The sequence below is a fragment of the Phyllopteryx taeniolatus genome, chromosome 17, assembly GCF_024500385.1.
Source record: "Phyllopteryx taeniolatus isolate TA_2022b chromosome 17, UOR_Ptae_1.2, whole genome shotgun sequence".
NCBI lineage: Eukaryota > Metazoa > Chordata > Actinopteri > Syngnathiformes > Syngnathidae > Phyllopteryx > Phyllopteryx taeniolatus.
In genome coordinates this window covers 9,281,532-9,399,031 of record NC_084518.1, presented here as the reverse complement: position 1 = coordinate 9,399,031, position 117,500 = coordinate 9,281,532, and the positions used below count along the sequence as shown (strand labels likewise).

The following is a 117,500-nucleotide window of genomic DNA, read 5'->3' as shown; positions in this document are numbered from 1 at the left end:
GGAGTTTGACAGTCTGGTTCGCTGAGGTGCAGTCGTTCGTGTAGAGAGAGAAGAGCAGCGGAGAGAGGACACAACCTTGGGGCGCCCCAGTGCTGATGCTGCGTGTGGATGAGGTGGCCTCCCCCAGCCTGACCTGCTGTGTCCTGCCCGTCAGAAAGCTGTAAATCCACTGGCAGATGGCAGGTGAGACGCTGAGCTGGAGAAGCTTGGAGGAAAGGAGTTCAGGGATGATGGTGTTGAACGCTGAGCTGAATTCCACGAACAGGATCCTCGCGTAGGTCCCTGCACTCTCGAGGTGTTCTAGGATGAAGTGCAGTCCCATGTTGACTGCATCATCCGCAGACCTGTTCGCTTGGTAGGCAAACTGCAGGGGGTCCAGCAGGGGACCTGTGACACTCTTGAGGTGGTCCAGCACAAGACGTTCAAAGGACTTCATGACCACAGATGTCAAAGCGACAGGCCTGTAGTCATTCAGACCCGAGATTGCAGGTTTCTTGGGGACTGGAATGATGGTGGAGCGTTTGAAACAGGATGGAACTTCGCGCAGTTCCAGAGATCTATTGAGTGAAGACTGGAGCGAGCTGGTCCGCACAGACTTTGAGGCAGGATGGGGACACATGGGCCGGGCCTGCCGCTTTGTTAATCTTTTGTTGTTTGAAGATGCGTCTCACATCCTGTTCATGGATGTTTAACGGAGAAGTCAGAGGTGTGATTGTGGTTGGGGGTGCGGCCGAATGGGTGTGTGGTGTGAAACTGTCCTTTTCAAATCTGCAGTAGAAGGTATTCAAGTCGTTGGCTAGTGTGCTATTGTTGTCAGCTTGGGGGGATCGTCGCTTGTAATTAGTCAGCGATTGGAATGCATGCCAGACTGATTTAGAGTCGTTTACGCTAAACTGTTTTTCCAACTTTGCTGCATAGTTCCTCTTTGCAATGTTAATTTCTTTAGTCAGCTGGTTTCTTGCTCGATTATACAGGACCCTGTCCCCGCTCTGATATGCGTCCTCCTTAGCTTGGCGAAGCTGCTTAAGTTTAGCAGTGAACCACGGCTTGTTGTTGTTGAATGTGCGAGATGATTTTGTTGGTACACACACATCTTCACAGAAACTGATATAGGATGTAACAGTGTTCGTATATTCATCCAGGCTGCCAGCTGAATTTTCAGCTGAGTACCTCGGGGGGAGAAACTGAGCGGATTTGCGAAAGTTGGTGACAAAAAGTCCGGAGTAGCCTCCTTGATGGTTAGCAGGTCTCCCCTTGTGTAAGTGACCTTTGGAGACCTTACACGACTGTGTAAGGTCTCCAAAGACGGACGAAAGACACAAAAACAATACAAGAGCGCGCGTTACGGAGGCGACCACACTGGTAGGCGCCATCTTGGATATCCTGCGCTATGGAGAATCCCGAGCAAATTTTTACAACGGAAGTGTGGGGTGAGGGGAAGTGTGGGGTGATAACTGGATGAAGCCTGTGTTGGAGGTGTCACATGGAAGATCCTTTGTGTTTATCTGTCCTGGTTGTGGGTACTATATTCTTATCAGAATCATCTTTATTTGCCAAGTATGTCCAAAAAACACACAAGGAATTTGTCTCCGGTAGTTGGAGCCGCTCTAGTACGACAACAGTCAGTCAATTGACAGAGAACACTTTTGAGACATAAAGACATTGAGAAACACAGTCACTGAGCAATAAAGGGTTGTTAGTTATCTGGTAATGCCGGTAAAATGTAAAAAAAAATTTTGACAATTGTGTGAAAAGATGCAGAGTCCTCTAGCACTTTGAATGATTAATACAGCAATAGTCCGGTGCAATGACCATTGTGCAAAGGGCGCCGAGACTTCAAGGAGTGTATGCAAGTCACGCAATCATCTGGGACAGTGTTGATTGTGAAAATATTGCAGATACTACTCAGTCAGTGTGAAAGTGGGGCAGATGCTACTCTGGTATGAGTGGCCAGTATTGGTCAACAACAGATATGCACGTAGTGCAGCATGGCGAGACTACTACAGTGAGTGCACGAGTATGTATAATTGGCTCGACAGAAATGTGACAACAAACTCAAGACAAAAAAATTGGCAGCATGTTTCAATGAAATTGTAGGTTCGCTGTTTCAGAAGTTGATTGCAAGAGGGAAGAAGCTGTTGGAATGTCTGGTAGTTCTAGTTTGCATTGATCAGTAGCGCCTCACTGAGGGAAGGAGCTGGAAGAGCTGGTGACCGGGATGTGCAGAGTCCGAGAGGATTTTGCACGCTCTTGTCTTAGTTCTGGCAGCGTGCAAGTCCTCAAGTGTGGGTAGAGGGGTACGACAATCTTTTCAGCAGTTTTGATTGTCTGTTGCAGTCGGAGTTTGTCCTTTTTTCTCGCAGCACCAAACCAGACTGTGATGGAAGAACACAGGACTGATTCGATAACCGCTGTCGAACTGCCTCTACAGCTCCTGTGGCTGTGCTTCCTCAGAAACCGCAGGAAGTACATCCTCTGCTGGGCCTTTTTGAGGACGGAGTTGATGTTGATTGCCCACTTCAGGTCCTGAGAAACTGTAATTCCCAGGAACTTGAAGGTCTCGACGGTTGACACAAGGCAGCTGGACAACGTGAGGGGCAGCTGTGGCGAAGGATGCCTCCTGAAGTCCATTATCATCTCTACAATCTTGAGCGTGTTCAGCTCCAGGTTGTGTCGGCCGCACCACAGCTCCAGCCGCTCCACATCCTGTCGATATACAGACTCGTCACAGTCTTTGATGAGGCTGATAACAGTGGTGTCATCTGCAAACTTCAGGAGTTTGACAGCTGGGTGCGTTGAGGTGCAGTCGTTCGTGTAGAGAGAAGAGCAGCGGAGAAAGGACACAACCTTGGGGTGCCCCAGTGCTGATGCTGCTTGTGGATGAGGTGGTCTCCCCCAGCCTCACCTGCTGTCTCCTGCCCGTCATAAATCTGTAAATCCACTGGCAGATGGCAGGCGAGACGCTGAGTTGGAGAAGCTTGGGGGAAAGGAGTTCAGGGATGATGGTGTTGAATGCTGAGCTGAAGTCCACGAACAGGATCCTTGCACTGTCGAGGTGTTCAAGGATGAAGTGCAGTCCCATGTTGACTGCATCATCCGCGGACCTGTTTGCTCGGTAGGCAAACTGCAGGGGGTCGCTCTTGGGGTGGTCCAGCACAAGACGTTAAAAAATGAAAATGTCCTTTTCAAATCTGCAGTAGAAGGTATTCAAGTCGTTAGATAGTGTGCTATTGTTCTCAGCTTGGGGGGATCGACGCTTGTAATTTGTCAGCGATTGGAATGCATGCCAGACTGATTTAGAGTCGTTAGCGCTAAGCTGTTTTTCCAACTTTGCTGCATAGTTTCTCTTTGCAATGTTAATTTCTTTAGTCAGCTGGTTTCTAGCTATTATACAGGGCCCTGTCCCCGCTCTGATATCCGCCTTCCTTAGTTCGGCGAAGTTGCTTAAGTTTGGCAGTGAACCACGGCTTGTTGTTATTGAATGTGCGAAATGACTTTGTTGGTACACACACATCTTCACAGAAACTAATGTAGGCTGTGACAGAATGTGTCCGTATATTCATCCAGGCTGCTAGCTGAATTTTCAAAGACACTCCAGTATGTGCAGTCTAAACAGCTTTGAAGTTCTATCTTTGCATCATTGGTCCACTTTTTCACTGTTTTCACTGAAGGCATTTAAGTTCTTACCTGTATGTCGGTATTAAGTATGTATGTATGTATGTTCTGCATTTAAGTTCTTGCCTGTATGTCGGTATTGAGTGAATTAAGCAGTGATCAGACGAACCCAGTGCTGCACGAGGTTTGGCATGGTATGTGCTATTTAGCGTAGTATAGCAGTGGTCTAAAATGTTATTTTCCCTGGTGGGACTGTCGATGTGCTGCTTGTATTTAGGGAGTTCGTGGTTGAGCAGCATACATGATGAGCCTGACATTTTTTAGCAGTGCTTATTTTTCGGACTACATTTTTGGAATCACTGATTCAGTGAGGATGGTTTGAGATAGAATATCTAAGCTTTGACTGCCAAAGGAATACACATTAGTAGAGATAGAATATCTAAGTTTGACTGCCAAAGGAATACACATTAGTAGTTTGACTCAGCATTAACATGCTCAAATAGCACCTGCACATGGGAGCCTTCCTAGTGTATATAAGAGGTGACTTACTGTATTAAACTTAAAGACTTAGGTCATCCACTTCATTCATACACTATTATCTGGCATAATTCAAACCTTTCACTGTTATTTTGATTATCAAAACTGTGTGACCATTTTAAGTGCTATGTAAGCACACACTCAACCTATTTGGAAGCCTAATAATGTTGTTAAATCTTCCAGTTGATCAATTAAGCAATGAATATCGTAGTGGTCACAGGACCACTAATCTGCTGTTAGCCAGCAACCTCTCAATGGCTGGAGCCTGTTGGGTTGCATCGCTTGCATGTTTTCTTATGCTACATTGGAGCACCTTGCCTTCCACCCAACATGCCTGTCTGTTTGGTGTAGCTGGATAAAAATAATCTCTGCATGTTGCAGATTGTATTTTGTTGGAAAAGGAATAAAGAAGAAGAAGAAGAAGAAGAATCATCTTTTATTGTCATGAACATGCATGCATGCACACGAAATTTGTTCTCTGCATTTAACCCATCACAGTGAACACATACACATGTTAGTGGAACACACTGGAGCAGGGGGCAGCTGAAGCGCCCGGGGAGCATTTCGGGGTATCAGTGTCTTGCTCAAGGACACCACAGCCGTGAGTCCGGGGGATGTTGGCAGATGGTCCAGTCGGGGTTTTGAACCTAGGTCCCCCACGGTGGCAGGCGATGATCTTAACCATTGGGCCACGGCTGCCCAAACTGGATTGTGGGCATCACAGTGGACAAGTGGTTAGCACATCAGCCTCATGGTACTAACATACATGCAAATCAGTCGCCTTTTGGCGAAATTCGCCGTTTTGAACTCAAAACAGGCAATTTGCGTGAATCTTATAGATCCGATGCGTTTTTCCTGGGTCTGGGAGGTCTCTGTCGCTGTCGTCATCGGCTGTTTCGTACTTCTTGAACGCTGGCAGCTAGCGGTAGCGATACTTTTACTATGTTACAATGATCTAAATGTCTCTTGCTATTTTTATTACTTGCTTATTTATCAACGATTTTGTGTGCGAGACTCCGACATCCGCATTGGGTGCTATTTGCGGCAATCTAATTTAAGCGCTAGTGACGTTTAAGTCTAGTTCACCAACCTCGTACGACGTCTTCTATTGGGCTTCCCGGGCATAGGTATTAATTAACACTAGATAAGCCAGCCCGGCTGATCGTCGTGCCTAGGTGTCCACCATTTCATGCCTTTGGTGTTTGCATATCTGTACTAAGTTTGGGGGTTTGAATCCAAGCTCTGTCCTTCCAGTGTGGAGTTTGCATGTTTTCGCTGTACCTGTGTGGGTTTACTCTGGGTACTCTGGTTTCCTACCACATTCCAAAAACATGCAATTGCAGAGGCTAATTGAAGACTCTAAATTAGATCTTTAGTTGTGAATGTAAGTGTTAAGAATGGTTTTCTAAATGTGGCCTGTGATTGACTGGTGACCAGTTCAAGGTCAAATGTGATCCAATATTTAATTCTATCTTTGCAAAGATCATAATGCTCAGTTTTGATTGACACCATCAGATACAAGTACACAACTCACTGTTTTCATTGGTTTCAAACTGCGCATACCAAGCAGTGTACCTGATGTTTTGGCTACCTAATAATAATATCGCTAAAATATTTAATAAATTAAAAGGGAAGAATGTCAATTTTTTTCTCTGTGGGGGCCTTGCTTGAAAACGTTAGGACACCCCTGTTGTAAAGGGAGACAATTTGTTACCGTTCTTGTCTTGAACTCATTAAACTGTGCAGGGGCATATGCTGAGAGGCTTTGGAGTATTTCCAAGAGTCTCATTTGAAAGCCACTTATCTTAGATTTCAAGTACTGCTTCTGGCAAAGTCTTAAATATAGTGCAGGGCTTTAAATGTTTAAGGTCAGGTAAATGTCCAATTAGAGGAATTTTGTTGCACTGAAGCCCTGCAGCACCCTGGGGTCTCGGCGAGGGTTAGAGCTGCTGTGCAAGGTGATCCACGCTGAAATGCACTTCTGTGTTGGTCTGTCACAGCAGATCAGCTCCCGTTGTATGGCCACGCTGCTCCGCTGTCTGAAGGTATTCTGTCAGCTGGATGAATCTGACACATGCACTCAGCTCAAGGACCGTCACAGCTCAAGTGGTGTGGCGCCGTTAAAGACGCGATTAGTGGAGTAGCTAGAGCCACGGCACCTCTGTACCGCAGTGTGAGCATCCTGAGGTACTGCGGTTCATACCATTTTTTTTGTTTCACTTCACTCAGTCAGCCACATCAGTATTTGTACTCCGATGGATAAACTTATCTCAGATGACCATTTTTAGTAATATTTAACATTTCTAATCGTCTGAAAAGTTATCAATGAAGCTGTAGCGATTATGTATGAAATACGAATTGTAATTAATTTAGGATAAAGTAATAAGTCGGGAGCGACGTTTGCGTTACTTCCGGTTTATCGTAAGTTTAATTTAATTGTTAAAAATCAAAGTAATGTGTCAAAGGGCACCACGTCAAATTTTTCAAGTTTAACTTTAGGCGAAATGACGACAAACCTTTTTAAAGCAGTCTCATGATCTCATGTAGGTTGCTACACTCTACGACATTTTGAGTCCTAGGTTACAGAGGTTTACTTAAATTCAGAACACACACAAAATATGACCACGAGTGGAATTTTATCGTATATTTAATGAAACACAAAATTACAACTACAAACTGCAACAAGAAAATAGCACTAAGGGTAAACGAAAGAGAAAATAAGGCGTCCGAAAATGGAAATTAGGACATCGTGTGTGGTCACTGGGTTAAATTAAATGAGCGTGTTGAGCTTTTCATGCGTTGAGTCAGAGCGAGAGAAGGCAAAGTTGGTATTTTGTATGAAGCTAGTAATTTCCCCACAATTATTACGCACTGATGTTGTACATCATAGTAAGGATTGCAGTGTCGACTCACGAACGCTGATCAGCTGGTCTTTGGGGTGGTCTTCCTCCAGATCTCAGGCGGAAACAAGGGAGGTTTGGTTGAAGAAAAAACAGATGCACAAAACTAAAAAGAAGTAGGAAAGGAAAGTTGTTGTCCCATTTGGGATGCCCTCATAACTTCCCTGCTAAAGGAATACACATTAGTAGTTTGACTAATAGCACCTGCACATAGGAGCCTTCGTAGTGTATATAAGAGTTGATGTACTGTATTAAACTTAAAGACTTAGGTCATCCACTTCATTCATAGTTGTTGTCCCATTTGGGATGCGCTCATAACTTCCCTGCCGGTTGACCTGGTGGCGAGCCGAGCTCCGGCCCTCAGAGACTTGTAGGATCCGTCCGGGATGCCGGCAGTTGCTCGTTGAGGCCCCGCCGACCGATCGTGGCTAGGGAAAGCGATCGCAGCCGCATGGTCCTAGGTGAGGGACCAGACAAAGCACGGCTCAAAGACCCCTTAAGATGAGGACAAAAAATGGACTTAGGTTTCCCTTGCCCAGACGCGGGTCACGGGGGCCACCCTCTGGAGCCAGGCCTGGAGGTGGGGCTCGAAGGCGAGCGCCTGGTGGCCTGCAGCCATGTGGCCCAGCCGGGCACAGCCGAAAGGGTAACGTGGGTCCCCCTTCCCATGGGCTCACCACCTGTGGGAGGGGCCATAGGGGTCGGGAGCAGTGCAAGCTGGGCGGTGACTGAAGGCGGGGACCTTGGCGATCCGATCTCCAGCTTCAGAAGCTGGCTCTCGGGACATGGAATGTCACCTCTCTGGCAGGGAAGGAGCCCGAGTTGGTGTGTGAGGTCGAAAGGTTCCGACTAGATATAGTCGGACTCACTTCCACACACAGCTTTGGCTCTGGTACCAGTCTTCTCGAGAGGGGTTGGACTCTCATCTACTCTGGAGTTGCCCACGGTGAAAGGCGCCGAGCAGGTGTGGGTATACTTTTTGCTCCCCGGCTTGGCGCCTGTACATTGGGGTTCACCCTCGTGGACGAGAGGTTAGCCTCCCTCCGCCTTTTGGAGTCCTTGGAGGGGGTGCTGGAGACCGCTCCCGCTGGGGACTCCATCATTCTGCTGGGAGACTTCAATGCTCACGTGGGCAATGACAGTGAGACCTGGAAGGGCGTGATTGGGAGGAACGGCCCCCCTGATCATAACCCGAGTGGTGTTCTGTTATTGGACTTCTGTGCTCATCATGGATTGTCCATAACGAACACCATGTTCAAGCATAAGGGTGTCCACACGTGCACTTGCCACCAGGACACCCTAGGTCGCAGTTCGATGATCGACTTTGTGGTCATGTCATCGGCCGCATGTCTTGGACACTCTGGTGAAGAGAAGGGCGGAGCTGTCAACTGATCACAAGCTGGTGGTGAGTTGGCTCCGATGGTGGTGGAAGATGCCGGTCCGACGTGGCAGGCCCAAACGTATTGTGAGGGTCTGCTGGGAACGTCTGGCGGAATCCCCTGTCAGAAGGAGTTTCAACTTAAACCTCTGACAGAACTTTGCTCATGTTCCGGGGGAGCCGGGGGACATCGAGTCCGAGTGGACCATGTTCCGCGCTTCCATTGCTGAGGCGGCCGACCGGAGCTTTGGCCGGAAGGTGGACCAGTTGGTGGACACCAATGGTGAGGGATGGCGTCAAGCTGAAGAAGGAGTCCTATCGGGCCTTTTTGGCCTGTGGGACTCCTGAGGCAGCTGATGGATACCAGCTGGCCAAGCGGAATGCAGCCTTGGTGGTCGCTGAATCAAAAACTCGGGCATGGGAGGAGTTCGTTAAAGCCATGGAGAAAGACTTCCGGACGACTTAGAGGAATTTCTGGTCCACCATCCGGCGTCTCAGGAGGGGGAAGCAGTGCACCATCAACACTGTGTATAGTGGGGATGGGGCTCTGCTGACCTCGACTCGGGATGTTGTGAGCCGGTGGGGAGAATACTTCAAAGACGTCCTCAATTCCACCGACACGCCTTCCCATGAGGGAGCAGAGTCTGGGTTCTCTGAGGCAGGCTCTCCTATCTCTGGGGTTGAGGTCACCGAGGTGGTTAAAAAGCTCCTCGGGGGCAAAGCCCCGGGGGCGGATGAGATTCGCCCGGAGTTCCTCAAGGCTGTCCTGGTTGACACACCTCTGCGAGATCGCGTAGACATCGGGGACAGTGCCTCTGGATTGGCAGACTGGGGTGGTGGTAGAAAGGGGACCGGAGGGTGTGTTCCAACTACAGGGGGATCACACTCCTCAGCCACCATGCTAAGGTCTATTCAGGGGTGCTGGAGAGGAGGGTCGGTCGGGAAGTTGAATCTCAAACTCAGGAGGAGCAGTGTGGTTTTTGTCCTGGCCGTCGAACAGTGGACCAGCTCTACACCCTTGGCAGGGTCCTCAAGGGTGCATGGGAGTTCGCCCAACCAGTCTACATGTGTTTTGTGGACTTGGAGAAGGCGTTCGACCGTGTCTCTCGGGGGGTCCTGTGAGGGGTGCTTCGGGAGTATGGGGTACCGAACCCCCTGATACGGGCTGTTCGGTCCCTGTACGACCGGAGTCAGAGTTTGGTCCGCATATCCGGCAGTAAGTCAGACTCGTTTCCGGTGAGGGTTGAATTCCGCCAAGGCTGCCCTTTGTCACCAATTCTGTTCATAACTTTTATGGACAGAATTTCTAGGCGCAGCCGAGGCGTAGAGGGGGTCCGGTTTGGTGGCCTCAGTATTGAATCTCTGATTTTTGCAGATGATGTGGTTCTGTTGGCTTCATCAAGCCGTGACCTCAAACTCTCACTGGAGCAGTTCGCAGTTGAGTGTGAAGCGGCTGGGATGAGAATCAGCACCTCAAATTCTGAGACCATGGTCCTCAGTCGGAAAAGGGTGACGTGCCCTCTCCAGGTCGGGGATGAGATCCTGCCCCAAGTGGAGGAGTTCAAGTATCTTGGGGTCTTGTTCACGAGTGAGGGAGGTATGGAATGGGAGATCGACAGGCGAATCGGTGCAGCGTCTGCAGTGATGCAGACTTTGTATCGATCCGTTGTGGTAAAGAAGGAGCTAAGCCGAAAGGCGAAGCTCTCGATTTACGGATCGATCTACGTGGGTCGTGACCGAAAGAACGAGATCCCGGATACAAGCGGCCAAAATGAGTTTCCTCCGCTCTCCCTTAGAGAGAGGGTGAGAAGCTCGATCATCCGGGAGGATTTCAGAGTAGAGCCGCTGCTCCTCCACTATCGAGAGGAGCCAGATGAGGTGGCTGGGGCATCTGATTTGGATGCCTCCCGGACGCCCCCCTGGTGAGGTGTTCCGGGCATGTCCCACCGGGAGGAGACCCCAGGGACGACCCAGGACACACTGGAGAGACTACATCCTTTGGCTGGCCCCCGGAAGAGATGGATGAAGTGGCTGGGGAGAGGGAAGTCTGGGCGTCCCTGCTCAAGCTACTGCCCCCGCGACCCGACCTCAGATAAGCGGTAGAAAATGGATGGATGGATGGATGGGCATTATGCTTGTTCTATGTAACATGAGGTTAACTGTTGGCTTTCACACAGCACGCCTCCAGGAAGCAGTGGGTTGACTGAGGAGGTGTGAAGGATAGTTGTACAGGGCTTTTATATAAAATCAGCCATTCTGGTCTGATTCTATGAAAGGATGTATTTTATTTATTGCAAGATCTCAGAAGCTCTAGGCACAAGGCTTAAAATTGAACCTGACAATGTGAAGTTTACATTTGTGTGAAAACACAGGTAAATGATTACTCAATCTAAAAGAAAACCCTGACTCAAAATGTTTTGTATTTTATTATCCAAACAGAGCTGTATTTGTTGTTCCATAGCTTCCCACTCATTTATAATTAGAATGTCACAGAAGAGTTCAGACCTGCACCAAGACTGAACATTTGTCATTTTTCTTTCCTATTCTCTCCCAGATATAATTGTTTTTGGCCCTTGCCATGTTGCCACCGCAATGTTTTATGGAAACTGGATTGGTAGTTTTCTAATTATGCCAGAAACAAAACTGCACTTGGCAAAGCTAATAATACTTATCTTGTGGTACAGTATTTCTTACAAGAAGTAATTTTATGTAGGTTTAATGTTCTAAATTGTTTGTTGTAAAGTTTTCACAGCAGTATCTCCACCATGTTGGTGGAGTGTGTTTGCGGCAGAACTCGACTATTTATTTATTTATTTATTTATGGGTGTGTCGCCATCCCACGACACAAACAACAACATCCCACGCCCCAATTAATTGCAGGGTGCGCAGTCCGCTCAAAGCAACTATGCATGACACGTTGCCTCACCTAATGTGTTGGTTCAGTCCTCTCTTTGCCAACTTTGTTTCAATTAAACAAATAAATGGTCTTACCAGGTTCAGTTTTGTTATTGTCAATGTCTTATTCAAGACATTACGTGGGTTGCTAAACTATTATTGACACATCCATGGGTGAAAACAAATGAGTTATTCATTAAAAAGCCATTCAAACTTTTAAAAATGCTTGCTTTGCCTTCCATCCCCTACAGGAGGCTTTCTGGAGAGGCACAGCTCTTTCTCCCATACCGTATATTATTATTTCCATTTTCAAATGGCAAACAAAAAGAAGTGTAAGTCAAGTGAAAAGTGTCTGATTATTTTATTTGTTGTTTAATCGAATACAAAAAAAATAAGAAATGGGAAAAACTGGCCATGGGACAATTGGATTTTGAATATTTAATTGGTCACATTTATGTGACCTGAAGTTTTAGTAACGAGCATTAATAAAGATATGTTAGCCACAATTAGTCCGGACCACAACCATGATCCATCAAATGATCCAGCGCCCATATTATATTAAGGATGACACGTGTTTGAAGTGGTATTGAAATCTGCTTCTTGCATTATGTCTGAAATGGAAGCTAACTTATTTCTCCCCAGTGACTTTACTGCGTGGGCTAATTTTGACTTGATCACTTGTGTAGGCACCGCTCTGGTCCAAAAAGGTTGCTCAAGCTTCAATGAAGCAAGCATGTGATCTCTGAGATTCATCCGAAGCGGTTTCTGCTTTAGATTCACTGCAAATCTTTGCTACTTTCGCTTCTAGTATTTCTGGCTAGGAGGTGCGAGTGGGGCGGGGATTGGCTGGCTTCTACCCAAATGCATGCTGGGATTGTGTTCCTCTTTATTTTAAGCCTTCCCTGTAGACGTCCTGTTTTTTCTTCTTCCTTTCCTCCCCACTTTGCCTCAGCTTTGTGCGTCTCGACATCTCGTCTGTTTGTGCATGTTCGCGTGAGCACATTGTGGCTCTCTGCTTTTGTAGTCCTCAGTTGACTGAGTGTATGTCAAATGACTAGGTTTTTTTCACATCCTTTATGACACCTCTAAATGAGACCATAGTTTTCATCTACCTGGCCTGCTTACACAACGTGTAAGACAGCCAATGAGTCAGTGATTGGCTGATCCCATCACACTTACCTCCTCTGATGGTTGGCGTCAAGGCTAATTAGCCCTCTTTTTTCGCTTCAGGGGGCATCACTCACGACACCTTTCAGAAGGAGCTGATGTGCTTTGACCCAGATACAGACAAATGGACACAGAAGGCGCCCATGACCACAGTGCGCGGCCTCCACTGCATGTGCACGGTCGGCGACCGCCTCTACGTGATTGGCGGGAACCACTTCCGGGGCACGAGCGACTACGACGATGTGCTCAGCTGCGAGTACTACTCCCCGGCCCTTGACTTATGGACTCCTATCGCCGCCATGTTGCGAGGCCAGAGCGACGTGGGCGTGGCCGTGTTTGAGAACAAGATCTACGTGGTGGGCGGATACTCATGGAACAATCGCTGCATGGTGGAAATAGTTCAGAAGTATGACCCCGAGAAAGACGAGTGGCACAAAGTGTTTGATTTGCCCGAGTCGCTTGGTGGGATTCGAGCCTGCACACTTACAGTGTTCCCCCCTGAAGATATCTCAGGCTCGCCGTCCAGAGAGTCGCCTCTTTCAGCACCTTGATGAGTGATGGGGGGAGCCCTATTTTGGTCACACCCCCGTAACCCCATAACTCCCCAACAAACACATATAGACATTGTTTGCACTTCCTCTTCAGACTAAGTCTGTACTGCGTCCCTCTGTCCTACATTTGTGGAGAAGCCCCTCAAGGTCCTCGAGTGGTGAAAACGACATACCGTTACAGTAATGGCAACCGATTTCCACCTTGATGTTGCACACTAAGTTTATATTGTGTTAGGAAGTACCTTGACTTGAAAGGGACTTTGCAAATCAACTTTTCTACCTGATTTTGCTGCAGAGGGTTACCAGGACAAGCTCAGGCCTCAGATCAGGCCCGTCTAAAACAGCTCTCCTTCGGTTTTACTTCTTTCCTGCGATTGCTACGAAACTGTTAACAAAGTTGTGTTTTCTAAATTTAATAAACATGGTTTTCAAAGTAAGTATTAAACGTTCATGGTATCATTACTTTGAGGGTTTGCTCAGACATTGAGATTCTGTACTGTGATTGATTGGAAAGATTCCCAGTGACATCTTTCAGCTGCAGATTGTTTATTGCCGGTGTTACCTGGAAACTGACCGGTGTTACCTGGAAACTCTCGCTTCCTGCTGGCACAGTGACAGACGGCATCGTCCCCCACAGTTTACCCACCTGCTCCCAGCCAATTAAATCCTTAATCGCAACATATGGTGTTCGAGACAAGCACTTCACGCTGTTACCAGGAACAAAAGGTTTGTGTAATTATCAGGTGAGTTCGGTCCGCAGCATTATATCCTCATTATACTCTCATTACAGCACATTACTGTCCTGCCTCTGATTCCCCTTGATTTGGGGCCTGTTGTGCTCAGTATTATTTTCCATATTATTAGCTACACCCGGACCACAGGTGTCGAACTCAGGGATTCGGTCTGCTGCTGATATCACTTTGTGGCTCACTAAAATAAATAGTGTCTGTTTCAAGTTTTTTTGCTAAATTCTTTTGCTCTTTTCATTTTGGCAGAAAATCTGTACAAAATTTGCAGTTTTAATTCACTTTTAACAGATAAATTGTCTTTTTCCACGTAATCATTACCATAAACAGAATAGATATATAATTTGCGTGCCACAATTTTTCAAGACTAACACTAACACTTTAATTTGTTAACAAATTGCAGACAATTGTATGTGTAATAATATGATGTCACCATAAACCCCAATTCCAGTGAAGTTGGAATATTGTGTAAAACGTAAATCAAAACAGTATACAGTAATTTGCCAATCCTTTTCACGCTATATTCAATTGAATACACTAAAAAGACACGATGTTTAATGTTCAAACTGGTAAACTTTTTTTTTTTTGCAAATATTTACTCATTTTGAGTTTGATGCCTACAACCTTGATCCTCGCCCCATCCTTGCTTGTGAACAACAATGCCGAGGCCCATATAAGAAACTGCCACTGCCCTCACTCCTATCCTGCCTGCATGTGTGTGGTCTGCTTCTCTGTGGGAAAGCATACAGCAGTGTAATTTTTTTTCATTGGGATTATAGTAAATAGAATAAAATTCTAACCATTGGAATAAGGTGATTTAGTCTGTCTTTTGGTCTGTCTCTAGTAATGCACGCACACTAACTACTCAAATAACTACTCTTTTCATTTTAAACTAGCTGAACTGGAACAGTTCTCAGTCACAGTGTGCAGAGTTCCTCTGAATCCCAAAGTTTGTGTAAGCCAGTGTCAATACTGCATGATGGCGCCTGTCTTTTAATGAACAATGCATCCTCGAGAGAAGGATGAGAACTAGAGCAAAAAAAAAAAAAAAAAGACGTCCTCCCTCACCACATCCTACTTTCATCATCTTGGCTACCTTTGTTTCATCACCACTGGTGGGTTGTGTGCGTCTACATCTTAGCACATATGAGTGGCCATGTCTTTATTGCAGCCAGGAACTGACCCAGATTGTCCAGGCTGCAGGGTATGTTTACATCCAAGCACCCTGATGACATTGCCAGTCAGGAGGCATATCTCAGCAGCAGCGGTGAGGAGGGGGAGGGGGAGGATGATGGCGGCAGCCCTTACTGTAACTAAAGCTCCGATCCGCCCCCTCACCGTGATGAAACACTGCGCAGAGATGCAGCTCCTCGTTGTCTTCAGTTCTGACTGCATGCACAATGGTGTTAATAGCTATTGATCCCAGCGGATGGCGGACGACCAAACTATTCTGACGTTACTCCCGTTGTATAATCGTCTTTCTTTTATGCACTGAATCAAAAGCTGCATCCCATTATTAAAGCCCACATGCTTCAGAAAGGTCAACATGTCTTTATTAATCCTCTTTAATGAATATTCATAGGTCAAGTTTTTTGCTCCACTGTGGCTCCCGGTCTCCTGGGAATGTGTTCTGAATAATCCGGCCCTCATTCATCTCTACTTCCAACACCACCCGGATTGCAGCGTGTGCGTGCGTGTGCGTGCGTGCGCGTGCGTATGATGATGCCAGAGGTGGTAACGATAATTGGGATTTGTTTTTCTTCAGCATCTGGCCATGTCACAGGCCGAGATTAAATTTTTTACGCATTGCTGGAGCATCTCCTCACTGATTACGGATAATACTTTTCATGCATCTTTGCAGTACAATAAATAAATTATAGATCTTGTGTTCATGATGTGTTATTACAGCTATGTTTGCTTTCTGACGCCATCCAGATTATTTCCACTTTATTGGCCCTGCGGTCTTCTTCAACTCGATGCATCCCAACATACCTGTCAATCAAGTAAGTAGTCATTTGCAGACTTGAAATAGTGAGATTTCCCTTTTGACGCTCTGAAATTGGGGCCTGTAAGAACAGCTGCTCTGCTCAGGGATCTCACAAGGTTAAATACAGCTCTGACTTTGTGTCCCTGCAGGTTTACCACACTGTTAAAGATCCAAATGGCAGCACCTGCTGTCCTTCAACTAAATGAGGCATAGTGCATTTAAATAGTCTACATCATCATTAAAGTATGTAAACACATTATTTGGCTTTTGTTTTCAGATTTAAGCTAATAAGGAACCCAGGGCTGCAAAGTCTACATTTGAAATACAGGGGGTGCAAAAGTAGGAACAGTAATCCCTCGTTTGTCGCGGTGTTAGGTTCCGGCCCACCCCCGCAATAGGTGAACTCTTCTCAGTATTCACCACATTTTTTATTTATTTATACATATTTTAAACCTGTATGAACCTCCCCAGACTCTTATTAATATTACCCACAGTCCTATTAACCTCTATCATATATTATAAACACTTTCTATATTCCTAAACACATTTTAAACTCAAACATAAATAATGTGCAGTAGTACATTATGTACATTTTATTCCTTGTAATAGTTGTTTTATTATTTATTTATTTTTGTTTTAGGCTACAAAGCATTTATTTTACCACAAAAAAAATACAGCATACACTCAAAATCGCACAATATAGTGAATTATGTGCGAGGAGTATACAAAAAAATCCACAATGCACTGAATCTGCAATAGGTGAATCATGATATAGGGAACATTGTATACAGTTGTATACCAAGTTCTTCATTATTTACATTATTTTGGCTACCACGATCACCGGACCTCGCCCGAAAGGATTTATTATTTTGAGATGTTGTCAGTGATTCCTTAAGATAAGAGTTAGATTTTTTGTGTGACCACGCTTGGAACTCAAAACACTCAAATCAAATTTCCCCATCGAAATGAACGGAAATGCTATTTATCTGTTCCAGCCTCCTGAAAAGCCCAACATTTTTGTAATGTGTTTTTTAAAAAGAAGAATCGTACTCTATAAGATTATTCTTTATTAAAACATACGGTATAGTTAAGTAAAATGTAAAAAGTTAAACAATCTTTACACATTTTTGCTTCAATGGACGTTGTGGTGCAGACACCTTGTCCATGGAGGGCACTATAATAAAGACAATGGGTATACTGTACATGGTGCCAGTTAAAACTCCTCAGTTAAACCACGGTAATATTAGTTGTTGTTTGCAGAGGATAAAGAATATATGCCTAGGAGTATTGTTATATTATCTGGCTACATGTGTTGATCGACTGTTTGTGTGATTCCTCAGACTGTCTCTGGTGTTTTGCATTGTTTGTTCGTATTAAGCAAAACAGAATTATCTTGCTTGGAAGTCAAAGCAAAATATCGGATGAATGCTCACCAGTACTGTACTGAACTATATGCTCATATCTCGGAAAACCTTAAGTCGGGTCACTTTTACCTCAAGGCACCACTGTATCCAAGCATGTCAAGAAATTGATGACAATAAAGACCTCAGTATTTAAAATTTGCTTGAGTGTAGTAACTAGACTAAAGGAATCTGTGAATGCTAAAGGCCAGAAATTTTAGCACAAAAGAGATTTTACCTGAGGTCATCTGTCTTATTGTAACTGTGACTTAATAAAGTTATATTGTTTTTTTGTCATAAGTATATCTAATATATACCTATATATCTATAAGTTTTCACCCCTCTGTGTATCATTGTCAGTCACATTCACAATAATACTATTGCGTGTCAATAAACAGCTAATATATTTCTGCTCATTTTGTATCCAGCCTAATAACAGCACAATAGCTAAAAGCATTGGGCATCAATCTAGAACAAAAGGTGCAATTTATTTGGTAGATTTAAAATATTATACCTCTTAATTTCGTCATACTTATTTTTATCCCTGAGGGGAAATTCAATTTATGTCAATCAAAGGTGAGATCATTGACAGAAAAGCAGTGATTTGGCAATGCCATTACATCATTTTTTACTTTTATCTCATTACTGCTTATAACCACGAGGAAGCGTATTTGAGATTAGACTAGACTATTGTTTTTGTTATACTCATTATTATGCTCATCCAACATCGGAGACATTATTTACATGTTACAGCCGAATAATAGTTAAAGAAAAAGTATAGAGAACAGCATTAGTGACCTCTGCCTGACGTCATGCCACAATTAATTGCAAGTTGGTGCCTTTACATAGCTGCAATTACATTTACTATAACTATCATGCTGCACTAGATGTCGTATGATTTGTATAATATTGACATGTAGATCAAATGCGTGTCATTTGAGCGCCTTTGCTTTGAGTGTGAATGAATGCCGACCCCTTGAGGTCACATCTGATTGCTTGTGTGGGACAGTTTTGATCGATAGCTCAGGCTCTTGCATATATGTGGCCCGTTGTACAATGGCAGGTTGCCGTGGTTACCTGAATTCTTGCGCACATGAAATGAAAAAGCACTTGACGGCATACTCTTACAGAGCACACTGCTGTCCTTTTTTTTTTGTTTTTGTCCTGTGCGGCTGTCAAGCAGAATGGAAAATCTCTATCCCTTTTATGCTGGAACAGTTTTACTGTGTCACATTGGAGTTTTTAAGCTTTCGCTGTGGTATTATAATTGAGGTTTATTGAGAACCAGACTTGATCAGTCGAACAGGACAAAGTTTCTAGAAGGGAGAGAGAGAAAGACAAAAGACAAAGCACTAATTGTAAACAGGATGAGAGAAGTAAATTACATTATCTACAACAATAAAACATTAAATATGAGTGTTGCATGGGGCTGTAGTGCTACACCCTGTGAGGGAAGTACAGGACAAGATAGAACAGGACAAGGACAGGAAGAAGCATGCAGGACAAGGGTCGTGAACCCGGCTGTACAACTGAAGTGTGGTGGCATTAATTATGTAAATTATAAAAGTCTACAGGACGATAGTGTAAGTGAGGGGATACACTAGCGATTTGCATATTCATGAGTTATTTGTTGCAGTAAGTGCGTGACTCCAAACCCAGTGAAAGAATCCTAGTGGTGTGTCCCTGTGGATACATGTGTAGCGATTATGTATGAAATAAGAATTGTAATTAATTTAGGAGAAAGTAATAAGCTGGGAGCGACATTTGCGATACTTTTGGTTTATCATTTTAAATTACAGCGTTATAAATCAAGATATTTGATATATATGAGGGGCACCACGTCACTTTTTACAAGTTTAACTTTAGGCGAAATGACGACAAACCTTTTTAATCAGTCTCATAATCTGGAGGTTGCTACACTCTACGATATTTTGAGTCCAAGGTTACAGAGGTTTACTTAAATTCAGAACACACAAAATATGACCACGAGTGGAATTTTATGCTATATTTAATGAAACACACAACTACAACTACAAACTGCAACAAGGAAAATAACACTAAGGGTAAACGAAAGAGAAAATAAGGCGTACGAAAATGGAAATTAGGACATCGTGTGTGGTCGCTGGGCTAAACTAAATGAGCTTGTGAGTGTTTAATGCGTTGATTCAGAGCGAGAGAAGGCAAAGTTGGGATTTCATATGAAGCTAGTAATTTCCCCACAATTATTACGCACAGATGTTGTACATCATAGTAAGGATTGCAGTGTCGACTCACGAACGGTGATCAGCTGGTCTTTGGTGGTGGTCTTCCTTTGGAAGCGGCTCCGGAAGCAAGGCGACAGATTATCCTATCCTTCCCTCTCCTGTCCTGCCCCATCCTGTATATTTGCCACTTGCCACATTGATTCCACACAGGGTGTAACACTAGCTTCCAAGTCGTCATACAGATAAAATCCAACTTTTTTGTCTCGTTATTTTTTGTCATATAACTTTAATTATATGCTTCTTTTTTATTTGGTTTGATCTTTTGTTCTATTGTTATTTCTCTCTGTCATCCCCTCTCAAACCCTGTGGTGTCCGACTGCATTTCCTAAATATCCATGTCATTACAAACAACAGAGGGAGTACATCATGAATGAAAAGGCATAGCTAGCCATAATACAATTTGACTTGCCGAATGGAGAATGTAAAAAAAACCCAACACAAATGTACCGTATATACTTATTAGTATTTGTATTATTATTATTGAACATATACTGTTGTAATTCCGCTGTTGTTACTTAGTTATTCTCACATCATTAGTATTTATAAGGCAGCACGGTAGTCGATTGGTTAGCACTTCTGCCTCACAGTTTTGAGGACCTGGGTTCAAATCTGGCCTCGCCTGTGTGGAGTTTGCATGTTCTACCCGTGCCTGTGTGGGTTTTCTCCAGGTACTCTGGTTTCCTCCCACATCCCAAAACCATGCGTGGTAGGTTCATTGAGTACACTAAATTGCCCGTAGGTGTGAATGAGAGTGTGAATGGTTGTTTGCTTATCTATCTGTGCCCTGCGATTAGCTGGTGACCAGTTCAGGGTGTGCCTCGCCTCTCACCAAGAGTCAGGTGGGATAGGCTCCAGCACAACCATAAAACTAGTGAGGATGAGCAGTACGGCAGATTGATGGATGGGTGAGAAACAGGGTTTCCTTGGTTTGAGTGACACATTCCTTGATGGCTGAAAACAAAAAAATATGAAAAATAGAAGACTTACCTTAGGTCTGCCCATGGCCAGCGGAATCAGATTAAAGATATAATTTCTGCTGAGTCATGTAGCTCACATTGTTTCCTCTTTCTCTAGATGACTAAAATGATTTCAGTAACAGGATTGTGTGTCTTTTAAATTACAATTTAAAATTTGGCATCTGTAGGTTGTTTGTTTTTCTATGTGCCCTGCGATTGGTTGGCGACCAGTTTCGGGTGTACGCTGCACGAAGACAGCTGGGATGGGCTCCAGCGTGCCCGCAACCCTAGTGAGGATAAGCGGTACGGAAAATGGGTGGGTGGATGGATAGTATTTATAAACCCTTCATTAAATTACCTGAACTGTAAAGTGATGCAGATGGGTTTAAATCGGTGCCAGTACAAAGTACGATGCACTTTGGAACTGCCGTGTTTTATGAAGTACATTGATTCTAATCTTTTACTGATGTATCTCTCTCAGCAACACTGTAATTGATAATTGCATACATTGCGTTTGTTGTACCAAAACAGCTAGATATCTGTTACAAAAACTCAAGATTTACACAAACTTGACACTCTTGAGTCGTGATTTTTAGATGCATGTGTCCATTAAAAGGTAATTATTTTTCAAAACGTGGCTTCAAAATGTTTCAAATGTAATACACTACTCAAATGTATTTAATTTTTTTTGCAAAACTATAATCAAAATTATGTATTATGTAAATGATGTATATGTGCCCTGCGATTGGCTGGCGACCAGTTGTGGACAAGCGGTACGGAAATTGGATGGATGAATATTTCACCATGTGTAGTGAATCTGTATGAGTTTCACTTTTTGAATTGAACTACTGAAATTAATTATCTACCATATTCTTATTGAGATGCAAATATATATCCCAAATTTTAAATTTCATTTGTTAGAATGCACTAGATTATGCTAAAGTTTTCAAGATCATTGGGAATGGTACAAAAAAAGAGAGTTTCCTCAAATTATTCAGGAAGAAATAATATTCAAAATGTATAAAAACACCAACACCTTACAGTTGACTACCACTTTTTGGTATGATTTCCAGCCAGAAAATAAAGACACCCATTCAACGTACGTTACGTACCCAAATTCACTTCAGTTCAAAATACTGCCAGGTTATGAGAAATGTGAGATTAATTGACTAATGGATATATTTAATAATGCAACCAGCAGAGAGCAGCAAAGATCTGACACTAGTAGATAGTGAATAATGGTAGACAAAGCATGCAACCTCCTCGCCGAATGTTTCTAATGGAGAACACTTGGGTTCACAGCTATTATTGCAACAATCAAAAATGAACATGTGCTAAACTTTAGTCCACAGATTACAAACACATGAAGAAAAGCCACTTGCGTCAACATGAGTCACCACATCGCAGATAAACCAGGAACTTGGTGTACACGCAAACGCAAAGTAGCTTCTTGTGAGCCCAAATTTAGCAAATGCGCAGTTTTGTCTGTGACAGGTTCTCGCTGCTGGGTACAAGAGTCACCTTTCTGATGAATGGGTGACTCAACATGACTCCTGGGTGACAAGTTGATACTCGGCAGATGCGGACCATGTTGCAAAATGTATCCAAGTTCATGGAAATAGTCACAAGCCGTAATCTGCTTTTTCACTCGCGTAAAATGCTGGAAATAACAAACAGTTCACAAGAAAATGTGCTGGTTCTCATCTAATCTACACACATTTTGTGCCTGAGTGGTACGCTATTACATGAACAAAAGAACTTGGACACCTGGCCTTTCCATATACAGGAAGTAAAAAAAAATACAAAATTAAAAAGGAAAATAATAATGAGTTGCCCACTCCCTTTGCAGCTATCACAGCTTCCAGTCTGTGACAGTGCCAGAATGTGGGCATTTTTTGTCCATTGAATTTAGACCTGAGAGAAGGCCTGAAGTCTGTTCTCACCACTGTCCAATGGGGTGCAGTATACAAAAAAACTGATTTGTTTTTTATTATTATTTTTTAAACATACTAACCAATTGTTTAAACATTAGCGCTCCCACACAGCCAGAGGACTCATAGGATCAGAGTTAATGGAGACCTTGTCTCACGAGTCAACCGACCTGCTCTAGTTCAACATAATTACTTGAATGCTTTTTGATGGGCAATTTGTTGCAAGGTAGAGTTGATAGGGCTCAATCGTCACCGCCCCATAGGCCAATAAAAACATAGAATATGCCAACCACTTACGCAAACTTTGAGTGGTTTTGACTTGCTTCTACAATGCGGAACACGAGAACTGTGGTGGCTCTCCATGGTTTAAAAGAACATTCTGCACTTGACAGACCAGACCAGGTAATTCAATTTAGTTTGAATATGTTTCATGCAGCACAGTGCATAGTGGTTAGCATGTCTGCCTCACAATGCTGAGGTTTGAGATTCAAATCTCGACTCCAGCCTTCCTGTGAGAAGTTTGGATGCTCTTTCACATTTTCTCCGGGTACTCTGGATTTTTCCCACACCCCAAAAACATGCGTGTTAGGTTAATTAAAATTGACCATAGGTATGAATGTGAGTATGAATGGTAGTTGAATGGTTGACCCTAGTGAGGATAAGCAGCATAAAAATTGGATTTATGGATCAATGTTTTTTGTTTTTTTTAATGGCAGCAGCTGGTGAATCTATTGGGGCTCTGCACGGCACTGCCCCTCACTATGTACATGTAACTTTCAGATTACCATTGTTAAAAAAAAAAAAAAAACATTATTCCATGGGCCACCTTGCAAAATGGAGTTAGAACTCAGCTGTGTGATGGAAGTAATTTGGATAAGATTAAAGAGATAAACTGGAAGATTTGAAATAGTGGACATTCTTTCTTATCATGGCTTCATACCAGCCAAGTAATGGAAAACTGAAGTCTCAGCTGGAATGAAACAAGCCTCACGAAATCTATACCCAGTAAAAAAATAAGTTTTACCACAGCTGCAAAAACAACGGTAAACACTTGAACTTCCGACAACATGACAGATGGAGTAACACACCCATTCAAAAGATGTTAAGTAAGGGCACAGACACATAGTTGGGGAGGAATGCTGTTTAAAGTTTAATAGTCAGAACCATTAAGAAACTTGTACAGTACAGTAGTCTGAATTAAGACTTGCCATGTGTGCGTTTTCTAAAAAAAAAAAAAAAAAAGGAACATTCAGTATCATTCACATCTTAGCAAACATTCACTCAGTGTGCTTTTGAGACCATGTAACTAAAACTAACACCTCTCTCACAGAGAGATAAAATATAAAAACAATGTCATGTACAATATTTTGTGCATTATGACTTAATTCATTACATTAGTATAATACCTCAAACATGCCAGTTATGGTCTTTGTATTAAATATTATTTTTACCATTTGCATAATTTCACCTCACGTAAAAACAACATCATTACCGTCCAGATGAGTTCACTTTGTATAAGTAACAAACCTAGATTTTTTGGAATCATTCCCATCCAGTATTTACATTGCTCGTGGTGTCTGGTGGTCCAGCACTGGCTAATGTCTGAATTGTTAAAAAATTCTCCTGTCTGCTGTTTATCTTAAAAATTTGTCATCGGGGATTTATTTTCCTCTAAAAGTTGGCAGATGAATTAAGCACCTATACCTCACTCCCACACATTTGGAATGGTTTCGCTCTCTCACACAATGGATGCACTGTAATAAACACTCACCAGACACCTAATTAGGAACACATGCCCAAGCTAATGAGAATTGTATTAAATATATGTATATGTGTATATATGTATATATATATGTGTATATGTATATGTGTATATGTATATACGTATATGTATATATGTATAAATACGTATATGTATATACACGTGTATATATATATATGTATATGTATATATACGTATATGTATATATGTATGTGTATATATACGTATGTGTATATATATGTATGTGTATATATACGTATGTGTATATACGTATGTGTGTATGTATATACGTATGTGTGTATGTATATGTGTATATACGTATATGTGTGTATGTATATGTGTATATACGTATATGTATATATACGTATATACGTATATGTATATATGTATATATATGTATATGTATATATACGTATATGTATGTATATATATATGTATATATGTATGTATATGTATGTATATATGTATGTATATATATATATGTATATATGTATGTATATGTATATGTATGTATATGTATATGTATGTGTATATATGTATGTATATATATGTATATGTATATATACGTATATGTATGTGTATATATGTATATATGTATGTGTATGTATATATGTATATATGTATGTATATATGTATATGTACGTATATATGTATGTATGTATATGTATATATGTATATATGTATGTATGTATATATGTATGTATATATATTTGTATATATATGTATGTATATATATGTATGTATATATATTTGTATATATATGTATGTATATATATGTATATATATGTATGTATATATACATACATATATATATGTATGTATATATATATATATATACATGTATATATGTATATATGTGTATATATATACACATATACATATATATATATATGCATGTATATGTATGTATATATGTATGTATATATGTGTATATGTATATGTATATATACATATGTATGTATGTATATATATGAATGTATATATATATGTATATATATGTATGTATATATGTATATATGTATGTGTATATATGTATGTATGTATACATGTATGTATACATACATGTATATATACAAACATATATATATATATATATATGTATATATGTGTATATATATATATATATATACACATACATACATATATATATATATATATATATGTATATATACATATATATATATATGTATATATACATGTGTATATATGTATATATATATATATATGTATATATACATGTGTATATATGTATATATATATATATATGTATATATACATATATATATATGTATATATACATATGTATATATACATATGTATATATGTGTATATATATATATATGTATATATGTGTATATATATATATATGTATATATGTATATATACATATGTATATATGTATATATGTATGTGTATATGTATATATGTGTATGTGTATATGTATATATGTGTGTATATGTATGTATATATATGTGTATATGTGTGTATATGTATGTATATATATGTGTTTATGTATATATGTATATATACATACATATATGTATGTATATATATGTGTATATGTATGTATATATATGTGTTTATGTATATATGTATATATACATACATATACATGTATATATATATACATATATATATACACATATGCATATATATATACATATATATATATATATATATACGTATATATATATACACATATATACATGTATATATATGCGTATGTATATGCGTATATGTATGTATATGTATGCGTATATGTATGCATATGCGTATATGTATGCATATGCGTATATGTATATGTATGCATACGCGTATATGTATATGTATGCATACGCGTATATGTATATATATGCATATACGTATATGTATATATATGCAAAAGTGTGTGTTGTCATTTAGGTGTCAATAGTGTCTGTCAGGGAGATGCCGGTCTGCAGCCTCCTCTGCTGCCGATGCCTCCAGAGCAGGACGGCCAGCAAGAAGAACAGCAGGAGGCCCAGAGCGCCTCCTATCAGCCCTGCTTTAAGAGGCAGACTGTGGTCCCTGGGCTGGTACATCATACACGAGGCCTCGCTGTCTCCGGCGTCATTCAGCGCCACCACGCAAACCTCAGAGACGTTCTCTATGAGGCCCACGCCTCCGCTGCGTCGGTGCATCCCGAACCGCTGCCTCTCTGTCCCGCCAACCGTCACCCTGTAGGCTTTGACCAAGGAGTAAGGAGCACACCAGTGGAGGACCACGTCGGAGCCGTTCCAAGACACTGTTTTCAGGAAAGGAACCTGCGGTGCCTCTAGGTGAGAAGTGAACCCCGGACACAAGCAGTGATTTGTGGCTGCGAGTTCAGCACAGGGGGGCTGGTCTATCTCACAGGGGTTGTAGTCACATCTCTTCAAGGTTCCTCTGTTTGCAGATACAGTCTTAGGTGGAATGGTGGTAATGTCGTCCTCTGTGTCATAATAGGCATCGGGCGGGAGTTCGAGGGCCTTGGACGGGATGGCACGGGGTCTGAGGGCTCCTGTCCGATTGGCCCCGGGCATTTGATATCTTGTAGGCTGGGAAGTGGAACTACTGATGAGAAGTAGGCAAATGACCATCAGGGGAACCTTTCTGCTGACAGCCATCACGCAGCCTGGAGATGGTACAAAGAACATACCGTCAGTATCAATAAGCACTTCAGTCACTTATTGGACCCCATCAGGACCTTATGTCCCATGAGGGATGGACTTTTATTATTAGTTTTTTTAATATGATGGCTCACTGTTGTGTGGATTACACTGGTAGTTGACAAGGGCTCCTGGGAGAGATTGAATAGTGGTGGTGGGAAGTAGCAAATAATTTGTCATACAAACTGTAATGTATAGTACTTTAGTAGATTTTTTTCTGTATGTCTATTGAGAAATATTTTTGACTACTTTTTCTTTTACTCCCTATATTTTCAGACAGATATCTTTACTTTCTCATACTTTGTCAAAATATTCGTATAAATGGGTGTATTTTTCGCTCTGTTTCCATGATGTAATTTAGCATTTTGTGATACTCAATTCACTACATCAGCAAAGCTATAGGAACACATTGTTTTAACAGCAAAAAAGTCAACCCAATGCTAGCTCTTAAACATTTTCTTCTTCTCAGTATGAGCACTATGTAAGTTAATAAGAGGGAAACAATTTTGTGTGCAGATAAGTTTTTCCTCCCATTGTGCCAAGTTATCAAAACGGGTACAGTATTGTACTGTATTTACTGTATACAACCCCAATTCCAATGAGGTTTGGACGTTGTGTTAAACATAATAGAATACAATGATTTACAAATTATGTTCAACCTATATTTAATTGAGTACACCACAGATATGATATTATATATATATTATTATATTATATTGATATAAGATATTTAATGTTCAAACTGATAAACAATTTTTTTTTTCTTTTAGCAAATAATCATTAACTTAGAATTTTATGGCTGCAACACGTTCCAAAAAAGCTGGGACAGGTGGCAAAAAAGACTGAGAAAGTTGAAGAATGTTCATCAAACACCTGTTTGGAACATCCCACAGGTGAACAGACTAATTGGGAACAGGTGTGTGCCATGATTGGGTATAAAAGGAGCTTCCCTGAATTGCTCAGTCATTCACAAGCAAAGATGGGGCGAGGTTCACCTCTTTGTAAACAAGTGCGTGAGAAAATAGTCTAACAGTTTAGACAATGTTCCTCAATGTACAATTGCAATGAATTTAGGGATTTCATCATCTACGGTCCATATCATCATCAAAAGGTTAGGAGAATCTGGAGAAATCACTGCATGTAAGCGGCAAGGCCTAAAACCAACATTGAATGCCCGTGACCTTCGATCCCTCAGGCCGTACTGCATCAAAAACCCACATCAATGTGTCAAGGATATCAACACATGGGCTCGGGAACACTTCAGAAAACCAATGTCAGTAAATACAGTTTGGCGCTACATCCGTAAGTGCAACTTGAAACTCTACTATGCAAAGCAAAAGCCATTTATCAACAACACCCAGAAACGCCGCCGGCTTCTCTGGGCCCGAGCTCATCTAAGATGGACTGATGCAAAGTGGAAAAGTGTTCTGTGGTCCGACGAGTCCACATTTCAAATTGTTTTTGGAAATTGTGGACGTTGTGTCCTCCGGGCCAAAGAGGAAAAGAACCATCCCGACTCTTATGGACGCAAAAACCAGCATCTGTGATGGTATGGGGCTGTGTTAGTACCAATGGCATGGGTAACTTAAACATCTGTGAAGGCACCATTAATGCTGAAAGGTACATACAGATTTTGGAGAAACATATGCTGCCATCCAAGCAGCGTCTTTTTCATGGACGCTCCTGCTTATTTCAGCAAGACAATGCCAAACCACATTCTGCACGTGTTACAACAGCGTGGCTTCGTAGTAAAAGAGTGCCGGTACTAGACTGGCCTGCCTGCAGTCCAGACCGGTCTCCCATTGAAAATGTGTGGTGCGTTATGTAGCGTAAAATACGACAACGGAGACCCCGGACTGTTGAACAGCTGAAGCTGCACATCAAGCAAGAATGGGAAAGCAAAGCTTCATCAATTAGTGTCTTCATTTCCCAAACGTTTATTGAATGTTGTTAAAAGAAAAGGTGATGTAACACATCGGTAAACATGACCCTGTCCCAGCTTTTTTGGAACGTGTTGCAGCCATAAAATTCTAAGTTCATGATTATTTGCTAAAAACAATGTTTATCAGTTTGAACATTAAATGTCTTTGTAGTGTATTCAATTAAATATAGGTTGAACATGATTTGCAAATCATTATATTCTGTTTTTATTTGTTTAACACAACGTGCCAACTTCATTGGAATTGGGGTTGTATAACTGACAGTAAAAATACATTTTTACTTTTTTACTTTTACTTATGTGCTTGACCTGAATCAGTCTACCTTTACCAGTCTTTTCCTTTTACACAAGAATCTGTACTTCTACATAAGTACACAGTGTGAGAACTTTTACCACGTCTTTTGAACAGTAATGCACGAAAACTCCACCTGCCTTGCTTGTCAAATTACTGTACATCTGGGAAAAGTGGGATGTGGAAAAACGTCAAAAACAAGTGGAAACAAAATATAGGACATGTCCAGAGCGGTCGATAATGTTCCGCTCCAGAAGGAGCCTAGCCTCGATGACTTAAGGTTGAGAGGTGGGGTACACTCTGGACTTGTCTTCAGCCTGTTGCTGGGGCAGATATTGACAAACAACCGTTTACACTCACATTCACACCTATAGACAATTTAGAGATGCATGTTTATCCGAAGAAGCACACTTTTGGAAGAACATGGAAGTTAGCCAGAGTACCCAGAGAATATGCAAACTCCACATGGAAAGGCCAGAACAGAGATTCGAACCTGTGACCTGCCATGAGGCAGACGTTCTAACCGCTTCTCCATGCTGCCTTCTAATAGGCATGTTATAGCCATCTATTTTTTATAGCGTTCATCCTCATTAGGGTCACGGGTGAGCAGAATGTGACAAAATTCTTGTTTTGGATCTCATTAATTTGTGCAGGAGTAGCTAATGTGTCCAAATGAAACTTTTTTAAAATGTGTGTGTATGTAGGTGTGCATAAAAATTATTTGCTGGCGTAATTTAAAACTGTACATTTGTACCTGCTAGGCTTAATCCTCAGATGTTAAACCGTCGGAGGTGGCTCACACTTATTCAACATTCCAGAACGAATTGCACAAGAGCGGTTCAGTGAATGCCTACACACACCCATGCGGGACACAGTGCAGCCCAGTCAGCCGGATCCACTTACAGGAAAACTACCCGTGTGGAATTTTCACAATGAATCCACACAAATATCCCCTCAGACAACTTGTTTGTTTGCACAGAAAACATTCACATTTTGTGCCTATGTGTGCTTTTCTACAAAGAGTAAAAATGGGTGAAATGTTGGGGGGGAATAACTTACTTGTTGGTTGCAGAGGTTTCAGTGGTTTAAATGCTTGAGGAAGCTCCTCACGCTGCTGTTCTGTATTCTTGTTTCTCCCTCATTTGCCTGCTTCTCTTTTATATATTTTTCTCCTCTCCCTAACAACTGCAACCTCCCACACTCCCCCCAATTTTTTGACCCTTCCTGCACCAGCTCCACCTCCCTCCCTCTCTCAGACTAAACTGAGTCTGCATGCTATTAGAAGAGTTTATTAATAACTTGTAGTGGATATAAAAAGTCTACACACCCCTGTTCAAATGCCAGGTTTGTGTGATATTACAAATGGGACCAAGATAAATCATTTCTAAACATTTTCCCACCATTAATGTGACCTTTTGGAATTCTGAGTGTAAAGTTCAACCTTGGTTTCAAAACTTTGCAAAACCTCACATGGAATCTCCAAAACGCACGTGCGAAAATGTCCGATGAAACAAATGTCAAACCTTTTAGCCATAAATCCAAAAGGGATGTTTGGCGCAAACACAAAACTGCTCATCACAAAAATAGCAGCATATACCTACAGTGAAGTATGACTGTGGCAGCATCATGTTTTGGGGCTGTTTTTCTTCCGTTGGAACTGGGGTCTTAGTCCAGGTAGAGGAAATTATCAACAATTTGAAATGGTACTTAGTGTTAGCACAAAACCTTCAGGTTTCTGTGTGAGAGAAAAAAGTAAATCAGGAAAAGCCTACAAGAACATCTGAACTTTATTTGGGGTTAATCAGAGGCACTTTAAATGGTGGTCAGGTGTGTGCTGACTCCCATTTAACATGAGGTTGAATGTGATTGGTTTGTACTGAACACAGCCACATCAGTTATTAGAGGGGGTGCATACTTGTGCAACCACATTATCTGAGTTGTTTATTTTTACTTCCCCCCTTGAAAATACCGTGTCCTTTTTTCAATTGAGTTTTAAAGGTTATAGATGACATTAGTGGAAATCATCATTACTGTTGAGGCCAGCATCAGCAATTTAGCTGCATTCCTTTGGATCATACAGGATACATTTTTAAAATCCATTTTAAGGTTATGTCTCGCTTGTTAATGAGGTCTCATTGCCTAAAGGGAGGTAAGAAATAAAAAAAAATGACTGCGATGCTTTAAGCATGAACGATTACTAAGTGACGCTAGACTGCCGCTCATGCCTTGTTAGACCTCTCACCTAAATAAAATGCATGACTTTGCATGGAACATCCCAACAACGTCCAAACAGAAACGGAATGCAACTGAGGGACATCTGCTCACCAAATACAGGAAATAAACCAGATCAGACTTGTATGATGCCATCTGTTACACACATCACATTTGCCTCTGGAGCGCACACCTCTTAGAAGATAGCATTATTTGTCATGGAATGCCCCATTTTGAGCAAAAATATTGGAACATATAGACATAGATAACATTTATATTAAACTTTACATTTACTGGCAAAACCTTTGCAATAACGCCATTAAGACCAAACAGGCATTCCTCTATTGTTATGCTTTTCTAGGCTTTCACTGCAGCCCCTTTCAGGCTGTGCTTTGGTGGGTTTCACCCTTCAGTCTCCTCTTTAGCAGGTAAAACACATGCTCTGTAGGGTTGAGGTCTGGTTATTGATTTGGTCAGTCTTTCCACTTCCCTCCCCTTATGATCTCTGTTCTGAATTACTGGAACTTTACATTACTTTATATAATCTTGTTTGAGTAATTGGTCTATTTTAAGTGGTTACTTGTTCTTGTTTTGCTGTTCTATTGTTGTTTTGTTTTGTTTCCTTGTTTTGTTTGTTTGCATTGTCTATGTTCTTGAAGAATTTAGCTGAAACTCATTTGTTGTTTTGGTAGCATGTTCTGGGTGCATGATGAAGACTCTCTCAACCCCACTTTGGCTGCAATAAATAAAAAAATAAAAAAATATTATTATTATTTGCAGACAAAAGGTTTCTGAAGAGGCGGCGCAGTGAACAACTGGTTAGCACATCTGCCTCACAGCTCTGAGGACCTGGGTTCAAATACGGCCTCTCCTGTGTGGAGTTTGCATGTTCTCCTCGTTCCTGCGTGGGTTTTCTCTGGGTACTCTGGTTTCCTCCAACATCCCAAAAACATGCATGGTAGGTTAATTGAAGACTCTAAATTGCCTGCAGGTGTGAATGGTTGTTTGTTTATACAGTATGAGCCCTGCAATTGGCTTGCGACCAGTTCAGGGTGTACCCCGCCTCTTGCCCAAAGATAGCCGGGATAGGCTCTAGCACGCCTGCGACCCTCGTGAGGATAAGCGGTACGGAAGATTGATGGGTGGATGTGTATCAAGACTTTCAACTTCATTTGGCTGTTGCCATCACGTTTTACATCAATACAGATTATTGATCCTGTCCCAGAAGACATCCATGGTGTTTCACAGATGAGTTTGTATGTTTGATGATCATCATTCCTCCTTTCTCCAAACTTAAGCATTTCCATCAGTTTGGTAAATTTAGCCTAGAATTGTTTAGGGCTTTCTTTCATGTTCATGATCACTCCTGCCCTCTGGAGGTTGCTGGAGGTTTCTTCACAGCTCTCACATTGTTTTAGTCATCTGCTGGTGGTTTCCTTTGGCAGACCCTTTCGACATCTGTTACTTGGTAAACCAAGTTTTTTTTTCTTCTTCTTTTGGGGGCATTTTTAACGGTTATATATTGGCTATGGCAATTGTTTGTGCAATGGCTCAGCTTGTTTTTCAACCCATATACAGCAGTTACATTTTTTAATGTTGGTTACACCTCTAACTAGTATAAATGTAATCCTCACAGACAAAACCCAACTCTAAAACTGAGTGTAGACATTCATTCAACACACCTTTCAGTCCCATGTTCCAATACTTTTTCACAAAAAATGTGGTTTCATTATTTTCAAAGTTGTGTGATCCCCAGATGCAATACCTGGAATTTAAATCTTAACCGTTGATCTCTTGTCTCATATTCATCTTTTGATGTCAAACCCAAATGTTTTCAGTCTAATGCAAAGAGAATCCATCTGTGTATCCATCTTTGTACTTCGTGTGATAGAGAAAATATATGCTGTTTCTAAGCTTTTCCAATTTAATGTAGAAAAACAGTGATAAAGAAGTATTTGTGTTGGGACAAAAATCCAAGCAGATAACTGTTAGCTGGGTCTTGCATCCCAAATCCTGCAATAAACTGTCAGTTTTTCCCCAACCTCTGTAGATGGGTGGGATGGGGCCCGCCTTTGCTGTTAAAACGGAATCAATGTGATGACTGTCATATACTGTTTATATATACATATGTGTGTGTGTTTATGTAAATACTGTATGTGTATATGTGTGCATATGAATGAAGAATATAGTGCAAATTTTCCCGGAAATTCCCTTCAGGGATTAAATGTAATTTAATTAAGTAGCTATAATAGAGTACAGTGAAAGCATTGTGGTACAAGTGCCGAGCATGTCTGTCTCACAGTCGAAAGGTTCTAGGTTCAAATCTTGGTTCCGGCCTTTTCGTGAGCTGTTTTCATGTTCTCTCTGTTTGTGTGGGATTGACGATTTCTTCCCACATTCCACAAACATGCAAATTAGGTTCCTTGAAGACTAAATCTTATTGGTCTGAATGTGAGTGTGAATGCTTGTATGTACGTGTCCTGGGATTGACTGCCAACTACTCCAAGGTGTACTCTGATTCTTGGCCCAAAATCAGCTGGGATGGGCTCCAGCTCCCCTGTGACCCTGAAAAAGATAAGCGGTAGAAAATGGATGGATTGATGGACCAATACCTAAAATAAAAATGAGGTACACCCGCACATGAAAACCTGACTAGCATGCTCGAAGTCACAAAAACAACTTCGTTTATTCATCATCATCAACAACAACAATAATTTTATGTGGTGTGTAACTGCACTGGATGAATAAACAAATTGCAAAAGACTACATACAAACGGCAAACAACGTGAACCACTTGATAGATTTGTTTTTAATGCAGCTCATATATCTTACAAAAAGGTGAAGGACTACCAAAGCGATTCCAAATGAGCTGCGGCACATTAGTGTGGCATAAGAGATCATCAGGTGTCCATCGGTCCATTTTCTTCCGCTTATCCAGAGTCGGGCCGCAGCTTTAGCAGGAAAGCCCAGACTTCCCTCCCCCCCAGCCATTTTGTCCAGCTCTTCCGGGGGGGATCCCGAGGCCTTCCCAGGCCTAACGGGAGTCATAGTCCCTCCATTGTGTCCTGGGTCGTCTCCGGGGCTTCCTCCTGGTGGGACATGCCTGGAATACCTCACCAGGTAGGCCTCCTGGAGGCATCCTAAACGAATGCCCAAGACATCATCATCTGGATCCTGTCAATGCGGAGGAGCAGCAGCTCTACTCTAAAACGCTCCCGTATGACTGAGCTTCTCATCCCATTTCTATCTCGTTTTGACATGTATTGACACGCAGAACAATTAAATGCTCTTCCACTAGATGGCACAAGGTACAATTAATCTGTGTATACACCTGTGGCCATTCATAAACCGAATAAGAGCTTTGTGTTCAGCCAAACAGGCCCAGATTTCACAGTAAGTAAATACATTTGTGAGTAAATTTAGATCAGATCATCATTATTTCACATACATTTTTGTTTTTTGGTACCATGAGATTTTATAATGTAAAATAATGCCTTGGCTAATTTAAGGTTTGGAAACAATATGTCCGAAATTTATACTTTATAGAGATTCGATTTGATTTTGTCTGAGCATGTTCTGAGCGGTCTACAGCGTCCTCTGTAGTATTAAGTAGGAACAACACTCCTCCAGCGATAGAGTGCTTTCATTCGTCTTGTTCATGCTGTATTTTTGTTGTTTCAAATAGAAAATAGGCTGAGGATGATATCGATTAGTTTTCGTGCTGATATGTGGATTGCTTATCAATTTCTCTAACTGAAATTCCGCATGCAACTTCCCTTTGTACATTAGTCGCAAAGTGTCGAAACTGAAGTCAATGATCTCAGGGTCATTCTTATTGAATGCAAAGCCCGGGTGGAGCCAGATGAGGTGGCTGGGGGATCTGATTCGGATGCCTCCCGGACGCCTCCCTCGTGAGGTGTTCCAGGCATGTCCCACCGGGAGGAGACCCCGGGGACGACCCAGGACACGGTGGAGAGACTACGTCCTTCGGCTGGCCTGGGAACGCCTCGGGATCCCCCCGGAAGAGCTGGATGAAGTGGCTGGGGAGAGGGAAGTCTGGGCGTCCCTGCTAAAGCTACTGCCCCCGCGACCCGACCCGGATAAGCGGTAGAAGATGGATGAAATAATGAAATATTGGAATTCTTAAATAAACAATGAAATAATTCATGATATATTTAATATTTATTTAATTACATATTTTTTTCATCTCGCCACTATAGGTTCTTCATACATTTTTATTCATTTATCTCGACCCTAGTGAGGATAAGCGGAACGGAAGATGACTATCTAGTGATACAGAAAAAGGATGAATGGATATTTGTTCATTTATTTTAAAATACAAGGGTTTGACTTGTTGCGCAGTTTTCAGGCTGGTGACGCTTTAGTCCAATCAGTGCACTGGCGGCGATGACGTCACGTTTATGCGACGGGCCAAATGCAATCGTGCAGTTCTAGGTTGTTGCAAATTGAAGAGTCGACACTGGGTGCAATATTTACGTCTTAGTAAGTAACTTTCTTACTACATCGCAACTGTGCCGCAAGCGTGTTTTCAGGAAAACGTGTCGGTAAAGTTAGCAGGCTAATGCTATCGCGCGTACTTGGGCCCTGTTTAATCTGAGTGTAGTCGGCGTTGTTTTGGTCAGTGACGTCAAAGTAAGCAGTGACCCCTGAATCTTATTACTCGCTATCGAGCATACCTGCCCGTTGTCCGTTTGGTTTATTAACACGACGTTTGCTCCATTAATAGGCTACGATTACTCAAGTAAAGCTATGGCTTCCAGGCGGGCAGGTTATACGAGCAGCGTGGATTCTCCTTCGTCAAATAGTGGCAACCGCAAGACGAGTATCAACATCCCTGACAGGCCCGTTGTAGAATCCTGCTACGACCGCAAACCGGACAAGGTTGTATACGGCAGCGTGAGTGTAACATCGCTGAAGTCCCGCCTCGCGCCGACCATTCAAACTGCCATGTCGGCTGCAGTTGATACTCTCCTGGGCGAAGTGGTGCTTGTGCTCAACGAGACTCACCAAGAGTTGCTGCACAAGGAACAAGAGAACGAGAGGCTGAAAGTGCGCCTGGAGGTGTCAGAGAGGGAGTTGAAGACCATGCAGGATTGTCTGTGCAGTGCTCAGAAGCTCATAGACCAGCTTCAGATCTCATACACTGGCCCTCACAACATCGGGCAGGCGGTTTTTGCTCCTAATTCGCTGTCCTCCATGGCGGCCGGGGTCAACCGGGACCATCAGAACACTCGAAACGTGAACGGAGCTGGCATCGACTTGGGTCTCGGTGGTTCCGTGGATGGCTCGCTTCATGGGTTTGAGCCAAGAGTTGACTACAAGATGTGCCAGCTGTCTATTCAACCAGATGGTTCTGTGACCAACCACGCTCTGGACTCCTTTGCAACAGACACGTCTCACATATGCGCTGATGCCAACAGACCAGGTAAATGCACAGCACAGTACAGTGAAACCTCCACATCATTTTGGCTCAACCATTTTTTTCCCTTGAAAGATGTGCCTCAAAAGTAAAAAAAACATCACCATGTATGATGCCAGAATTGATATCAGTAAGCATTGGAATGTGTAACTCCATAAGTTTTGCTTTTTCTTTAGCTTTTTTGTTTGTGTAAAGAGTACCAGTGATAGCAATATGTTTATTTAACACTTCCATAGTAGTTAGGAATATTTCTTAAAACAGTTTATTAATTTATTTACTATTTGGAATTAATGTTTTGAAATTGGAACAACTTGGAAGTAAATCAGTGTAAGGTTAGGGGCTTCAACGATTAATAACTCAAGTAATTTAATTACAAAAATATTTCAAAGCAAATCCTCTCCCTCGAAGCGTCATAGGAGTAATTTTTCCACACGAACTAAAGTTACTACAGTGGCATGCACCTATCCGTGTAGAAATGAATTGACGTTATGGTGACGAGCCAGGAGGAAAGAGTCTGTAAAAGACAAAGAATGTCCAAAGTTTGGGATCATTTCACGCTTAACAAGGAAGATTAACATAACACAATTTATATGATAGCCAACGCAAAGTAACGTATAGATGTTAGCTGATTTAATATAGCCTAACATTGCTAGCTAGACCGTATTGTGATGCGCCATAAGTGGTCAAGAATATGCACAGCTGCCAGTGTACTTCAATTACTGTTTTAAGAAAACAAACATGTAATACGCATATTCATACATGAGCTGCCGATGGCCACAACTCACGCCGAATCACTCAACATACAGACTGGCAAACGGGCTAGCCAGTTAACGGCCACCCAACGCCACAGTCTTATTAGACACCCACATCACTCACCAGGCTAGGATCTGGCTTTTAAAGCCATACACACTCAAAGTCAAAAATAGTACAGTAGAACAGGAGTATGGCAACCCCAAGTAGACAAAAAAATACCTGTACCTCACATGCTACATGCACGTTCTTGTGTTTAATAAGGCAAAGTCAGTGTTTATCCTGTTAATCGGTAGAATACTCTAGTCTAAACGTATTCGATTGCTGCATCTCTAGTTAGGTTTCATTATACAGTACATGTTCGTAATGGTGTTCATGTATGTTTCATGCTATTTCTGCTTCATAAGGGAGGCCATCTCAGGGACCAGGTGAAGCTGCCAGCTTTGAGATAAAAGTGGAGCAGGGACAAGCTTCAAGCTCCAGTCAAAACAACAGGAAGGGCACAGTTGGCAATGGAGAACAGTCATCCCACACCATGGGTGACCTCGGCTATGTTCAAGTTGGAGAAGGAGGAAGTTCCCAGCGTACCTTCACCCAAACTCTGCACCACCAGAGGCCTGTTCGAGAATGCACCAGTGGCCTGCAGCAGCGAGTGATGGATGGGCAAAAGCCACTGGTGAGGACTTCTGGACCCGGAAGAGGTCACAGTGTTTCACCAGGTAGAGCAGAAGAATCAGCTGGACCTTCGGGTGCCGACACACCCGTTGAGCCTTCCGAAGATCGTCCTCACCACTGCTTAGAGTGTGGAAAAACCTTCCGTCTGATTTCCAGCCTGAAGAAGCACATCCGCATTCACACGGGAGAGAAGCCGTACCCTTGCAGCGTGTGCGGCCGCTGTTTCCGCGAGTCGGGCGCCCTCAAGACACACCTGCGAATACACACCGGGGAGAAGCCGTACTCGTGCTCCGAGTGTGGCAACTGCTTCCGCCACTTAGACGGTCTGCGCAAACACCGGCGCACGCACACCGGAGAGAAGCCGTACGTGTGCGCCATCTGCGGGAAGCGTCTGAGCCGCCTGCAGCACCTCAAGCACCACCAGCTCATCCACACGGGCGAAAGGCCGTGCTGCTGCCCCTTCTGTAACCGCAGCTTCAAGGAGCCTGCCGCACTACGCAAGCACATCCGGACACACCGCGAGGAGGGCGGCCACATGGCGGTCGGAGTCACAGATGAAGCTGAACCTGACGCGATTGATGAAATGAACAACCTTCACCCGGCGGCGCCGTCCCCCCAGATGAGGTTTGGGGAGTGGGGAGCGGAAGAGGATGACAACTCAGTTGTTGACTGTGTGTAGAGAGCTAAACAATGATGGAACACTCACATACACACATGGGGGGGCGGTTGTAAATACAATGGACAAAAAACTAGGACTCATAAAATGGGACGATTCAGTTTGCCATCACAGGTATTTTTAAAAACACATTTTTGCCACCAATTAAATCATCATGAAAATGCATTTACAGGCCAAAGCAACAGGTGGCTCTCTAACAATAAAGCCATGTAAGCCAGTCAAAACCTGAAATGACACCCTTGAGTTTTTTTATTTTGAACAATAGTGTCTTGAGGGAAAGGGGAATTATTGGCAACTGACTGGTGTTATAATAAATAATAAACATCCATCCATTAAAGTTTTATTGCGCTTGTCCTCATTATGGTTCCGGGTGAGCTGGATCCAATCCACGCTGACTTTGTCGAGAGGTGGGGTACACCCTGAACCGGTTGTCAGTCACTCGCAGAGCAAAACAAACACAAATCAATGATTTCACCACCTATGTCAAAAGGACATAGTCAATGACAAAAATATAAACATTTCAGATGTCTGTGCATGAGTTTAAAAAAAAAAAAAAAACATTTTAAAGGATTTTTTTCAGGTTACAGTCTTTGGTGTTCTAAAAAGTTTGCATGACGTTCATCCAGCACCAGTTGAAGCACACAGTAATGAGTTAGTCTGCTTCTCAGCAGTTTGACGAAACTGTAGAGGCTATTTAACCTTTTAAAAAAAAAATGAAAGTGCCTTGATTTAAAAATAAGTCGGTCCTGCTGCTGAATGTAATTGTTTCCTGGACATCCTAAATTTCACATATTCATGAAACATGCAGAAATTCTGGGATTATATTGGATTGTCAAACATCGTCTTTATGATAAATCATTCTTGTGTTATTGTTAATCCAACCATTTTGGGCACAAATATTAAATGATTTAAATAATTACTGTATAGCTAACAGGGTACTTGAGTCATTATTTATTACTTATTATAATTATTTATATTAACACCAGCCAGAACATTAGGCACACAAAATACAAACATCTGCCTTTTTCCAAGACAGTTCAGTTGTGAGCAAATATTAAAGAGGCAAAATAATTTAGAGAATGTCCAAAAATGTATTTTCTGAGGCATTATTAATAGTTTTAAAAATGGCTGTAAATAATTGTAACATTTTTGTCAAATGAGGGTTCCTTTTGATATGTAGTAAAGGTTTTTGTTAATATTTAGAACTGCTAACCTTTACCTCATGATGTAAATATTAAATAATTTATGTTCCCCCCAATTGTATCCCGTATAAATCTCAACCTTCAAACAAAATAAGTAATACAGTACAGGTACATGTCTTCATGTGTGCTGTATTATAACAAGCACCTGCTATTTAAAACTAAGTACTGTATATCTTCATGAAAGACGCTCTAAATGTGAAATGTTTGTCGTATACCCACTGTGTGGTTTGGTAGCTTTGCCCCGATAATGCTGTAGTTTTAATTAAATGATGTTAAAGGAGGCCTTTGCATGTACCTTTAAGATGAAAACAGGAAGTCCCTGTTAAACGTGAAATTTCTGTGCTTCTGTGTTCATACTGAAATGTATCCTACATGTTTAATGTACTGTAAATGTTCCTGTACTAAAGGGACTTGTTTATATTTAAACTTGTGACAAAAACAATTGAATTATTCAGTCTTTTTTTCGTGGTTGCATCATGTTTTTTGTGTACCAAATTTGTGATCTCTTTCAGCCATCTTTCATTTTCTAGTCACCTTCCTGCAGAGGGGTCCGCAGTCTCATACAGCAGAGAAAGGACATTTGAGTCTGAGAGGTAGACACTAAGGAAGTTCTCCTAAAACGATAAGGAACAATATTGATACACATTAATTTTGCAATTGTATGCACTAGTCAAAAAAAGTTAGAGATATTAAGCTTCTCGGTAAAATATCAGTCTGAACCTAAAATAAAGTACAATAACCTTTAGAGATTAACTTAATTTGACTCTAAACTTTTAAATGCATATGTCCAAATGTAGGCTGCGTGGTGGACGACTGGTTAGAGCGTCAGCCTCACATTTCTGAGGACCGGGGTTCAATCCCCGGCCCCGCCTGTGTGGAGTTTGCATGTTCTCCCTGTGCCTGCGTGGGTTTTCTCTGGGCACTCCGGTTTCCTCCCACATCCCAAAAACATGCATGGTTGGTTATTTGACAACTCTAAATTGCCCGTAGGTGTGAGTGCAAATGTTTTTTTTTTTTAATATGTGCCCTGTTTATATGTGAACTGGCTGGCAACCAGTTCAGGGTGTACCCCGCCTCCTGCCCGATGATAGCTGGGATAGGCTCCAGCAAGCCCGCGACCCTAGTGAGGAGAAGCGGCTCAGAAAATGGATGGACGGATGGATGGATGGATGTCCAAATGTTAAGTGTTTTAATATTTTTTGAACAACTTGCTGTTCTCTAACAGGAGCTCAATATCAAAATTCACAAGTGTTTGATCCATGAATGGACCAATACGTTTCCTGGTTCAATTGCATTTGGTATTTGAACAGTCCTCTTTATGGTGATGTTCACATTTTGACTTCATGGGACCAATATGACACATACAGTAACAGTTGATCAACAGTACCTCGCCATTGTCAGGCTTCAAACTGGATGTTTTCAGAAGGAACTGGCCATTGGTTTTACGGTGTCACACAGTATCATCATCAGGTTGCAACAGAGATAGAGACTGGAAGAGTCACAGAAAGGCATACCTGTATGGATGTTGATTCATGGCTCAAAAACCTGTTGGAAATGGAGCCATTCGATCGGCTCTTTTAGGCCCGTCGACACACCAAATGATGCGGCTAAACTTGATTGAAGTGGACAGAGACGAAAAAAAATTAGTCGGCACTCACACCAGGCAGCAGACTTTCGCACAAAGGAAAAAACTGACACTTGGTGTTTTCATGGGAAAACAACACTGAGATGCCACATATACTATCCATCCATCCATTTTCTGAGCCGCTTCTCTCCACTAGGGTCGCGGGCGTGCTGGAGCCTATCCCAACTATCGTCGGGCAGGAGGCGGAGTACACCCTGAACTGGTTGCTAGCCAGTTCAGTTCACATATAAACAGGGCACATATAAACAAACAACCATTTGCACTCACACTCACACCTACGGGCAATTTAGAGTTGTCAAATAACCTACCATGCATGTTTTTGGGATGTGGGAGGAAACCGGAGTGCCCGGAGAAAACCCACGCAGGCACGGGGAGAACATGCAAACTCCACACAGGCAGAACCGGGGATTTAACCCCGGTCCTCAGAACTGTGAGGCAGACGCTCTAACCAGTCGTTCACCGCGCCGCGCCACATAGACTACTGTATGATTTTTTTATTTTATTTTTTTATTGAACCACAAACAACATGGCTCGATTGTGAAGGAAGAAGCGGATTGCCCTGAACGCCCTAACTAGATAATATAATATTACAAAGAAAAAACTACTGAAAAAAAACTTGCAGAACCCTGCATACAGCACAACAGTTGAGTCGCATTTGGCTGTGTTGCTCAGTATGCGACAGGTCTTTGGTTCATCCTTAAAATTCAATCGAAAGCCGAGTACAGTAATCCCTCCTCCATCGTTGTGGTCAGGCTCCAGGCCCCCGCGATAAGTGAAAATCAGCGACATAGAAATACCCTGTTTAAATACACCCTAGGCATGTTTTCATAGCATCTACAGCACTTCAAACTTTTTAAACATTTCTTTAAACACACCTTTAAAACCATACAAACCCATTCAAACATATATATATATATATATATATATATATATATATATATATATATATATATATATATATATAGAAAGAGAGAGAGAGAGAGAGAGAGAGAGAGAGAGAGAGAGAGAGAGGCGGCACGGTGGACGACTGGTTAGAGCGTCAGCCTCACAGTTCTGAGGACCAGGGTTCAATCCCCAGCCCCGACTGTGTGGAGTTTGCATGTTCTTCTCGTGCCTGCGTGGCTTTTCTCCGGGCACTCCAGTTTCCTCCCACATCCCAAAAACATGCATGAATTGGAGACTCTAAATTGCCCATAGGTGTGAATGTGAGTGCGAATGGTTGTTTGTTTGTATGTGCCCCGCAATTGGCTGGCAACCAGTTCAGGGTGTACCCCGCCTCCTGCCCGATGATAGCTGTGATAGGCTCCAGCACGCCCGCGACCCTAGTGAGGAGAAGCGGCTCAGAAAATGGATGGATGGATATGAGAGAGAGAGAGAGAGAGAGAGAGAGAGAGAGAAAGAGCACGAGCAATGGATAACAAAAATATTATACAAACGGTACAAAAATAGAGTAACTACTGTCATAACACTTACCAAAAAAATCCATGATGCAGCGGGACTGTAATCGGTGAACCGCAATATAGCGGGGGTTTACCGTATCTCAACTTTGTGAGCAGTGTCACTTTAAATTAAACGTTTTTTTTTCCCCCTCCACATTGCCATCTGCTGGATGTGATGGTGCACTGGCCCACTTGCCCTGAATTCAAAATCACCAAAAGGGAGGAATAACATCACCTGCTTCAAATTTTAGCCTGTTGCGCGTTAATAGACGCTCGATTCTCCAATCTCACTTGAAACCCAAGTTAGTTTTTGTGTTCCCTTTCAAACTAGTCAGCCAGTAAACAAGACATTACGGTCCAATACTTTTGTGAGATGACAGCCCCTCTTGCTTTCTCTCATGATCTCATTGCATCACGACTGTACTGCCGCCAGACAGATGGTGGCGGTCTCTGGACACACCCCCACACAGATCCCAAATAACACTTAAGTAATCACAGCTGTGGTTGCACACGCACGCAAACTGCTGATGCGTTACTTTGGTGTAATTAAAAGCTTAACACAAAAGACGTGCTACAATTTCTGAATTACAATTCAATTTTAATGGGTTTAATGTCAGCTAGGATAGGCTCCAACTCACCTGTGACCCTTAATCAGAGTTAGGGTTAGTCCTTTTCCTCATTAAGGGCACAGGTGAGGTGTGTGGTCAGGCCTATTTTATGGGGGCTTCAACCCCCCCTAAAATGTTCTTAAACCCCCCTAAATTATTTTGTTGTTTATTTATTTTTAAAGTACCAAGAAATTCAATATGAAGTGGCCATACAATGAGTTTAAATATTCACATAACCTATCATTATTCAATTAAATATGATCATAAATCTATGGGTTTAATTTCATTGTGTGGTAGAGAGCCCTTGTGTAACATATAGAGAATGTCCTGATTACTGAAATAGCAGTCCATGTTTTTCCTGTGACCTGCCTGCTGCTATTAGCGTGCCTGGGTAGTACACAGGGCTGACTAAAAGCAAAGCAGTGTGAGGAAAAGAACGTGAAAGATGGACATGCAGTTTTTCAATAAAGTAAGTCATCATCACTGCTGGTATTAGCAATTAGTCAGCTCCGGCCCCCAGCTAATGAAGAATGTCCCTTGCTACTATTTACTAGCTTTTCAATTAGTCTGAAATGTATTGTGAACTTTCTGGCTTTTTAAATAAAGATGAAGGAGGTTATAGAGTGAACTTTATGCATGAATTCACACTACGAAACAGGAGCTGAGATCATCCACTTACAGTTGTCACCAGTGGATAATAATAATAATAATCACTACTCCACCCATATTGAACTGTAGTAATCAAGGTGGTTGAGTAAAGAGAGTAACAAGGGATCTACTGGAAATGTCATTCTCAAGGATTTCACAGAATAAAGCCATTTGTGATGCAGTCTAGGAATCATATGGAACTCATTATGGAGATGAAAGTATGAAACATTTCAGTTAAGGTGCATTGTATAAGACTTAACTTGAAATTTTATTTAGGAGACTAATGATTAGAAAGTGGAGAGAGCCAAAAGATAAATATAAACCGAATTAACCTGTCCCAGATACTTTCAAGACTACTTTAATATCCATCCATCCATTTTCCGTACCTCTTATCCTCACTAGGGTTACTTTATTATTATTTTATTTAATTTAAAAGTAATTGAGTAATATTTTTCTTTAACCATTTTAGTCACTTATGTGCCCAAAATGTTATCTCTTCAACTTCAAAAGAATTTGGGAGCAACCGGTTTTTGTCTTGTGTCTTAATTAGCCTCTGTATTGATAATTTATTGATTAAATGTGTTTCAATATATCTTGAAGGAGAAGAATTCAGTCTTGGAGTGCCAGTAATGTCAGTGGGAAAAGACACAATTAAACATCTGAATCTCAACAGAGAGATAGACCAATTTGCCACCCTTAAAAACAAACAGCATTGGTTGATGCTTCCACCCACCAAGTAGCTGGTGATTGCAGCTGTTAATTAGATTTTGATTATACTGTTATTATTATAACTCCTCAAAGGGAAATTATTCTCTATAATTTTTAGTTTATTGAAAATATTGGGGCGGCACGGTGGGCGACTGGTTAGAGCGTCAGCCTCACAGTTCTGAGGACCCGGGTTCAATCCCCGGCCCCGCCTGTGTGGAGTTTGCATGTTCTCCCCGTTCCTGCGTGGGTTTTCTCCGGGTACTCCGGTTTCCTCCCACATCCCAAAAACATGCATGAATTGGAGACTTTAAATTGCCCGTAGGCATGACTGTGAGTGTGAATGGTTGTTTGTTCCTATGTGCCCTGCGATTGGCTGGCAACCAGTTCAGGGTGTACCCCACCTCCTGCCCGATGATAGCTGGGATAGGCTCCAGCATGCCCGCGACCCTAGTGAGGAGAAACGGCTCAGAAAATGGATGGATGGATGGATGAAAATATTGGGCCGGCACGGTGAGCCAACTGGTTAGCACATCTGCCTCACAGTTCTGAGGACCCGGGTTCAAATCCGGCCTTGCCTGTGTGGAGTTTGCATGTTCCTGTGCCTGCGTGTGTTTTCTCCGGGTACTCTGGTTTCCTCCCACATCCCAAAAACATGCGTGGTAGGTTGATTGAAGACTCTAATTGGCCGTAGGTGGGAATGTGAGTGCGAATGCTTGTTTGTTTATATGTGCTCTGCGATTGGCTGGCAGCCTCTTGCCTAGAGTCAGCTGGGATAGGCTCCAGCACGTCCGCAACCCTAATGAGGATAAGTGGTACGGAAGATGAATGAATGAAAATAAATAGCTTGTTTGACTTTGTGGCAACACAGTGACTTTTTTGCATACAGTTTTGCATACACTGTAACAATGTGTACATATTTTTTTTCTTTTTTTGTGGTACTTAGGCAATTATTCTATTACGTCAAACTGGCTAACGATACAGAAGGAATGCAAATTTCATTAGACTGCGACCAAAACTATTTCGCCTCGAGGAGTGTACTTGATTTGTTTTGTTGTTTTTTAATATATCATATCAATTTGAATGAAAATGATACTTTGGTATACTTTGTGTGTACATTGTGTTTATTTTTTGTGTCTCTGTGTGTTGGCTGTTAATGACAGCAAAGAGAGCTGTTGGAGCAGCCTGTGAACTCCATGGAGTCATTTCCTCAGCGCCTGGAAAGTAAACAGTCACTTTTTTAGAGAGGAAGTGACTCACTCCTTTTCTCTCACACTCTCTCTATCTGTCGTTCTCTCTCTCTCACACTCTCTCTCACTCTCTCTCTGTCTGTCTTTCTCTCTCTTTCTTTCTCATTGTCTCACTTTCTCTTGTTGACCACATGACACCAAATACCACCTTCCTCCCTTTGGGAGCATGGTGGTCGTCCATTCCAGACACACTTGACTTTTCCCAGGCTGGAGAGTCACGATCGTAGTCAATTAAAGTGGGGGTGGGAGCTCAAGACTGAGTGTTACGTCATTGAGCTAAATTACTCTAATGTGTCTATTCTATTTATAGTGAAATGTTGCAGGAGATATTGTTTGGTTATGGAGAATACAAACTGTTGATGATATATGGGCACTTGCACTTGTTGCTCGAACTGGATTGTCATTTCATTAGATATGCCTGCACAGTATTTTAATGTTGGAATTGTAAATAACAACCAGGGATAGTTATGATTTTAAGTAAATCCATACATTGATAATATATTAGTATTATGTTAATTGATAATATCCATCTATTTTCTGTGGTTGTACTCCTCATTGGGAGTCCAAACTTACTTTGGGCGAGAGGCAGGGTCATCGTGGACTGTTCGCAATGTTCACAGGGCACGTAGCTATAGACAAACAACCATTTGCCCACAATCACATCTATCGACAATTTAGTCCTAAATTAATTTAATGTGCATGTTTTTGGAATGTTGGAGGAAGTTGGAGTACCCGGACAAAACACATACAAGTGTGGGGAGGCTGGAACTAAGATTTGAACCCAGAACCTCAGAACTGAGCCAGACGTGCTATACACCATGCCCATGATTAATATTATTGTAATAATTTATATAATAAAAGAAAAAAATGAACGAATTTATCCATCCATCCATCCATTTTCTACCGCTTATCCAGGTCGGGTCGCAGGGGCAGTAGCTTTAGCAGGGACGCCCAGACTTCCCTCTCCCCAGCCACTTCATCCAGCTCTCCCGGGGGGATCCCGAGGCGTTCCCAGGCCAGCCGAAGGATGTAGCGTGTCCGGGGTCTCCTCCCGGTGGGACATGCCCGGAACACCTCACCAGGGAGGCGTCCGGGAGGCATCCGAATCAGATGCCCCAGCCACCTCATCTGGCTCCTCTCGATGTGGAGGAGCAACGACTCCACTCTGAGATCCTCCCGGTCACGACCCACAGCTTGTGACCATAGGTGAGGGTAGGAACGTAGATCGACCGGTAAATTGAGAGCTTCGCCTTTCGGCTTAGCTCCTTCTTTACCACAACGGACCGATACAAAGTCCGCATCACTGCAGACGCTGCACCAATCCGCCCGTCGATCTCCCGTTCCATTCTTCCCTCACTCGTGAACAAGACCCCAAGATACTTGAACTCCTCCACTTGGGGAAGGATCTCATCCCCGACCTGGAGAAGGCACGCCACCCTTTTCCGACTGAGAACCATGGTCTCAGATTTGGAGGTGCTGATTCTCATCCCAGCCGCTTCACACTCGGCTGCGAACCGCTCCAGTGAGAGTTGGAGGTCACGGCATGATGAAGTCAACAGAACCACATCATCTGCAAAAAGCAGAGATGCATTATTGAGGCCACCAAACCGGACCCCTCTACGCCTCTGATGCGCCTTGAAATTCTGTCCATAAAAGTTATGAACAGAATCGGTGACAAAGGGCAGCCTTAGCGGAGTCCAACCCAACGAGTCCGACTTACTGCCGGATATGCGGACCAAACTCTGACTTCGGTCGTACAGGGACCGAACAGCCCGTATCAGGGGGTTAGGTACCCCATACTCCCAAACCACCCTCCACAGGACTCCCCGAGGGACACGGTCGAACGCCTTCTCCAAGTCCACAAAACACATGTAGACTGGTTGGGCTAACTCCCATGCACCCTCGAGGACCCTGCCGAGGGTGTAGAGCGGCCAAGACGAAAATCACACTGCTCCTCCTGAATCTGAGATTCGACTTCCCGACGGACCCTCCTCTCCAGCACCCCTGAATAGACCTTACCAGGGAGGCTGAGGAGTGTGATCCCCCTGTAGTTGGAACACACCCTCCAGTGCCCCTTCTTAAAAAGGGGGACCACCACCGCAGTCTGCCAATCCAGAGGCACTGTCCCCGATGTCTACGCGATGTTGCAGACATCCAGACATCCAGAGCCTTTAGGAACTCTGGGCGAATCTCATCCACCCCCGGGGCCTTGCCACAGAGGAGCTTTTTAACTACCTCGGTGACCTCAAACCCCGAGATAGGAGAGCCTGCCTCAGAGAACCCACACTCTGCTTCCTCATGGGAAGGCATGTTGGTGGAGTTGAGGAGGTCTTCGAAGTATTCTCCCCACCAACTCACAACGTCCCGAGTCGAGGTCAGCAGTATGTATAGTGGGGATGAACAAATTTATTAAAACCCGAATTTGTAATTTACAGCTCCGATTGCATATCCAACGGATTGTGCAAATGTACCTAATGATTTGGCAGTATATTTATTAGGATACATTGAAAAAAAATGTATACTGTTACTGCACTTCAGTTAACACATCCTGGATTCCACATCTACATTTTCTATACAGTTGTATGTCAATGTATTATTCAGTAAACACATTCTTATCCGGAATTATATGTTTATTATAATTATATAAATATATATATATATATATATATATTTATATATATGGCGGCACGGTGGCAGACTGGTTAGAGCGTCAGCCTCACAGTTCTGAGGACCCCGGCCCCGCCTGTGTGGAGTTTGCATGTTCTCCTCGTGCCTGCGTGGGTTTTCTCCGGGTACTCCGGTTTCCTCCCACATCCCAAAAACATGCATTAATTGGAGACTCTAAAATTGCCCGTAGGTGTGACTGTGAGTGCGAATGGTTGTTTGTTTGTATGTTCCCTGCGATTGGCTAGCAACCAGTTCAGGGTGTACCCCGCCTCCTGCCCGATGACAGCTGGGATAGGCTCCAGCACGCCCGCGACCCGAGTGAGGAGAAGCGGCTCAGAAAATGGATGGATGGATGGATATATATATATATATATATATATATATATATATATATATATATATATATATATATATATATATATATATATATACCTGCGTGGGTTTTCTCCGGGCACTCCGGTTTCCTCCCACATCCCAAAAACATGCATTAATTGGGGACTCTAAATTGCCCGTAGGTGTGAATGTGAGTGCGAATGTTGTTTGTTTGTATGTGCCTTGCGATTGGCTGGCAACCAGTTCAGGGTGTACCCTGCCTCCTGCCCGATGATAGCTGGGATAGGTTCCAGCACGCCCGCGACCCTAGTGAGGAGAAGCGGCTCAGAAAATGGATGGATGGATGTATATAAAACGTTATTCTACATATTTGTTAACTCAAGTACTGGACATATTACTGTATATGACAAAATGTAAAGGTACAGTGCAAGGTCAGTGTTCCAAGAGGCACTGTGATGATTTTTGAGTGTTGAGCAAACACGCGTGTTGATGTTGTTGGATATGTGATGTATAGGATGCAGTATTAGCCTATTATTATTTTGTTGTATTTCCAGAGTTACGCGCGCAGCTGGAATGGAACAAGAGTGAAACGCGGCCTGTGGTGCGTTCAAGGCTTGCACGGGAGGTGGGGAAAAAGCAGTGGCGCTAACCAACTATAAAAGCACTTTTAGCTTCACTCCTGCACCGCCTGCCTGGCCTGCTGCCAGCCTTTCTCCACAGAGGGCTGGATCACTTCTCATCCTCCTCCTCCTCTCCTCCCTTTCCTTCCCTCCTTCTCCCAGAGCCGCATACGCACTCTCGGGAAGCAACACGCGAAGAAGGAAGAGAGGAGGAAGAGCTGGGAGAACTTTTTTGAGGACCTTCCAACCATGCCAAATTTGTCGCTTTTGCGGATGGATCACCAAAGCACACCCGAGGAGTGATTTTAATCCTTCTCAAGGAGGGGAAAAAACCACAAGGAGCTTCTTGTCGTCAATCGGTGAACAAAGCGGACAGCCTCCGGCTGGTGGTTTCATGTGTCCGGCTGCGTGAGGGGTGGGGGGCACCGGAGGATGCCACGATGCCCTCGCTGATCTGCCGCGTGCTTCTCCTGTGGGTCAGCGTGCACAGGCTGGCGCGGTGCACGGAGCGCTCGTCCACGCGTGAGCGCTTCAAGGTGGTCATCGCGCCGGTCATCTGCAAGCGGATCTGCCAAAACGGTCAGTGTTTGGACCGCTGCGAGCAGGGCAACAACACCACGCTCATAGCAGAGAACGGCCAGGGGGCGGACACACTCATCGGCCAGGGCTTCAGGGTCGGTGAGTGGACAATCAAGTTTGTATTTGCTGTGCATTGCATGCAAGATATAATTAGGCTGCTGGGATCTACGCTCAGTGGCGCTCTGATGACTTCAGTTTGGATTTGTATGTGCTGTATCTGTACATAGCACATCGTGGTGTGAAAAAGTTTGAAGCCTGGGTAGAGTAGCACACAATTGTACTCAAGTAAGAGTAGGCCTACTGTTACTTGAGATATGAGTCAAGTAAAAGCAAAAACAAAAACAAAAAGTTCTCAAAATAATTAAAAGAGTAAGACTAAGTAGTTAAAAAAACATTGCTGAAGTACTCAGTAACTGGTGAGTAATTTCTCATTGATCTTTTAATGAGCACAAACATCAACTAGACAAACATACAAAATAGGAATATGCAAATTCATATATTGCACATGGGTGGAACAGTGGGCGACTTGTTAACACATCTGCCTCACAGTTCTAAGGTCCTGGGTTCAAATCCAGTCTTGCTTGTGTGGAGTTTGGTTAGAGCGTCAGCCTCACAGTTCTGAGGACCTGGGTTCAATCCCCGGCCCCGCCTGTGTGGAGTTTGCATGTTCTCCCCCGTGCCAGCGTGGGTTTTCTCTGGGTACTCCGGTTTCCTCCTACATCCCAAAAACATGCATGCTAGGTTAATTGAAGACTCTAAATTGCCCGTAGGTTTGAGTCTGAATGGTTGTTTGTCTATATGTGCCCTAGAATTGGCTGGCGACCAGTTCAGGGTGTACTCCGCCTCTCACACGAAGTCACGACCCTAGTGAGGATAAGCGGTTCAGAAAATGAATGGACATTTTATTTAAGTACTGATTTTTATGTTCCTTTTATTTCAGCGCAGTGTTAATGTTCAAACTCTGAAACATCCGGCAATAATATTGACTATACTTTTTTTAGGAATAGGCCTATGCCTTGTTTTTATGGACCATTTATGGGGCATAGTAGGACATTGTGAGAGCTGTGCAGAAACACCCAAAGACAGCAGTCAGTGACATCACTGCCAACAAAACCAAAGGAATTGACCTTGCCATTCCAATACTTTTGTAGGGGACAATATATATATGTGTGTGTGTGTGTGTGTGTGTGTGTATGTGCATGCGTGTGTCGTGTGAGTGTGTGTTTATATTTATATATATATATATATATATATATATATATATATATATATTCTTAAATCATTAGTGATATCGTGAGAAATCATTAACATGATTAGTGTCTTCACATGGACGAACAAATGTGTTATTTCAGAGGTGTTTATCAAACTACATAGCAAGACAGCTGTACAAGGGCGCCCAGTTTTAATGAGACTATTAAGCAGCTGTAGGGGGAAAAAAAACCAAAACATTATTATTTTGAGCTTTGCATCTTATGTAGAAATGTGCTGCATTAAGTATTTAATTCCTGGTCGGACATTTTATCAAAAATATGAAATAGCCTGCTCATAATTTATACATTAGATCAGTGGTTCTCGGATAATTCACGAGCCATAGCTTCCGGGTCCAGAAAATAAGTTTAAATAAATTATGTAGGATCATTTAAAAAAAGTGTGTGCTAATAAAGTAAACAATAATAAAGCAATTACTCCTGCTTACTATAGCTTTGGGCAAATTCAAATCTGTGATGGATTGTGGCATCACATAAATCTGACATTCATGAATGAATCCTTTTTTTCCTTTTTGCTACAAAAAGAGTATTGCTACAGAAACAAAGTCCTATTTTCTACAAGAAATACTTTTTTTTTTAGAATAAAGGGCATAATATTATAAAGTTGTATTTCTTAAAATCACTTGTTAAAATATGACGAACTTTACTTTTACTTTTACTTTTGAAAGATATCGAGTATAGGCTGTCTAATAATTAACATAAAGTAACATGTCACCATCCAAGTTTAAATAATGTTATTAGTGTGTTGACAAAACCTACTATGGCTCCTTTTATAGACAAATGCTCTTTGTTCGAGAGATTTAATTAAACCAGCACAAAATGGACCTCAAAAGCGCAAGCTGAGTAACATGATAATTACATAACACAATTCATTACCTGCACAATCCAATGACATGCAATACAAGAGCTGTATCAAAAACGTTATTACTGAGTCTTGCTACTCTCGGTGGAGATATTGTTACTATTGTTATATTGTTATTGTGTGTGGTTTGTTGTGTTAGTAATTTCGAGTACACCATGCACTATCAGAGCAGTAAGAAACACAAATGCCAATATTTTTCCTTGTCATGTATGGGATCTCTCATATTTAAAAAATCGGCTAAAATATTAAAACTTGATATGTTTGTAACCCACTTAAAGTTGTTGCTACTAGACTAAAGTAAAACAAATGATGTTCTCTCGTCTTTTAAAGCCTACAAAATATCTTAATTTGCCACTTTTGCTGACTAGTGACATCTCCATCCATTTTCCATACTGCTTTATCCTCACAAGGGTCGCGGGCGTGGTGGAGCCTATCCCAGCTATCTTCGGGCGAGAGGCGGGGTACACGCTGAACTGGTTGCCAGCCAATTGCAGGGCACATATAAACAAACAACCATTCGCGCACACATTCACACCTAAGGGCAATTTAGAGTCTTCAATCAACCTACCATGCATGTTTTTGGGACGTGGGAGGAAACCGGAGTGCCCGGAGAAAACCCACGCAGGCACAGGGAGAACATGCAAACTCCACATAGGCGGGGCCGGGATTTGAACACCGGTCCTTAGAACGGTGAGGCAGATGTGCTAACCTGTCGACCACCGCCTGACTAGTGACATTTAGACCAAATTGATAAATAACTATTAGGTGGAGTTCCAGCCACTGCGTCATGCCTCCCTGGAAAATTTTTTCCCATATCACACTGTAATTACTGAGCCAAGGCTCATTACATGGCACATAAATGCACTCTTAGATCTATACTTTACTCCTAGTGAGTTGAGCAGCGTCTGGTTGGCGTGAGTGAGTAAATTTTTCTCCGCTCCATCGCATCAAATGTGGCCAGACATGGAGCCTAGCTGTCTACTTCTACTTGTGCAGCCCACAACTGACTTCAATCCTTATTGAAGAAAAAGGAAGTGATACTCTTCAGTTATCTCAGAATGTTCAGTAGATCAGATAAAGGAATGTAAAAAAAAAAAAGGTTCCTGGTGAGGTAGAGCCATAAATAATAAACATGGTCAAAGGTAGCAGATGTTAAACATCACTCACTATGTTCTTTTATTCCATCATGGTAATAAAATATAGTATAATATCGCAGTAAAATAAATACAAGTCTGACATAGTGAGTGACAAATGAAATTACCCTGAGAATTTGTATCTATGTCGTCCCTTCTCTCCATCTGTGGAAGTCATTAGGGAGTGAACTTTTTCTTTCCATTACTGTATATACTGCTGAAAATTGACTCCCTTTAAAATAAGCAGTGTGTATTCAGATCATCTTACAGAAAGTGAGGCACAATAATTTTTCCCTGGTGAAGTCTCATTTCATTCCGTGTCAAAAGTCCAAAATTGTTATTGTTTTTTTGTTTTCTCCCCTTTATCCCTTGTGTAAATCATGTGCCGACCCGAAAAAGCGTGTGCTTTTTTTTAATCCATAACTATCCATCAAACAACTTGCAGCTGCTTTAGTAATTACATGCTCCTTACACTTGGAATATATCCGTCTGTTTTTTTCAGATAAGCTTAAAAACATTTTAATGCATTTGGCATCTAATACAAATACAGGAGTGTTTTCTGTACAGTGGAACTTCTAAAACCAACCCAATCCATTCCGGGAGGCTGGTTGTATGTTATTTCTTCGTATGTGGATTTAGATTTCCCTCTTACAAAGTTATGTGACTAGAAATAATCTGTTGCGGGGTCACACTGTCACCATCATAAAACAGGAAATGTGTTAGGTAACCTTTTAACATTCATGCACATATAAAAACAAGTTGACCACTGCATGACGTGATATACAGTGGATATGAAAAGTCTGCACAACGCTGTTCAAATGCCATGTTTTGTGATATAAATAAATTAGATTTTTTTTCCCCACCGTTAAAATGGCTTAGAACATATACAACTCAATAGATAATAGTTTTTAAATCTATTCCAGAGGGGAAGTTAAAAGTGTGCACACCCTCCTATAGGTGGGATGTGGCTGGGATCCAAATGCACCAATAACATTCAAAATTCATATTAAATGATACTCAGCACACACCTGCCAGCATTTAAAGTGCCTCTAAATAAGCCTAAAGTTCAGATGTTCTACTAAGCTTTTCTTGACATTTTGTTTTTGCTTTCTTGCAAAAGCCTTTTTTTTTCTTTTCTTTTCTTTTTTTTGGGTGCTAATACTGACTGCTATTTTGAACTTTTCATAGTTCCATCCACCCTAAGGCCACAGTTGCAGCTGAAGAGAATCAGCTCCAAAGCATGATGCTCCTACCACCATGCTTCACTGTAGCTGTTTTTCTTTTGGTGGGGAGCAGTGCTGCGTCTGTGTCAAACATACCTTATGGAATTATGGCCAACAAATTAAACTTTGCTTCCACTGGACCTTATTTTACATTTTACTTTACTACTTTTATATATATATATAACCAGTCAGCCACCGTGCCACTATTTTATTTATTTATTTATTTATATTTATATATATAAATATAAATATAAATATAAATATAAATATAAATATAAATATAAATATAAATATAAATATAAATAAATAAATATATATATATATATATATATATATATATATATATATATATATATATATATATAAATATAAATAAATAAATAAATAAATAAATAAAATAGTGGCACGGTGGCTGACTGGTTAGAGCGTCAGCCTCACAGTTCTGAGGACCCGGGTTCAATCCCCGGCCCCGCCTGTGTGGAGTTTGCATGTTCTCCCCGTGCCTGCGTGGGTTTTCTCCGGGCACTCCGACTCAGAAAATGGATGGATATATATAATCATGTTTTTCACACCTGGATTTGGGGATCATCTGCCATTCCTCCTTGCAGATCCTCTCCAGTTCTGTCAGGTTGGATGGTGAATGTTGGTGGGCAGACATTTTCAGGTCTTTCAAGAGATGCTCCATTGGGTTTAAGTCAGGGCTCTGTCTGGGCCATTCAAAAACAGTCACAGAGTTGTTCTGAAGCCACTCCTTCTGTATTTTAGCTGTGTGCTTAGGGTCATTGTCTTTTTTGAAGGGGAACCTTCGGCCCAGTCTGAGGTTCTGAGCACTCTGCAGAAGGTTTTCGTCCAGGATATCCCTGTACTTGGCCACATTCATCTTTTCTTCAATTGATTGATTTCTCCCTGTCCCTGCAGCTGAAAAACACACCCACAGCATGATGCTGCCACCACCATGCTTCACTGTTGGGACTGTATTGGACAGGTGATGAGCAGTGTCTAGTTTTCTCCACACATGCCACTTAAAGTTAAGGCCAACAATTTCTATCTTGGTCTCATCAGACCAGAGAATCTTATTTCTCACCATCTTGGAGTCATTCAGGTGTTTTTTTTTTAGCAAAATCCATGCAGAATATCATGTGTCTGAGGAGAGGCTTCCGTCGGGCCACTCTGCCATAAAGCCCCGACTGGTAGCGGGCTGCAGTGATGGTTGACTTTCTAGAACTTTCTCCCATCTCCTGACTGCATCTCTGGAGCTCAGCCACAGTGATCTTTTGGTTCTTCTTTACCTCTCTCACCGAGGCTCTTCTCCCCCAATTGCTCAGTTTGGCCGGACGGCCAGCTCTAGGAAGGGTTCTTATCGTCCCAAACATCTTCCATTTCAGGATTATGGAGGCCACTGTGCTCTTCGGAATCTTAAGTGAAGCAGAATATTTTTTGTAGCCTTGGCCAGATCTGTGCCTTGCCACAATTATGTCTCTGAGCTCTTCAGGCAGTTCCGTTAACCTCATGATTCTCATTTGCTAGTACTAGTTACTAGTAACACATAAAAACAATAAAAGTTGCACTCACCCTTAACTTTGTTACTCGATTGGTACTTTAAAGAATGTAAACATTTTTAACTTCCTGACACATTTGCAGGTTTCATGATGGTGTTTTGTTTTCCACTTGCCCGTTTATACAGTATAGTACATGCACAGATTAGAAGAGTGAGGGTTCATCCCTCAGCCATGTTTACCATTAGCTCAACAATTCCTTGATTCTTTTTCCAGAGAACGCTTTGATTTACTAGCCTGTTGTGGCGTTTAACATGCAGACAAGTCTTCCAGATGGGCACGTCACAGTGCTACAGATTCATATATCCCCTCACTGGCTCCTCTCCTCCGATTTGTTTGTGTCACATTTTGGAGCTTCTGTGTCAAATAATTCAGGAGTTACATTTTAAATTCCTGGAATAACTAGTGATTCTTACACATTTGGTCTTGAAATGTGGAAACTGCTGTGCAAAGCATCTGCATCCTGGATTTATCACCCAAAAAAAGGGTGCACAAATGGGACTGAGTTGTATGGCTCTCGTGGCAGCCTCAGGAGCATTTGGCTTTGTACGCCACATGAGATGTGTGTTGTTCTGTACGAGGCCTGGAATGTGTGCGTGAGTGGACGAGTGGAAATTTCTCTCCCCTGTGTTAAATCGGGCACCGCTGTAGCGGCAACAATATGAAGAGTTTTCCATATTTGTGACGTGAACTCAGCCTAACCAAACCTGTTTGAGTGTGTGAATGTGAACAAATACCCACACAGCATGGACAAAGATGATTTGGGCTTATTACCTCCATGAATGACCCAAAAAAAAAATATTTGGAAGTCTGCCAGCAGATGAATATCACTTCATGGCCATGACTTTAAAGGTTCAGTGTTTAGTCATGCTGTATATACTGAAGTTTTACATACAAATTTACACAACCTCAAAGTGTTTTCCTGTGTTATATATTTTTTGTCTTATTGTAATTGCATTGTAATTATGTATATAACATGTTTGACATACCGTACATAATCATGTATCAGTCAGTTGCACATATAGCAGTGATCTTGCAAGGAAAGATGCCTGAGTTCCTTCATATGTTGCGGCTGATGAAACTCACAGTTGGAATGAAAGTGGAAAAAAAGTGGTCAGGCAGTGTCATCTCATAGCAAGGCAAGGTCGTGGATAAGGGGATCTCCAACTTCCTCCCACAGTCCAACATGTACAGTTAAGCCTAAAATGATTTACAACCTGGCCAGATTTTGACTTAAAGTTAATTTGTATATGGTGACTGAGTTGCGTTTATCCATCCATTCATCCATCCATCCATCCATCCATCCATTTTCTACTGCTTATCCGAGGTCGGGTCGCGGGGGCAGTAGCTTTAGCAGGGATGCCCAGACTTCCCTCTCCGCAGCCACTTCATCCATCTCTTCCGGTGGGATCCCGAGGCGTTCCCAGGCCAGCCGAAGGATGTAGTCTCTCCAGTCTCTCCCCGGGGTCTCCTCCCGGTGGGACGTGCCCGGAACACCTCACCACGGAGGCGTCCGGGAGGCATCCGAATCAGATGCCCCAGCCACCTCATCTGGCTCCTCTCGATGTGAAGGAGCAGCGGCTCTACTCTGAGATCCTCCCGGATGACCGAGCTTCTCACCCTATCTCTAAGGGAGAGCCCGGACACCCTGCGGAGGAAACTCATTTCGGCCGCTTGTATCCGGTATCTTGTTCTTTCGGTCACGACCCACAGCTCGTGACCATAGGTGAGTGTAGGAACATAGATCGACCGGTAAATTGAGAGCTTCGCCTTTCGGCTTAGCTCCTTCTTTACCACAACGGATCGATACAAAGTCCGCATCACTGCAGACGCTGCACCGATCCGCCTGTCAATCTCCCGTTCCATTCTTCCCTCACTTGTGAACAAGACCCCAAGATACTTGAACTCCTCCACTTGGGATAGGATCTCATCCTCGACCTGGAGAGGGCACGCCACCCTTTTTTCCGACTGAGGACCATGGTCTCAGATTTGGAGGTGCTGATTCTCATCCCAGCCGCTTCACACTCGGCTACGCACTGCTACAGTGAGAGTTGGAGGTCACGGCTTGATGAAGCCAACAAAACCACATTATCAGCAAAAAGCATAGATGCAATACTGAGGCCACCAAACCGGACCCCCTCTACGCCTCGGCTGCGCCTAGAAATTCTGTCCATAAAAGTTATGAACTGAATCGGTGACAAAGGGCAGCCTTGGCGTAGTCCAACCCTCACTGGAAACGAGTCCGACTTACTGCCGGATATGCGGACCAAACTCTGACTCCGGTCGTACAGGGACCGAACAGGGGGTTCGGTACCCCATACTCCCGAAGAAACCCCCACAGGACCCCTCAAGGGACACGGTCGAACGCCTTCTCCAAGTCCACAAAACACATGTAGACTGGTTGGGTGAACTCCCATGCACCCTCGAGGACCCTGCCAAGGGTGTAGAGCTGGTCCACTGTTCCAACACACTGCTCCTCCTGAATCTGAGATTCAACTTCCCGACGGACCCTCCTCTCCAGCACCCCTGAATAGACCTAACCAGGGAGGCTGAGGAGTGTGATCCCCCTGGAGTTGGAACACACCCTCCGGTTCCCCTTCTTAAAAAGGGGGACCACCACCCCAGTCTGCCAATCCAGAGTCACTGTCCCCGATGTCCACGCGATGTTGCAGAGGCGTGTCAACCAGGACAGCCCTACAACATCCAGAGCCTTGAGGAACTCCGGGCGAATCTCATCCACTCCCAGGGCCTTGCCACCGAGGAGCTTTTTAACCACCTTGGTGACCTCAACCCCAGAGATAGGAGAGCCCGCCTCAGAGAACCCAGACTCTGCTCCCTCATGGGAAGGCGTGTCGGTGGAATTGAGGTGGTCTTCAAAGTATTCTCCCCATCGGCTCACAACGTCCCTAGTCGAGGTCAGCAGCGCCCCATCCCCACTATACACAGTGTTGATGGTGCACTGCTTCCCAATCCTGAGATGCGGGATGGTGGACCAGAATTTCCTCAAAGCCGTCCGGAAGTCTTTCTCCTCACCGAACTCCTCCCATGCCTGAGTTTTTGCTTCAGCGACCACCAAAGCTGCATTCCGCTTGGCCAGCCGATACCCATCAGCTTCCTCAGGCCAAAAAGGCCCGATGGGACTCCTTCTTCAGCTTGACGGCATCCCTCACCGTTGGTGTCTACCAACGGGTTCGGGGATTGCCGCCACGACAGGCACAAACCACCTTACGGCCACAGCTCCGGTCGGCCGCCTCAGCAATGGAGGCGCGGAACATGGTCCACTCGGACTCGATGTCCCCCGCCTCCTCCCGAACATGAGCAAAGTTCTGTCGGAGGTGGGAGTTGAAACTCCTTCTGACAGGGGATTCCGCCAGACGTACCCAGCAGACCCTCACAATACGTTTGGGCCTGCCACGTCGGACCGGCATCTTCCTCCACCATCGGAGCCAACTCACCACCAGGTGGTGATCAGTTGACAGCTCCGTCCCTCTCTTTACCCGAGTGTCCAAGACATGCGGCCGCAAGTCCGATGACACGAACACAAAGTCGATCAACGAACTGCGACCTAGGGTGTCCTGGTGCCAAGAGCACGTGTGGACACCCTTATGCTTGAACATGGTGTTCGTTATGGACAATCCGTGATGAGCACAGAAGTCCAATAACAGAACACCGCTCGGGTTCTGATCGGGGGGGCCATTCCTCCCAATCACGCCCTTCCAGGTCTCACTGTCATTGCCCACGTGAGCATTGAAGTCCCCCAGCAGAACAATGGCACCAGGCACTCGGTTTCGAGCCCCACCTCCGGGCCTGGCTCCAGAGGGGACCCGGTGACCCGCGTCCGGGCAAGGGAAACCTGAATCCATTTATTGTACTCGTCATAGGGGTTTTTGGAGCCGTGATTTGTCTGGTCCCTCACCTAGGACCTGTTTGCTATGGGTGACCCTGCCAGGAGCATAAAGCCCCAGACAACTTAGCTCCTAGGATCATTGGGACTCACAAACCCCTCCACCATGATCAGGTGACGGCTCAAGGAGGGGGAGTAGCGTTTAGTTGAAAATAACAAAAGAAAGTGGCAAAAGACACAATAAAGCCTATTATTATTTTATTTTATTATTGTCATTATTTATTATGTCGCTAACTTAGCGATTGCTACATGGCATCTTTCATTACTTTCACTCTAATAACACACTCGAGTATAGCTGTAATGGCTATTGTCACTCTCACTACTCGTCATTAAAGCACACAGCCGAACAAACGTATAATTCTGTAAACACACTATCTTCCACCAACTGCATCGCAAGCTTCGCTCGTTCAGCCACTGTGACGTTACCACCCATGCACGTGAACTGGACCGCTCGAATACCCATAAAACCCAAATTTAATATTTTAACCGTCTATAAAACACTCATAAAATTCAAGGCACTTAAATTATAAAGAGTAACATATTTCTTAAACAGTAAATGACTTTGTGGCCATTTGTATTTCTTTTTCTTTTGCTTCTTCTTTGTCTCGTGGCTTGCGCTGGCCCACTGGGGAAATCCCTGGTGTCCCCGTACACCGGTCCGCCCTGGGCCTTTTACCAAAGTCATCTATTAAGGTCTCCAGCCCCTCTCTCATCCTGAACAGGATGAGCAGTATAAAAAAGAATGGATGCCATTATGTCGTGAACAAACTTTACATGTACGTATGATAACTCTATATTCCATTACTCTGTTCCCAAACCACATATATTCCCAAAGTGTTTTGGCCGCCAGAGAAAGGTTATAAGAAATATACTCTATTTCCTTCTCGTGGCCTCCACATCAAACGCATGTAAGTTGTCATCATGCTCTGCAGGAGCAAAGACACAGGCATCGCTATTGATTATGTCAGGAATGAAAGAAGGACCACATCTTGTTGTGCTTAGTCTACCTGTCAAGTACATTTCGTTGCTCATTATTCAAAGGGTGACGAGGTATAGTCGTTGGGAAGACTTGGCTTGTAGAACACACGATTGGGGGAAAGAACCTCAATGAGACTTGGCGTAGCAATATTGTTGCATGCTATCGTCCACGGAGAGAGACGTTATTTTGTGTTTGGCTGACCAACTATCCAACATTCATTGGCTTGACTTTGTTGGCCTGTGACTATATCTGCTTTAGTTCCTTTTTCTTCAACGTTGTCATGGACGGTACAAGGAGTTGGACCCAAATGCAGGACTCAGAGGCAAAAGAAAGTTCCCCAAAACTTCGGTACACCGGGAGGCATTCAGCGAAGGCAACGGTATCCAAAAACATAAAACAAAAAGACAAGGTCTAGAATCAAAAAGAGTTTAACATGAGTCAGTGACAAGAACAAGGAATGCTAGAACATGACGACAAGGTACAAACTAACCTGCGATGAGACAGAATGACACACAAGGTTAAATACAAGCACAAGACAAGGTGGAGGGGCAAGACGCACACGCACACACGCTCTCTCTCTCTCACACACACACACACACGCACACACGCGCGACAGATGTTTGCCTTACAGTTACTGTATGTCTCACAGTCTCCCCGTGCTTGTGTGGGTTTTCTCTGGGTATTCCCACTTCCTCCCACATTCCAAAAACATGCATGTTCGTTTCATTGAAGACTCTAAATTGGCCAGAGGTGAGAGTGTGAATAGTATTTGTCTTCATGTGCCCTGTGACTGGATGGCAACCAGACCGGGGTGGTATGTATGTCTCTTCTCGCCCAAATTCAGCTGAGATAGGCCCCAGCTCACCTGCGACCCAAGTGAGAATAAGTGCTATAGTAAATGAATGGACAGCCCAAAATTATAGGGGGAGCAATACAACCTTGATAATTGATAGCTTGGATGCTTTCATGTAATAAAACAATGACTTTAAAGACTTAATCCAATAATTTTTATTTTTTTTTTTTTTTTTTTTACATTTGCCCCTCATTTATCTATTTGAACAGGAGTTGTATTTTTGTCATCAATTGAAAATCTCTATCTATTTTGGATGGGCATAATAATCTTAAAGGTTACAAAAAAAAAATCATTGATTAAAACACATTCACTGCCATTGACAGCTTTAGAAGTCAAATATCCATGTTAACTGGGAAGGCTGGCAGTGAATGAGTTAAGTGATGGTTAATTTTTCCCATAGCCAATCAAGTGAATTTAATCAACCTTCTGCTTTTTTATCAAGAGTTTTCTCAAATGTTTACATTAGCTCAGAGCCATCCAACCCATCAGCCTCACTGGTAGCAGCAGCTGCCTTTCTCTCACTTTTTTTTCTCCCCTCTACAATCTCTTATAGTGTGCAAATGTTGACCTGTTAGGTCGCAGTCTAGGCTGGTCTTGCTGAAAGTGGACCTCCTCATCATTAGCAGATAGGGCTATTCTTGGAGTTCCCATGTGGCTCTCTATTTCGAGTGAATGACAGTAGTAGCCTGTGGTTTGTTTTGCCGTCCCCCCCAGCACAGGTCAGAGGTCCATGGGAGTTTGAAAACGAAGTTCTGTTAAATACAGTCGGTTTTGCTCTCTGTCTATTTAGAAAGAGTTTATTTTTCCTTGAAGCCACCCAACACACTCTGCCCTCTCGTTTGGTTTGGAAAAGGCACTCACACACTCTCATGGCGAAGTAAATACGTTCTTGGCGGGAGGCGCACACACATTCATGAAGTGCTTTTTTTGTTTTGATGCAGCCTGCATTTTATGCCACGTGTGCCTGCAGGATTGTCATCAAGAATCTGTCATAATATTGTTTTTACTGCCTCTTTGCCTTTCCACTCATGAACTAACACAAAATGTCCTTGATCAACCACAGATTTAAAGATTACCTAATTTTTTTCTTTGTTTTAAAATGCTTTTGATGATGTAAAGCACATTGAGTTACCTTGTGTATGAAATGCGCAATATAAATAAATTTGCTTTGCTTTGCTAATAATTTGTTATTGTTTTTAAATTAATTTAAGAGATCAGACTTCAATGGTTTGGACACGTCCAGAGGAGAAATAGTGAGTATATTGGTAGAAGGATGATGAAGATGGAGCTGCCAGGCAAGAAAGCTAGAGGACGACCAAAGAGAAGGTTGATGGATGTCGTGAGAGAAGACATGAGGGCAGTTGGTGTTCGAGAGGAGGATGCAGGAGATAGGCTTACATGGAAAAGGATGACGCGCTGTGGTGACCCCTAACGGGACAAGCCGAAAGGAAAAGAAGAAGATTATTGTTAAATTGTAGGGGATTTATTTATATATTTGTAAGCATTTGAACTGCAACAATGGATTCTACTACATGGATGTTTTTTTAATATTAATTTTTGTTTTTGACAGAAGAGGGAGCAGAAATACGGTACTACAGTGAACGAGCTTATCTCGGTTATTGGCAGGGTCACCCATAACAAACAGGTCCTAGGTGAGGGATCAGACAAAGCACGGCTCAAAGACCCCTTATGCTGACGACAAACTATGGACTCAGTTTTCCCTTGCCTGGACGCAGATCACCGGGGCCCCTCTGTGGAGCCAGGCCTGCAGGTGGGGCTCGAAGGCGAGCGCCTGGTGGCACCCATGGCACAGCCCGAAAGGGTAACGTGGGTCCCCCTTCCCATGGGCTCACAACTTGTGGGAGGGGCCATAGGGGTCAAGTGCAGTGCGAGCTGGGCGGTGGCCGAAGGCAGCGACCGTGGCGATCCGATCCCCGGCTGCAGAAACTGGCTCTAGGGATGTGGAATGTCACCTCTCTGGCAGGGAAGGAGCCCGAGCTGGTCTGTGACGAGAAGTTCCAACGAGATATAGTCGGACTCGTCTCCACCCACAGCTTGGGCTCTGGTACCAGTCCTCTTGAGAGGTGTTGGACTCTTCCACTCTGGAGTTGCCCACGGTGAGAGGTGCCGAGCAGGTGTGGGTATACTTATTGCCCCCCGGCTCGGTGCCTGTACGTTGGGGTTCACCCTGGTGGACGAGAGGGTAGTCTCCCTCCGCCTTCGGGTTGGGGGGATGGGTCCTGACTGTTGTTTGTGCCTATGCACCAAACATCAGTACCCACCCTTTTTGGAGTCCTTGGAGGGGGTGCTGGAGAGCGCTCCCGCTGGAGCAGTTCACAGCCGAGCCCTCTCCAGGTCGGGGATGAGATCCTGCCCCAAGTGGAGGAGTTCAAGTATCTTGGGGTCTTGCTCACGAGTGAGGGAAGAATGGAAGGAGAGATCCACAGGCGGATCAGTGATGCAGACTTTGTATCGGTCCGTTGTGGTAAAGAAGGAGCTAAGCCGAAAGGCGGAGCTCTCAATTTACCGGTCGATCTATGTTCCTACACTCGCCTATGGTCACGAGCTGTGGGTCGTGACCGAAAGAAAAAGATACCGGATACAAGCGGCCGAAATGAGTTTCCTCCGCAGGGTGGAAACCCTTAGAGATAGGGTGAGAAGCTCGGTCATCCGGGAGGATCTCAGAGTAGAGCCGCTGCTCCTTCACATCGAGAGGAGCCAGATGAGGTGGCTGGGGCATCTGATTCGGATGCCTCCCGGACGCCTCCCTCGTGAGGTGTTCAGGGCACGTCCCACCGGGAGGAGACCCCAGGGACGACCCAGGACACGCTGGAGAGACTACGTCTTTCGGCTGGCCTGGGAACACCTCGGGATCCCCCTGGAAGGGCTGGATGAAGTGGCTGGGGAGAGGGAAGTCTGGGCATCCCTGGCTAAAGCTACTGCCCCCACGACCCGACCTCAGATAAGCGGTAGAAAATGGATGGATGGATGGTTATTGGTGACTAAACCTACTTTAATTAAAAAGTAAAAATCTAATTTGTGACATTGAAAATGATTGGCCTATTTAAAGCTATTTGCGTTACTATATAATGTATGTCCAAGCTAAATTACATAGATAAAAATATTCATCCTGACTTTTCATCACTATCACAGGTGACTGTTCAATGATGACTCAGACCAGGTTGACTTGCTACCTTGATAGTGGTTTAGTCTTTAAGGATTGACAATTGAATGATCGACTGAATTCAGTTGACTTTGTGGAACTGAATATTGTGACATCTTGACTTTGAGGCAAAATGTAGTGCACCATATGCAGATTCAGTCTCAACTATTTTTTTTAAAAAGAACAAGATGGCAGCAGTTATGGGCTACATACATTAAAGGTTTGTTGTTAATCCATCCATTTTCTATATCACTTGTTCAGGATCACAGGAGGCTGGATCCTATCCCAGCTAATTTTGGGCAAAATTCAGACTTCAGCCTGGGCTGGTCTCATCAATCAATCTCAGAGTACATATAGAGACAGACAACCATTCACACACACATTCTCATTGAGTTCAAAACTGAACCCATGCTGCCTGTACTGTAGGCATGTGAGTGTACCACTATACCATCAGAGACCAAACTTTGTTGTCCATCTGACAATACATTGATTGAATCATTACATTCACTGATATACAGGGAGACCACCACTGTGAGTCGTTTTAAAATCAAATCCCTACTTGACATCACCTTCTGCAAAAAGAAACTGAAAACAGCCAGTAAGTTGCATGAGGTATGGAGCACTGCAGTAAAATAATGTTTGGAAAACAAAGCAGCAATTAGGGTTGTTTTTTGGGAATGTCACAAGGGAACAGTGTGCATGTTTGTACGAGCGTGTGCGCCCGAGTGTGCTTGGTGTTCAAATGCTGTTTACCGACCTGCATCTCAAACAAACAGCCTTCTTTACCATCTTTAACACTCTCCTCCCATTTGCCCAGCCAGGGGGTGAATGGGAGCAGTTATTTAAAGCCGCTTGTAGGTATGCGAGTGCCTGGGACTGCCGCCATCGTGCGGGACCCTGTAGCTGTAGCGATTACCCAGGGTAAACAGAATAACACGGCTTTTGCCAGAGCTACCCCCATGGTCTTGGACTGTGCTGCATTCAGAAACCTTAAAGCTGACACACTCACCATTACTGACTGTTATCCTATTGATTAGCATCTCTGCAGAGCATGATCAGCATTACCTGTTTGACTTACACTCTGTACTTAAGTAGTAGTGTAAAGAACAGTTAAAATACCGGTATCTGTTTTGAAATGATTAGGCTAAAAGTAAGAAGTTGTCAGAAAAATAAATACTTAAGTAAAATACAGAAAGTACTTCCCAGCATTGCCTGTCTGTCAGTCAATGACATCCCTCAAAGTGTCAGGCATAATCCTGACTGCTGGAATTTATCCCAACTGAGTGCTATGAAAACCATGTTTCTATAACATATGAAGAGCACATTTAAATATGGATTATTACAGAGTAACAGGTACAGGTAACCAATATGTTCGAAACACCTCTCAGTATGATGCAGTTCAATGGCAAACTACAGTAATTTGTGTATGTTTGTGCCTGCTAAGTGCTGCTGGTGACAGTGGTCCACTCTGGAAAAGGCTGAGTGTTTGGATAACGTAAGCTGAGGTCACCCAAAGTTTCTGGTAGCTGATGGATCCCAGAGAGGCCTGTGGTGGAAGCGGGGATGTGCACACAATTTAGTGTATTTAAAAGGTAGTGATTATGTCATTTACTGCCAATGTCTGACTCAGCCATACCAGTCTGACCTACTCCAAGAGGCAGGCTGATTGGTTTCATGCCTTTGAGCAGATTGTAAAATGAATGATCATGATCTACAATGGTGCCTTGAGATACATGTTCATTTTGGTCCACGACCACGCTTGTCACTCAAAACACTCACACTGTGTCTCAAATCATCTTTGCCCTTTGAAATGAATGGAAATGCAATAATCCATTGCAGATGTCTCGGGTTTGAATCTCTTCTCCGGTCCTTCTGTGTGGAGTTTCAGATTCTCCCAGTGTAGATTTTGTCCCACAATTCCAAAAACATGCATGTTAAGTTAATTGGAGAAAATGTATAAATGGATAGATTGATGAAGAAACTAATGGGTATAGTCCCCTTGAACAATATAGTTTTGTCTTTCTGCTTATATGCACCCAGTCATCGAAAAGTATGTAATTTGTGTAAGTGTGTGTGGAAAAGGGTGTAACCACTTCCAGCAAAGCCATTCAGCGATAAAACAGACTGAGTACAGAGAGCAGCAGCAAGTGGCTGTAAACCAATTAAATACTGTAGAAGGATAAGATGATAACAGTTTTTTCCCACGTAAAAGTGATAGTTTGACGCCTCTGGACAGATGCTTCGGGTGTTATGAGAGGATAGATAGGAGCAGTTGCATTGCTTTCCAATAAAGACCGTTAGCTTAGCCTAGCATTAAGACTGCAAACAGAAACAGTCAATCCCCCGTTGAGCACTTTTAAAGCTCATTAATGCTATATCTGTTCTATTTCATTCATCCAGGGGTTATTTGCCAAGCTATTTCCTCCGAAGGGACAGCCGCAGTGCATTGTGCACTGTGTGTATGTGTGCGTGTTGTGTGTACAAAAATAGACAGCTGTTTTCTACTGTCACACTTTGACCATAACAGTTTAGACAAGTTGTATCAGGGTCATGTTTTCCCAGGTTTGTATGTAACCACTAGCCTACCGTGCTGTCATAACATTCAACCACTAAAACACATATTTGTGTTCAGGAATGCAAGTAAAACATTTGACATCCTAATAAAGATAAATGATAATGTTGTGATTTACTTTTTTTTCCAGGTTTGCTTTGTTAAACAGTGCATTTATAAAATTCCTGGATAATAATTATATTTTAGCATCAAAAATAAAAAATTTTCACACTCTACTGTATGGAGTTTGCATGTTCTCCCTGTGGTTGCGTTTTTTTTTCTTCCAGGTTCTCTGTCCTCCTCCCACATTCCAAAAACGTGCATGTTAGTTTCATTAAAGACACCATTTTTTTTTTTTTTTTTATAAATGTGAATGTGAATGTGCCGTGAATGCTTGTTTGTCTATACTGTATGCGCCATGCAATTGGCCGGCGACCAGTGTAGGGTGTACCCTGCCTCTCGGGCAGTCAGCTGGCCCACCCGCAACCATAAGACCTGCACACCGAGCACCATGGCTGAAAGCAACTAAGTGGATCATCACAAAAAAACTCTTCACCGCACACCAAACGATTGAGTACCATTTATCGATCAACGCGCTGCAAAAGAGAAACTATAATCCGATATATTGTGTTTTGAGATTCTATATTAGACTGTATTTATTTTTTTATTTTATTTAAATGTGCGAGAATAAGTGAGTGTATATATTTCGAGAGGCTGTTGGCAAAGATCAATCACTGATCATTGAGTGAACCTGTTCATTTCAGTGACAGAGACTCTACATTTCGCTTTTTAGCCACAAGTGCATATGAAGTTATAAATATAGTTACTGGTAAGTATTTTTGTAAAACAAAATATACAGTATATAGTGGGTATACTGTACGTTTTGGTGGTCATGGCACCTTGGTCTCTTAAAATCTAAAACTTATTTTTTGTGTGTGAAAGCTTGATTGGCTGTTACATCTGTAATGTTGCACTGATGTGCACCAGCGATTCAAATTTTTAATTGCAGTGGCCCACCGTCGCCCACTCATGAAAACTAGTTGCTGAACCCCGCAGACTTTGAGAAAGTACTCCTAATATTAACTCGTTAGCTATATGAACGGCACCTGTCTCAACTTATTGCTTATATAAAGACACCTGTCCACAGAATCAATCAATCAGACACCAAACTCTCCTTCATGGTGTAGTGTATATTGGCGTTTGGATAAAACGTAATTTATTTAAGAAATAAATTCGTCGAAGCAGCGTTGCTTCCAGTTTAGCGTGATTTGACACTTAACATTATAAATCAAGCTATTTTGTCTCATATAGGGCACCACGTCACTTTTTATATGTATCAAAGTTAGGGAAAGCGACGAGAAACCTTTTTATCAGTCTCATAGTCTAAAGGTTGCTACATTTTATGAAGTATGAGTCCTAGATGACAGAGGTCTCCTTATTAATCTCAAAACACACAAAACACGACAAAGAGTGGAATTTTGTAGAATATTTAATTAAATCTACGAGGGCTCTATTGGGAAACACAAAGAGGGGTCTGACTACAACAAAGAAACACGAATAATGGTGAAAGAAAGAAAAATAGGCGCACGAAAAGGGAAATAGAACACCGTGTTGCTGGAGTAAAGTTGAAAACGTGAGCATTTAATGAATTCATAGAGAGAGAGGGCAAAGTTGGGATTTTGTGTGAAGCTCGTAATTTCTCAGAAATTATTACGCACTAATATTGTACATCCTAGCAACACTTATTGTGTGGTACTCACAACCGTAGGTCAGCTGGTTGGTGGGAATTGTCTTTCTCCCTGACATCTCTTTAGGAAAACGAAGCAGATTTAGTTGTAGAAAAATGTGGAGAAAAATAAAACAAAAACAAAAGAGGCGGAAGAAGAAAAATTGCTGTCCCCTCGGGGTGCACTCGTACCTTTCCTGCCGGTTGATCTTGTGGTAGATCTTGTTCCCCGCTGTGTGCGTGACCGGTACGGGATGCAGGTAGTTGCTTGCTGAGCCTCCGCCGACTGATCATGGCTAGGAAAAAAAACTATTGAAACTGTATGACCAGTTTTGTCGATTGAAAATGCTGCCGGCTAAGTTGAGGTGGGCGTTCGCGCAGGTGGTGACGCCGGAGGACAAAAGAAAAAGGAAGGGGGAGAGGGGCGGCAGCATGCTGGTCGAGCCGCGCCGAGGAAGAAACGAGAGCCAGACACGAAAGAGGTTAGACATGAAAGCGAGAGCTAGAAGAGGCGCGAGTCAGAGGTTAAATACCCAGAAGGCGTGTCCCAGACGACGGAGGACCAGACAAGACCACGCCCATCGACTCGAATTTATCAATTTGACTCCCCGTGTTTGGAGGAAGAAGATTTCAGAGTATGACCCCAAGGAACATCATCCCCACCGTCAAGCATGAAGGTGGAAGCATTATGCTTTGGGGGTGTTTCTCTGCAAAGAGGACAGGTTAACTTCACGGCATCGAGGGAAAGATGGATGGAGCCTTGTACCGTGAAAGCTTAGGTGACAACCTCCTTCTCTCAGTCAGGAAATTTAAAATGGGTCATGGATGGGGCTACCCAGCACAACAATGTCCCAAAGCACACAGCTACTGCAATGAAAGAGTGGCTAAGATGAAGCACATTTAGGTCATGGAGTGGCCTCTCCAGACCTAAAGCCCATAGAAAATCGCTGGAAGGAGGTGAAGCTTCGAGGTGCCAAGGCACAGCCCCAGAACATTCAGGATTTGGAGTGGATCTGCGAAGAGTAGTGGTCCAGAATTCCTCCCGAGATGTGTGCAAACCTGGTGATCAACTACAAGAAACGTCTGACCTCTGTACTTGCCAACAAGGGGTTCTCCACCAAGTACTCAGTAATGTTTTGATAGGGGGTCAAATACTTATTTCCCTCAATGAATTGAAAAATAATTTTAATATTTTGTTTTACAGTCCCCTCCAAAAGTATTGGAATGGCAAGGTCAATCCCTTTGTTTTTGTTGTAGACTGAAGACATTTGAGTTTTCATTATTCATTATTATTTCATTATTGTGGTAGTAGTTTGGAGTGTTCTACAACTGCACTGCCACATATTATTTATGTCTAATAATTTGACTCTATTATGTCACTACTGTAATCAAGGTAACCACAGTATTGGAAACACTAACAGTACAGTACAAACTAATGCCAGTAGTAAACATGAATATTAGTTTAATAGATATAAAATTGAATGTTTCTGTTTTGTATGAGACATACTGTATATGATTTTCTAGGTTTTCTTTTTGATATTCTGTCTCTTGCTATTAAAATACACCTACCATTAAAATTATAGACCGTTCATATATTTGTCAATGGGTAAATTTACAAAATCAATGAGGGATCAAATAATTATTTCCTCCACTGTATTAGGAAATGATTCTTAACGTTGGATTTACTGTGTGATGCTTTACTGTAAATACTGCTGTGTGTTTTAGTCAGCATGTGTGCAGTGCGTCGGCGTTACAGGCCAACAATACGAAAATGACACCAGTGGAAACATGCACAACTAACTCAGAGACAAAATGTGCATGTGTGTGTGTGTGCTGCCATGAGCAAAAAGTGTGCCATGTAGCCCCAGAAAGAGAAAGAGTGTCTATATTTAATCTCTGTGTGGGTTGGTTGGTTCAGAAAGGCCCGTGAATCACAGAGAAAGTGACTCAACTGGCGTCATGATTATTTTACAGTCTGATTCCTTTGATTGTGGGCGTGGTTAATGGTTGTTTGTGGCACAGTCGGTGTCCAGAGGACACATCAGGTCTTTGCATGTGTGTGCACTTGTGTTTGTCCATCTGTTTGCTGCAGTCTGCTGTATGGGCAAGTTTTTTTTTACTCTCGGTTTTTGTGGTGTGTAATTTGTTGTTTTTGTGTGGGAAGGGTGCGGCTGTGGCTGGAGCGACGCTGTTGGGGAGGGTGGAGCTTTGCGTTATGATGCTGCGTCATCTACGGACACCATCGAGTGGGTAGTCGCATCACAGGGCACTCTCAGGGCAAACCTCTCTTTCTACCTTTCTTTCTTTCTGTTTTCATTGTTCGTTACTGACTCCTTTTTTAATACTTCTGGACTATTTTTCTCTCTTTCCCTTTCTCTCTTCCTTTCCTCCCACCCTGCCTCTATCCTCTTTCTCGCTCTACCTTTCTTCCCTTCCTCCATTTGTCTCCTTGATCCCTTCATTTTTTTGTTCTTCGGTCCCTGTCTTTTACTCCCACCCTCTTTTTCAATAGTCCATTCTGTCTTTGCATTCTTGCTCTATCACTTTCTTTGTCTTCTCTGTCTTCTCTCTTGTCCCTTCCCCTGCACGCTCTGTCCTTTATTTCTTCTTTTAGTGTTCATCTCCTTTATTTTTCTGCATTTCCTACCGTCCTCTATATCTGTTCTTTCTTTTATTTCTTTTTTACTCACGCACCATTTACTTCATTTTCCACACTCTTTCTTCCATTTATTTTTCTCATTCTTTCCTTCTGTCTTTTTCCAGTCAACCCTTCCTTTCTTCCAGCAGTGAACACTCCCCATCCATTTGCATTCTTTTTTTTATATACAAATTCTTAAATTCATTTCCATGGACATATTTGGTTTCTGTTTTATGTCTGTGGAATGTGAATGTGCTTTTTTTTTAAATAGAAGAGACAGGTCATCACAAGCTCTAGAAATCACATTATTTTCTTTCTTACATCTCTCCTTATTCTATTCCCTCACTCCACCACATGCTCGATACGTCATTTTTCCAATGACTCTTTATCTCTCCACCATATCCTGCTGTGGAGCCATTCCCTTTTCTGATGTAACATTCAAAAAGAGTCTTTCCCTTATATATATCCTAAAACATGAGAAAAACCTCTTCTGTGAGGTCAGTGAAAATTCTACATTTCCTCTCTGCCAGAGCGTGACAATACTTTTAATGGCTTAACTGAAACCACATGTACACCAACGACATGGACGTACGAAGGTGGAGAAGGGCGAGATGCAACCGCAATTTTGTAATCTGTTTCCATTGTCAAGGTTGTGTGGAAAAGGAAATAATTGCTGTATTGTCCCGATCACGCCATCCAGACAGCCCTCGTCCCGCCTCCTCGAGTTCATACAATCCACCATCACATAGCTCAAAGGAATATTTGATTTTTAATTACACCCCTTCTCAGGAATGTGTTGGATCCATAAAGACAAAGGCGTGGTACATGCACAGGACGCCTGTCTCCCACACTAAAAGAAGTAAACTGATGAGTTAATGAGCATGGGAGGATGCATGGTTTTGGGATGTGGGAGGAAACCGGAGTGCCCGGAGAAAACCCACGCAGGCACAGGGAGAACATGCAAACTCCACAGAGGCGAGGCCAGGATTGAACCCCGGTCCTCAGAACTGTGAGGCAGACGCTCTAACCAGTCGTCCACCGTGCCACCTTATTTCTTCTAATAGTCTAATATTAGTTCTAATAGTCTACTAACCAAAATAAAGTGGATATAAAAAGTCTACACACCCCTGTTCAAATGTGTAAATGTGTAAATACGAGATTAAAATCATTTCAAAAGCTTTTCCACCATTGATGTGACTCATAACCACCAGAACTCAAGTTTTCATTTAATATTTTGAATTCTTAAGTATGGTGAATGTACAAGTGTGTATAAACTCTTATAACAGGGATGAGGCCATTTAAAGTGATTAAACTTATTAACCCCAAATAGATTCCAGTTGTTCTTGTAGTCTTTCTATCAGAAACCTGAAGGTTTTGTGCCAACACTGACTGGAACTTGCAACTTGATTGAGGCCTCTCTTCCAGCTGTAAAAAAAACATTCCCAAATGGTGATGCCGCCACCACCCTGCTTCGTTGTGGGTATGCTTTTCTTTTGGTGATGAACAGAGTTGTCTTAGTGCCAAACATACATTTTAAAATTATGGACAAAAAGTTTCACTTTGGATTCATGACATTCCAACACATTTTAGCTATTGGGAGATTTTGTTATGGTTCTTTTTTTTTTTTTTCAATAGAGTTGTACGGGTTGTTGGTTACTTTAATGGTAGACAAAAAATGAAACGATATATCTTGGGCTCATATTTCTACCCCACAAAAACTGGCATTTGAACAGGGGTGTGTAGACTTTTTATATCCTATAAGCTCTTAGTAGGATTCTGAGCAGTTCTACACCCCGAAAAACATATACACAATAACACAAGCTGTAATTATTTAAAATAGAATCATTTACAGCTTCTAAACAAATTTTTTTTGGGGGGATTTTTCTTTTCTTCTGGGACGTCAATGTGACTTTTCTCCTGATAGTTCAGCTTCCTCCCACATTCCGAAAGCATGCATGATACGTTCATTGAAGACTCTAAATTGTCCATAGCTGTGATTTGTTGTCTGGGTGGGTGTAGCTCACCTCTTGCCCCAAAGTCAGCTGAGGTAGGCTCCAGCTCATCCGTGACCCTGAATAGGATAAGCAGTAGAAAATGGAAATAGTCCCATTTCCTTGAAGGTCCTACCCCCAGGAATCATACAACCGTGAACTGCTCGATAACCTCTCCATTCCCCCCCGTTGAGTTTCATTAATGTGGCATTGATGCTGACTGTGCTACCTCAGAACCCTCACTCTGTTCTGGTCTTTTTATCAGTCAGACTGGGCCTCAGGCTCCACTTTTCCTGAGTCCAGTCTCTGTGGCTTTGTGTGGGATCATGTGACATTGTGTAACATTTGGGAAAAAGAGAGGGTCTTTGGCTTGCACGTCTATGTCTGTTTTCGTAATCTTCCTCCCCCACGTCTTTCCCAGTTCCCAACTCAGATGAAAAGTGTAGCTGCAACCCGATTGTGGAGCTCTTATGTCAGAGGATGTCTGGTAAAGATGACTCTTAAGTGTATGTGTTGCTCACCAACTTCCTGCCATTCCCTAGCTCATTCATGCTGCATGTCACTGCCTGCATGGAGGTTACGTATTGTCACCTTGCGTTAGCAAGGCTGCCTGTCAAACATCTAGTGCCGTTGCATTTTTATTTGAAAACATTTGATAGCCTACATAACAGGAACATTGCAGTATTCTCTCATGGTGTCTAATTTGCTTGTTTTGAATAACACTTTCTCTTCCAACATCAATGTTATAAACCTTTGGGATTTATTATGAAACTTCACAACTGAAAATAATTATATCAAGCAAGCTCCTCATCGTGCCACACGTTTGGGTGGTCACTTGAGAGCTGTTTCAATGTGTGTGTATGTGAGTGTGAATTGACACGAATGGATGTTTAAATTATGTTAGGATTATGTTTTATGTAAATGTACAAATACATGTTTATATTATTTTTGTGTGTGAATGGACAGGCCAATTACAAGTATTTTCCTCGTGTGGAATTGACAGACAGATACACAATATGACAGCGGGTGCCAAATTAACAGTAGTGGTATTTTCAATCTTGATTTGTTCATTCATTTTGTGATACCATACAATGCCAATACGAAATGGTAGTATCCTGTTCAATATTACTGTAAAAATGCATTGAAACACCTTGTCACTAATAAAAACCTAGTACTTTATTCAGTTGCATAAATAAGTGTAAATTCATTTCACAACTCGATCACTGCTCTGTATTTAGTATAATAATTTTGGAGTAATATTAAGTTTCCTCACAATGCCAGCTCACTGTTTCATTGAGAGCCTTTCAGATTTGTTGCCTTTTGTCTTTCTCGTTGTGAGGATGTCCCTGCTGTGTTTAAAGTGATCCAGGCCCGTAATTACGCCAAAGTCCAGACTTGTTGGCAGTGCGCCCCTAAATGTTTCCATGTGGATGCTTTCCTCTTTGTCTTTTTGTTGTTTAAATGCAATTTGTTACCAGTAAAAAGAAAACACTAGTTAGTACACGTGTAGTGGTGAGTAGATATGAAACTGAAACTGCCAGAGGCTCTACCCTGTTTCTCCTTTTCCTACAGAGGCCCCCAAACAACAGGATAAAGGTACAAAATGGCCAAGGAATGGACCTCTCTTTGTCATACATGCTGTAGATTGGGATAGTTTCCCACATTAAGGCTGTTAAACACATTAATTACATCACCTGGTTCCCCTGCCAAGAGTCTGCTTCTGATTGGCTGGAGAGACCTGCTAGAAAATTATGACATTTTTTGTTAAGTTATTTTCACTCATTTATGAACTTTTAGGTACTCATAGATCAGTTTACACTTGAAACTATCTGAGACCAGGATGCACATGTCTGGAAACAAAGAGTCCCAGCCCTGGAACAATGAGTCCCTGCAATTTATCATCATGGAATACAGATACAGTAATCCTACAGTATATCACGGTTCTTGCTTTGCTGTCCCGCTATATTGCAGATTTGTATTACAGCTGTTACTCTATTTTTTATACTGCACAATATTTTTGTTATCCATTGCTCTCTCTCGCTCTCAATATATGATATGTGTTTAGTTTTTTAATTTAAATTTTTTAGGATGATATATTTTCACAAAAACTATCAAGACAAATGACAGTATTGTTGATGTTTATGCCACTGATTTTGGAAATATTAGAGCATAATACAAGTACATCCTTTTTAAGAACAATTAACTCAAAGAATATTTTGACAGGCGGCACGCTGGACCACTGGTTAGAGCGTCAGCCTCACAAATCCCCGGCCCCGCCTGTGTGGATTTTGCATGTTCTCCCCGTGCCTGCGTGGGTTTTCTGCGGGCACTCCGGTTTCCTCCCACATCCCAAAAAAAACATGCATTAATTGGAGACTCTAAATTGCCCGTAGGTGTGAATGTGAGTGCGGATGGTTGTTTGTTTCTATGTGCCCTGCGATTGGCTGGCAACCAGTCCAGGGTGTACCCCGCCTCCTGCCCGATGACAGCTGGGATAGGCTCCAGCACGCCCGCGACCCTAGTGAGGAGAAGCGGCTCAGAAAATGGATGGATGAATATTTTGACATTGTAATGTAGTACAGTAAATAAAACATCTTAGATAAATAAAAATATAAATACACAGCCAATCAGAGGGGGGGTCCCATCCCGCCCTTCACTATCTCTGATTGGTTAAGAGACCAGATGGTTTTTATGTGTCTGCTTTCAAGTCACATTTCTTCCTCAAATGGCTGGGTGTACAGGTGGACCCGCTCTCTCTTTCTCTTTTTTTTAGCAGCACCATTCAGAAGTTAGGGCGCATATGGGGCAAATTAGTCGCACTCTAGAGCTCTGTCTTGTCAAATAAAAAAATAATATGTCGGATTTCCAGGACCACGCCGGAATATTTTAATCCATAACTTTGCGTCCTCCATATATATGTAAGGCCAGCAAAGAAGGCCTTACGTACTGTACTCCTTCTGATCTGATGAAGTCACACCTTATAGTGTTGATATACTGTATGTAATATTGTGTTCTCTTTATGTGTTTTCACAGTTGTGTGTCCCCTCACGTGCATGAATGGAGGCGTGTGCAGCTCCAGGAAACACTGCCTATGCCAGCCGGGCTTCACGGGCCGACTGTGCCAGTTTCCTCTGCGGCTCACTCAGCGAGTTCAGGCGGCACGAGGCAACAAGCAGCCCGTCTATCCCATGTCCTTAAAGCCCGACAGCCAGAAGCTGGTGGAGCAAGCGGGCATGGGACGCACCCAGTTGACTCAGTCGCACTCTGTTTTCTCCATACCGTTCGCACAGCCGGGGCACCACTCCTCTGAAGGTACCAGTTTTCTCACGTCAGTACAACATTTTGAGCGAAACAAATGCTTTTGTTGGTAGAGGTGGAAAAAGTAGTCACGCTCTGTACTTACAATAATTAGAAGTACAGATACTCTGTGTAAAATTCTGGTAAAAGTAGAAGTAGCCTTCTGATTCAACTTCTGTCCTTAAGTAAAATTACAGTCTGAAATGTAGTTTATATAAAAAGTAAAAATGACAAAAATAACTATCAATTACAGTATATAAAATACAAATTTTGAATACTTGGCACATCTGTCTGTGTAGATTCTCAGTCATCCAAGTAATGGTAATCCGCAAAGGTTGAATTGAGGCAACTGGTCTCTTGTTTGTTGAAGACGTTTCACCTTTAATCCAAAAGCTTCTTCGGCTCTAATTTATGTGGTGTCTCCTTATTTATGTCCCTGATTGGTGTGTCAGCAGCGGGTGGTTACAATAGGGTTGCTGGTTAATGCCCATCCTGCATTCCAACCCGTTGCTTACATGCCCGGTAAGCAACCAGCTCGTTAGTGGCCACTTTCTTTGGAGAAGAGATGTCAGGACATCGTTATAAGCAGATGCTAGGTGATGGCGTAAACCACCTTTTCAGTTTCGAGAGGGCCTTTCTCATTTGACATAAAAGTCTTATTTTTACACCTCTTTTTAAACCAGCCGTCCTCCCTATCAAGATTTTGGAGATTATTGTCCTCAAAGGAATGCCCCCTTTATTTTTAGATGCAAATGAACTGATGACTCTGGACTCAAAGAATCTACTCTGCTATGTTGTTGTCATGAACGGAACAGAGGATAGGACCCAAAAATGCATGACTCCAAAACAAATGGACAGTTACCAAAAAGAGAGGTTTAATATACGGGCATAGGTCGGTACACAGGCAGGCAATCCAAGAAAGGCAACAGTATCCAAAAACATGAGGCAAAGAGGCGAGTTCGATAATCAGAATAGGGTCAAGTTTTACTGTGAGTCTGTGACGTGGAAACAAGGAATGCTGGAATGCGACGACAAGGTACAACGAACTGGCGACGAGAGGGAATGAGACACGAGGTTAAATACAAGGGGTAATTAGGGTGAACGAGGCACAGGTGGTGAAGATGCTCACAGGAGCAGGTGTGTGTGAAACAGGGGGAAGACAAAAAACGGAATGACACACCCATGACAGTTGTGCCATACGTTTGTGTAAGGGTGGCTTGGTCTCTCCAATAAACTCCTCACTACACTGCACTGCATAAACAACATTGCTGAGTTTGGTTTGCATTTTGACCTTCGGGTGAACCAGCTTTTGTCTGAGGGGGATGTTGTCAGGTTTGAAATGCATCAATATTTTATGTTTGGAGGAAATGCTTCAGAATTTCTCTGACAAACCAGCCATGTAAGGGACCACCACATTTCGCCTTATTATCGTCAATGTTGGGTGTAGTAGGCCTTCTTTCTCAGCGGGTTTGACAAAGGCCCAGTCAGGATACCCATAGGGGTTATCACGACATTCGAGGACAGAGCAGAGTAGAGCCCTACCTCCAACAATAGAAGACAGAAAGAGCAAACACACATCAGGAAGGCTCTTGCTAACTGTGGGTATCCAAACTGGGCTGTTACTGTAGTTAAAACTAGCTCTGACAGTATCAATTATCTAAAATAACCACAAAAATATCATACATAGAGCCGATGTATCAAATGAAGTGGCCAGTGACTGATAATCGGGAGTCGATTAATGTCCTTCCTCTGTTTTCAGTGCAGATAAACGTGCGTGTTCACCACACACCAGACACGTCTGTGGTCATTCAACCTCTTGAGCAAGCAGTCAGCAAACCTCCCCAGAAGATGGGACTGCGGCCCCCGCCCACGCGACACAAACCCAAGGGGCGTTGCTTTCAGGAGACCACGCCCAAACAAGCCGTGAGTTAAGTCACATGACTACATAGGTAGAGACCATGGTCTTGCGCACCTCAAGAGATAACGTTTCTCATGGTTTGTTTCATTCCTTAGTGCAACAGCACCCCACTGCCTGTTCTGACCAACCAGGAGGACTGCTGTGGCAGCGTGGGCAACTCATGGGGACAAAACAAGTGTTACCCGTGCCCTAAACTGCCATGTAAGCCTCTCAAAACGCATTTCATTCATGTTTCTAAAATGTTTTTAAAAAGCCTCAAGCATTTGAAGCCGAACACTGAGCGTGAATAACAAGCAAGTGCCAAAGACAATGAAACATTTTTGTGCCGCATGGACGAATCACCAAACACAAATACCCCCCCGGCCATGATGACATCTTAACAGAATATTATGATACAATTATTATCAGAAGTTAAGCTGGTAAAACTGCCACTCTGTTTACCTTTTGCTTTGATAGGATAGTTCTTTGGCCACCGTTTCAAAATGGTACTTTCGCTCTGGAGCTCCATCCAGTCTAGCTGCCAAGTCATTGGTGGAGTGTGGGATTGGTTATTTTGTGAATCAGCCAGCGGAAATGCATGCTCACAGACATTTTCAGAAATAAGCAGATAATTAAAGATATAATTGGTTGTTTAATTTCACACTTGATGAGTTGGTAGGCACTCCATAAAAAGTAAATTTTCCATAACATGCACTTATTAAAGTAAGCACAGTGGGAATTACACTCACTGGCAACAGCATTAGGTGCACTCTCTCATGGGCTCTGTACACAAAGTATGCCTTTGACAATGTGTTTATTACTAGTTTTCCCTTCTCATGCACTGCAGTTTAATAAAGTAGCCAAATCAAAACTGTTCTATTGGATGTGTTTAGTAAGCTCAAAATAATTGTTAAATAGATGATGTGAATTTACATTTATAAGTTTTAATAAAAGTGTGGCAAATAATGGTTTAGGTACATTTCAAAATCGATAGGATGGTTGTGTGTTGTTGGCCATATTCACTGTGAGTGCAAAAAGGTGTGTATATATAATCCATCGCCTTTAGTAATCCTTAGTCTCACTGTATCTGCATCTTGTGTGTTCCTGGGAACAAATTATTGTTTATCCAGCCCAAAAATGCCAGGCATCCCCCACGAGTTGCACCTTCCAACTTTGAAATATGGATTTGATACCTCTGTACATGCAAGTTAGGGAGGAGAAAGCAGATTCAATTATGGGAATCACACACGCAGACAGTGAGACAGAGGAGGAGAATGTGGAAAATAAGGCTCTTCTACATCCCAATGTTCCCATGGGCCTGCCCAGTGCAGGACTGTCATCACATCGTCCAAGGTTGAATTTCAAGAAAATCTTGGCTTCACATTCTTTCCACTCAACTATTATTCCAGCTTTCGGCACTGAGTCACACAATACAGCCTTTGACAAAACCCGATACTGTACGTCTGGTTAGAATTTAGACTACAGCCCGGAGTCCTGTATGCTGTGTTCAATCTATAATAATATTTTTCTCTTTTATTTTTACACTCTTATTCACAGCGTAAGCTTTGATCTTGTTCCCCCCCCAGTTTACATTCAAAATATTACAGTTCAGTCCACCCACAGGTCTCTAAAACTGCTACTTATCTTTTTACTGCCTTTTTTTTTGCATAAAAACTCAGCTGGGTTAGAAATTCATTCCAAACGAGACTAATGCATTGTTAAACTTTTAAGCCACATTTAAAGATCTGTTCATTGTATTGTGAGACTGGATTTACTTAGAGGAAGGGCTCATAAAAGCTATCAGAGAAGCAGAAGAGAAACAAAGTAGTTTGTTTAGCTGTAAAATGTGGCCAGAAATCTTTCACTGGCTTTGACAAACAGGCAATTTCTCAGTCGTCGTAAAAACACGGTGCCAAAAATACATCCTGGTGGTAAAATGAGGCTTTTTAAAAAAAAAAAAGAAAAAAAAAATATTTTTGTTATATGTTCTTTACCATTTAAAGTAAAACTAGGAAGATGTTATTGGGGTAATTTGATTATTTTGGGAGATTGACTTAATTGCTTTCTTGGTGCAAAGCGATATGCTTTTATTCACTCTTTTATGCAAAGACTAAACTGAGAGGCGTTAATGAGTCAGTTAAAGGTTTATTCTTGAAAGGTCTCTTGATGCTATGTTTATCCATATGTACTTTGGTGTGTCCTCAGATGCCTCTGTCAAGCAGACAATTGTAGAAGATTACGGCTCAGCCTGCCCCCAAGGCTATAAAAGACTCAACAGCACACACTGTCAAGGTAACACTGACTGAAACTGGCTGATATTTATGCACGAGTCATTGCTGACAGCTCCATTGCAGGCTTATTTATCTCCTTTTCATCTTTTCATAATTTCTGTAAGTGGAACCTCTATTGTTAAATGCCCCTGACGTCATATAATTCAGAAAAATACGCCTCTAAGGGGGTTTTATTGACGTCACGCACAAGACCTCAGCGTAGCTTGAGAATCAAAAAATCAATTCCTACCTTGTTCTTTTTGTGGCTTGTTTGTTACAAGAAGTTACAGACTCCAGCGTCACCGTATATGTTTTTTTTTTTAATGCTTTAGTGCTTTCCTTCGTTTTACAGTTGTATGACAGTTAGGAATTAAAATAAATGAGATGCACAATGGGCGGCACGGTGGACGACTGCCGAGAGCGTCTGCCTCACAGTTCTGAGGACCGGGGGGTTGAAATCCCGCCCCCGCTTGTGTGGAGTTTGCATGTTCTCCCCGTGCCTGTGTGGGTTTTCTCCGGGCACTCTGGTTTCCTCCCACATCCCAAAAACATGCATGGTAGGTTAATTGAGGACTCTAAATTCCCCGTAGGTGTGAATGTGAGTGCGAATGGTTGTTTGTTTATATGTGCCCTGCGATTGGCTCAATCCAGTTTATGGTGTACCCCGCCTCCTGCCCGAAGATAGCTGGGATAGGCTCCAGCACTCCCGCGACCCTTGTGTGGATAAGCGGCTCAGAAAATGGATGGATGGATGGAGATGCACAATGATGCAACTTACTTTCACATTTCACGTTTGTTATTTAACAAAGTTTAGACAGTTTTTATTGTTTCACACTAACGAGTTGTTTTCAACTTTCTTAAATAATGTTTTTCTCTTTTAAATTTTTTCTTTTCATGACGACAATAGTTTAACCTTGGAACATACAGTATTTCTACCACCAAAATTCTGTTGGGAAAACAGTAGGAGGACAGTAGCTCCTAACTTAAAATTTTAGGGGTGCATACTGTAAATCGACATACAAAGTAAATATTTACAATTCCTTTCATTTTCACTTTATTACTGATAACAATAAATGCAGAAACTACAGTTTTTTTTTAAGTCACGTTTTATTGTGCAAGTTTTGACACAACATAAACATAATAAACAAGATATACAGCTGAAATATCAGAGGAGCTGCAGTGGAAGTGGCCTCCAGCTACAATTAATATTGGAGTCCACCTTTCCGAGGACCTCACCTGGAGCCGAAACACTTCGTGTCTGCTCAAGAAGGCACACCAATGCCTCCTCTTCCTCTGGAAGCTGCGATGTGGCCGACTGGGGAGCTTCCACAGATGTGTGGCGGAGAGTGTCCTCAGCACCAGCATGTGGCTCAGCAGCTGCTCGGCTGCAGAGAGGAAGGCACTACAGACATCTTCACCAGCCGGTGCTGAAAGAGGGCTCCCTGCATCATCAAAGACTCAACCCACCCTGCATACCCTTTTTCCCGTCCTCTCGTCCAAACAGGACCACCAGGCTGAGGAACAGCTTCTTTCCGGAAGCTACAGTATTAGACTATTGAACAGTGCTCTGTAACCCCGACATCAGCCTCCCCACGCCTATTCCCCCCTGCACGATGAATTCTTTATTCTTTTTCAAGTTCAAATGGCCATGTAAATATCACGTGCAATTCTAGCCTATTGCATTTGTATTTCTGTTGCCTCCACATCTTTGCTGCGTTTGCATCTTTGCACATACCCACATCTGTAGATACATTTTTTATCTTCTTCATCTATTCTTATTTTATCTTATTCTTGTATTCAATTTTTTTTCACAAGTCTCTGGTCTTATTGGACTAATCTGGGACCTTGGGTATCGTATTTCGTGCTTATCGTGTAAATGTGTGTTGCTATGCCAAATTCCTTGAATCCTTGAAATGCTAAAAATATAAAGTTAATGTTTAGGCCACCAGTGCCAGTATTATCATCAAATTTTGTGCTCCCCGCTTGTTTTGGCTACTGATAGCAACATTTTCAATTCATTTGTCTCCCTGAAATACCTCAGCCAGGTGAACTTGTGCAGCCACTCTTCCCGAAAACAGGATTTCCTGCGTTTTTTTTCGCCAAGACTGTTTCCTTACAAGCCGAGTCAGACTCATTAGGATTTAGCTCCTCTGACACACTAGGTTTACTGGAGAGAAAGCAAGCTCTGTTCTTACGATTGTTTATGTACATTAGCCTGGCTTCTTCTTCTTTGGTGTTGGTTTTCCTTCTTTTGTAGTTAATGTCTATTTACAAATTAATTTATTTGTGGATTATCACCAACAACTGGGCTGAAGTGTGGAGTAGAAGTTTGTCAGCAACAAATATTTAATAATATATTTTTTAAATCGACAAATTTACTGGTCGCACATGCACGAGTAGGTGAAAAATGTACATCTTCAAAAATTTTAGGGGCAAAACGTAACCATTTAGGGGAAGTCTGGAGCCCTTTTTTTCTGAACAAATGAGTTTGACCTGAAGTGTGGTTATACACACTGTACTCATTGCAACTGTACTTTCTGATATTCTCTTCTCTCTTGCCTGTAACAAGAGATCAGATTCTATGGTGTATACAAATAACATTTCCATTTTTTTGCTCCCATGATGCCCGGCTCTGAAGATATCAACGAGTGCTCCATGCGGGGTATCTGTCAGAATGGAGATTGTTTGAACACTCTCGGGAGCTTCAAATGTTCCTGCAAGGCCGGTTTTGTCCTGGAAATGAATCAATGTGTTGGTGAGTTGATACAGCGCTAAAACATTCCAACATCAGTCCTTCAGTCCTCATCCAGACAAAGTTGTTCTGTCTTCCGTCAGAGTCACCAGCCGAGTTGGCTCAGTGCTTCCTGATGGTGTCGAACGTCAGGGGTTGTGAGCATGCACTGCCCACCCAACATGCCAAGGACATGTGCTGCTGCACGGTGGGCAAAGCCTGGGGGCGCAACTGTGAACGCTGTCCGCAGGTGGGCACAGGTGAGGACACCAGTGAGGCAAAGACACTGCTCATGGCTCGTAAATGCCATATTAATATTTTTATACGTTATTGCAATGTTGGTGTCACAATTTATTATCAATTCTTTACTTGTTTATATACTTAGGTATTTTAAAAATAAATAAAAAATATTTAATGTTTATTGCGTTGCATCATGTTGTGATTTATCTGAATAAGTCAAGATATTAAAAATACTGAGGGATCCTCTCAATGCGGTGCTACATCTGCATACTAATAAACATACATTTATTGCATTTAATTTCATTGAAGTTATACATTTCTCTTCAAACTTGATACCCAGTTGCCTTCAGTAAGATCTGCCCCGCTGGCAAAGGCTATTTTCTCCAGAATATCCGAGAAACTGTGCCACTCCCCCCTATGCCCTACCCTCGCAAGCTGGACATGGAAGGTAAATAAAGTCTCTTCTTACCAACATTGGCACTTGCAAGCACAATCCCAATTGTAATATTTCATTTTTGTTGTCATCCAGAGACAACAACTGCTGTGCAGCAGGCTCCAACCAGCTCCCACATTCCTCGTGTTCCTGGTAAACTGTCCGCCTCCACACTTACGTTTTCACATGTAGAGTATACACACACTTTTCAAAACAATAATTTTCCCTACACTTGAGATAAAATAAAAATGGAATTCATTTGTGTGGCATGATAGTAAAGTTATTCTTGAATATCACACTGAAAAAAATGATAAAAAATAGTTTTACACTGGAGAAACTGAAATCTAACCAAGATTAAATATCCTAAATCAACAAATATGCATGTTCTTAATCTGTAAGTATATTTTACTTACCAGTTAGTTTTTGTGTAAGAGCATTTCACTTGTTGTATCATAAGTTATTGAGATTTTATGAGTAAGTTTAGCTTAAAATATGAAATAAGTGTTTGTTTTTTTGTTTTTTTTTAGGCTGCCTATGTTTACTTATTTTAAGAAATCTTGCCAAGGCAAATTGTCCTTGTCTACCGGCAGATAATTTGCTTAAATTAAGTAATGTATTCCTCGTTTCATTAGTTTTGCTTTTATTTTTTGGAGCCCAGTTTATGCAGTGCAAAAAAAGCATTTACCTTGGCTTATGTTTTCCAAAAGGCCAGTTTTCAATATAGTTTGCGCATGCTTCTGGGAGACAAAACATATTTTAAAAATCACCATTATGCCCAATTTGCTTAGTGGTGGAACAAATCAGCACTACTACTTGTTTACTACTACTACTACTACAATTTTTTTTCTAATTTTTTAAATCTGTTTGACCCGCAGTTGTCAAACCCACCCCTCCGACAATCATCAGAATGACTCCTGGCAATGACCCCTTTGAAATCCAAACTAAAGTCTCACGTGAGTTTCCTGGAAACCTCAAATTCATCATTCAGTGTCCTCCATCCTAGAGATAGCAGACAAGAATGGGATGAACTCTTGGTCAATATCTCACAAATGTGGAGCTAACTACTAATATATTTATTTTATGTTAGCATGCACATGAATTGTTTTTAGGACTAAGCTAAATCTTCAAGCTTTTTAATCATTTAATATATGCATTCCACGAAACAAGTCTTTAGTACTGTTGATGTTCTCTGTGTTTAACATGAAAATCGACTCAACTGCAACTTGTACAACTTTTATGATGCACCTCCATCCATCCATCCATTTTCTGAGCCGCTTCTCCTCACTAGGGTGCTGGAGCCTATCCCAGCTATCATTGGGCAGGAGGCGGGGTACACCCTGAACTGGTTGCCAGCCAATCGCAGTTATGATGCACCTGTTTGCTCTAAAACAGTTTTTCAAACTTCACAATGTTAAAAAGTGACCCATTACCATGACACATACAGTATATCTGTTCATATAAATAGACATCATTTTACTTTGTATTAACACAAATATAAATCACAAACTGTTTAGCCAATAATAGTTCTTTTTTGAATTTTTTTTTTTAACTCTGCCAATTGACAACCCGAAACTGGGGCTGCTCTAATGGAATGTTGCCACTTACTTCTTCAGTCTCTTCTGCTTTCTATGCTTTATTTGTCCCAATTTTGCTTCTTTATGGACGATTTGAACACACTACAAAGCTAGGCTTGAGAAATCTGAAATACTAGTGTGAAAACTAAATAGGGTTTAAATACTGGATGTGTATACACTCACCTGTCACTTTATTTGGGTCCACACAGGCTCGATTTAATGATTTAAGAAACTGTAGCCTACAAGTGTAAGAGAATTCAAATGGTTGTTTTAGAATTTGATGCTTAAGGAATGAGAAAGCACAGATCCTTCTCTAGTTTGTTAATAATTCACAATACTGATAATGTAATGATATGTTCTTCTCCATCATTATATCCCTCCCTGGATGAAAATAGTGCTGTAGCACATGTAAGTCTTTGGCTCAAATGGGCTCTACAGTCATGACAGCTCAATGAATATCCTTAAGGATGTCTTGTGGTGGATCGTTCTCATCATTAATCTGCTCATGAATCAAATTATCCTCCTAAAGTACTAGCAAAAGTGTTGGCTGATAAGGTGCCCAGTGAGTGTATATGCATGAATCTACAGTAGTAGATACTGGCCCACTAGTATGTTGTGTGTTCCCTTCCTGAAGCAGAGACAGATGAATGTAGGCTAAGCAGGAACATTTGTGGCCACGGAGAATGTGAGAACAGCCCGAACGGCCACATCTGTCACTGTCACCCTGGCTACCGTCTCAGCCCGCAGAGGAACATCTGTGAGGGTAAGAGGCGATAGTGGTTAAAGGAGGTGCACACCTGGACCTTTTTTGGGATAGTAACGTGATGTCTGAGGAAACATGCATGCATGTCCCTTCGCTTTTAGCAGATTGTGTCCTCCTGTTGCCTTTTGCTGCATTTTCCCCATCATTTTTATAGTTTTTAGTTAATGAATGGGTGCTGCTTTAAATATTTCATGAGGAATACACTGCATAATCTATTGAGATCCAATGCAAGAGCAGTATAAAAAATTCTCCCTTTACAGAAAAAAAGGTCATAATGCTTAATTTTGATTAACATCAACACAGCGGTATTCATTTTACAGAGAGGTATTTGGTAAGAGGTAAGAACTTTAAGAATATTTTTTATATGCAAGCATCATTCTTCATTAAATACATCAACATATTCCTTTAACAGTTTTTTTTACATCCATATTTTATTTCCAATTTATTGAACACATTATATCCCATTGTCATAGCATTGAGGACTGACGTAAGGTTAGGGGGATTGGTGCCTTGCCTAAAAGCACCTCAACAGTAGTCATTATGTAGCCAAGCAACTCTCCAACAACTAGTTGCAATTCGTTATTGCAATAGTTGCAATTTGCTATTGTCCAAAGTTGGACTTGAACCATAATCCCCTGATTCTAAACCCAAAGTCCTCACAGATGAGCTACTGCTGTCCCAGTAGTGTTCCTTGGATGTTCTCATTCCATTTTGATGAGAAGCTACAAATAAAAATGCAAAGAAATCTTGTCTCATTAGCCTAATAGCATAATTGCCCAAGTCACTTTCAACTGACTGTCACATTCTCAACAATATCTTTGTTAAATACAGTATTATCAAAATGAGCTGTGTGTATGCAAGTTCAGAAGATGCAAATCAAGGTTATTCAGTATACTAAACCAGATTAAAATGTAAAATGGGAACTCCATGCTAGCTTCAAATCCTGCCTAATCTCATCAGATCATTTTGTAATTTGTTGCAGTGTTACATTATATTCCTGTTTCAAACTTGACCTTGTTTGTGGCAATTCTAGATTGTTGCTATTTGCACATTGATTTACAGATGACAAATGTAATTTTTTGGCGGAGGGCTATGCTCTGTCATTGCTCTTGTTTGTTTTTGTAAAAGCAGGATTTTTTACAACATCTTGTGTTAGATCCTTGCACGTGTATACTCAATATTGTGTCTGGGGAGCCCATGTTAAAAGTAAAATGCGGCCATTGCTCCTTCTTGTCTAGATGATAATGAATGTGAGTCGGAGCCTTGCGGTCAGGGAAGAGGCTTTTGCATCAACACAGAGGGCGGCTACAAATGCCACTGTCGCCAAGGCTACAAACACATGGTGCAGCATGGGAGGCTAAAGTGTGTCGGTAAGTCAGGCTGATTTATGACCACATATTTTGTTTGTCAGATCATGAAATTGCTTCTTTGTATTGCAGATGTGAACGAGTGCTCCAAACGGGACATCTGTGGCGCTGGAGGCCAGTGTGTTAACTTGCCCGGTTCTTATAAATGTGAATGTCACAGCGGCTTTAAGAGCCGGTCACACCGTCATCCCGTTTGTGAAGGTAAAAAGACAAAAAAGAAAGAAAACAAAACATTCATTATGTGTGTGCCAATGTATGTTTTTTAAATCTGGATTTTTTAAAAGATATAAATGAGTGTCTGAGTCCAGACACTTGTCCGAATGAGCAATGTGAGAACACACCTGGCTCCTTTGAGTGTATTCCCTGCTTGCCGGGTCACGAGGCCCGCTCTGGCATCTGCTACGGTGAGTACAAAATGCACAAATCCACATCAAGAGAGATCAGTTCTTTAATCAGAATTTAACTTCCATGTATACGAGTGACGACTGGTTAGAGCGTCTGCCTCACAGTTCTGAGGACCAGGGTTCAATCCCCGGCCCCGCCTGTGTGGAGTTTGCATGTTCTCCCCGTGCCTGTGTGGGTTTTCTCTGCGCACTCCGGTTTCCTCCCATATTCCAAAAACATGCATGGTAGGTTAATTGAAAACTCTAAATTGCCCGTAGGTGTGAATGTGAGTGCGAATGGTTGTTTGTTTGTGCCCTGCAATTGGCTGGCAACCAGTTCAGGGTGTACCCCGCCTCCTGCCCGATGATAGCTGGGATAGGCTCCAGCACGCCCGCGACCCTAGTGAGCAGAAGCGGCTCAGAAAATGGATGGATGGATGGATGTATACGAGTAATTAACTGCTCATTTTCATGTGTGTTCACCAGATATAAATGAGTGTCAAAAGCCTGGCCTCTGTTCTAATGGGCGATGTGAAAACCTTTCTGGAACTTACCGCTGCTTATGCAATGAGGGGTTCCTCCCATCTGTTGACAGCAAGAGCTGCAGTGGTGAGTAAACTGATGAGTGACGCATTCATCTACACACAGGTACACACATGATTTTTTTTGTTTTTAAATTGAAAGTGGCGTCAAAGTCAACTAATTGATGACCTCATAGTTATTTTTTCAGCAGAGTACAGCGATACTCAGCCTTTTTTTGCACCATGTACCGGTTTCATGTACAGACATATTTTGATGGCCAGACATAAAACAAATAAAATCAAATGATTAAAAATACAACTCACCATGACGCTAATGTAGTTGTAATAAGTGGAAGTCCTTCACATCTTCTCTTTCAAAAATTGGCCAGTCTCATCCATAGGGAGGAGTTTTGGCTGACGTGTCTGCTGCCGACTGTAACACATATGGAGCAGCGAAATGTACGGCCGACAATGCGACGCAGTTTGCATTGGTCTGCGTGGATCCAAGAGCATGAAAATAAGATAGTTGTGGATCAGAATAGCAGTTAGTCTTGTCGCTTCAGGTAGTCACTAATCTTAAAAGATTCATACTTTTTACAACACGAACGTCATAGCGTGTTGTAAGATGAGGCATCGTGGGCAGGCTTTGTTTCTGTTTCACTTGTGCTTTTATTGAATTTGAGAATCGATTAGCTACAGGTCTCATTTTTGGTGAACTATTTCCACTCAACTGTTTTTTTTTTTTTGGACAATTAAACCAATCGCTCGTGGACTGCAGCATTGAGTTTACATTTCTCCAATATGCATAAATGATGCATCTCAAAACATTTGAATATGAAGGAAATCTTAATTTATTTCAGTAGTTACAAAGTGAAAATACAGAGTGAAAAATCTAATGACTAATTTCTTTTATAAATAAACCCCAAATTCACAACTTCAAGAAATTTGAATATTAAATAAGAAGCAATGAAAATGATTTTTAATGTAGAAATTGGTCTTGTGAAAAATATTTTCCTGTGTTTAATGGATCTATATATAGTATCTATATATTCTATATGAGTTTCACTTTCTGAATTGACCTACTGAAATAATAATAACAATAGCTTAGACTGATACAGGGCCTAACTTTTCTATGATATTCAAATTTATGTATACGCACCTGTATGTGCATAACATTCAAATTATGAATGCATCATTAAAGTAATATAGATGGTGACTTCACATTGTCTTTACAGGATAATTATTCACGCCTCGTGAGTCACTCATAATGCAGTCGTTAAATGGAGATGTCGAGGTGGAAGTATAATGACAAATGACTTTGACACTGATAGCCTGTTTCTCTCATGGCGTGCAGACATCGATGAATGTGAGGATGTCAGGCTGTGCGCGTACGGCCGCTGCATCAATACTGAGGGATCCTTCCAGTGTCAGTGCTACCCAGGGTACCAGCGCACGCAGGAAGGCAGCCACTGCGAAGGCATGAATTATTCACCTCCTCTTTTTTACGTTGACGTGGAATAGTTTATAGTGTACATAAAGGTTCCTCATTTACTTTGCTTAGCTCAGTTTCTAGAGACATGATTTATACCCAGTCATTGTCCCTCTAGATATCAATGAGTGCGAGAGGCCATCAAACTGTCAAAGGGGCAGCTGTATCAACAGTATGGGCTCATACACCTGCGAGTGCCAGAAGGGTTACACACTGGTGGGAGGCCGGCGATGCCAAGGTCAGTCTGCTCAAATCCAAAAGGAACCTTTGTGATGCTACCTGATTTATTGCTCATCACAGGAGATCAATGCAAGTTCTGAATTCAACTGGAGTGTATCGCTTTTTTTGTGTGTGTGTACAGTAGTCCCTCGTTTATTGCAGGGGTTAGGTTCCAGGCCATCCCTTGCAACAGGTGAAATCTGTGAAGTAGCGACCAGATATTTCTTGGATTATATATACATATTTCAAAGTTATATAAATACCCTTTTTAATCTTCCCCACACTCTTATTAACCATTTACCATACTCTTATGAACACTTTCTATACTCTTAAAACACCTTTTAAACTCTTAAACATACATTAATGTACATTGTACATACATTAATGTACATCATGTACATTTTATTCCTTTTACTTTGTTTTGATGATTTTTTTGTTTTTATTTTCAATGTTTTAGACAGCGGCACAGTGGCCCGACTGGTTAGAGCGTCAGCCTCACAGTTCTGAGAACCCGGGTTCAATCCCCGGCCCCGCCTGTGTGGAGTTTGCATGTTCTCCCCGTGCCTGTGTGGGTTTTCTCCGGGCACTCCGGTTTCCTCCCACATCCCAAAAACATGCATTAATTGGAGACTCTAAATTGCCAGTAGGCATGAGTGTGAATGGTTGTTTGTTTCTATGTGCCCTGCGATTGGCTGGCAACCAGTTCAGGGTGTACCCCGCCTCCTGCCCGATGACAGCTGGGATAGGCTCCAGCACGCCCGTGACCCTAGTGAGGAGAAGCGGCTCAGAAAATGGATGGCATACAGTCAATGTTTGTGATAAGGCGAATTATGCGAGGTATATAAATATAAAAAAAAATTTGCAATGCACTGAATCCACAATTGATGAACCGCGATATGGTGGGGGAACACTGCATATGTAATCCAAGAGAGCTGTTAGATCTTATATGCGTTTGTGGTAGGTATTGTTAAAAAAATGATTCAAATTTGATTGTTTAGGTTGTGATTGGATTCGATTTTGGTTTGATATTGACTAAAATGCTTTGATGTAAGAAGTACACATACAGAAATAATTAGAGTACCTGTTGAAAAAGTTTAAATATTGATATTTATTTTCATGTCCATGCGAACATGTGTCCATGCGGTATGTCACCTCACATATTGTAAAATATAAAAATGAACTGGTTTCATTAAGTGTAAGCCAACTGTCACACCCACACATTCCTGTGTTGAAGTTTCTCACTAAAAGGCTTGGCCTGGTAGGTGATGTCAGGAGCTCTGACTACCTCCTGTTGACATTTTACCACATAATTAGTTGAGTGTGAGTGTCCTCGCCATGTTCCTTGCTAGTGTTTTCATTTTGTAGTTGTGTATTTGACTGTTTGTCCCACTCAATAGATGCCTGATAGTGCATCAGCGACTTTCGCGCTCCTTTTTTTCTACTTCATTCAAGCAACGACCTATCTGAAGCTCGCTCGTAATTCAGGAGGCAAAAATTTGAGCAAGTGATGATGGCTCATAACACCCCTAAAATTTGTAATTTGTGGCACTCATAAGTCAAGGTACCATTGTATTAGGATCCTTTGCTTCATCACTGAAAGACACAGTGCATCCATCCATCCATCCATCCATTTTCTGAGCCGCTTCTCCTCACTAGGGTCGCGGGCGTGCTGGAGCCTATCCCAGCTGTCATCGGGCAGGAGGCGGGGTACACCCTGAACTGGTTGCCAGCCAATCGCAGGGCACATCCAAACAAACAACCATTCGCACTCACAGTCATGCCTACGGGCAATTTAGAGTCTCCAATTAATGCATGTTTTTGGGATGTGGGAGGAAACCGGAGTGCCCGGAGAAAACCCACGCAGGCACGGGGAGAACATGCAAACTCCACACAGGCGGGGACGGGGATTGAACCCCGCACCTCAGAACTGTGAGGCTGACGCTCTAACCAGTCGGCCACCGTGCCACAGTGCATCCATAAATGTGATTTGTCATTGTTTTATGTGATTATCCAAGCCAAAGGTCTTTGCCTATTTTTAAAATGTCTGAGCATACAGTATATCAATAAGCCAGTGTTTTCTTACTTTAATCGACCAAACATTCTTTCGGATGGTGTTTAGATTGGAATCATAACGTTAGATCATGTGTTATTTTCCTTTCAGACATTGACGAATGCGCATCCGACTGGAGTCTTTGCCAGCCATACGGCTCTTGCGAGAATAAGCCGGGCTCGTATGTGTGTGTTTGCCATCACGGCTACGTTCTGTCGGAGGACAAACACAGCTGTGAGGGTAAGCTTCCTCTTATTCCTCCTGCATTTTTTGATGCCCGCGTTCATCTCGAAGCTTTAACCAGGCCGGAACATTTAATTCCTCCCTGTGTGTGCCAGACTCAGGATCAGCTCACATTAAACCAATTCCGGAGACTTGTAAACCCTTTTAAGGACTAAAAATGGAAATTCCCACTGTAGTTGTGTATGTGAATGCTGAGAAATGCTGTTGCTGTTGCCTAATATATCACAGCAATCCCCAGACACCACATAAATATTGACTTTTGACTGTAAAAAAGATAAAAAAGGTGATGACATCGGAGCTTAGTAAGTGCAATGATCTTACAGCAAACCATGACATCATTGTCACACAATTGGTTTATTCATTATGTTTTTGTTGTTGCTGGGTAATGACTCTTAGCAATCTGTTTCCAAGGTCATTTGATTGCATGTCAGATGCTGACCTCTCATCATGTTTGCCCCCCTCCCCACTTGCAGCACCTCAAATGGTAGCAGATGAGAAGAAGGAGTGCTACCTGAACCTGGATGATACCGTGTTCTGTGACAGCGTCCTGGCCACAAACGTCACCAAACAGGAGTGCTGCTGCTCCATCGGGGTCGGATGGGGAGACCACTGTGAGATCTACCCATGTCCTGTTTCTCACTCAGGTACAAACAAAACATGTTCAATATTTGCTGGCAGTGGAACTGTAGTTATTGCGAAGAGTACATGTAGTTAATTAGGTATAATGGGATGATTGGGAGGGCCAGTTAAGCGCAAGTTCTATTTTCCAATGACACTCTGACGACAAACAACTGATTGAAACAATTTAATATGCAAATGTAGGGTATAATCATAAAAGAAATAAAAAATAATCAATTACAAAACCATTTAAAAGGTACAATGGTGGATTCAGCCATGCATGGAGTCACAGATAAAATACTATAATAATAATACTATAATAATATGATTGAAGGGAATCAATGCATCCACAAAGGATAACTCCATTTGAATGCTGCAAAATACTCAAAATGCATTTTTTTGACCTGAGTCCTACTAACATTTGGGGAAAGCTAGGGATTTATGAGCATCAATGAATAATTTAAATTTGAGCAGATTTGATAAATAATCATCTAGACTAAGAAGAAAGGCCTTGTAAATCATTATTTTAAATCATAAATCATATGGGAGAGGGTCAAAGTAGAGGCGCTGCTCCTCCGCATCGAGAGGAGCCAGATAAGGTGGCTCGGGCATGTGGTTAGCGTAACCCCTGAACGCCTCCCTGGTGAGGTATTCGGGCACATCCTACTGAGAGGAGGCCCCGGGGATGACCCAGGACACGCTGGAGGGACGATGTCTCCCGGCTGGTTTGGGAATACCTCGGGAAGTGGCTGGGGAGAGGGAAGTATGGCCTTATTGGAATGTGCTTGTTTTGTTGAACACCTTTAATAGTATGAATTTGTAATACTGTAAACTCCTAGACGTAGAGGATGCCCTATAGGATACACTGTGGTCATCTGTGACAATAGAATTCCAAATTATTAACTGACCCATTATGCATTTTGGGAATATCTGGTCAATGTGTAATAACAGTGTAATATTGTGTTCATTCCACTCTTGCTGTCTTATCCACCCAGCTGAATTCCACTTCCTGTGTCCTCATGGGCAGGGTCTCTACTATGAGGAAGGTCTCATGTATAGCCGGCCTGCCTACCAGGGTATATATTGTCGTCACAGTTGCAACTTTTTTATTCTCCTACATAGCTAACTGCCCAACAACATCAATCCTGTGATTTGTCACTTGAGTGACTTGTAACCCTCACAGATATCGACGAGTGTTCGCTTTTTGCTGATGAAATCTGCAAGAAAGGTCGCTGTCAGAACACGCAACCAGGATACGAGTGCTACTGTCAACAGGGCTTCTACTATGACAGCAACCTTCTCGAGTGCATTGGTAGGCATCTAACGCAACGTTTTTACCAAGTGGTACAAATCAGTTCAGATGTCCTAATTGTGGAACAGTAAATACTAATCTCGATTGTGTATCCATCAGATGGTGTGAAGGTGGGATAATGTAAATCACTTGTCAACATACGTTAATCCTCAGTCTAAACCTTTTAGCTTTTTTTTCTTTCTTTCGTGGTCGATGCACCAACCCCTGCCAACGTTGAGTGGAAAATGGTAATGTAGTTTTTGTGTAATAACCTTCTGCCACACACTGTGCTTGGCTGAGGTAAGAGAAAGATTGTTGGTAGTGATCTAAACTAGTGGTTCTAAAACATCTTACACCACTTAAAAAAATACTTACATACAGTAGTACAGTAGTAAGCCCATGTGTTTATTAAAAAAAAAAAACAGGGCAGCGGTTGTATTCCTCAAAAGTATTGGATATTTAATATTATAGTCAGCCAATGGAACATTATTTAAAGTTTGTACCTAAATAAATGTTTTAAAAACAAAATGTTAATATAACGAAATATTAATGCAAACATATTGTACTCAAATGTTAAATACAACTGAACTGTAATAAACAAATATATAATATATATAATCTATAATATAATGGTACATGTTCTCTCTCTCTCTCTCTCTGTGCTGTACAAAAAACAATAGCTACAGTAGATCATAGTACATAGTAGTAGTACATCATGACGTGGACGCCACGTCAATGCCCCACATTCAACATGGCCACCACGTAGGAACGTCTTTTGGAATTGAATCTATTTTTTTTTTTTTTTTTTGCATATCTGCGACCCGGAAATACGTCAGTCCCATTCTCTGCCTGCCTTGAGCCACAGCGCCAGTAAACAACAGCGGCCATTTCTGGAACGAACAGACTTTGTCAACGGCAGTTTAAGTGACAAATGGAAACTATTTTTGGACATATTATTCAGTTCCGACAGTCCGTTTTATCCCATATCCATTATATCGGGGTCAGTCTTATTAAGGTTCTACTGTACTGGATAATTGTTTTTAAAAAAGCCACTGTAATATTAAGCACAGTTTGTACATTTCATTCAGTGATTATTTTGCATACCACTAGATGGAGCCCGCGTATTTGTACTAAAGAAGAGCATCATAAATTACTAGTTATTTTCTTCCAAATTACAATTTGTTGGTATGTTCTCCCTCAGATGTGGACGAATGCCATGATGAGTCTTTGTGTAGAAATGGTCATTGCTTCAACACCGAAGGGTCCTTTTACTGCAAATGTAAGCAACCGTGGACCCCAGACTCTAACAAAAAGAAATGTGTGCTAGCAGCAGTAGCTGGTGAGTAAGCTACAACCTTCTCCAAAAAACCCTGACATTACCGTAAGGATGTTTGTTTTTATTGTGTAGATGTGAATGAGTGTGAGGACCGAGCCAACTGCAAGAACGGCCGCTGTGTTGACACTCCAGGGTCTTACTACTGCATCTGCTCCCCGCCATGGACTCTAGCTATCGACCGCAACCGTTGTGTGACTCCTGAGGAGCAGGCCGGTGAGTGCAGACCCTTATAGAGAACATCAATTTGTGGTTAGCAATGGAAATGTATTTGGATGCAGCAAAACATAGGTGAAATTATTGTCTTTCTGGGGTAGTACATGCTTTGGTTTCACTGCAGGGGAAGAAAGCAGGTGTCAACACTCTATGCACTGGCAAAAATAGATAGAACCTTGAAAGTACTCCATGTACAGAACTCAACATAACAGGATCAAAACAATCTGTGCACCACATTTACTGCACTTGAAAACACCACTTTTTCTATTCCTTTGATTTCACTTTTCTTATTTGAATGAGAACAAGTTTTTAGTTAAAGTTAGGAGGTGGGTGGAGGAAACATTTTTTTCTCATTCTTTCCATAGCTATGTACATTTTGCACAAAACAAAACACGTAAAAAAAACAACCTTTTGTCAACAGTCATTTTTACACAGTTTTTCTGCCTGTGCTGATGTTATCAATCTTTTTTTGGGCAATACGATAAATGTCTTTATATGAAGAAAATAGGTGGTACACCATCCAGCCAAATACAGTAGCATAGCAGGCCGGAGTGTTTAATAAAACGTGAAACAGGAATTTTATCCCCAAGTATATTTTATATTATTGCAAGCCAATTTAACATTATGCACATAGTTTGAACATCAAAACTCGTCTTAAATATAGGAAAATAAAAACTATTGCACATAATAGTTAAATAGAAATTGTACCTAAATGATGACTGGTTAGCTCATCTGCCTCGCAGTTCTGAGGACTGGGGTTCAAATCCCAGCCCCCGCCTGTGTGGAGTTTGCATGATCTCCCCGTGCCTGCGTGGGTTTTCTCCGGGCACTCCGGTTTCCTCCCACATCCCAAAAAACATGCATGGTAGGTTAATTGAAGACTCTAAACTGCCCGTAGGTGTGAATGTGAGTGCGGATGGTTGTTTGTTGTTGTGCCCTGCGATTGGCTGGCGACCAGTTCGGGATGTACCCCGCCTCTCGCTGGAAGATAGCTGGGATAGTGTGGATAAGCGGTACAGAAAATGGATGGATGGATGTACCTAAATGCTTACAAACAAACAGTTCTTAAAGATTAAGTGCAAATATATTGAATTTAAAAGTTAAATACGTCTTGGGCAGTGATTAGAGTACCACAAGAGGGATCAAGAGGAAGTAACACATTATGAGAAACACTTAACTATGTAATAGGAAAACTGCATCGCTTTGATAATTAATTTTTTTTTTTTTAGAACTAACAACATTGGGCCAATGAAAAATAGCACGTGCCACCTACAGCCACAAGCCTGTTTAAAAAAGACAAACTATGGCCTGACAATGCTGTGCCAGACAACAGAAAGACAACAGGACGTCAGACACACACAAATTACTCCAAAACACCACTATAAGGATTACGATCTGAATCACTGCTCTTTATTGAATAAGGAAATATACATGACAAAGAAAGAAAATCATTGTCCTCTGGTGTGACACTATTAAAATGCAACAGATACATCATGTTGAGTAAAGAGTAACTTATAAAACAATTGCTCTTTTTGACAAATTCCTTTTTCAGATTGACTTTGATGTAAAGTAACTTATGATATATTGTTTTTGTGATACTAATAAAAGTGTTTCCTCAAGCATAATATTGAATGTGGATCAAAGCTAGTGTGTGTGCATTTATGATAACTGAGCATGAGGTGTCAAGTTTCCAGCTTGATTCTAGTGAGGTACCATTGCCATCTATTATGGATGAACTTGGTCCTGTTGTTTTGTGATACGTAATGTTTACCAAAACAATTTGAAAGAGGTTGTGATTAGGATTCGTTTGGTTTAGGAGAGTAGAAAACAGTCAAATTCTCAGCTGTCCCTATAGTTTTATTTGAGAGCAAAAATCAACTATGAATTTCTCTGCAGTGACTTTCCTACAGTCAATCTCAATCTACTCTTTCCTTGACTCACCACCTGGCATTTTTCTTTTTACTAGCATTCAGATATGACTGACAGGTCTGTGATAAGTGAGTGCCGTTGTAGGGATTACCCCCTTCTGTTTTATTGGCAGCACACACATCATTCTGGCGTCCACTGTTCCTGCCTGTGAGACTTGTTGTTGCTGTCCAAACCTGAGAGAGGTACTATCAGAGGTTATTTTTTGCAATGACAAATTATAGATCATCCTTTCACAGCACAGCTGGATGTAAATGTGAGTTTGGTTGTCCAAGCATAACAAAGACAACATAAATACATCACTCTGAAGTCTTCACTGCATTTTGTTCCGTTGGCGTCTACATTTAGCGATTGTACCTTATTCCTTAAGTTGCTCCATTTGAGCTGCTTGACTCCAGCCTTTGCCAAGACTTGCAGTTTGGTTCTATGACCACAGTACTATACAATACATGCCTCCAGATCGATTTCTCTAAAGCACAGGTGACAAACTCAAGATCCAGGGACCAGATCCAGCCTGCCACATTTTTTATGTGGCCCACTAAAACAAAGGATTCAAAGGATTTGTTGTTTTCATTTTGGCAGAACATTCCTACCAACTTGTGGAGATATAGCGTTAAAATGTTTATCACCATTTTAATTTTACAGATATTTTTTGGGGGGGTCCAGTGACGCACTTGGGCCCTGGCATGAGTCACCCCCCGCTACATAAGAACTGGAGCGCCTCCGTTCGCATCAACATTTATCCAGCACAATTACAAGGTGCAGTTAGCTAGCTAGTATGACTACACCCTGATAATGCATCTTCTCTTTGGATTGTCCACTGGCATGAGCGCTTTAGAGCGCCTCGTTGTCGGCTCTGAGTGCACGTATGTCACGTACAGAAAGGATGGGTGAATTTTTTTGTTTTTAAGTTTGACTTGACAGCCAGCATGTCTTCGGGCTGACGTGACTGCATTAGAACGTCTCGTTGTCACGGTGTGGAAAAGCCAGGCAGCAACCCGATGGGCTATATTCTAGCCACCAGATGCTTTAAGTGGATATATTTTTGTGGCTCAAATATGTGAAGGCCTAAAAAAGATGCCAGAAGAAGCAGCATCCATTTCTCCAGGTTGTAGTAGAGGTATTTGATTGACAGTTGAGCGGGGTGTGATTTCAACACATTCAGCAGACACACTCATGGCATGAGAGAGCGGAAACAATGGCTTGATTTTTCATGATTTTGAAGCCTCATTTTCTATTTGATATTTATATATATATATTTTTTTAAATCATTCAAATTTGGTAAGGTTGTTAACAACACTCATATTTTCATATTTTCATTTGAGAGGGACTTGAATAAGCATTATTATTATGCGCATCCGTAAGCGATACAAAAATAGAAAAAAAAATATTGGACAATAGTTGTGTACTAAAATACTTTACTTTCTGCTATTTTACATGACTTGTAATTTCAAATTGGATTTGTTGTTAAAAATATAAATAATCAAAATCTATGCAATTATGTATATATAACAATATAAAGAAGTAATTATACAAGTACAGTATATGATTTTTACAGTCACAACGTACCTCTGAGGGACATCATAACTACAAGTATGATGTGCATTTGCAACATCTGCTACACTTATGGACAGGGGGTGGACACTATTATACAGCAAATATGCAGTACAATCTAACGAGAAGCAATACAAGAGGTGTATCAAAGAAATTTGCCTTTACAAAGATAATGCGTTTGGTTGATTGAGACTTACATATAGCTGCATTTAATAAAGTAATAAAATGTTCCTTGTATTGTATGTTATGCAATACAGTATACCTGCTATAAATGCAGCCAGGGGTGTGTTTATGCAACTGAATCAGCATCTCTCTTATTGGTAGTTACTGTTATACCATCTTGCTAAATTGTTTGTGTCCACCACTTTGCCAATAATAGCCGGCCCCAAACAGATGTTCATACTGTAACCAGTGTCTGTGGTGCCCTTTGCAGATGTGAATGAGTGCCAGGATCCCTCGTACTGTAAGAATGGGAGGTGTGAGAACACGCCCGGCTCCTTTCACTGTTTTTGTGACCCTCCTCGCACCTTCAGTGCGGCGCTCAAACAGTGCGTCTATGACGGTGGGTAAATTCAGTATCAGCTAGTTTGAAAAAATTCCCTATTGACACTTGGCAACATGGTGCTAAATGTACAGTAATTTCTCCTGATTTAGGTGTGTGTTAATTCATATATTTAGCTGTACTGTGTGAACCTCTTACAAACATGCACAATTAGATTGTTTTGTTAGTGTTGAATGTGAATTATTATACGGTACTTGTTTGAGCTCATGTATATTTTACTGTTTCTAATATTTCCCCCGGCGGCACGGTGGACGACTGGTTAGAGGGTCTGCCTCACAGTTCTGAGGACCGGTTCAAAACCCGGCCCCGCCTGTGTGGAGTTTCCATGTTCTCCCCGTGCCTGCGTGGGTTTTCTCCGGGCACTCCGGTTTCCTCCCACATCCCAAAAAACATGCATTGATAGGTTAATTGAAGACTCTAAATTGCCCTTAGGTGTGAATGTGAGTGCGAATGGTTGTTTGTTTATGTGTGCCCTGCGATTGGTTGGCAACCAGTTCAGGGTGTACCCCGCTTCCTGCCCGAAGATAGCTGGGATAGGCTCCAGCACGCCCACGACCCTTGTGAGGATAAGCGGCTCAGAAAATGGATGGATGGATGAATATTTCCCCCCCTGCACCGCATCCAAACAAGTTTGCAAAAATACTCGAAACACATCTATATTGTGTAAACACAATAATGACCATGTGTGAACTGTGTGTTGAAGTAAAACCTTTCAAAACATGATTATCTTTGGAAAGGCAGCTTTATTGATACCACTACTGGATCTTTTTAGAGTGTGTACGTGTGCCTAAGGAGGTAAGCAGTTTACTAAATGAAGAATATTGCATGGCCTAGACTAGAGAGATGTGTTCAACTGCTGAGTGGTGATCCTGAGCACTCTAAGCTATTAGTGTTATTTCAAGTTCATCTACTGTATATGACACAATGAACCGTCACCTGCAGTTCATTGTGTTTTTTTATGAGAACAACTCTTGTTTGTGATTTCTGACCATTACACAAGAATGAAGACTTGTGTATGTTATAATAATATATAATGTCACCCTGCTTTCTTTACGCAGATCGCACTGCAGCCCACAAAGACGTGTGTTTCCTGCAGGTGGACGAGGGCTTGATCTGCAGCGAGCCCAGGAGCGTCATGCTGGTGACCTACTCGGAGTGCTGCTGCCACTACGGGCGCGGTTGGGGGCCCGAGTGCAACACCTGTCCGCCGAGGCATTCGGGTTAGCAAAAGTCAATGTCGCACTGTCATGTTACTGTCACCACGAGTTTCCCTTGTTTGTATGCAGAGATGTTCAACCATTTGTGTGAGATGCTCCTGGAGACGGAGTCAGACGGGGAGCAGGATATCCTGACAGCTTTCGCTAACTATAATCCAGGTTGAAGCATATACACGACATCTTTGACTTCAAATACTCTTCAGTGTTCTCTCACTATATCGCAATACATCCTTCACACCTCCGCTTTTTTTGTGGGATTTCAAGCCATTTTATGGGGTTTTGCATGTTTGCAGTTCGACATCCGCAAATTCATCTGTTTGCTGATATTTATTTTTATTTTTTTGCTGAAACGCTCACCTGTTCGCTGTTTTATATTACAGTATCACTTTGTTGAAGCGAGTTGAGGAGCTTCATGTAGTGCTTTGCCACCATCTTGAGGAATATATGGGCAATTGCAGTATAAACCTTTTTTGACAGTGCTTCAATTACTTGTGGAATTTCAAAGTCCCTATAACCCGTGAATAGCGGGTATACTTTCTGTAATACCCTCGCATGTGGGAAAGGAGAATCACAGTGAATTTGATGAACGCCGGGAGAGCAGTAAAAACAAACAGAATCACGCAGGAGCTGCTTTTGGCCATATCTCACGCTCAGAAACTCACACGACATGTGCCACCTGACTAGGCCCCGCCTCTTAAAGGCACATACCTGTGTCTGAGATAGAAATCGTAATACATACAGTAGTTTCTGTACATTTTATGCATGCAATTTTTTTATGGGTGTGTTCAAACACGCTTAGAATGTGCTAAAAAAATGTTGTAATGAATGTAAATGTGTTTAAAGCATGTTGGAATGGTAGAAATATATGAACAATTATACGGTCACTTTATATCAGATTTTCACCAATTGCGAGTGGGTGTGAAATGGTGGATTTACTGTATTCCATACCAACCTTCTTTTTTTCCCATTTTAAAAAAAAATATTCTCTCACAGGTGACAGTTCAGAGGAGGATTCAGATGAATGCAGCTGTGCAAATGGTCACTGTGTGCGCTCCTATCTTGGCACCATGTGTGAATGTAACCAAGGATTTAGGTTGGACCACTCCCACACTCACTGTATAGGTTTGTACTTTTATTATACTAGATTATACATTAAATAGACTGATAGATAGAGCACATATTCATCAGCCTATATGTTAGTAATCATTGGTCAGTCATTTTGCATCACTTTTATGTTAACTTTTATCTGAACATTAGCCTGTTTTAATGCCATTCATCAATCATTACGTATAGCACCTATTCATCAGTCATTTACACATAAGGCAGTTTTTTTGCCGCATTGTCTTGTTTAAGGCCATTTATGTGTCTTAAGGTCAAATGTTATTCTGTAGTTGGATGACTATGAGTGATCCTTTTATGAATCCACACTATTACACCACACAGCCGATGCAGCCATCACCATCCAGCTAGTACACCCTGTGGTATAAAAGTAAAAACATGCCACATTAGTGTTTCAAGTTGTACTTTGCTGAGCTAGACTTAATAATACTGTTTGCTGAAAACATTGATTTAGTGTTTATTTCTGCTTTTTCCCCCCCAGATATTGACGAGTGCATAGAACCAGGAATTCGCACTAGTCCGTGCGAGAATGCTCGCTGTGTGAACACCGTGGGCTCCTACAAGTGCTACTGCATACACGGCTTTGTGCCCACACGCAGGCCAAACAAATGTGTCCGCCGTAGAACCCAATAACCCCTTGACATGTCGCTCTTATTTATCCATATACGGTATGCAATACACACTCAAGCACTGTGCACATGCTGTACATACACCTGTCTTATATTTAGAACAAGGAGCTCTGTATACACACAATCAACTTCAAACCATGCCATCTCCTCTCCCTCCCCATTAAGAAAAAAAAACATTATTTGGACGACAAATATATTTGCTAAGTAAATGTTTTTGTAATTAATTATTCAGATCCATTTTTGTGTTTTAATGTTTTTTTTTGTCGATATTGTTTTCTACCCAAGCCCATTTGAGATTTGTACATTGTTTGAAGGCCAAACGTAGCGGTATCCCTCTTTATATCTTCGTCCATATTCATTAATATTTAATTCTAAATTGCCCTACTTTGAATTGTGTGTTATTCAACACTAATTGTTGATTGTTTTATTGTATAGTTTGTGGCTTGAGAGTTTCTGTAAAACGTGTCAATTTTGTTGATGTAAAATATGAGAGACCTGAAGTTTGTGTATAATTTGACATGTGCACCTAAGTAAACTTTAAGCTACAAAAAAAGACCATGCACTTAGCAATGAATGCTGGGAACGTTTGCCAACTGTAGCAGATTTAGTAAAGATGAGAATGTTTTGCTGCATTGAACTATTTGAAAATGATTTAAGAATATCATATTAATAAAAAGATTTCAATCTATTTGTGCATTAGTATTTTGTGTGTTAGGATTTTTTATTTTTTTTTGCATGAGCGCATGCTTTGATTATTCACACGAGTGCAGGGAAAAAATGGCTTTTTCAACTTTTAACAAAGGGAAATAACCACATTTACAGGTTCAAGAAATGGATTAACCCAAATGATAAGTGTTAATATTGTAAACAATACAATAGATGGATAAGACTCGAGTGATATATATATAATTTTTTTTCCACAAATGGCCCAAAAATATTTGCAAGATTTTCCACGAGAGGAAGCTGCCGGTACCTGTGTGCAGTAGGTGTGTTTTCAATAAAGCCAGTTGCTTTTTCACCACTACACTACTAAGCTCAGGGTCATAAACAGAAATGGTCGTAGGTTGTATGAACTGTAAGTCGACAATCACTGGTACTTCAATGCAGCAATTGTATAAAGTATTTATTATTTTTTTCTTATTATTATTATTTTTGATGAATGTCAACCTGAAGATACAATGCAGCAATATCTTATCCCATCCACTAGTTAAACTCAGGATATTTTATAATTTGAATTTATTCAAGGATAACCCCATGAGATTCAGCAGGGATAACATTTTTGAGGGGGGGGTCCCAAAAACTTATACAACATGGATAACAAAGTTACAGAACAAACTATACACATTACGTACACCCCCAAAAAAACAATAATAATAGTAAATTAGCTCACTCACCCAGTTCCACCCACATCCTCTACCTTTTTTTTTTTTATGAATGTCAACCTGATCTTATAGTTCAAATACAATGCAGCAATATCTTATCCCATCCACTAGTTGAACTCAGAATATTTTAGAATTTGAATTTATTCAGGTGGCACGGTGGGCGACTGGTTAGAGCGTCAGCCTCACAGTTCTGAGGACCCGGGTTCAATCCCCGGCCCCGCCTGTGTGGAGTTTGCATGTTCTCCCCGTGCCTGCATGGGTTTTCTCCGGGCACTCCGGTTTCCTCCCACATCCCAAAAACATGCATTAATTGGAGACTCTAAATTGCCCGTAGGCATGACTGTGAGTGCGAATGATTGTTTGTTTCTATGTGCCCAGCGATTGGCTGGCAACCAGTTCAGGGTGTACCCCGCCTCCTGCCCGATGACAGCTGGGATAGGCTCCAGCACGCCCGCGACCCGAGTGAGGAGAAGCGGCTCAGAAAATGGATGGATGGATGGAATTTATTCAAGGATAACCCCTTGAGATTCAGCAGGGATTACATTTTTGAGGGGGGGGTCCCAAAAACGTAGATACAACATGGATAACAAAGAGTTACAGAACATCCATCCATCCATCCATTTTCTGCACCGCTTTATCCTCACAAGGGTGTACTGGAGCCTATCCCAGCTATCACCGGGCAGGAGGCGGGGTACACCCTGAACTGGTTGCCAGCCAATCGCAAGTTACAGAACAAACTATACAAATTACGTACAAACGAAAAAAAAACCCAGTAATAATAGTAAATGAGCTCACTTACGCAGTTCCACCCACGTCCTCTACCTTCAGATATAACAGCCAAAACAGTGAGATGATCCTTAATCATTCAGTGGCAGTGCAAAATATGTTAAAGGAGTAACATAAACATTAAAAACATGAACATGATGTGATAGGATACAAGAATAAAGAAATACTGAAACAATGCAGATAGGTAATTTAGTTCAATGAGCATTTTTAAACATTTTATAACCAATGAAGTTGGGACGTTGTGTTAAACATAAATAAAAACAGAATACAATGATTTGCAAATCATGTTCAACCTATATTTAATTGAATACACTACAAAGACAAGATATTTAATGTTCAAACTGATAAACTTTATTGTTTTTAGCAAATAATCATTAACTTAGAATTTTATGACTGCAACACGTTCCAAAAAAGCTGGGAAAGACTGATAAAGTTGAAGAATGCTCATCAAACACCTGTTTGGAACATCCCACAGGTGAACAGGCTAATTGGGAACAGATGGGTGCCATGATTGGGTATAAAAGGCGCTTCCATGAATTGCTCAGTCATTCACAAGCAAAGATGGGGCGAGGTTCACCTCTTTGTGAACAAGTGCGTGATAAAAGAGGAGAACAGTTTAAGGACAATGTTCCTCAACGTACAATTGCAAGGAATTTAGGGATTTCATCATCTACGGTCCATAATATCATCAAAGGGTTCAGAGAATCTGGAGAAATCACTGTATGTAAGCGGCAAGGCCGAAAACCAACATTGAATGCCCGTGACCTTCGATCCCTCAGGGGGCACTGCATCAAAAACCGACATAAATGTGTAAAGGATATAACCACATGGGCTCAGGAACACTTCAGAAAACCAATGTCAGTAAATACAGTTCGGCGCTACATCCGTAAGTGCAACTTGAAACTTTATTATGCAAAGCAAAAGCCATTTATCAGCAACACCCAGAAACGCTGTCGGCTTCTCTAGGCTCATCTGCAGATGGACTGATGCAAAGTGGAAAAGTGTTCTGTGGTCCGACGAGTCCACATTTCAAATTTTTTTTAGAAATTGTGGACGTCATGTCCTCCAGACCAAAGAGGAAAAGAACCATCCGGACTGTTATGGACGCAAAGTTCAAAAGCCAGCATCTGTCTCCCATTGAAAATGTGTGGCGCATTATGAAGCGTAAAATACGACAACGGAGACCCTGGACTGTTGAACAGCTGAAGCTGTACATCAAGCAAGAATGGGAACGAATTCCACAAAGCTTCAACAATTAGTGTCCTCAGTTCCCAAACGTTTATTGAATGTTGTTAAAAGAAAAGGTGATGTAACACAGTGGTAAACATGACCCTGTCCAAGCTGTTTGGGAATGGGTTGCAGCCATAAAATTCTAAGTTAATGATTATTTGCTAAAAACAATAAAGTTTATCAGTTTGAACATTAAATATATTGTCTTTGTAGTGTATTCAATTAATTATAGGTTGAACATGATTTGCAAATCATTGTATTCTGTTTTTAATTTATGTTTAACACAACGTCCCAACTTCATTGGAATTGGGGTTGTACATACAGTGTACTGGATAAACAGTAATATATGTGTTTGTATTGCTTTTCTCTGTATTGCTTTTAAATATTTTATTAAACATTTTACAAGAAGGCGGCATGGTGGTTAGAGCATCTGCCTCACAGTTCTGAGGACCAGGGTTCAATCCCCATCCTCGCCTGTGTGGAGTTTGCATGTTCTCCCCGTGCCTGCACTCCGGTTTCCTCCCACATCCCAAAAACATGCATGGTAGGTTAATTGACAACTCTAAATTTCCCGTAGGTGTGAATGTGAGTGCGAATTGTTGTTTGCTTGTGTGCCTTGCGATTGGCAGCCAACCAGTTCAGGGTGTACCCCGCCTCCTGCCCGTTGATAGCTGGGATAGGCTCCAGCACGCCCGCGACCCTAGTGAGGAGAAGCGGTGAAGAAAATGGATGGATGGATGGATGGTCCAGACATAAAGATGATGCTCCTCATCCAGTGGGTTCCGGAAGTCACGTTGCTTGGACGCCGCAGCCTCTCACTGTCCTGGTTCCATTCTGTCAAATCATTATGTAATTTAGATCTGGAACAGCAGGGTGACCTACAGCTACTAGTTCAGCCAAATATGAAAGAGGTCACGACGGAAAGAAATGGAGGCTGAACAACAATTTCAACAGGAATAGAATAGCTGCCCTTTGAAATGACTCAAAAGGTGGTGAGAGGCTATTAACACATTTTAGTAGGTCGCACTGCCCGGAGAGTACCCCTCTGATGGCTACGCACTGCATTTACTGAACTGAAGTGTTCTGTGGAAGTGGAAGGACAAATAGGGAGCAATGATTTTCTGAAATGACCTGTCTCTTTCTATCAGTCCCATGGTTCGAAACAAACTTTTTTTGTTTTGTTTTGTTTTGTTTTGTTCTAAGCAAGTGCAAGGTAATTTCATTGTCTTGGCTATTTTATATAAAGCATGGGGGGAGAGCAATCACAGCAGCTGATGTGGTTTGACGTGACTTTTTGTGCCATTAATTAACCACCCTGCGTTTGTTGCACTTCACCCATTTACAAATGTACAGTAACTCCATCCATCCCATCCATTTTCTGAGCCGCTTCTCCTCACTAGGGTCGCGGGCGTGCTGGAGCCTATCCCAGCTGTCATCGGGCATGAGGCGGGGTACACCCTGAACTGGTTGCCAGCCAATCGCAGGGCACATAGGAACAAACAACCATTCGCACTCACAGTCATGCCTACGGGCAATTTAGAGTCTCCAATTCATGCATGTTTTTTGGGATGTGGGAGGAAACTGGAGTGCCCGGAGAAAACCCACGCAGGCACGGGGAGAACATGCAAACTCCACACAGGCGGGGACGGGGATTGAACCCCGCACCTCAGAACTGTGAGGCTGACGCTCTAACCAGTCGGCCACCGTGCCGCTACAGTAACTCTCTTATGGTTAATATGAAAAAAAAAAAATGGCAGTGTTGGAAACCATGTTTTCAGAATAGTGTAAAGGGGAGAGTTCTAGCCTAGAAAGCCTGATAATTTACTTGGATAGCAGCCTGTGTGAAGTTATGAGTGAAAATAAAAAAAAAAGTGTACAGCAGGCGCTGGGAAGCATTTTTAAGCAATAAAAAACTGCAAATGTGTGTAAAGCTCCAACCAAAGCTTTGGGATTCAAACAACTGCCTGTAACTAGTATAAAGGGGAGAGTTCTACTCTAAAAAGCAAGATATTTTACTGGGAAAGCATCCTGTGTGAAGTTATGAGTCAAAATAAAAAAAAGTGTACAGCAGGCGCTGGGAAGCATTTTTAAGCAATAAAAACTACAAATGTGTGTAAAACTCCAACCAAAGCTTTAGGATTCAAACCACTGCCTGTAACTAGGATAAAGGGCAGAGTTCGACTCTAAAATGCAAGAGAATTTGCTGGGAAAGCATCCTTTGTGAAGTTATGAGTGAAAATAAAAAAAGTGTACAGCAGGCGCTGGGAAGCATTTTTAAGCAATAAAAACTGCAAATGTGTATGAAAGTCCAACCAAAGCTTTGGGATTCAAACCACTGCCTGTAACTAGGATAAAGGGGAGAGTTATCCTATAAAATGCAAGAGATATTTGCTGGGAAAGCATCCTTTGTGAAGTTATGAGGCAAAATAAAAAAAGTGGACAGCAGGTGCTGGGAAGCATTTTTAAGCGATAAAAACTGCAAAAGTGTCTAAAGGTCCAACCAAAGCTTTGGGATTCAAACCACAGCCTGTTACTAGTATAAAGGGGAGAGTTCTACTCTAAATAGCAAGAGATTTTACTTGGAAAGCATCCTTTGTAAAGTTATGAGTCAAAATAGAAAACGTGTACAGCAGGCGCTGGGAAGCGTTTTTAAGCAATAAAAACTGCAAATGTGTGTAAAACTCCAACCAAAGCTTTGGGATTCAAACCACTGCCTGTAATTAGTATAGAGGGTAGATTTCTTCTCTAATAAGCAAGAGACTTTACTGGGAAAGCATCTTTTGTGAAGTTCTGAGTCAAAATAAAAAAAAAGTGTACAGCAGGCGCTGGAAAGCCTTTTTAAGCAATACAAAATTGCAAATGTTTGTAAAACTCCAACCAAAGCTTTGGGATTCAAACCACTGCCTGTAACTAGTATAAAGGGGAGAGTTATACTATGACATGCAAGATAATTTACTTGTAAAGCATCTTTTGTGAAGTTATGAGTGAAAATAAAAAAAGTGTACAGCAGGCGCTGAGAAGCATTTTTAAGCGATAAAAACTGCAAATGTGTCGAAAAGTCCAACCAAAGCTTTCGGATTCAAACCACTGCCTGTAACTAGAATAAAGGGCAGAGTTCGACTCTAAAATGCAAGAGAATTTGCTGGGAAAGCATCCTTTGTGAAGTTATGAGTGAAAATAAAAAAAGTGGACAGCAGGTGCTGGGAAGCATTTTTAAGCGATAAAAACTGCAAATGTGTCTAAAAGTCCAACCAAAGCTTTGGGATTCAAACCACTGCCTGTTACTAGTATAAAGGGGAGAGTTCTACACTAGAATGCATGAGAATTTGCTTGGAAAGCTGCCTGTGTGAAGTTATGAGTGAAAATAAAAAAAGTGTACAGCAGGCAATGGGAAACATTTTTAAGCAATAAAAACTGCAAATGTGTATAAAAGTCCAACCAACGCTTTGGGATTCAAACCACTGCCTGTAACTAGGATAAAGGGGAGAGTTATCCTCTAAAATGCAAGAGATATTTGCTGGGAAAGCATCCTTTGTAAAGTTATGAGTCAAAATAGAAAACGTGTACAGCAGGCGCTGGGAAGCGTTTTTAAGCAATAAAAACTGCAAATGTGTGTAAAACTCCAACCAAAGCTTTGGGATTCAAACCACTGCCTGTAATTAGTATAGAGGGTAGATTTCTTCTCTAATAAGCAAGAGACTTTACTGGGAAAGCATCTTTTGTGAAGTTCTGAGTCAAAATAAAAAAAAAGTGTACAGCAGGCGCTGGAAAGCCTTTTTAAGCAATACAAAATTGCAAATGTTTGTAAAACTCCAACCAAAGCTTTGGGATTCAAACCACTGCCTGTAACTAGTATAAAGGGGAGAGTTATACTATGAAATGCAAGATAATTTACTTGTAAAGCATCTTTTGTGAAGTTATGAGTGAAAATAAAAAAAGTGTACAGCAGGCGCTGAGAAGCATTTTTAAGCGATAAAAACTGCAAATGTGTCGAAAAGTCCAACCAAAGCTTTCGGATTCAAACCACTGCCTGTAACTAGAATAAAGGGTAGAGTTCGACTCTAAAATGCAAGAGAATTTGCTGGGAAAGCATCCTTTGTGAAGTTATGAGTGAAAATAAAAAAAGTGGACAGCAGGTGCTGGGAAGCATTTTTAAGCGATAAAAACTGCAAATGTGTCTAAAAGTCCAACCAAAGCTTTGGGATTCAAACCACTGCCTGTTACTAGTATAAAGGGGAGAGTTCTACCCTAGAATGCATGAGAATTTGCTTGGAAAGCTGCCTGTGTGAAGTTATGAGTGAAAATAAAAAAAGTGTACAGCAGGCAATGGGAAACATTTTTAAGCAATAAAAACTGCAAATGTGTATAAAAGTCCAACCAACGCTTTGGGATTCAAACCACTGCCTGTAACTAGGATAAAGGGGAGAGTTATCCTCTAAAATGCAAGAGATATTTGCTGGGAAAGCATCCTTTGTGAAGTTATGAGGCAAAATAAAAAAAGTGGACAGCAGGTGCTGGGAAGCATTTTTAACCGATAAAAACTGCAAATGTGTCTAAAGGTCCAACCAAAGCTTTGGGATTCAAACCACAGCCTGTTACTAGTATAAAGGGGAGAGTTCTACCCTTGAATCCATGAGAATTTGCTTGGAAAGCCGCCTGTGTGAAGTTATGAGTGAAAATAAAAAAAGTGTAAAGCAGGCCCTGGAAAGCATTTTTAAGCAATAAAAACTGCAAATGTGTCTAAAAGTCCAATCAAAGCTTTGGGATTCAAACCACTGCCTGTAACTAGTATAAAGGGGAGAGTTATACTATAAAATGCAAGATAATTTACTTGTAAAGCATCTTTTGTGAAGTTATGAGTGAAAATAAAAAAAGTGTACAGCAGGCGCTGGGAAGCATTTTTAAGCGATAAAAACTGCAAATGTGTCGAAAAGTCCAACCAAAGCTTTCGGATTCAAACCACTGCCTGTAACTAGAATAAAGGGCAGAGTTCGACTCTAAAATGCAAGAGAATTTGATGGGAAAGCATCCTTTGTGAAGTTATGAGTGAAAATAAAAAAAGTGGACAGCAGGTGCTGGGAAGCATTTTTAAGCGATAAAAACTGCAAATGTGTCTAAAAGTCCAACCAAAGCTTTGGGATTCAAACCACTGCCTGTTACTAGTATAAAGGGGAGAGTTCTACCCTAGAATGCATGAGAATTTGCTTGGAAAGCCGCCTGTGTGAAGTTATGAGTGAAAATAAAAAAAGTGTACAGCAGGCAATGGGAAGCATTTTTAAGCAATAAAAACTGCAAATGTGTATAAAAGTCCAACCAAGGCTTTGGGATTCAAACCACTGCCTGTAACTAGGATAAAGGGGAGAGTTATCCTCTAAAATGCAAGAGATATTTGCTGGGAAAGCATCCTTTGTGAAGTTATGAGTCAAAATAAAAAAAGTGGACAGCAGGTGCTGGGAAGCATTTTTAAGCGATAAAAACTGCAAATGTGTCTAAAGGTCCAACCAAAGCTTTGGGATTCAAACCACAGCCTGTTACTAGTATAAAGGGGAGAGTTCTACCCTTGAATCCATGAGAATTTGCTTGGAAAGCCGCCTGTGTGAAGTTATGAGTGAAAATAAAAAAAGTGTAAAGCAGGCGCTGGAAAGCATTTTTAAGCAATAAAAACTGCAAATGTGTCTAAAAGTCCAATCAAAGCTTTGGGATTCAAACCACTGCCTGTAACTAGTATAAAGGGGAGAGTTATACTATAAAATGCAAGATAATTTACTTGTAAAGCATCCTTTGTGAAGTTATGAGTGAAAATAAAAAAAGTGTACAGCAGGCGCTGGGAAGCATTTTTAAGCGATAAAAACTGCAAATGTGTCGAAAAGTCCAACCAAAGCTTTCGGATTCAAACCACTGCCTGTAACTAGAATAAAGGGCAGAGTTCGACTCTAAAATGCAAGAGAATTTGCTGGGAAAGCATCCTTTGTGAAGTTATGAGTGAAAATAAAAAAAGTGGACAGCAGGTGCTGGGAAGCATTTTTAAGCGATAAAAACTGCAAATGTGTCTAAAAGTCCAACCAAAGCTTTGGGATTCAAACCACAGCCTGTTACTAGTATAAAGGGGAGAGTTCTACCCTTGAATCCATGAGAATTTGCTTGGAAAGCCGCCTGTGTGAAGTTATGAGTGAAAATAAAAAAAGTGTAAAGCAGGCGCTGGAAAGCATTTTTAAGCAATAAAAACTGCAAATGTGTCTAAAAGTCCAACCAAAGCTTTGGGATTCAAACCACTGCCTGTAACTAGTATAAAGGGGAGAGTTATACTATAAAATGCAAGATAATTTACTTGTAAAGCATCCTTTGTGAAGTTATGAGTGAAAATAAAAAAAGTGTAAAGCAGGCGCTGGAAAGCATTTTTAAGCAATAAAAACTGCAAATGTGTCTAAAAGTCCAACCAAAGCTTTGGGATTCAAACCACTGCCTGTAACTAGTATAAAGGGGAGAGTTATACTATAAAATGCAAGATAATTTACTTGTAAAGCATCCTTTGTGAAGTTATGAGTGAAAATAAAAAAAAGTGTACAGCAGGCGCTGGGAAGCATTTTTAAGCAATAAAAACTGCAAATGTGTCGAAAAGTCCAACCAAAGCTTTCGGATTCAAACCACTGCCTGTAACTAGGATAAAGGGCAGAGTTCGACTCTAAAATGCAAGAGAATTTGCTGGGAAAGCATCCTTTGTGAAGTTATGAGTGAAAATAAAAAAAGTGGACAGCAGGTGCTGGGAAGCATTTTTAAGCGATAAAAACTGCAAATGTGTCTAAAAGTCCAACCAAAGCTTTGGGATTCAAACCACTGCCTGTTACTAGTATAAAGGGAAGAGTTCTACCCTAGAATGCATGAGAATTTGCTTGGAAAGCCGCCTGTGTGAAGTTATGAGTGAAAATAAAAAAAGTGTACAGCAGGCAATGGGAAGCATTTTTAAGCAATAAAAACTGCAAATGTGTATAAAAGTCCAACCAAAGCTTTGGGATTCAAACCACTGCCTGTAACTAGGATAAAGGGGAGAGTTATCCTCTAAAATGCAAGAGATATTTGCTGGGAAAGCATCCTTTGTGAAGTTATGAGTCAAAATAAAAAAAGTGGACAGCAGGTGCTGGGAAGCATTTTTAACCGATAAAAACTGCAAATGTGTCTAAAGGTCCAACCAAAGCTTTGGGATTCAAACCACAGCCTGTTACTAGTATAAAGGGGAGAGTTCTACCCTTGAATCCATGAGAATTTGCTTGGAAAGCCGCCTGTGTGAAGTTATGAGTGAAAATAAAAAAAGTGTAAAGCAGGCCCTGGAAAGCATTTTTAAGCAATAAAAACTGCAAATGTGTCTAAAAGTCCAATCAAAGCTTTGGGATTCAAACCACTGCCTGTAACTAGTATAAAGGGGAGAGTTATACTATAAAATGCAAGATAATTTACTTGTAAAGCATCTTTTGTGAAGCTATGAGTGAAAATAAAAAAAGTGTACAGCAGGCGCTGGGAAGCATTTTTAAGCGATAAAAACTGCAAATGTGTCGAAAAGTCCAACCAAAGCTTTCGGATTCAAACCACTGCCTGTAACTAGAATAAAGGGCAGAGTTCGACTCTAAAATGCAAGAGAATTTGATGGGAAAGCATCCTTTGTGAAGTTATGAGTGAAAATAAAAAAAGTGGACAGCAGGTGCTGGGAAGCATTTTTAAGCGATAAAAACTGCAAATGTGTCTAAAAGTCCAACCAAAGCTTTGGGATTCAAACCACTGCCTGTTACTAGTATAAAGGGGAGAGTTCTACCCTAGAATGCATGAGAATTTGCTTGGAAAGCCGCCTGTGTGAAGTTATGAGTGAAAATAAAAAAAGTGTACAGCAGGCAATGGGAAGCATTTTTAAGCAATAAAAACTGCAAATGTGTATAAAAGTCCAACCAAGGCTTTGGGATTCAAACCACTGCCTGTAACTAGGATAAAGGGGAGAGTTATCCTCTAAAATGCAAGAGATATTTGCTGGGAAAGCATCCTTTGTGAAGTTATGAGTCAAAATAAAAAAAGTGGACAGCAGGTGCTGGGAAGCATTTTTAAGCGATAAAAACTGCAAATGTGTCTAAAGGTCCAACCAAAGCTTTGGGATTCAAACCACAGCCTGTTACTAGTATAAAGGGGAGAGTTCTACCCTTGAATCCATGAGAATTTGCTTGGAAAGCCACCTGTGTGAAGTTATGAGTGAAAATAAAAAAAGTGTAAAGCAGGCGCTGGAAAGCATTTTTAAGCAATAAAAACTGCAAATGTGTCTAAAAGTCCAATCAAAGCTTTGGGATTCAAACCACTGCCTGTAACTAGTATAAAGGGGAGAGTTATACTATAAAATGCAAGATAATTTACTTGTAAAGCATCCTTTGTGAAGTTATGAGTGAAAATAAAAAAAGTGTACAGCAGGCGCTGGGAAGCATTTTTAAGCGATAAAAACTGCAAATGTGTCGAAAAGTCCAACCAAAGCTTTCGGATTCAAACCACTGCCTGTAACTAGAATAAAGGGCAGAGTTCGACTCTAAAATGCAAGAGAATTTGCTGGGAAAGCATCCTTTGTGAAGTTATGAGTGAAAATAAAAAAAGTGGACAGCAGGTGCTGGGAAGCATTTTTAAGCGATAAAAACTGCAAATGTGTCTAAAAGTCCAACCAAAGCTTTGGGATTCAAACCACAGCCTGTTACTAGTATAAAGGGGAGAGTTCTACCCTTGAATCCATGAGAATTTGCTTGGAAAGCCGCCTGTGTGAAGTTATGAGTGAAAATAAAAAAAGTGTAAAGCAGGCGCTGGAAAGCATTTTTAAGCAATAAAAACTGCAAATGTGTCTAAAAGTCCAACCAAAGCTTTGGGATTCAAACCACTGCCTGTAACTAGTATAAAGGGGAGAGTTATACTATAAAATGCAAGATAATTTACTTGTAAAGCATCCTTTGTGAAGTTATGAGTGAAAATAAAAAAAGTGTACAGCAGGCGCTGGGAAGCATTTTTAAGCAATAAAAACTGCAAATGTGTCGAAAAGTCCAACCAAAGCTTTCGGATTCAAACCACTGCCTGTAACTAGGATAAAGGGCAGAGTTCGACTCTAAAATGCAAGAGAATTTGCTGGGAAAGCATCCTTTGTGAAGTTATGAGTGAAAATAAAAAAAGTGGACAGCAGGTGCTGGGAAGCATTTTTAAGCGATAAAAACTGCAAATGTGTCTAAAAGTCCAACCAAAGCTTTGGGATTCAAACCACAACCTGTTACTAGTATAAAGGGGAGAGTTCTATCCTAGAATGCATGAGAATTTGCTTGGAAAGCCGTCTGTGTGAAGTTATCCATCCATCCATTTTCTGAGCCGCTTCTCCTCACTAGGGTCGCGGGCGTGCTGGAGCCTATCCCAGCTGTCATCGGGCAGGAGGCGGGGTACACCCTGAACTGGTTGCCAGCCAATCGCAGGGCACATAGGAACAAACAACCATTCGCACTCACAGTCATGCCTACGGGCAATTTAGAGTCTCCAATTCATGCATGTTTTTGGGATGTGGGAGGAAACCGGAGTACGCGGAGAAAACCCACGCAGGCACAGGGAGAACATGCAAACTCCACACAGGCGGAACCCGGGTCCTTAGAACTGTGAGGCTGACGCTCTAACCAGTCGGCCACCGTGCCGCTCCTGTGTGAAGTTATGAGTGAAAATAAAAAAAGTGTAAAGCAGGCGCTGGGAAGCATTTTTAAGCAATAAAAACTGCAAATGTGTCTAAAAGTCCAACCAAAGCTTTGGGATTCAAACCACTGCCTGTAACCCATATAAAGGGCAGAGTTCTACTCTAAAATGCAAGAGAATGTACTGGGAAAGCATCCTTTG

At 41.9% G+C, this 117,500-nt stretch overlaps 4 protein-coding genes across 15 annotated transcripts in view; 3 read left to right on the top strand and 1 right to left on the bottom strand.

Moving 5' to 3' along the window:
* The window catches only part of klhl13 (kelch-like family member 13), an 81,368-nt gene extending 67,888 nt beyond the window's left edge, over window positions 1–13,480 (top strand). For 6 of the 7 annotated variants that reach the window (XM_061750831.1, XM_061750826.1, XM_061750832.1 and 3 more), the window contains one exon: window positions 12,556–13,480. In XM_061750831.1, coding sequence (XP_061606815.1) covers window positions 12,556–13,043 — 488 coding nt within the window. In that variant the 3' untranslated portion in view covers window positions 13,044–13,480. The other variant, XM_061750833.1, reaches the window with a different exon arrangement.
* A 9,230-nt stretch (window positions 13,481–22,710) lies between these two features.
* On the top strand, window positions 22,711–40,382 carry si:ch1073-224n8.1 (zinc finger protein 70). Of its 3 annotated transcripts, none has more exons than XM_061750836.1 (3): window positions 22,711–22,729; window positions 35,945–36,643; window positions 37,795–40,382. In XM_061750836.1, exons 2-3 carry the CDS (start codon window positions 35,968–35,970, stop codon window positions 38,739–38,741), a joined length of 1,623 nt encoding a protein of 540 aa, XP_061606820.1. In that variant the 5' UTR covers window positions 22,711–22,729; window positions 35,945–35,967; the 3' UTR covers window positions 38,742–40,382. The 3 variants fall into 3 exon arrangements, with proteins under 3 accessions (XP_061606820.1, XP_061606819.1, XP_061606818.1); XM_061750835.1 differs by lacking the exon at window positions 22,711–22,729 and adding an exon at window positions 31,965–35,850; XM_061750834.1 differs by lacking the exon at window positions 22,711–22,729 and adding an exon at window positions 31,966–35,700.
* LOC133466803 (leucine-rich repeat neuronal protein 4) lies at window positions 25,526–30,204 on the bottom strand. Its single transcript, XM_061750838.1, has 2 exons — window positions 30,046–30,204; window positions 25,526–26,721 (listed from the first exon to the last, which is right to left on the bottom strand). Exon 2 carries the CDS (start codon window positions 26,711–26,713, stop codon window positions 25,988–25,990), a length of 726 nt encoding a protein of 241 aa, XP_061606822.1. The 5' UTR covers window positions 26,714–26,721; window positions 30,046–30,204; the 3' UTR covers window positions 25,526–25,987.
* A 9,590-nt stretch (window positions 40,383–49,972) lies between the features above and the next one.
* Window positions 49,973–104,911, top strand: ltbp3 (latent transforming growth factor beta binding protein 3). 4 transcript variants are annotated; one of them, XM_061750813.1, is made up of 28 exons: window positions 49,983–50,533; window positions 77,315–77,593; window positions 79,338–79,501; window positions 79,592–79,697; window positions 81,681–81,767; window positions 84,384–84,500; window positions 84,581–84,736; window positions 85,057–85,164; window positions 85,246–85,302; window positions 86,025–86,102; window positions 87,361–87,486; window positions 88,725–88,856; window positions 88,926–89,054; window positions 89,138–89,257; window positions 89,723–89,845; window positions 91,112–91,234; window positions 91,365–91,484; window positions 93,627–93,755; window positions 94,232–94,402; window positions 95,372–95,452; window positions 95,560–95,688; window positions 96,869–97,006; window positions 97,076–97,216; window positions 101,130–101,258; window positions 102,317–102,478; window positions 102,545–102,634; window positions 103,469–103,597; window positions 104,076–104,911. In XM_061750813.1, the coding sequence occupies exons 1-28, from the start codon at window positions 50,296–50,298 to the stop codon at window positions 104,225–104,227; spliced, it is 3,714 nt and encodes a 1,237-aa protein (XP_061606797.1). In that variant the 5' UTR covers window positions 49,983–50,295; the 3' UTR covers window positions 104,228–104,911. The 4 variants fall into 4 exon arrangements, with proteins under 4 accessions (XP_061606799.1, XP_061606797.1, XP_061606796.1 ...); XM_061750812.1 differs by having other exon boundaries at window positions 49,992–50,533; window positions 87,358–87,486; XM_061750815.1 differs by lacking the exon at window positions 101,130–101,258 and having other exon boundaries at window positions 49,973–50,533; window positions 87,358–87,486.
* The last annotated feature ends 12,589 nt before the right edge of the window (window positions 104,912–117,500 follow it).

Bases quoted from the DNA above. Each gene is read 5' to 3' on its own strand.
- LOC133466803 (XM_061750838.1), bottom strand. From the start codon at position 26,713: ATGGCTGTCAGCAGAAAGGTTCCCCTGATGGTCATTTGCCTACTTCTC.
- si:ch1073-224n8.1 (XM_061750834.1), top strand. From the start codon at position 35,619: ATGCGACGGGCCAAATGCAATCGTGCAGTTCTAGGTTGTTGCAAATTG. The intron at 35,701-35,944 runs GTAAGTAACTTT...CTCCATTAATAG, and splicing joins GGTGCAATATTTACGTCTTA to GCTACGATTACTCAAGTAAA. The intron at 36,644-37,794 runs GTAAATGCACAG...CTGCTTCATAAG, and splicing joins CGCTGATGCCAACAGACCAG to GGAGGCCATCTCAGGGACCA.
- ltbp3 (XM_061750812.1), top strand. From the start codon at position 50,296: ATGCCCTCGCTGATCTGCCGCGTGCTTCTCCTGTGGGTCAGCGTGCAC. The intron at 93,756-94,231 runs GTAAGCTTCCTC...CCCCACTTGCAG, and splicing joins GGACAAACACAGCTGTGAGG to CACCTCAAATGGTAGCAGAT. The intron at 101,259-102,316 runs GTGGGTAAATTC...TTCTTTACGCAG, and splicing joins CAAACAGTGCGTCTATGACG to ATCGCACTGCAGCCCACAAA.